This window comes from Mytilus trossulus, chromosome 4 (genome assembly GCF_036588685.1).
Source record: "Mytilus trossulus isolate FHL-02 chromosome 4, PNRI_Mtr1.1.1.hap1, whole genome shotgun sequence".
Classification (NCBI taxonomy): domain Eukaryota; kingdom Metazoa; phylum Mollusca; class Bivalvia; order Mytilida; family Mytilidae; genus Mytilus; species Mytilus trossulus.
Genome location: NC_086376.1, coordinates 1,733,756 through 1,877,934, shown reverse-complemented (window position 1 = coordinate 1,877,934; position 144,179 = coordinate 1,733,756). Strand labels below are relative to the sequence as shown.

At 34.3% G+C, this 144,179-nt stretch overlaps 4 protein-coding genes across 6 annotated transcripts; all 4 read left to right on the top strand.

The window, feature by feature from the left end:
• Positions 1 to 36,424: 36,424 nt before the first annotated feature.
• LOC134714371 (uncharacterized) lies at positions 36,425 to 37,680 on the top strand (the record flags this gene model as incomplete). Its single annotated transcript, XM_063575613.1, has 1 exon — positions 36,425 to 37,680. A coding segment is annotated over exon 1 (1,209 nt), but the record flags the coding sequence as incomplete, so codon positions are not given.
• A 12,638-nt stretch (positions 37,681 to 50,318) lies between these two features.
• Positions 50,319 to 53,262, top strand: LOC134713672 (uncharacterized). Its single transcript, XM_063574961.1, has 2 exons — positions 50,319 to 51,709; positions 52,759 to 53,262. Exons 1-2 carry the CDS (start codon positions 50,406 to 50,408, stop codon positions 53,156 to 53,158), a joined length of 1,704 nt encoding a protein of 567 aa, XP_063431031.1. The 5' UTR covers positions 50,319 to 50,405; the 3' UTR covers positions 53,159 to 53,262.
• Positions 53,263 to 61,907: 8,645 nt separating this feature from the next.
• On the top strand, positions 61,908 to 123,984 carry LOC134714474 (uncharacterized). Of its 3 annotated transcripts, XM_063575756.1 has the most exons (5): positions 61,908 to 62,411; positions 62,448 to 63,145; positions 64,769 to 64,969; positions 65,356 to 65,482; positions 123,401 to 123,968. In XM_063575756.1, the coding sequence occupies exons 1-5, from the start codon at positions 61,986 to 61,988 to the stop codon at positions 123,842 to 123,844; spliced, it is 1,896 nt and encodes a 631-aa protein (XP_063431826.1). In that variant the 5' UTR covers positions 61,908 to 61,985; the 3' UTR covers positions 123,845 to 123,968. The 3 variants fall into 3 exon arrangements, with proteins under 3 accessions (XP_063431826.1, XP_063431824.1, XP_063431827.1); XM_063575754.1 differs by lacking the exon at positions 123,401 to 123,968 and having other exon boundaries at positions 61,909 to 62,411; positions 65,356 to 66,302; XM_063575757.1 differs by lacking the exons at positions 61,908 to 62,411; positions 62,448 to 63,145; positions 64,769 to 64,969; positions 65,356 to 65,482 and adding exons at positions 119,156 to 120,465; positions 122,494 to 122,691 and having other exon boundaries at positions 123,307 to 123,984.
• LOC134714326 (uncharacterized) lies at positions 106,596 to 110,226 on the top strand. Its single transcript, XM_063575563.1, has 3 exons — positions 106,596 to 107,767; positions 109,313 to 109,506; positions 110,093 to 110,226. The coding sequence occupies exons 1-3, from the start codon at positions 106,749 to 106,751 to the stop codon at positions 110,224 to 110,226; spliced, it is 1,347 nt and encodes a 448-aa protein (XP_063431633.1). The 5' UTR covers positions 106,596 to 106,748.
• Positions 123,985 to 144,179: the final 20,195 nt, after the last annotated feature.

Below are 144,179 nucleotides of genomic sequence, written 5' to 3'. Positions count from 1 at the left end.
TTCACTTCCAACATTTTCTACATTTGAAAATGCCTGTACCAAGTCATGAACATGACAGTTGTTATCCATTCGCTTGATGTGTTTTATCATTTGATTTTGACATTTGATTAGGGACTTTCAGTTTTGAGTTTTCCTCGGAGACCAGAATTTTTGTGATTTTACTTATTTCTATTTTCTCTTTTCCCTGTTTGTTGTTTCCATTTTTTATCTTATTTCTCTTTGAACATTTCGCACAACAAACGACAGCATCGATATAGCTGAGAAGTGATCAGACAGGAAAGTAAAGACTTCCCTAACATGCAATCTCTGAATTGCAATGTTAAACTTGAAGAACTTTTACCACTGAATAGTATATAAACAATATTCCTGAATGCACAAGTTTCAATGATACGGCTCATGCTAAGAGGGACAACTCAAAAATGGTTTGGTTTAGATATTCATTCTAACAATCACGTTACTAGTTATCAAAGATAACAGGATTATAAGTTAGTACGACAGACGCGCGTTTCGTCTTCATAAGACTCATCAGTGACAGAAATATATCATATCAAAATATTTATAAAGCCAAACAAGTACAAAGTTGAAGAGCATATGATCCAAAATTCCAAAAAAGTTGTGCCAAATGTGGCTAAGGTAATCTATGCCTGGGATAAGAAAATCCTTAGTTTTTTCGAAAAATTCAAACTTTTGTAAACAGGAAATTTATAAAAATTACCACTAACCCTAACACATAAACATTGAATATAATAAGCAATTATATTTTTGAGAAAGTTGGTTAAGTTGGTAGTCATTTTGTTTTTAGTGGAGTAGCTCATGAAGAACGAAAAAGAAGAGTTCTACGCATAATTGAATTGTCGGTAAACACGGATTGTAAAATTCATTGATACCATTTTTGGTTTTTTATTATTACTCTTTTAAAATATTCCATTTCGATTGTCAGAAGAATACCTATTGTCGAAATTTCATTATTTATCGTGACAGATATAAAAATTATGTATCACTAGAATGTTAAGGATGGTAATCTTTACTGCACTAAGTAAAAGAAATCTTAAATCCAAAATGAAAACACGGGATTTGATAAAAGCACTTTGTCAATTAGTCAGGGATTTTCATCAGCTCAGTAGTCAGTTCTCCAGTTGTCATGATTTATTACAAACATATTCGTACCGTTCTCGCATGTACACGTAAAAAGTAAAGCAACAACAATATCTATCTTCTAGGAAAATTCAAAATGGAGGTCCCAACCAAATGTTAAATTAAAAGCTCAAAATACATCAAACGGATAACAACTGTCTTATCCCTGACGTTATACAAACTAACATTCTCGTAAATCTCGTACCAACCCGTGAAGTCATTGTAAAACGAACTGAATAAAATCGTAATCATCACGTAAATAAACACATCATAGATGCCAGGACTAAATTTAGTATACGCCAGACGCGCGTTTCGTCTACAAAATACTCATCAGTGACGCTCGAATCAAAAAAAAGTCAAAAAGGCCAAATAAAGTACGAAGTTGAAGAGCATTGAGGACCAAAATTCCACGACTTGTTTTAGTTTGTTTACTGATTATATATGAATCTTTAGGTGTACTTACTGTACGTGTTGTTTCCGATTGCATTATATAAAGTTACAATGATTATACGGATTGTTATAATGAAAATAGCTCGAAACAACTAGTGTCAGCTATCAAATTGGTCGTAAATATTGGCTAAATCGCAAAGACTCACAAGAAATTTCAGTTCAACTACTTTTTAAAGATATAAGGTTAAGGATTTAGTCACCTTAGTAAAGTTAACTTGGTTTGTATATAGGAGATGACGTAAAAACATCAGCTTTTTCTGCTATAGGGGTTCAACAATTCTCTATTGTTTTTTTATATGTTTTAACTGATTTATGAGTTTTAAACATTGAATAATAACAATTGTTAACTCCAACTAACTTAAAATAAAGGACTTACTTCCCTAAAATTTTAAACGGTGTAAAGGAGTAATATTCTGTTGTTTCGTTGTTTTCCTCGTACAGTTGATTTGTTCACCTCCGTTTTAGTTTGTAACCTGGATTTGTTTTCTTCTCAGTCGATTTGTGACTTTCGAAAAGTTGTATACTTCTGCTGACTGTATACTTCATTTTGTTTCAAGAATAAAAAAACATAATTCTTCTAGTTGATGACAATACTTGTAAGAAAGATAAACACTATTTTTTTCTCTCTTTCAAAACGTTCATTTTATTAGGTTTAATGTACTTTTTTAAGCTGCTTACTAGTTGAGTATTTTTGTTAATAGATATTTACACCCTTAATAAGGAAAAATAAAAATGTTGATGAAACTATTAAAAGCCGTACGTCTTGAATCAAATTACATATCATAAAATATATAGTTTAGAGTTCGACAAACAAAACATTCAAGTCTGATATGTAACATGTTATAATAATCATGTCAAAATATATTTTTACGATATATGCGCTGTCATAAGAGTCGCAAATTTCACATATTTTCTAACTTTAGTTATCATGTATTGGGATTTTTTTGAAAATTGCTTTTACATGATGTTCTTTAAAACCATATTTTTGTTTAAACAGTTTATCATATCATTTTGAAATTCAAACCTTACACGAGGAATTGTTAACTCAGTTAAAAGTAAAAAAAAGAAGGAAAAATGAAAATGTAAAAAATTGTAAGTATAAAACGAAATTTAAACTAACCACTTGTTATTATTATGCAATATTGTTTGATCTTGTACATGTCTTAATACTACATGTAGTTTAAACCGAGCGATAAGAAGTTTTACCTTTCACTCAAATCACAATTATCTATCACGTCTCTCCTATTTGACGAAGTTCAAGATCTTAAAAAGATAAAACGACCCCCTCTGATACATAAATTCAATTCAGTTTAGAGAATAAAGGAGCAAAAATGGATATGCGTTTTGATCGGAATTCTTTTGGTTCATATTAAGCTCAAGAAAAAATTGTTGAACGATCTTTCGGATACCGGGGAAATTCTGCTAGTTTCCCGTCAATTCCTCCAACGTATCACAATCCACAATTTGCCCATAATACCAGTGTTCCCTCTTTTGAAAGAGCGGTAGAAGTGTGAAACATCCTTTACTGATCGGGGATACATGCCGAGTTCATCATCTCTCCCTGCAATAGATGACCATTATCCAGAAGTGGTACCACATGAATATTCAAGTAGAAGGTTGGCCATAGAACCTCCACGAATGGCAGCACCTGTTATCCAGCAACCAAGAGCCATGAACCAACATCCGTTGAATAGAATGGATCGTTTTGATCGTGCAAGTGTTTCAACAGTAGAACTATCCGAAGATGAATTTTCTAACAAGTCTAGGCGAAGAAGAAAGACTCGGCCATCATCTATTCCACCGGACCAAACAATAGGTAGAGGTGTTAATGAAGAAATTTCAAAATTCCAGAAGAAGCGAGAGTCGCAGAGAGTCATTCTGACAAGAATAGTTTCAGCGTTGTTTATCGTGATGGATAGCGTCTCTGACTGGATGCAGTGGTTTGATATGAAAGATCCTCCTTTGTATGTTAATGGAACCTCCAAATTTGACAACTCCGGTAAAAATTGCACAGACATGGAGGACATAGCCCACAACTACATGTATTTCACCATTGCAGGTACAGCTATAGCTTTAATTCAAATTTCTAATATTATCTATCAGATAAGAGGCGAAATTGTGTTTAAAGAAAATCAAGAGAAGAAAAAGCTGGGAAATTTGAAAACAGAAAAACGGAAAGGTATCCTCAGTTACCCGAAAAAAATCCTTGACGGTCGAACGGAGACCTTATATAAATTGATATTAATTGAAATCCCGCAAGCTATTCTCCTTTTACGCTATCAAAATGTTTGCTTACCGAGCTGCAACACTGATGTATTTCACGATGAGAAACATCTGAAGAGAAGGATAACTGCTGTAATTAACGGTGGTATGGCAATGATTAGTAATATATGGCGTTATATAACTAGTGCAACGTGTTGCGAGGAAAGTACCCTCATGGTACAAACGGTGCAAAAGAAGAAAAAAAGTAGTTGTTGCAGTTGTTGTAGCTGCTGCTGTCCCACTGAATGTTCCTTGAAAGGGTGTATGAAATGTTTGTGTCCTTGTTGTTGTTGCTTCAACACGTGAGTATTATTCTTTGTATATGATGCTTTCATTTATATTGTACAACCTTACCCCGTAAAGAAGAAATGTAAAAGGTGTTTTATAAATACCGGTTCAAAACAAGTATCCATATTCGAGCGCCATTAGTGTGATGTAGACGAAACATGAATATGTCGTATAAATGTACACATACCATGTAATTGAAGTTTGTATTTATAAAAGTAGACCGTTATTGCGGAACGAAAAAACTCAGTTTCCCTTTTTAAAGATAGAAATAAATATTCTCAAATGCCATTTCGTCCTTTTTTGTGTTGTAAACACATCTATTAAAAGAAGACAGATGTTAATGTATTTGTTTTCGGAGAAAACTGTAGCATGTTTTAAGCTCCGACGGCATCAATTGGTAATTGATGGTCGCAAATTAAGGACTGGTTTCTGTAATCATCAAATCACCAATTGATGTCGCGTAGCTTCGAATATAATATGTAACCCGGAATGTTTTCTTCTCAATCGATTTATGAATTTCGAACAGCTGTATACTACTGTTACCTTAATTTGTTATCTCTTTTCCATTAAAATGACAGAAAACATCAGATCTAGCATCTGCCATACGTCGTCTGTGCATGCGTGAACGTTTCTACAGCATCAATTGTGAATATCGATGATATTTGTGTTTATTCTTGTTCTATTTAAGATATGAATGTTCAAAGCCATGCTGTTTATGGGGTAAGAAGCTTGAAATTGATGAATGCAAACCTTCTTGCAAGCCCTGGTCGTGTGATTGTAACCTGTGTTGTATCGGTGTACTGTCTTGTTGGGCTTTGAACGATCCAAATGATGAAAACAGTGGACAACAATGTTGTGGTTTTGAGAGAACCTGTTGCGTAAAGTCAGAAAAGGAAGAGGAAGATGAAAATTACATAGCATCTACCGACAATGAACCATTCTTCCTTCATCGTTATTTAGGAGCTTTTGTTAATAGTGTTTACCCATTTTTATATTTCATTAACGTTTGCAGTGCATTTTGTGTACTTTTGAACACTTTCATTTTTGATATTTTATCTTTTATCTTGCAAGCATTATTCGATGGATTTGGAATATGAATAATTGTTTTATTTAATCACGTAATTAGCGTTTATGGATTTATTTTTTATAGATAACCTGTGCCATGAATATTTTGTTATAAATTGTATTGATATTCAAGTGTTCTTATCTTGAAAGATAATCGACAAAAACAATCTGTGTGATTATTATGATTACCTTAGCTAATTATAATGATCTAGAACATACAGTTCATCTTTTCTGGTCAGGACATGTAAAAGGATTTATAGAACACCATAACTCGAATCATGTCCAATACAAATACCAAAAAAGACAAATGAAATCCATAAACACAAGACAAACCATCTGAAAAAACTTTAAAAAAAGTAAATTACTAAATTACTGAACTCCGATGAAAATTCAAAAAGGAAAGTCCCTAATCTACTGGCAAAAGCTTAAACACATCAAACAAATCGATTACAAATGTCATAATCCTCACTTGGTACAGGCATGTTCTAATGTCGAAAGACGGTGATTGAACCCGATGTGTTGTGACTTTTGTTATCAACTGCGTCCGTTTTATTTTAACTGCTTCCGGTTATTATCGCATGACAGTTGTTATCCATTCGTTTTATGTGTTTTATCATTTGATTTTGCCATTTGATTAGGTACTTTCCGTTTTGAATTGTTGTCGGAGGTCAGTATTTTTGTGATTTTACTTTTTTCTATTTTCTGTTTTCCCTGCTTGTTGTTTCTAATTTTTTTTCTTTCTTATCTCTTTTTAAACATTTCGCACAACAAACTACAGCATCGACATATATGAGAAGTGGTCAGACAGCGGGCTGGAAAAGGAATACTGCCCTTACATCGTACATGCAATCTCTGACTAGTATACAAAGATAAAAATAGTCTAATTGACAGAATATTAAAATGACGAAGAATCGAAAACTATTGTACTGATAAAAGTGTTTAACCAATTGCTATGTTAAACTTGAAGAACTCTTGTCACTGAATAGTATTTTCACAATATTTCTCAATGCACACGTATCAATGATACAGCTCATGCTAAGAGGGACAACTCAAACCATTGTGTTAACACATAAACAGTGAATATAATAAGCAATTATATTTTTGAGAAAGCTAATTACGTTTGTAGTCATTTAGTTTTTAGTGGGGAAGCTCATAAAGAAAGGAAAAAAAAGAGTTATACGAATAATTGAAACGTCGATAATCACACTTAAAAGTCCTTGATACCATATATATTTTTAATCAATCTCTTAAACTATTCAACTCCGATTGTCAGAAAAATACCTATCGTCGAACTTTCATTATTTATCGAGAAAGACATTAAAAAGCTGTACAAGTCGCAGTATAAAGATGTAAACTGCGTATAGATAAAAGAATTTAAAAAAAAGTAAAAACACAAGATTTGACAAAAGCCCTTTCCGTCAATCACTCAGGGTTTTTATTACAAATATATTCGCACCGTACTTGCAAGAACACGTATAAAGTAAACTAACAGCACTATCAATCTCCTAAGAAAGGGAGGTTCTAATCAAAAGTCAGAATCAAAAGCTCAAAACACATCAAACGGATAACCACTGTCATATTCCTGACTTTGTACAAACTAAAATTCTCGTATATCTCGTACCAACCTGTAAAGTATCGTAAAGTCATTTTAAAACGAACTGAATAAAATCGTAATCAAAACGTAAGCACGACTTGTTTTAGTTTGTTTACTGATTATTTATGGATCATTTATATGTGTGCTTACTGTACGCGTTGTGTCCGATTGCATTCGAGTCGTGTTACAATGGCTTTACGAATTGTTATACGAGTTAATTCGATCACTTTACGTGAATAGTACTGGGCAGATATGTAACTATTTTGTATAAAAGCTTCAAACAGTCATCAACAGGCCGTAACTAACACGTAATGCCTCGATGAATATGAAAATTCAATAATGTACCTATACAATCCGTAAAAGTCCTTAACATGTCTGTAAATTGCTCATAATTTTCCCTGACAAATCGTGGAGTTGTATCGTAAGTACATGGAAATAGCTCATAATAATCCGAAATAAACAGACAATAGATCGTAATGACTAGTTGCAGATGTTAAATCCATCGTAAATATCGGTCAAATCGTAAAGCACTCACAAGAACAATCTGTGTTTGAGAAGGGGACATTAGTTACGATCAATTCGTCTACTAAAGAATTAAGTCCTCTGTAAAAATAATCTGGATTTGCATAAAGGAGATGACATAACCGTGTTTATATCATTCTTATGTTGCTGCTACATGTATAGGGGTTTAAACATTCTCTATTGTTTGTATGCCCTATTTAATCTTAGCCTCTTGTAAGTGTTCTACAACTAATCTTTCAGTGCTTTCAACAAGTTCCTTAACTACTATCAAAGAGCTTACCATAAACTATTTTGACAAAATATACGAAAATAGTGGAATTAACTATTTTTGAAGTGCAACTTTTTTTTTATGTTATAGATAAATTATTACTTTTGATGTTTTTTTATTATGTTGACAGTTTTGTCTTTTTTTCTCTCTATACTACACTTCCACACAACCTAATCAAACAAAACGTTCCCTATTTGATTCAATGGTTGTTTGATAAATCTGAATGCAAATATATTTGCTGCAACTCATTTTATCCTATTACCAAATGGTGTCGAATATATCCGAAGTACCTACAAAAATAAAAACAAAATTGATACAATCAACTTCAACTAAAACAAAACATAGCAATATAAGTGCATTATTAGAACCAATAGAATTCAACAGAACAAAAACAATTAATAGAAATTACATGAGCAAACTATGGCTATTTATAGATGTGGGAAAATCCCTACACAAATTATTTAAAACATGTACACCTTTCCTGAACTGGTGTCCAATTTTTAGGATAGATAAAATATATATAAAAGATTATGTATTTATTATATGTATAGTTATTATAAACATGTTAAATATACTGTTGTTCTTAATGTATATATATATATTTTTATACTATGCATGTTATTGTTGTTGTATACATGTATGTTTGTCAAACGTATTCAGTTTTAAAATACTCGCTTTAAGCTACAAAAAATATAAGAATAATGAATAAAACTTTACATATCTGTTCCTTAAATTGTCAAGGGCTAGGCAAAAAAGAAAAAAGAAATAGGCTTTATACTTGGTTAAAATATCAAAAAACAGATATACTTTTTATCCAAGAAACTCATTTTGTTAAAGAAATAGAAAATAAAGTAAGTAATGAATATGACGCAGATATTTTTCACAGTTTTGGCACAACACAATCAAAAGGAGTAGCTATATTTATTAAAAAAACAATAAACCCAAAGATAATTGATACTTTTACTGATCAAGAAGGTCGCATAATTCTTGTAAATGTTGAAATAAACAACAACATATTTTCTTTAATAAATTTATATGCACCTAATGAGAAAAAAAAGCGAAACATCTTCTTTAAAAATGTAAATAAAATAATTGAAGAACATAGTCTCGGAATTTTAGTAGTAGGGGGAGATATGAATGAAACATTGAGTAGTACAGATAGAAAGAATAATAATAAAAAAAGAGAACAAAAAATTACAAATAGTTTAAAAACTTTAATAAAAACAAACAAACTAGAAGATATTTGGAGACAATTACATCCGAAATTATATCAATATACATGGAAACGTAAAAATAAAGACGATGAGGCAAGTAGAATAGATTATTTTCTAACGGGTAAGGAATTGAGAACTATGATAAAGTCTACAGATATAAGACCAGCCCTAATTTCTAGTACAGACCATCAGGCAATTTCATTGAAAATTAACATGTCCAATGATAATAAGGGTAAAGGGTTCTTTAAAATAAACAACAGCATACTAACTGACAAATCTTATAAAGATAAAATAGAAAAAGTTATAGACTATTTTATACTTAAAAGCAATAACACTGAAAATTTATCACAACTATGGGACCTGTTTAAAATTGAAGTAAGAGAATCAACGATGCAGTTTTGCAAAAATAAATCTAGGCAAAGGAAAAATGAAATTCAAAATTTGGAAAAAAAACTTCAAACATTACAGAAAAGAAAAGATAATAATAAACCAAGTGAAGTAGAAAAGAACGAAATCAATTTATTAGAAAGTGAGATAGAATCTTTTTATAGTTATAAAGCAAAAGGTGCACAAATACGTTCAAGAATAAAATGGATAGAAGAAGGGGAAAAGAATTCTAAATTTTTTCTAGGATTAGAGAAAAGTAGACAAACAAGAAAAAATATAATAAATTTAAAAAACGATAAAGGGGAGATAATTACAAAACAATCAGAAATACTAAATTTAGAAAAGAAATATTATGAAAAGCTTTACACAAGCACTAAACCAGATAAAAATTTTATAAACACATATATTAAGGATACAAATATTAAACAATCATTAAGTAAAGAAGAAAGCAATTCTCTAAATGGACTTCTATCAACAGAAGAATGTACAAAATCAATTTTTCAAATGAAATTAAATAAATCCCCAGGCCTAGATGGACTCTCAGTAGAGTTTTATAGAGAATTTTGGGACAAATTAAAGAATTATGCAATTCAAAGCTTTAATTATTGCTATAAAAAAGGAATGTTATCTGAATCACAAAAAATAGGCCTAATTTCTCTAATATTTAAAAAAGGAGACCCCACTGAATTAGGTAATTACAGACCAATTACACTATTAAATGTTGATGTTAAAATTATTGCATATACATTAGCCCAAAGATTAAAACCTGTGATGTCAAAAATTATCCACAGTGACCAAAATGGATACATTAAAAACCGTTATATAGGTTTTAATATACGTCAGATACAAGACATTATAGATCATGCAGAAAAGTTAAAAATAGATGGAGCTATACTTTTTCTAGATTTTTCCAAAGCCTTTGATTCCCTAGAGTGGGAATTCATGTATCAATCACTAACAAAATTTGGTATAGAAAATTCTATGTTAAGATGGGTCAAAACCTTGTATGCAGATATCAAGGCATGTATTTCTAATAATGGATGGATTTCAAGCCCACTGAATATTTTTAGAGGAATTCGACAAGGATGTCCTTTAAGCGCCATTTTATTCGTCTTTGCAGTCGAAATATTAGCCTGTAGAATAAGAAACGACAATAATCTTAAGGGAATAAATATAAAGTTAGATGGAAAAACGCACAGCCTTATAATAAGCCAGTTAGCTGATGATACTACATTGTTTCTCTGCTCTAAAGATGAAATCTCTCAGTCATTTAATATAATTGAAGTATTTGGTTCTCTATCAGGACTTATTTTAAATCGAAGTAAAACTGAAGGATTAGGTTTCGGAAAATTAAAACATATTCAAGACAATTTTGAGAATATTAACTGGAGCAAAGAGACTGTTAAAAGCCTTGGCATTCACTTTGGATATAATAAATCTCAATGTATGAATTTAAACATAGAAAAACAACTTCAAAAATCTGAAAAAATTCTTAACTCATGGAAAAAAAGAAAGCTAACAATGATCGGAAAAGTAACTGTCGTGAAATCTCTAGTTATACCAAATATAACATATTTAGCTTCTGTAACTGATATCGACAAAGTTTCACTATTTAAATTTAAAAAAATGATTTATGAATTCATTTGGGACCATAAAAAAGAAAAAATTAAAAGAAAAACAATTAACATGAAAAAAACTGAGGGAGGACTTGGAATGATAGATATTGACAAGTTTATTGATGCAATAAAAATTAAATGGGTAAAAAGATTAATAGAAGGTGAACAGTCAAATTGGAAATATATTCCCACATCATACTTTAATCAATATGGATCAAATTTTTTAATATTTCACATGAATCTGGATAATTTAAAATCAATAAATATCAAAAACAATAAAATCCCTAAATTTTACTTTGAAATACTTAAAACCTGGGTAAAATATGGAGGTGGTCAAACTAATAAACCAGAAAACTTTAGAACCATTAGACAACAAATTATATGGGGTAACAAATACATAAAGTTAAATGGGCACAGTTTAGTTTTTAATCATTGGATAAAAGACAACATAATCTATGTAAATGACATAATTGATGACAGAGGAAGAATATCAAAAGAAAAAATACTCAATAAGTTAAAATGTAAAAGAAATTGGATTGCAGAAATAATACAAATAAGAAAGAGCATACCAAATCATTGGAAAGATATATTACAAAAACAAAACTCATTAAAAACTATTGTTAATTGTAAAAAACAACTATGTTTAAAACAAGGCGCAATTATATCTGATTTACAAAAAATTGATAATAAAGATATTTATGTCATCTTATCTAATGTAAATAACGATATTCCTATAGGGTTTACAAAATGGCGAAAAGAACTAAATATAGATAAAATTCAACCAAAAATTAAATACACATTAAATTTTATTTTTAATTATTTAGAAGACAATAAATTAAAAATGGTTCGATGGAAATTATTACATTATATACTACCTGTAGGTACACATCTTTTCACATGGAAAATTAAAAACACCAATCTGTGTTCAGTGTGTGGGATACCAGATACTTATCAACACAATTTCATGGAATGTACTTATTTTAAAGTTTTTTGGAATAAAATTTGTATTTTATTAAATAAGCTTCATATTGGTGAGCATATAGTTACTTTAAAACACTTAGTAGTAGGATATAAAATAGAAGAAGACTCATTAAATGATATTAATTATCTCTTGACAGTCATCCTATTCACTCTACATAAATGCAATTGTATTTCAAATAATAAAATAAATCAAGTTAATGTTTATGAAATATTTAAACAAGAATTTAAATACAGATATCATCTGATGGAGTATAGAAATAAAACAATAAGTATGATGCTTAAAAATATTCAAAATTATATGTAATTTAAATGTATACAATTGTGTGGTGTGATAATCAATAGCTATGCTAGATTTTATATTGTACATGTATGTTGTAGTTGTAGTTGTTGGTTTTTCATTTTTTGTATGTAAAAACAAACCAAACAAGACACTTTTTTTTTTTTTTTTTAATGTAATATATAAAACTAAAATGATTATAATTCAACATCAAGTAATATATTGTGTGTATGTTCACTTTGTTGGTATCAAATCACATGTTAAAATCCTTATTCTTTCTATTATATTTCCAGAAACATCTAATCTTTTTCACTTTAGATACATTTATTTTGTTTCTATGACAAAATTATTAACGAATAGTAAATAACACTTACCAAACAAGTTTTATCTAATCCAAAAATTTATTTTCACAACAAACATGTGCTTCCTTTTGCACTAGCTTTCGGACAATGATTTGTAACTAATCCAGCACAAAAGGTCAAGTACAATTAACTGGGTCAAAGATGTAAACACGGGACGATGAACACAAATTCGGAAGGCAAAATGATGTTCCGTAAACACGTGATTTATACTATGAAATTTTATTGTTAATATGTATACATTGTATTTAAAAGAATGTGTATGTGATATATATATAATTAACACTTTAATACTTTAGTATACTTTACTGAACTTTTCCCTGGAAATTCAGTAACTAATTACAGGGATACTCGGGCTAACGCTGTAATCCGAGTAAATTGTTAAAGCAGCAGATATATAATAAAAGATATTTACTTTGAAAAAAAAAAAAAAAAAAAAAAAAAAAAAAAGCAACTCATTTTAGTGCCTTCTACTCTAATGAGAAAGGTAAATATGCTAGATAAACTTACTTGAGGTGTGATGATATGATTCAAACTGTTAATTTTCTCCTTGATAATATTTATGTACGTTTCGGCAACGAAGTCGATCAACAGATTGTAGGTATTCCAATATGCACTATTTGCGCCCCTTTAATTATAGCAAACTTGTTTTGTACTGTTATGCATCACAGTTTATGACCAAACTCAACAAAGACCCGTCTTAATTGAATTTAATTCATAGATTCGACAGCAACACTTACCGTTATCTTGATGATATAATTTAGTTAAATAATCACGAAATTATTCAATTTCCTGCCGAAATTTACCCAAAGGAACTTACCTTGAATAAATCAAATTTAAACGGTCCTTTCCTAGATTTAGATATTTTGGTTTTACACAGAAACTCCACACATATTTGACAAAAGGGACGATTTTTCGTTCCCTATTGTTAATTTTCCTTTTTGGATGGTGATGTTCCTTTGGCACCTTCTTACGGTGTTTATATTTCACAACTCGTTCGCTATGCCTGTGTCTGTTGTGACGAACGTAATCTATGTATTACTGATCAATAATAAAGCCAGGGATTTTATAAACACAAATTACTTGAAACATTTACATAAATTTATGCTTTTGTTTTGAAGTTTGGTTGTACCTGTTGTAGAAATAAAGAAATCCGTCGCATGTAAAGGTCTGATAGATTGTCCAGGTTTGGCAAAACTTTTGATCATATCAGACCTTTGACGTTTTCGTTTTAACAGGTTTGTTTTGGTTATCCTTAATTTGGACTCATGCATCACTTGCGAGACACTATTCGTCAAAAAGAGTGTTTCACGTGAATTAATATTGGTACTGTTTAATGGTTTGATTCTCACTAGGTCGATAAGTCTGCTGGTGGACTAGTCTTTGGCCCCATTATTTGAATTTTGGTATTTTCATTAACATATTGATAGTGTAAGGTACTGGGGATTGTTATATAGAAACAAATACGACATAAATTGTGCAGTGTGTTTTTCAATAAGTATATAATTTATTCGTAGCACGTTTTACAAATATTTCATACTGTTTTTTTACCATGGTAGTAGTAATCCAGTCAAAATTCAAGTGTTTACCAAATATAAGGGACAAAAGCACCAACAGGAAATGAAGAGAATACTATGGCTACCAAATCTAGGTTTTATTTATATCAAGCATTAGCTTATCAAGGGTTAAAAAAAAATCAACCTTACGAACTTTAAAAATGTTAGAAACCGCCGTGATTGATAGAGATACCTCAACAGACTGTGTGATGAACATACTAGATGCGCTAAATAATCATGGGAGCCTTGGAGAAGATAATTAGACACTAACATTTAAGTTTCAAAATTAAACATAACCATATTCAAAAAAATAATTACGATAAATGAATTGTCTTTAAAAGTGGAGGACGTGTAAGGTACGGTACTGGGAAATGTCATGTAGAAACAAATAAGAAGAAGAATGTGCAGGGTATTTTTATTTGTGTTATGTGATATAAAAAAGAAGATGTGGTATGATTGCCAATGAGACAACTATCCACAAAAGACCTAAATGACACAAACATTAACAATTATAGGTCACCGTACGGCCTTCAACAATGAGCAAAGCCCATACCGCAAATAGTCAGCTATAAAAGGCCCCGATAAGACAATGTAAAACAATTCAAACGAGAAAACTAACGGCCTTATTTATGTAAAAAAAAAATGAACGAAAAACAAATATGTAAAACATAAAGAAACGACAACCACTGAATTACAGGCTCCTGACTTGGGACAGGCACATACATAAATAATGTGGCGGGGTTAAACATGTTAGCGGGATCCCAACCCTCCCCTAATAGCTCTTATAGTTCGTTTCTGTATGTTACATTTTATTCTAATATGACGTGCTTCTTTCGTTTTATGAATAAACCCATGCTCTAAATCAAATAAAATATGTTTGCACGTGCGAATATTGACTACTGCAGAATAATGAATTTTATGAAAGTTACTTCTTTGTACTTGCTAGTATCGTCTGCTAAATCAATGCGCATGCATTGGTGTCCGATTGCAAATTTAAAGTTTTCAATTTTATTGCTTTTGTGAGCTTTATTGCTATATTTTTTATGTTGTATGTTAAAGGACAATCAAAAGACAACTCAAGATGATTTCAATTTTATGTTTTTCCTCCATGAATGGACAAGTTACCATTAGAAAAAAATCAAATGACACTTATAATTTTTGTATTCAAACGCACAAACATTCAGTAATGGCAGATTGCCCAAAGTTCTGCAGGCGACAGATTCGTAAAGTTCAATATCAATAAAATTGTATATAAAGCAGTAGTAAGCTTAATTAAGGTTAGCATAAGAATAAATAATTGAATATTAGTAGCCATCTCTTCGTACAGTAAGCTATCTCCCACCACGTCGGACACCACAAATATGAATTTAGACCATATAATTGGTTCATGTGCACTATGCTATATTGTACTGTATGCAAGTATATTCAAACTGTTCAACAAATAAAACTGTTAAAAATCAAATGATATACTATCGGTATCAGTCTTGGATATATAAAAAAAGAAATATGTATTTACAGTGGTAAAACTAACTTGAGAATGAGGACACTCTAGTCTCGATAACCCAGACGCATATTTAAATATAGCGTCTGGGGTGATTAACCGGACTGGTCAGATATTTATAGGGGGCGTAACAAATAATTAAATATAGAATATATCTATAAATAGCACTTCCGTTATCCCCATTATAGTAAGAGGCATATTAAGATTGAAATAAACAATTAATTTTCCCATAGGCGACAATGGTAGCCTTTTTCGAGATACAGACTTTAGAAAGTTGATTTTTTAAACGAAACCTTGCTAGAATCAAAGAAAAGTTATTAGGACAGTATTTTTTGGTCCCAAAAATATAGGTTCGCGTTGCTTTTCTTAGCGTATTTTGTACTTATCTCCCATGCCTATCAATTTTGCGCTTAAAAATACGTGTCTTGTCCTGGCGTTGAAAAGTCATCTCAGTGCCTTTAGGGCTACGGAATAATTTTTATTTTGCCTTTTGTATAAAGCAGAGTGCACGAAGTCTCTAAAAATAAAAAAATTACGGGCGCAAATATCGACCAATCAGGATTAGCCATACTCTTAATTCTGAATACCATGTTATGCTCATAAAATGGCTGCGCCCATAAAATCTAATGGTGTATTGTAACCTTAATACAAACGGTAAACAGTGTAACGTTACATGTATAAAAATTATGTGATTATTAAAACTGACATTTTGTAGTCGACCCTATTTTGCCCAACTTGCAGATGAGCAATTTTAAAAGAACGATAAAAAACTGTAATTAACGGTGGTCTTTTTTTCTTTTTTAAGAATTAAGACAGGAATTTTTTTTCGTGGGAAAAATTTGGTTGATTATATAGGGAAATAATGTAGCATGACTGTAGAGTGCCTTATAACAAGGTCTGGATCAGCCACTGTTTGTGTATAGGGGATACCACGCTCCGCTTTGCGCTAAGAGAGCCCAGGGATCCGTATAGGTGGACCGTTGTACATAAAGCCATACAATATACCCTAATTTTCTAGTGAGTTATAGTTTCTCCGACATGAATCCCGAACGGCCTATAATCTAGGACCTCATCTTTATATTTATTGTAATTTTTCCGTCCTGAACATTACCTTTATTTACCACAAGACGATAACCAAGCAACCCAAAATCAATCTATTTGTATATTATAACACACCACGTTTAATATTTTTTTATTTTCATACTAAACAATGCCATTTTTCTATATTTTTGTATTATAGCATACACTCTCTATTCTATGAAATGTTTGCCACTTGACGTTAAGCAACCAACATTCGGTATATTGATCTATATTGTATCCACATTAGTCTCTATTCTTTATTTTTTCCCTTTTTTCTTAGTTTTGTCTCGTTATTCTTATTTGTGAGTTCGTGGTCTAGTGGTTAAGACCGATGGCTATAGTGCTGAATGTCCCGAGTTCGATTCTCACTCGGGGTGCTAAAATTATCAGTACATCAGAAGGGTAATTTTCACCCTCTCACACACATCTCTGGTACCCAGACCGGAGTTTAAACTAGAATGGGTAAATTGGGGGCCTCGGTTGGTCAAAGTTGTCCCCTACTTTGACCTGGAGATCAATCTTCTGATATCTCTCTGGTTTGTCTGTTTCCACCGAGTGGCCCGGTGGTTCTCTCCGAGTACTTCGGCTTCCTCCACCATAATAACAGACTTCCCGGTGTCCTACACGCTCCTTTTGGCGGTGTTGGGTGGGGATTGTTCTGGTGGTGGGATAATATTGTAAAGGACACATCTCCATTAATCCTTAGGAAGTGTACATGGAACCGCTGTACCCTTGCAGTCAATCAAGGGGTGCGTCTACATTGGCGGAATCTCGAGTACATGCATACATACATTTCAGTAAATTCTTGTTATAATTGATGCTTTCCTTTTTATATAATCTTTCAGACATCTGACGCACTTACCTTACTCGAAAAGCACACACCAAGTTACGTTTATGGAAAGAAAAACAACTCATACAAATACTAAGATTTCAATGTAGAAAATCCGCCATAACAACTTATTACTGACAGATCAGTGAGATCATACAATCAGCCAACTCAATTTTTATTTACAAAATTAACTGATCTTAAAATTGCAAACGACAGAATAGTCTGAATGTTTCACAATAATCTATATCGCCTAACCCTTTTGGGAAGAGAAAATTAGGGACCAATCTTCACACAATACCACTTTGCCAGTCCCAGTTTCCATGAAGAAATACATAAGTTAACCAGTCATTCATGAAACCCAATACTCTAAAGTCTTTGGATAAATGTTTGAATCAATCACATGAAAAAGATGATAACTTGTGTATTCTCCTACTACAAACTATTATGCTGAGTTCACACGTAATACGAAGTCGATTCCAATATCCATCATGCATTAAAGGGCAGCTTCACAAAAATTCTCTTGTACATGTGAAACAAGGAGATTTGTATGATTGCTGATGAGGCAACAACCTAGCAGAGTTAAAATGACATGGATGTTCGCAAATATAATCGCTGCTTGGCCTTCAATATTCAGAAAACTCCATACCATATAAATAAATGAGAAGGGCCAGACAGGTAAATGAGATACAATTCAAACGTGAAAAATTATAATTTTTTCTTATATGATTTTTAATTTGTTTAATTCTCTGACATATCTGACAACAATTTGATTCTTGATTTTTGTTTTATTTACTTAATAAATGTCTGTGTACCTTTTTTTCGCTTTATGGTTGTTGTCAGAATAATATTTATACTGTGATTATTATGATTGCTAGCCTGCTACAGTAATTAAAAACAAATCTTTGAATCTTTTTTTCATATAAAATTGGAGCTGTTTATGATACAATGAAAATTCAAGTATTTATAGATTTTTTTTTAATTCTTCACATTTTACGCATAATATCTGTGTCCAGAAATCTTCATTGGTTTGTCTACAAAAGAAAGAAAATGTTAAAATCATATTAATTTTTGGTCACCAGCATAGCATATTTGAAAAACAAAATGTTTGGAAAAAACATCACATATAAATGTACATTTTAAAATGTCTTGGTGCAAGCTGAACCCCGCTACGGGATGCGAGATGACACAACGCATTGGTGGCATTGGTTTTTTTCGGGTTGATGTCTCTTTGAAACATTCCCTGTTTGTATTCTCTATCAAAATCATGCATGAATTTTTATCATTATTGAAGGCCGTACAGTTGCCTATAATTACTCACATCCACCTCGTTTGAACTTGGGGTGGATAACTGTCTCATTGGTATTCATACCGCATCTTCTTATTTGTATAATATTGACCTTTTGGTACTTTTATTCTCAATTTTCGTGTTGGTCTACAGTATGACCTCTTAATCATGTTGATGTTTACTTTTGGTAATGTATATCACTGGGATCACCGGATGTTGCCTCATTGACACCTCCTTTCATTGATGCTGGATCTACTGTTATGCATAAAATCGAATTTTCAGTGTTTTCCTTATGTCATGGTTTTATTCCAAGGTTTAGAAATCCAATTGGTATATATTCACCGACAACATTGCATGTATTCTTTTATGATTATTTTAGTGTGAAAAAAATGCCTTTAAAAAGTGCAAAAAAAGTATTACAAACGGTATTCATTAATGAAAAATGTCAAGACAAATATTACAATGTTACATAAAGTTCAAATATGGGATTCGGAAACAAATTTGGAAAAACTTTATAAATCCGTCTTCCAAAAAAAAAGTATTGTTCAGTTGACCAGTCCAGACTTTGTTTACTAACAGTATATTTAATTTACTTTTTATAACAACATGTCCCACTTTTTATATGTTTGTATACGCTAAATATATGCATTTGTTTTTAAAAATATCGAGCATAAATCGTTTTGACCGTTTGGTGTATGTTCAAATTGTCATCTTCTAGATATATTTTCTTTGTTTTTCTTCTAATAATGGTTTTGGATTGCTTTTCCTCCTTTAAATGTGTACAACATTGCGCATCCTTCCTCCCCCTTTTTTTTTTTACACATATGAAAATGCGAACTCCATTACAGACAGATACAACACACTTATCCTGGATGAAGTTCATATTTCATAGCACTTTTCAATAAAGTACTTATAAAGTTAAAGATACTACAAATCAACCACAAAATGTATTTATATATAGTATTTGCAACTAGACTGATATAATAAGTAAGGTTACCTTGAGTTATCCAAGTACGTGTATGGCAAATGGCAGATACGAGTTGAGGATTAGACGTCTGTCTTCATCAAGCTCTCTGGTTATTCTGCAATGTTGGTTAGTACTCACCACAGGAAGTTGACAGTCGCACTATAGGTCAATGTCCGGGTTCGGTGATAATCAGATCCGAACAAGTCGATTACAACATTCTTCCCCCTTCTCTCTGAAAAGATTGTTGGTATAATGTAAATTCATATAAAGAATGATTAGTGATAGTTCTCTATTCTGAAGTCCTCTTTGTCCCACTATGATTTCCTTAAACTGTGAATGAAGTTACTGTCATTTAATCATGTCAGAAACTGTCCCGCAGATATCATGATATCTCCATTGATTAACTTATAACTTGAGGTGTTACTGTCATTTAATCATGTCAGTAATAACCCCCCTTTGTCCTAATATTTCCAGTGGTCCTTTGAAACGAAAGTCATTCAACAGAATGGCACAATATTTACAGTTACACATCAAACACACATAGTTCACATAACAGTTTTACAATACAGTACAATTGTTACAGTTCCACATGATACACACACGCATATAGTTATTTACAGTTAAAAATATATATACACACAAAGATACGCTATTCAAACTTATATAGCTGCTGAGCATTTCGGGTGGTGATGTCAGCAATTTCCCTTCCTTGAACATTAAACATGATGGACAATTTCTGTATAATAGATCTTATCAATATTGGAGAACTGTCCTCATAGTTCTTGGGGTGGAGGTATGGTGCATCACTTTCCAGAATGATGTCCTCTAGGCTCATCTCGCAAACCTGTGAGCGGAGTTGTGGATAGGTATCTTCCATTAATAGTAATGGAGAAATACCAAATTTGGTATTAGGAAAACACCGCTTTATATTTTCGTATGTTCTCTTATCTTGCGAGAAACAGTGCCAGTGGACACCATGATCCCTGTCCAGTATCTCTGACATAATATCTAAGCACCTGGCAGTTATGTTTTTACCTCTGCAGTGAATTACGACGGGTAACTTGCAATCTCTGGCCAACTCTAATTGTACTCGTAGTACCTTAACTTGCTCTCTCATATCTTTCTCCCCCTGACTTACGTCCAATCCACATTCCCCTATTGCTTAAAAAAATACCTGGGATTCTTCTTTTCAACTCATTAAAGTGCCGACCCACCTGGTTGCCTGCTACCTTTGGATGGATTCCAATAGTGTGGAGAATTCTCTTATCCTCCTTTAACAAATGCCCATCTAGGCAAGCTGTCCACCGACTTGGAAAAACAAAATTTGATATTAGTTTTCTAATCTGAACTTTCTCATTATCTTGTTCTTCCCAAATGTATGATGGCAAGCCAGAAAATCTGGCTTGAAGGAAGAATTAGTCCCAATGAAAATGTGTGTCAATAACTGTGTGTATCGGATGTGAGGTAATTTTACATAGAGACAATTTACAATTATATGAAAGTAAATTTTCAGAATCCTCGGATGATTTAATCAATTAAGCTAAGACCTTCCAGTGTAAGAGGGAATGTATGTATGATGGTGGAAAAACCGTGTAAGCTGATGAGTGAAAATGGTTTATCCTGTTGAAATTTAGCAGAAACGGTAGGTCTGTTTGATGAAAGGTTGCTTTGTCACATTGTTCTAGAGTGGACATCTCTCCGGCGAATGTTACCAATTTGTCCAATGTGGAAACCTCGAACTGACGACAAAGTTCTATGAGTAAGCCATTCATCAATTCAACCCTGTCAACCAAAAATTCCTCTTTGTACCCATGTGTTTGCTCTGAGTTGTGATAGTCGTTGCAATGTATGGTAAATGCACCCTGTTGGCCAAATTGAAGTTGACAGGTCCAACATGCCAACAGAGGTGCAGTATACCAGGGTACATGAGCCCGAAGCACATGTCTTCTTACATTCACAAACCTACCAGAGCATATACAGCATGGTCTTGATCTTTTTTTTATTATTACTGCTACCTTTAATTCTTTGTTCTTTCAGCAAACACCTTTCCTTTTCTGTCTTTTCTATCAGCACACCCACTTCCTCTTCTTCTGGCTCATAGTCTAGCTCTCCCTCTTCCATTCTTTAAAAATAAGATAAAGAAAAAACAAATTAAACATATAACCTATATTCACTATTTATACACAAACTACATCACCATTAGTCCATTACAAAATCTCTTAAGTGGGCAGGGGCCTTCCTGTCCCTCCCTCTGCTCCTATCAGACAGTTTAACTTGTGCTTCCACAGTATCGGCTACATTATAGATTATTGTCTGATCCCCAAATTTATCATCAAGGTTCATTAGGGTTTCCCAATCCTGTAGTGTAAACTGATCAGCTTCTTGTGAGCTCCTTTTATTAGTCAGAAAATCTGACTGCCCAATTCAAGTATTGCCTCCCCCAGTCAGAGAGTCTGACTGTGCAAGGCTACTGTCCATCATGTTCCACAACATTGGCTCATTGTTACTGAAAAGCCAATCTAGCCCTAAGTCACAGTGTTCTTCCTTGTCAGTTAAATCTTCCAACATTTTCCTCTAGTTTGAGCCTATCATGATGAACAACTTCAGAAGTTTTTTGTTCCTAATTTTGTATAGGACTGGTGATTTAACCTCAGCTACCACAAAGGGCCCTTTCCATGGTGCCTTCAGTTTTGGACACACCCCAACTTTCCTGGCTGAATCTATCTTAAAAACAATATCTCCTACCTTATATACCTTACAATTGAAATTCAGGTCATAATCTCTCTTTTGTCTCCACTGGGCCATTTTAATGTTTTCCCTGGCAAGGACATGTACCTCTGTCAGCGTCTCTCTAAGAATCTTTATATAATCTGTTAGCTCTTTTTGTTCTCTAGTCCTGTTAGGTGCATCAAGACCAAAAACTAGGTCAATAGGTTGAATATTTTCCTTGCCAAAAACCATGAAATTTGGTGTGAACCCAGTTTGTCTGTTTTCTGTAGCTCTAATGGCACCAGTAAGTTGCTGTAGGTGTACATCCCAGCTATCTTGTCGTCTTTAGTGAAACACCTTATCATCTGCGCAAGAGTGCGATTATAACGTTCATATTGACCGTTTGAAGCTGGATGATATGCTGTCGTCCTTGTTTTCGTTATCTCTAAGAGTTCACAGAGCTGTCGTATCACATTACCATCAACATTTTCCCCCTGATCTGTATGAATCTCCAAGGGACACCCAAATCTTGATATTGTACTGTCCATAAAAGCTTTAGCAATTGTTTCTGCATGTTGGTTCGGCAAAGCACAACACTCAATCCATTTGTTAAATTGATCAAGGATCACAAGTATATATTTATTACCCATTTTAGTTACAGGTAGAGGGCCTAAAATGTCCATGTGTATCCTTTCAAAAGGGATCCCAGAGTGATATTGCCCCAGATCTGCTCTTGCTTTCCTGCATGCCTTCTTCTGCCTATTGCAAACATGACATGAACTTACATAGATTTTGCAATCTGTTGACATCTTATACCAGTATGCCGTCTTCCTTAGTTTTGAAAGTGTATTGTCCTTCCCTAAATGTCCAGAAGATCTTAGATCATGACAGCACCTGAGCAATTCATCTTTCTTCATCTTTCAGACTGTCTGGGGTAACAAAAAGAATCCTAGAACCAATAGGGTCCTCATAGATATCAGACAGTATACCGTCTTGATATCTAAGTTGTGACTTACATTGCCAAAGATGTCTAACTCCTGGACTCTGCATCTGTAATTCCTGCTTAGAGGGAGTATGATTCAGTGTTAACCAGGCAATCATAGTACTTAGGTGTTTATCCTGACTTTGCAATTGCCTCAAGTCATCATTTGAATAACTGGTAGGCATTCCCATTATACCTATATTATTGTCTGATGTTACATTCCTTATTGACCTAATGGTTAATCCTGTGATGCCGACTGGTGAAGTACAGCTGACAGATCTCGCTGTCAAAGGTACCACAAAGTCAACATCTTCTTCAAATGTTTGCCACTGGTTCCTTGCTCGAGTGCAGTACCTACAACCTCCACAAGGAAGCAAATTAAGGGGTATCTCCGAGCTGTAGTGTGAGCAAAGGTCTTGGTGATTAGGTATCCTGGAAAGCCCATCTGCATTTGAATGTTTCTTACCTGGTCTATGTTGAATGATCAGGTTATACTGTGATAACTCTTCTAGCCAGCGAGCTAACTGTCCCTCTATGTTTTTGAAGTTCATGAGCCACTTCAAACTGGTATGGTCTGTGCGTATAGTGAACTGGTTACCAAGAAGATAATGACGATATTGTCTGGTAAAGGCTACTATTGCTAGAAGTTCCTTCCGTGTAGTGCAATATTTTCTCTGAGCTGGTTTCAATACCCTACTTGCATAGCTTACCGTAACACACTTGCCGTTTTGAATTTGACTCAATTCTGCTCCGATAGTATTTTCAGAGGCATCAGTATCCAAAATGAATGGAAAGTTCGGATCAGGATATCCCAATACAGGTGGTGTAGTTAAAGGCTTCTTAATACTATTAAATGCATCTTGATGTTCTGATTCCCATTTAAACTTTTTTCCTCCTGTAAGGACATGTCAAGGTGCGGCCAGAGCAGCATAATGAGACACATGCTCCCTGTGGTAATAAGCAAATCCCAAAAATGATTTTAGTTCTTTCTTACTTTTTGGAACTGGCCATTTCTGTACAGTATCAATGTTCTTATGATCTATTGAGATTCCATCCTTGCTAACAATCTTGCCTAAAAAATTTACCTCTTGTTGGAACAGATTGCACTTTGATGGCTTCAACTTGAGATTATACTGCTGGAATAGCTCTAATACATGTCTCAGCTTCTGTAGGTGATCCTCAAAACTATAACCCAAAATGATGACATCATCCAGATATGCTAAACACTCCTCCCAAGTTAAACCCTGCAATACTAACTGAACAACTCTACTAAAAGTAGCTGGCGAGTTACAGAGACGAAATGGCGGTCTGACGTGCTCGAACAAACCATACTTAGTCACAAAAGCGGTCTTATAGCGGTCTCTCTCGTCTATTTCCAACTGCCAATATCCCGCAGCCATATCCACCGTACTCATGTACTGGCTTCCACGCAAAGTATCTAGACAGGTTTCTATTTTCGCTATCGGAAATAAATCTTTTGTTGTAGCTGAGTTGAGCCCTCTATAGTCTATACAGTACCTGATAGAGCCATCCTTTTTCCGTACTAGAACTGGACATGCCGCCCAATCAGATATTGACGGCTGAAAAACCCCTTTATCCAACATATCCTGTAAATGTTTTTGTTCCTCACCTTCAAACTATAATGGAGTCCGCCTCAGACGATGTTTCACTGGAGTAGCATCTCCTGTGTGGATACGGTGTTTAATTTCCTCTTTAAATAAACCCAAATCCATATCCCCTTTCGCAAACACGTCTTGAAATTGAATCAATAATTCTGCTATGTCCTTACATTCTGACAGTGCCATACCTTTAATGGTCCTTGAATACAGATCTTGTATATGTTTTTGAATAAGTTCATCTATATCTTTAATTGAATGAACTTGCTTGACAGAGACCCTGTCAGGCATGTTTTTATCAAAACCTTGTGAACTTACCTCTGCATGAGAGTGGTTCTTGTCAGCTTTAATGGATAAAATTGTATGTGCTTGTGAACCTATATTTGCGTTTTCGTTCGACTCTGAACCAGATATTCTGTCAGCCTGGGCAACTTGATGTGTTACAAAATCATTAAATGACTTGTCAGAAAACCTGTCAAGTTAATCAACATCTGTCAAAGGTATTGCACATTCTATTTCTGTGCCAATTCCAAATTTCAACCCTCCTTTCAAAGTGACAAACTTATTGGAGCCATTGTGTACTACTGTTGAGACCTCCTGACCTATTTTCAGCACGACATTCGGTGTAAGTAAACCTTTGAGTTCATAGTTTGGTTGTATAATAATATCAGACTTAGGTGTCCTATCAATCTCAATTTTCAATACCTTCATTGACTGTGGTGGAACAACTGTTTTGTACCCTACCGTTACTCTGTAAACATGTGAAATTTTACCCTCCTTATCACCTAAACAAATGGCGGGTATGATATCTTGATTTATCTGTACAGTATAATTGCCTAGATCAATTATAGCCTTGAAATGTTCCAAAAAATCAATACCAAATATTACCTTATCTGTAATCTCTGCAGCCACAAACCTCCATTTGACTTTGAGTTTACCAACTGTCACGTCAAGGTCATCTGTGTATCTGGCTTCCATCTCAGACCCTTTTCCAGCTCCTTTCAATATTATGTGCTGCCTCATATTTACTCTTGGCCCCAACTGTTTAAAGAGTGATGTACTGATCACGGAAACCTGAGCTGCACTATCTACAACAGCTAAAACTTTTTGCCCATTAAGAGTTAAGTTTATGTACAATGTTTTTGAATCTGAATTATGTTTATACAAAAATAGTTCCTGAATTTTTGCTGTATTGTCAATATCTATTATTTCTAAATTGTTTACATCTGTACATATTTGGCCACCATGCTCTGGGCTGATCAAGAATTGGCCGTCTTTCTTGATCCCTGGTAGTTTAAAGTGTTGTACTTGGTGATGGAGACCTACTTCGCATGGGCGACCCATTTCGATACATTATCCTACTCGGACAATCCCTGGCAAAATGTCCTTCTTTTCCACACTGAAAACATCCTGTTCCCCTATATGGGCTTGTTGATCTTTCTGGTGTAGGAGACCTATATGTACTCCTTGACCTCTGGTTTTGACCCTGATTTTGGTTAAGTATATTGAGAATCTTTTTCACAATAATTTTTGTCTCTGCAAGATCATCTTCTGTTTTCTTAATTCTTTTCTCAATAATACTAGCACTTACCCCTCTTTTATCATCATCTTTCTCAACAACCCTTACAGCAAATGTTTCTTCTTCCTGCTCTTGGACATCTTCTGTATCTGAAAATGTAACTCTCTTCACTTCAGACTTCTTACCGCCCATAATAACTTTTTGGTTAGCTGCTGCACTACGTACAAATTGGACTGCTTGATCCAAGGATTCTGGGTTCTTGTCCATGGCAACCAAAGCAGCTCTTTTATCTAGACAACTTCTTAAACATGCATCAGTAGCCAGCGTCTCAGCAAACTTCTCTGGAGTGTCAGGGTAACCATCAACCGCCAACCCCTGTGCCCACTCTGCAAAATCTCTCAAATTCTCTTCATTTTCTTGCCTCAAATCCTGTAATAATCTACGTAAAATATGGGGTAACTCCTTTTTACCAAATTTCTCATTAAATTTCTGACAAAACAGTTTATAATTTGCCTGTAATGATTTAACCCTGTAACTGTAGTACTTTAGAGCCCTATCTCTTAAAAGTTCTATTAATTTGAACAATCTTTGCTCATCACTCCATTTATATTAGTGTTGTCAAATCGTACACTTTTGCCTAACCGGTTACTCGGATAATCGTTCGACCGATTAACCGGTTAACCGGTAATTTAAGTTGATGTTTGAAAGCCTTATCAATAGAACCCTACACAGAGATATAAGATGTGGTATGAGTGTCAATTTGACAACCTTTCATCCAAGTCATAAATACGCTTTTAGAATTGATGTTTTTCTTTTTGTTTTATTAGGCTTGTCTGTGAAGATTTCTGGCGGAGTTTGACTTTTAATAATCAAATACACCGTATCAACTATAGCGTTTATACCAACTTCAGAATAAAAAATCCAAAAAAAAATCTTAATCTCGTACAATTGAATATTTCATATGTCTGAACCGATTATTCTTTTCCTTTTCCTTTTGTTGTCTCCGAAAATAATGGGGTGTATTTCAATTTGAAATGATTAATTATAAAAAAAAAAAGATGAGGTATGATTGCCAATGAGTCAATTTTTCACAAGAGACCAAAATGACACAGAAATTAACAACTATAGGTCATCGTACATGCTGTACGACCTGTTTCTTCGCTGTGTTTTTTTTTAAGCATGTTACTCGTACTAACACGTATACATTGAGTACATTCACATTGTTTTGCATTTCACAATTTTTGAATTTTAAGTAATACTAACCCTTGCACTACGGAGGTTGCACATTTAAATGTAGGTTAACACAATATTATATCGAAAACGAAATTATGAAGTAATTAGTAAAATTAAATCTCATTACTGATTTAAAGTTACTGTTAAAAAAACAAATTTACTAATTATGTTTCTAAAAGATCCTACCCCGAACTCTAATTAAGTTTATGTTGTTAGGATTAACAATAGCAATCAATATACTGGACAATTGATCTGTCAAACTAATTACCATGAGGACAATTTTAAAATAAAACGTAACTATTTAATCATCTGATTTTCAACACAAATTTCTATCAAATATATCAAAATTGAAAAAAGTCCGGTTAAGCGGTTAGCGTTTTTGGTATTCGGTAATCGGTCGTTCGACCGATTAACCGTTTAACCGGTTAAGCGTTGACAACACTAATTTATATCTATCAGCTATGGTAGAGAACTGTAAAAAGTATAGTCGCCAGTCACTTTTGCCTTCAAAAATAGCCAGTTTTGGAGCAGATGGACCATATTTGTCGGGAGTTGAAGGAGGTTTATAACTTACTCCTGATTTAGATTCCCTGTCAGTTATTACCTTTTGAATTCTAGCAAGAGACTCTTGCTGATCTATTTGAGATTGCATTCTCTCTGTTTTTTCATGATACCGGTCTAATTCCCTATCTTTAGTTTCTGCCTTTTCTCTAAATTGATTTAACTCTAGTTTTACCTTTTGTAAGTATTCATCTCGCTCTTGCTCATACTGCAACCTTTGTTGTTCCAATATGGCCAGGTTCTTCTCTCTCATCTGGTCAGCCTGTAACTGAAAACTAATTACCATTTCAGAGCGATTCTTTTCAATACTAGATATTTTATCCCTTAGTAATGCTACCTTTGATGCAAGATCTTCACCTGGTGGCTCTACTTCTTTAAAAGTTATTAAATTATCTTTTAATAAAGATGTCCAAAGAGTACTAGAAATTTCTGTAATATCAAAGATGTTGTCTTCAGTAAGTGTACCTTTTTCTTCCGTTGCCCTTAGTACGGCATTTGCTTTAGCCTCCCCTGTGCCTTTTAATGACTTTAGTTGTAAAAATGTAGCTGTGTTAAAAAAAAAAGTAAAATCACAAAAATACTGAACTCAGAGGAAAATCAATTTGGAAAGTCCATAATCACATGGCAAAATCAAAAAACAATACGCATCAAAAACGAATGGACAAGAACTGTCATATTCCTGACTTGGTACAGGCATTTTCAAATGTAGAAAATGGTGGATTAAACCTGGTTCTATAGCGATAACCCTCTCACTTTAATAACAGTCTCATCAAATTCCGCTACATTTACATGATGCGTTAAATAAACAGTCACAATTAATAAAATAGTCAAAATATGGGTACATCAGTCATCATCGTATAACAATTTTAAAAGGAACGATTTAACAGGACACAAAAACATCTACTATCTACGAACACATGGATTGATTTGAGTGCCTGACGTCAGAAAAATTATATACGTCACATACAATTGTCGTTCAATGTGCATACAAACAATTTAAAAATTTACATAGGCAATGTACGCATAAAGGGTTAAAAAATCAAAAGTATGTAAGAATAAATTTCAGAAATAGACGAGATTCAAACTAGTCCAAAAGTTATACATAGAATTTATGAGAATCCAAAACTTTTAAAAGGAACAATTTAAGCAAAGAGAAAAAGTGAGGTTTATTGCTCCAAATTTAAAGGGTACAAATTTCTATATAAATGTACAATACCCACCGGAAATTATTGCAGAAAGGAAAAAACTGTATCCTATTTTTTAGAGATGAGGGACAAACTGTTAGAATGGTTTATAATAAACTATACATAAACAATGTTTTGCACAAACCAAAAGGGATTGTTGAATCATAGGATTCAAAGGAGGTTGGGCATAAGCTTAATATTGTCTCATGGAATGTAAATAGATCATTAAAAAATAAGCTTGAAAATGCAGACTTTGTTCAAAATTTTGTAAAGAATGATATTGTTTTCTTATCTGAATGTTGGATTGATGAAAATACTGATATAAATGATGAAATATTTGGTGATAAATTTTTAATCAATTGTTATCCAAGAAAAAAAGGTAAAGGTGGTGGAATGGTACTCTTGTACAACAAATCATTGCAAAAGCATATAGAAATATTGAAAGTTTCTCATGATACTGTTATATGGGTAAAGGTGGACAAAACTTTATTTTGTGATAAAAGCAATGATGTTTATATATGTTTTGTATATGTACCCCATGAAAATAACATTTTTTTTGACAAATATGATGTTGATATTTATGACTGTCTTACTGAAGACATAGCAAGTTACAGTAGTTTAGGCCCTGTTGCTGCTATTAGTGATTGGAACAGTCGAATAGGTGTTAAACCAGATTTTATAAAAGACGATGAACTTAACATCACGGTTAAAAATACCATTGATAATTTTATCAGCTATGACAGTGATGACGAAGAACAGGTTCGATTTTCTGAGGATAAAACAGTAAACAATTTCGGATGGAAATTATTACGTCTTTGCAAATCTACTGGACTCCGGGTATGTAATGGTCGATCAATTAGTGACAAAATAGGAAAATAAACATTTTATAACCATTTGGGATCTAGTGTTATTGATTATGCATTGATACATAAAAACTATTTAAATCATGTAAATGAATTTGTTGTTATGGACTTTAATATGTGGTCTGATCATGCACCGGTTCGTTTGACGCTTGAAATAGCCGATTCTGGTATAAAAACATTCAATTCAAGTGATGATAATATTTTTCACAGCACATACAGATGGGATCCGGACAAAATTACGGAAATGCAAACTAGTTTGATTAGTCATATGGACACAATGAACAGTGATGTTGAACAAATGGTGTGTACAGAACAAAGTATTGAGAATACTGTTATAAAACTTACTGAAACATTGAATACTGTCTTCAAACCATTTTGTGAAAAACGTTATTGTATTAAAAGGAACAATAAGAACAGTAAAAGCAATCAAAACTCACTACCAGATAAACCATGGTTCGACGATAGATGCAAAGAACTGTATTATATATATCAACGTAATATTAGGCGTTTCAATAGGAACAGAAATAATTTGAATCGCCAAATTCTGATCGAGTCAAAGAAGAACTACAAATCGTATGAAAATCGCGTTAAACGAAATTACTTCAGATATGAAGGAAACCTAATTGACTATTGGCGAAAACATAATCCGAAACAGTTTTTTGATGTATTTAAAAAAGGAAAAAAGAACACTAATTGTAATTTAAAGTCGTCAGATTTTTTTAATCATTTCAAAAACCTAACTACTGAAACCAGTCCTAATATAACTGATGATGTTGAAGCAGATAACCAAGAATGTGTGTATAATGAACTTGATGCGTCTATTCCTCAAGAAGAAGTATGTAAAGTTTTGTTGAAGTTAAAATGTAACAAATCGCCTGGTACTGACAATTTGTTAAATGAGTATTTTATACATTTTAAAGACATTCTCGTACCTTTAATTGTGCAATTGTTTAATGTGATTTTTGAAACTGGATATATGCCGAAACAGTGGTGTAAAGGAATACTTATTCCTGTGCATAAAACAAAATAATGTAAATGTTACTGATAATTATAGAGGTATAACACTAAGCAGTTGTTTCTGCAAACTTTTTACTACTATTATTAATGAAAGGCTTACATTGTGGGCTAATGAAAATGACATTTTAACTGATGCTCGGTTTGGGTTTCGACCCGGTCATGGCACAACTGATACTATTTTTGCCTTACAATCAATTATTACTAAATATTTGGGACTGAAGAAAAAACTTTATTGCTGTTTTATAGATTATAAAAGTGCTTTTGATAACTTGAATAGAAATTTTTTATATTATAAGCTTGCCAAATGTGGTATTAGTGGTAAGCTTTTTTCAATTATTAAATCTTTATATGACAATTCTATGAGCTGTGTAAAATTTAAAGGTGAATTTTCTGACATTTTTTCTGTAGAAAAAGGAGTATTGCAAGGGGAACCATTATCACCTATACTATTCTCAATGTTTTTAAATGATTTTGAAAATGAGTTAATCAATAGCTTATGTTTACCAGTAGACATAAAAGAATTTTCATTGTTTTTTATTGATGTATGCAGATGACACTGTTATATTTTCTGAAACTATTGATGGGTTGCAAAATATGTTGAATTCATTACATAATTATTGTAAAAAGTGGAAACTTATTGTAAACACAAGCAAAACTAAGGTGGTTGTTTTCAGAAACGGGGGTAAATTAAGAAGCGATGAAAAATGGTTTTATAATGGTGAAATTATTGAAGTTGCTGATCATTGTTTGTATCTGGGTGTTATGTTATATTACAATGCAAAGTTTAAACAAACTCAGTTAAATATTGCTGCAAAAGGCAGAAATGTTTATCAATGTTGTATGGTAAAATTAAACATATGTGTTTAAATGTACAAACAAAATTGTATTTATTTGATGTCTATGTATCACCTGTTTTATTATATGGAAGTGAAATATGGGGTTTTCATAATGCATCTGATATAGAAAAACTTCATATAGAATTTTGTAAAAGCATTTTGACTGTTAAAAAATCCACTGCTACCGCAATGGTTTATTCTGAGTTGGGAAGATTTCCTTTATTGATATCTCGGAAAGTGAAAATATTAAAATATTGGGTTCGTCTATTACGGACGAGAAATTGTATTCTTAGTGCTATATTTAATGATACTAGAACACACCCGTGACATCGCGGGTCCGTGACTGAATTAAAGTATATAACTATGCGCAGGCCTTACATTAGTATTAGTATTGTCATCTGATAAAATCATGCCGATTATAAGATACACAGTTTTCTCTGCTTTCAAATCTTTCTGTTTGAATCCGTCGAACTGGAACTTATCAATTATTGTTCATGATAAATACTAATTATTTGGAAAACAAAAGGTCCTGAAATGGAGTATTTTTTAATCAACAGCATTGTCCTATATTAGTTATAAATTAAGTTGAATTCTTTGATTCGCTGTTTTACGTCACTCATGCCCGCTAACAAATTGAAAACTGTACCTAAACGCCTTATTTTTAGTCCAGATTTTTAGTATTCGTATTGTTATCTTAGAAAGTCTTTTAATGATTAAAATACTACAATAGGTAACAATTTGACAATTTAGTAATGTCAACCCTGTGATTATGACCCATGTATCATAATAGCATATTAATCCTGCAAACACTGTTTGGTGGTGTCCCTGTCAGATTCGGAACGTACAGATAAGGTAATGAGTAACAGGTGATTGTACTATTGGTATCGGTATCGGACTCGACCCGGAACTTCTTAATTATTGGCAATATTAAAACGTGGAAAACAAAAGGGCCTGGCGTGGTGTAATTTTTAATCTACACCTTTGTACTATGTTAGTTATATATAAAGTTGAATTCTTTGATTCGTCGTTTTTACGTGATGACGGCTGACAAATTGGACCTCGTAATTTTAGTATTATAGATGTATGACGAGTGTGAATCAGGCAATAAGTCATCATGGGTTAATAATGTTAAATGTATGTTACTTAGCCTAGGTTTTGGACATATGTGGTATGCACAGAATGTTGTATGCGAAGAAGCATTCATTATTTTATTCAAACAAAGGCTTATTGACCATTTTATTCAAGAAAGAAATATGTTTTTCGATTCATCATCAAAATGTACTATCTATAAACACCTTGTGGATAATGTTCAATTGCAGTTTTACTTGACAAAAAATTTAAGTTCACAATGTATTAGATTTTTAACTAAGTATAGAATGTGTTCACACAAATTAAATATTGAATATGGTAGATTCACTAAAAAAGCAAGAAATGAAAGATTATGTATCTTATGTAACCAGGGTGGCATCGAGGATGAGTTTCATTTTATTTTAAAATGTCCAAAATATGACATTATTAGAAAAATGTATATAAAAAGGTATTATTATACAAATGCATCTGTTTTTAAATTAGTTCAATTATTGTCAACAAAGAATGTATCAGAGTTATCTAATTTAGGAAAATATCTGAAATACGCCACAGATATAAAATGTTCATGACATTCTTCTGAACGAATTATACTATGTAGTCTTGCCTCCGATTGTATTTAAAATGTTCTGCTATGATATACATGTACATATTTATGATATACCTATAAGCTGTATTGCTTTTGGTTTGAAATAAACTATTAATAACAGGACACAAAAACATCTACTATCTACGAACACATGGATTGATTTGAGTTTCTTACGTCAGAAAAATTATATACGTCACATAAATTTGTCGTTCAATGTGCATACAAACAATTTTAAAATTTGCATAGACAATGTACGCATACAGGGTTAAAAAATCAGAAGTATGTAAGAATAAATTACAGTAATAGACCGAGATTCAAATTAGTTCAAAAACCAATATTCAGTGGTTCTGTCATGATTGAATAAATCTATTTCTTATAAAATGAAATAAATGTAAGACACAATGTCTTGCTTTATAATTAATCAGTAACACTGACTAAATTGTTAACAGGTTAAGTTTCAGTAACACTGACACTTGCCTACAGGTATACCTTTGTCATTGACAATGACAAAGAAAAAAATATCAATCAAACTTCAGTTCCTAAAATGATTTGTAACAGGAGGGTCGGGTGGCTATGCGTCACCGTTCCCTCTTGTCGATAAATGGTTCGTTCCGCTGTGACTGAGCTCTGGCAAATGAGACCAAATACAGATGTTCAGATACTTTATTGAAATACACATCGTTCACATGTGAACAGTAAAACCAAAACATAAATTCAGTGAAGTGAAGAAGACTTCATTGGTCGAATTAATGATAAATCCGTGTTGTGAAATATTGTATAGCGGATTAATGATAAATCCACAGTACAAAAGATTTCTTTAACAAGTCTATACTTTTCACAAGTCCATTTACAACGGTATAATTCCTCCATGAGAATGGCAAAATCTTCTCTTGAATATCCAGTAAGTTGGATGAAACGTCTTTCAAATCATTACCATATGATTTATCTAAATATGCACTTTGTCATATTCCTTTCTCTGACAGTGAAACAGTTCATTTTGAGTCATTCCTTGTTTAGCAAAGGGTGATTATTTAAAAGCTGCGCAACTCCGTTACAGATTAAATAATTGTCAAATAAATAATCAGTGAAACTGACAAAGGATTATTGACAATTGTTTTAAACACTTAGAAAATTATCCTTATATTTCGTCAATTTCGAATCTTTTCTCGTTTCAAAATTCAAAAAGAAAAATTTTGCCGCTACAAAATCATTTCCGGTATTCTCCAGGTGAGTTGAAACAAACTTCTGACACCAATATAGTATTTGCAACTAGACTGATATAATAAGTGAGGTTACCTTGAGTTATCCAAGTACGTGTATGGCAAATGGCAGATACGAGTTGAGGATTAGACGTCTGTCTTCATCAAGCTCTCTGGTTATTCTGCAAAGTTGGTTAGTACTCACCACAGGAAGTTGACAGTCGCACTATAGGTCAATGTCCGGGTTCGGTGATAATCAGATCCAGACAAGTCGATTACAACATTTATAGCGTACACACGACTGTTCGAGTGGTCCCAGTCAATACAAAAATTGCCATTTATTGTATATAATTATTAACTTGCTTGCGTAGCACGGACATGCATGAAAGAATATAACTACTCGATGTTTCAGGTTGTATTAAAATTTATGTAACAGTTTGTGTTGTTATATCATCTTACCAAACTTTGATGTGCTGCTATTTTCCTTCGCGGTGATGGAAGCCATGCTGTTTGGTGTTTTCCACGACTTGTATGTCGTCACAAAAAAATATAAATAGCTTTAAACAACAATTGGTACACTCGGGCTTTTCAATAGTATTATCGTAATATAATTTCTTCCGAAGTCAATAACCAACTTCTTGGTTATTCGTCTTGTACATTATCTTTAAATACAAGCTAAAAAATCCGATACTATTCCGAATGTCATAAATTACCATTTTTATATCACTTGTCATCCAGACGCTCTACTTTGAAAAATAAAGCGGCTGGATGATCGAGACTAGAGGACGCTCTAACAAAATTAAAACTACGAAACGCCAGTAGTAACCCAAATAGCAAACTTACAATCAAATACAAAGGAAGCCGTTTAGTACACGTATATTTAATAACCAAACAGAGTAACATAATTAAACACCATAACTGACGACCTTTACGCATATATAGAGGTGCTCCGGGAGCAGATTCTGTATTTAATAAGTGTTCGTAACGGACAGTTGCAAGAGAAATGGCAAAATCAAAGGCTCGAACACAACAAACGAATGGATTACAAATGCCATACTCCTGAATTAGAACAAATCAAAATAAAACACTGATGTGACTGTGTTATAATCTTAAAATTACGCTTTTTCTTCCTTTCTTTATTTTTATGATAAATGGCGTTAAAACGTAAGGCATACTGCAAAAGATCTAGATTATATCTTTAATCAATCGTTTTACATTTGTTGCTTTAAATAAACATGCTTTCTTTAAAATATCATAAAAATAATAATACTTTAAATGAATAAAACGAAATAGATAAAAAGATAAAACAATGACAAAACTTAACACGATTTCATAATTATCTCATAGTTAAAGTTCAACATCTTAAACGCAGATAACAAAGACGTTCCGATAACATAGACAGCACATTAACGATTTTGTGTCGTATTGCAATCAATGGTAATATGCATCATTATCCAGATTCATCATATGAAGCACGCAACAGAAGTGAACAACGTTCTGTTGTTTATAGGGGGCATCCTCCTGACCAGTATTACCCAACAGGACCTGGTTATGGAGGTTCAGCACAGTATGGAATGTCCAGGGAAATGAGGGAAACATCTTTTGTAAATGAAAGATATAGGGGCAATCCACAATCAATCCAGTCAATCGACCAATATCCCAAAGACAGATTGGACCATTCGTATTACCGTGGTAACCCACAAGAAATAGAACTACCAGATATGGGCAACCCATCGTTTCGTAGACCGTATGTCGCGTCACCATCATCTCATAAAATGGACAGAACCCAAGAGCGAACACGATCTAGGGAAATGATGAAAAGGGCGTATGCTAATGAAGGATTTGTACACACACCGCCGTCACACCAAACAAATGACCAGTATCCCATGAACAGATTTGACCATTCTTATCACCGTGGTAGCATCGAAGCGATAGAACAACCAGGTATGGCTAACCCATCCAATTATAGAATACATGTCATGCCACCATCATCTCCTACAATGGACGGGGCCAGAGAGGGCACAAGTAATAAGCAACGCAAGATGAAACGCGAATCAATTCGTATAATCCTGACCAGGGTTTGTTCAGCAGTATTTATTATCGCAGATTGTGTTTTTGACTGGATGCAGTATACTGATATGACAACTCCACCAGAATTTTTCGCTGAAATCGGAAGCAATTTTCTACGGTTACCAAAGACGGACAAGCATTGCACAAGTAAGGATGATGTTGCTGAGAAGTATATGTACTTTACAATTGCTGGAACAGTTCTGACAGTTATACAACTTGCAAATATTATCTTTCAGATTTATAGCGAGGTTAAATATATGAAGGAGAAAACAGAAGCAGGTGACGATAATGATAACAAACAAAAGAAACCGATGGCTAAAATAATGAAATATCCAAAAAAATTACTGGATGGTAGGACAGAAACTCTTTATTCTGTTTTATTTATAGAAATTCCGCAAGGACTTCTTCTCCTCCGTTACCAAAATGTATGTTTACCAAGTTGTGCAAATCCTCTGAATAGTAAAAAGGGTACTAGACGTATCAGGAATATCGTTAATGGGGGTCTTGCAATTCTGAACAACGCTTTTCGTTATTGGACATGTACTAAGGCTATTGAAGAATCAGTTGAGGATGACACATCATGTTGCGGCGGTGGAGGAAAGTGTGTTGGCTTTTTAAGGTGTCTTTTTAAATGCGCCTGTCCGTGTTTATGCTGCTTCCATCGGTATGTTTATCTTAAGTCACAAATATTGTAACTATATGACTTTCAATAACTTGACTATATTTTAACATCAGCCCATTATTCTCATTATAATCAAATTAAATTTCCATCTATTGTAACAATGAATTAAATATTGAAAATAGCTCCAACCGATATTGATAATGACATGTATGCAGTATTTTTATAATTTCTGTCTAAGTGATACTGCCCACCGATGATATCCCCGCCCAAATATTTTTGTAATCAGGAAGTAGTTGAGTGATGGATCTGCTAACATTTCCCGGTATAGATGACTTATATCAACCCTGAAACCTAATTTCATAAATACAGAGGTAAAACAGTATACCCAACTTTTAAACACATTAAGAAGCGACTATACATCTTTTATGGCCAGTATTCAAACACAGTATAACAACATGCAAAATGTAAAATTACTTTTATCATCTGCTCCCAAAAGAATAATGATTACATAATAACCCACGAACCTGATTTGACCTCGCGAATTCACAGGTTCATTCATCTCATGTTCAAACGGGTTGTTTAACGGTCGCCGATTAGATTGTTTTACAACTGGCACGAAAAATTCGCGCAATAAACTTTGTATTTAAAAAACATAATAAAACATGTACCAATGTATGAAGTCACACCTTAAAAAATTTATGCGAGTGTGCTAGTACAGGTTAGGTTGACATAACATATTAATAACCATACAAATTTTCTTTATTTGGCTCTTATAATGCATTCATGAATCACGATAAAGGAAAAACAGAAAATACAAATATAAAGTGAATTCATTCAAAGTAGGGGGGGGGGGGGGGGTTAAACATTTTGGAAATAAAAAAAAAGATAATCATGAAGTTTCATCTAAACGGACGTCCCATTATCAAAATATGCCGTTTAAGTAAACAATTACCATGTTGAGGTGAACTATATCCCTCATTTAAAAATTTTCAGGAAATGAAAACTTGTCAAAAATATACAAGTGTCCAATAAAGTTACTCTGCATAAATCAGAGAAAAATGTCCGTTTTTTTGTCACCAGAGAAATGAAATGTACAACAAAATGTATTTTTTTAGCCAACCCAGTTGACAAGTACGATTAGACTATTTTATCTTTTTTTTTAATGTTTTTGTCATAGAATATTTTGGTTTAAAAGATAATGAAATGTCCCACTCAGTCCCAGAATCATTGATCGTTGGAATCTTTATTAACTTCACATGCAGTGAAGAAAAAGAAATTATCCAGAGGACTTCTATAGTTTTATAGATCAAGATCCGGAGTAGTCCTAAGAAATTATACCTGACATGAAAACAAAACTGTCCTGTCACAAAAAAGAGGAAATACATATCAGCATAAAAGCGTTTACTTTAAAATGTTATCGGGCTAAGTCCAAGTATTAGTACTTTTCAACAACCATAACACATCATTAAATTAAAGAAGGGTTTCTCTAAACTATTGTTATCGTTAAATCATACGGCCATATTGTAACAATCGCATTTTTTTCCTTGTGCAAAGTTCAATGTTTATAAGCGTACACTTTCTCCTTTTTCAGATATGAATTCCTCGTACCTTGTTGTATCTGTGGACAGAAATGTGTGTGTGATATGTGCAATTGCTACAGCGAACCTTGGTTTTGCAAGATTCCTTTTTGTGGATTGTGTACCTTTCACTACTGTCCACTTTTAGACCCTGAAAACCCTAAAGGAGGACAAAAATGCTGCGATGTTACAAGTGAATGTTGTAAATGCTCCGACGATTCTAATCTTTTTGATTATGAACCAAATGTTATCAACACATCCCTTGCTGCAATTGTTAATGTCATATTTGTGGTCTTGTATTTTTTTAACATATGTAGCGTATTCTGCCTTCTGCTAGATCAGGTCGTCATTCTTGAACCTTTAAAATGGATTATGACAAACGGCATATTTGGAATATAATCAGCAAATCGACAAAACTTTCCGACGAAAGATAAACACTTATGATTAACAAATTATTTGTTTTGATAAAATCAGTATGTGTAAATATCTCATTACTGAAATATAATAAGGTTTTGCATTTGTCTTCCATTCTAATCATAACTCAAAATTCCAATATCTATTCGACATTTAAATGCATTTAAAGTCAATGCAGGAATAAAAATTAAGAGACAGAACGTAATTTCAAATGCTCATATCAATTATTTACATATATGAGAGAAAATTACTGAGGTGTTAAATATTTTCTTTAATTTCAAATTGTTTATGATTTTTCTATAAAATAAAGATCAATACCGATAATGTGTTTGTTGATTTGAAAATGTCAATGTTTATATGCAAGCCTCAAATCGTTATCTTGCTATACTGCGCAAAACGTCCCATATCTATGTCCTTTCTTCTCCCAAGTATTTGTCATTTTTAACAGGTATACTGTGTTCTTCTGTTTGACGCCATAAATTAATGAAACTTAATTCATATATCCTTTAAATTCTCAAAGAAAGCTAAAAGCGTCTGAACTTTAATGCAAAAGAAATCTTAGATGATCTAAATGTTGCCATTTCCTACGTGATGGTAAAACAGTATTGGCATTATATGTATATTTCTATGACGCAGTCAAAAGTCGAACAGCCTTATTATTGAAAACAAAGTTTGTTTGAGAAGGAATGCAGTCCTAGTATATTAACTTATCCTTGTTACTCTTCATAAACGCTTAAGTCATAAATAAAGGCAACAGTGGTATACCGATGTTCAAAACTCATAAATCGATAGACAAAAACAAATATGGTTATATGGTGATAAGGAGAGGGCTGATCACCAGAAAACAAGTGTACCCTCTCCCCCCCCCCCCCCCCCCCCCCCCCCCCCCGCCACACACATTATATTTGTGTATGTACAATGTAAAATCACAGTACTGAAAGATTTGAATGACAAGACAGAAAACAAAATTATGTATGATAGCTGAGAGTTAGTCTATAAGTATAGGTCGCAGTAGTATATCGCTGTTCGAAACTCATCAATCGATTTAGAAAAATAAATCCGGGTTACAAACTAAAACTGATGGAAACGCATCAGATATAAGAGAAGGACAACGACACAACATAAATACAACATTCAAATGTAACACACACAGAAACGAACTATAATAATATAACAATGGCCATTTTCCAGACTTAGTACAGGCCATTTTAAGAAAGAAAAAAAGGTAGGTTGAACCTGGTTTTGTGGCATGCCAAACCTCCCGCCTTTATGACATTGTTAAATATAACATTTAAATGACAACATTACATGACAGGACTACAATACAAATAAATGGGAGAACTTATAGGACAGAGAAACACACGGATAATAGCTAACAAAAGGTACTAGGGTTAAAATGTTATAAGAATGTTCAAACTTAAAAAGAGCGAATGTGTTTCTACTAACATTCTATGGGTCGAACACTTGAAGGTTTAAAACACATCTAAAATTTGTATTTTTTAAAACAGTATGATTGAACAAGCATTTTATGCAAAAAGAACTGTTTACTATATAAATTAAACAAACAAAATGTAACAGTTGTTTTCCACTCGTTACGTTGGTTGATATAGTCTTGCGTTTGAATTCTTCAGATTTTTTAAAATTGCTTCAACAATTTTGAATTAGCACTGCTGGTATATTTGTTAATAACTAATTTTCGAAACACAAAAACATCGAACCGTCTAAGAAATGCAAGAGACTTTAAAACGAACTAACGAGACAACGCTATCAAGAGTTAGGAAATCGGAGGTCATCCAGTTTATCATAAAGTGAATTATGAAGACTAACATGAATAAATCTATAAATTTTGAAGGAATCAACGAACAAGCCAATAATTATGTCATATAAATACTCCACTGCAGCTACCCCACTTGGAACACTTGGTTAAGTAGCTTCTTTATGAGTAGCAACCCTCTATCAACGAAGTCATGATAAAAAAGACAAGCCTTAGAATATCATTTAAACTTGGAAGATATATACTCCGTATGCGGGAGATGTTCTTAAAATTGAAAGTGCTCTAATGGAAAGCTTATATCATCTCTTTTGTCGTAAAGTTTTGTTTTCAACCGATCACCATTGTCTACAAGATGTAAGTCAAGATATGATACAGACTTAAATGTATCTTAGGTATCTTTTATCTCCAGTTCGTTTGGATAAATGCGTTAAACTTAATCACTCAATTTGACAAAATAAAACCTTAAAGTATTATTGCGTGTAATATACAACTTTACCTAAATGGTTTTGTCGATCGTGAAATGATGTTATCAATATTGACACAGATGGACTACTTCGCACTAAAATATATGACTAACGGGACAATTTCAAATGCCCAATTATCAATTTCCCATTTCTCAGCAGTAACATACCCTCTGCCCAATCGTATGGATTTTACATATCTCATGTTCACACTATACGAACTTTATATACAGGAGTACTGCTAACACAGAAACTGCACCGATATACCGATAAAGTTAGGAGGAAGAAAGACTACAAATGACACTCCGTAAATTTTATGGACACTATCACGAATTAGTGTATCCATACGATGTATCTTCGTCTCAACTAATTTAAGATGTTTTTTCCACATCTTAGATAATGGTTTACCATTTACGTCGTCTGGACCTGAAGGCATAAAACTTTGCTCAGTGCTCTGAGCACAAAAATCATGCTCGAAACATGAAATCCAGCAATTTGATTGGTTGATTTTCGAGTCTGAGTACACAAATCATGCTCGAAAGGTTTATGACCGTGAGGCCTGGTCGTCTAAGTACCGAACATGACGAACTTAACGATTATCTTTATAATACGTACATAAAACAAAAAGCATGGTGTACTGATCAGTTTCGACAAAAACAAAGGAAGGTAGGATCTTCTACACACAAAATTATAATTCAAAAGTTTGAGAAATTTAAATTCTATTTTCTAAATTTTCATCTTTATGCTGGTCTGTCTTCCATCCACCGTGAGCTTTCAAAAGCCTGTCGGGAATAGAATACCGGCAGCTGCTGTAGCACCACCGCTCCTTAAACTATGCAGGCCAAATAAAGAAATATAAAGGCCTATTTCAGAAAGAAAATAATCACCCTAGTTCGAGTGTAAGATAAAGGCCTATTCTTGCAAGATAGTTTATGCTTATCAATAGATTTGTACGACAGAACGCTAAAGATGTATTCGTCGCTTCCAACGGACAAATTTGCGACTCTAAACTATGTCTTATGCATACTTACTGGAAAAAGGTCTGTGCCAGTTCTAGAAATTTATCCGTCTTACCTTTTTGCATGTTTATTTGTAGATGAGAGAATCGAATGAGAACGTTAAATCAGAGGATCGGATGTATGCAACTCATCGTATCTAGGAAACCCGAAAAAACCTGACTGCATCAAAGCACAGATCCTCAACCCTGGCAAATTTTCATTTTTGACGAATTTCGCAATAATATTCTTCCAAATTGTAGGGGGGATGGGTTCTTTCCTTTTCACAGATTTAGATAACAATCTTATGCCACCTTCTAATACCATGTTTGATAATTTGTTATTTATATACTGTCGTATAATTCAAGATCATGTTCCCACTTAATTGAATAGTACGCTCCGTTTAAAACGGCAGTTGAAGCTCTAGATTGAATCAAGTAATTAGGATAAATAGCAACAGTACAAACAGGGGTAGGGAAAAACTGAATATTGTATTTTAGACACCATTATTTGAATCTTTTATACTACCCTTTATAATTCTTCAAAGTATTGTCACTTTTTGAAGCAGTTACTACTGAAGATAAAGAAACTATTAGAGATTTCAAGTCGGGATTCGAAAAATGCATTAAGGATTCCCAATGCAACTGTTTGAATCTAATCTGAAAATTAAATGAATTTAAATGTAATAATTGTATTTGAAAAATCATATAGAAAAATACTATATGTAAATGAATTTATTCAAAGATAATCTCAATTTTGATATACTAGTATACTAACAGACTGAATGTGTTTAGATAAAGATAAAAACAACATTAACTAAATGATATTTAAAGAGGGCCCAAAACGGGACATTAGTCATGCGCGCTAGCGGCCCAAGCGGGACTTATCTCTGTCGAATCAAACCGAACAAAATAAAATAGAATAATACCCAAACGGGACCTCTGTATATGCGTGCTAGAGGGCCCCATCAGGACTTATCTATTCAAAAGAAACAAAACAAAAAACAATGCCCAAACGGGACTTTGGAAGTAGGTTCATTTTATTGAAGACTTGATCATTTTGATAGGCCATCAGTCTAAATGATGAATGTTAAGATATTCGGTAAGATAAATTTGTTACCTTATACGAAAAAAATGGAATAAATAAATTCCTAAATGCGCTTTCACACTATGTAGAATTTACTGACCCCATATATATTGTATAATGTACTAGTAACATGCATACTGTATTACCAAAAGTACACATAAGACTAGATAAAAATAGACCTTATAGATGCAATACTTAGAATATGATCATCATTTCGGCGAAAGACAATCACCTCAACAAATAAATACACATTTTGAGATTACTTTTATCAACAATTCGCTGTAATAATCTTTTTATATAATCATAATTATACATTCCTTTATCTGCTTAAGGAAGTGGAAATAAGTGCATAGGAAGATTTTGTGGAAATAAATCCGGTAGTTTAAATTATTCTACATGTTCTGAGAAAGAACAAATTTTAAAATACTCATATTTACTATTACCATATTTGATATCAAATTACTGAAAATGAAGGGATTTTGGACCCTTTTATGGCATGGTATTGATAGCAAAATTTTGAAATTTTTCATTTAAATTCCATTGTTTCAATTTAGTTGGTATATTTCTTCATTTAAACACAATAATTTAAATTTGATTGGTATATTTCTTCATTTAAATCCAATATTTTTTTTTTATTTAAATGGAATATTTTTTCATTTAAATACAAAAATATTTTTAATATGTCATTCAAATGCAATATTTTTCATGCAATTGGCATTTTCAATAAAAAAAAAAAGTATTGCATTTGAATGACAAACTATACCATTTGAAAAAAAAAATATTGCATTCAAATTTTAAAATACCAATCAAATAAAAAAATAATGCATTTAAATGAAGACTTATACCAATTAAATTTGAAATGTTGCATTTAAATGATTTTTTTTCAACAAATACCACCCATACTCATTGTTAAATATCGTATTTCTATGTGATGATATCTTTTTAACCTCAGGCAACTGGTGTTGTATGTCTTTTATCATTCAGTGAATACAAAATTTAAAAAAAATCTTAAAAAAATAATTTTCATCTGTTTGTAAATTATTTCATATATTTTTACACTTGGATCTTCTTAGTTTTGTAGATACTGTTATTTTCTCTTTCCAGTTGCATTGTTCAGACACATAAGGGGGATGTAAAACCTCAATTCTGGATTGGAATACTACCGTGGAACCTTAACAATAAATTTTGTCGTACATGTATCACTACTGTGTCCGCTTTTCTCCTGTGGTGCATAGTTAAGTATGTACTTTTTATTCTGTTCTTTTTTCTCCTTGGGAGAAGGTTATATGTAACCTTCTTAATGGTGTGTACGGTTTAAATTTGTTTGCGGTTGAAAACGTCCACATTAAGCGGTGTACAAACATATATGCATGTCAGTTCATTATTAAGTGATAAAGAAGGTGATAGAATATTTTTAAAATCAATAACGTTCCTAAGCATTTTAAAACCTCGATGTCTTTAAAATCCTATTTATATATATACAGTATTAGTATAATGGAATACAAAAGGACAGTACTTATAGTTATATAAGAAACATGTGTAATATCTGAGACCAAAGTGCCCTTATGGTAAGATTGAGTTCTTGAATTAGATTATTAATTATAATAATTTGATTCTGCTTCGTGTGGACATGCTTCAACATGCAATATATATTTAGATTCATCATCAATCAACTTAATGTTTACTGAATTCTTACATTTTTGAACACATTTTATGTATGAAATTTAAATTGTGTTTTTCTTTTGAATTTCCAATAAGACTTTCCCAATTTAATTTGTATTATACTTCATGTGAAGCGTATTTCGGTCTTATTTCAAGTTATTTGTTTCCATTCTTTTTAAAGGTTGGGTATCATAAGTAAGCTGCAGCTCACACTTTACCTAATTGTTTCAACTTAAAAAAGAAACCTGGACAATTGTTGACCGCTATCATCATGAAAGAGGGACAAAAGATACTAGAGGGATATTCAAACTCATATAAGGTTCTTCAGAAATTCTTTGAGTTGAATTTTTACGTGCTTATATACGAGAACACTAGTCAGCAACGCACACTTTGTGAATATTTACAGAGTGCGGATATAAAAGATATTTCCAAAGTTTCCTGAGGAATTCAGACAGACAAACAGAGTTTATATCTTGTGATGTTCGGTAGCAGTTTAGAGTTCAGTCGTTGTTAAATAAGTTCATATACACTTTTTTTTTATCAATAGTATCGATGGTTTGAAATTATTTAAACTCACTTTTCAGTATAGCAATATCATTGTTATGTAGAGCAATGACCATAAATATTTACTTATGATACTTTGTCTGATGGTAGCAATACCAACGCTTCTTGTGAGATGTTATTTGTTTTCAAGTCCTGATACTGTTCACCATAACAATTATGTATTCAGTGTTACCTACTGAAGTGATTGTGTTGTAAATAAAAACATTATTACTGGTGTTTTTGTAGCAGTAAGCTCACATATGTAATTTTGTTGTATCAAACTAAAGACACACTAAGGCCGTGTTCACATTGACCTAAATTCGGTGTTGTGTTAGTGTAACTCACACGTAAACTAAACACAATTGCGTTCCCATTGATAAAACTCAATGTTTACATGTAGTTTAAATCATGTTTTATCTACACACAGTCGATAGTCAATGTAGGCCTTGTGTAGGTTAAGCGTACACAAAACTAGGCATTTAGGACATTAGTTTTACCGTGCATATTATATTTAAGGAGGAAACTATTTTTGAGTAAAATTGATAATTTTGATAATTATAAGTATAGTTCTCTACACCAATTGTTGTCTAAATTTTACTATATATAATGCTAAAATTGATTTCGACTTGTCACCAAAATTTGTCCTGGAAAAAAATCAATAGCCCACGCCCCCCACCCCCCCCCCCCCCCCCACCAGATCCGCCTCCTCCTCCCCAAAAATGAAGTAAATAGTTGCTGCCTAATTCATTTGAAAAGGTCTTCACGTACACAGAAATATTCGCCACTGGTTTTTACTCAAACAACGATTCACGCATAAATGCATGACTAAAAAAAGTGGGAGGTAAATGATATGTTTGTCTAGTATCTCAGATCCGTTAAATAACACTTAAAATAAATTAAAAAAACAACGTTACCCTTTTCCTTTACCAAATACTCATTGGAGAAGAAATACCATTTGAAACAAACAGAAAAGATAAAAATGTAGTGATCCCTAATATCTCAATCCTTTTTTTCGGCTGTAAGCACGCTGCTGCAGCTAACGTTTTTTTAATGCGTAATCGAGACATCTCTAGTCTGTTCAAACTACTGCAAATTATAAAAATGGCTTTCATAAAGTAGGAACCACTTAACTTCAAAAAAGGGAGAGGGTTAATTTTTTTTTATCTGAGTCAGATTTTTTTTCGCGCGTAAGTTTTTATTCCTTTTTTTTCGATGCTGGTGATCAAATACTTTTTTTTCAATATTTAACTAAAATGTATGGGGAAACTCTTGATTCAGATTTTTTTTTTTTATCATCTGTATGACCAATTTTTTTTCTTATCAAATTGGGGATCTGAATATTTCCATTCCCACCACACCCTCCTTTTGAAGTCAAATGGTTATTCCCTTACCGCTAGAAAAGTTACCCAAAAATTTTGAATTCAGTTCTACGTAATGAACATTTAAATGACATATATTTTACAAGTGGGAACAAATCTTATGTACAGGTACCTAAACAAGGTGTATAGATGTGAACAAATGTAATGTGAAACCAGTGTACACTACACTAAACTAATTGTAAACATGTTTACTCTACACGTCGTTTGGTGTGAACACGGCCTAAATGTTTACCACTAAATCATTGAATGTACATTGTATACTAGTCAACAAAAGAAACGATACACGACTTTGAAATAAAATTTATCAAAAAGTATTTAATATAAAACAAAAAGAAATACACTTTTTCAAAAAGCTTTCATTTGCAATGTATGAACATGTGATGATGAAAATCAAAACTTGTCGGAAAGTATCTAAATTCCGTGTAAACGATCAAAGGGTTCAAATTAGTTCTGCGGAAAGTTGAATAAAAAATCGACACATAGTTTTCTAAGTACTGAAAAAAAATTCAAATTTGTTGAAAAATATTCAATATGCTCATCAAGTTAATATGTTCATGTTGTAACTAATGGGTTGAAAGATAGGTTGTTTTTTTTGGGGGGGGGGGGGGGGGGAGGGAAGTGTTTTTTGTAATCTCAAAAAATGCAAAAAAAATATTTTTATTTTCGTCTCAAATCATTGGTTTAGATGTGAAAACAATACACAGTAAATTTGGAGCCTTTCGGATTCGTTTTAAGATTGTTACCGCTTTTTGAATATCACTTTACACATACTATCTATGGTAAATCAGTTGATAATGTATACATTTTAACGAATTCTCGTGGGGCCGAACTTTGCTTAAAAAATAAACAAAGAAACTGTATGATTTTTAAGAACAAATTGATGGCAAACACTGTCTTTGCCTTCAAATGAGAGGTTGGCATCATGAGTTGGAACTTCTGTTTTTAAATAAAATTGCCGTTTTATTTTAAATTTTGTAAAAAAAAAAACGTCACGAAAGCCAAAAAAATTTTTTTTTTTTTTAAACGGATTTATATTTCCATAACAATTAAGTATTACTACCTTCAATATTGATCCAAAGAATAGAAAACTGTATCCTTAATTTGAAAAAAGTCTTGTATCGTTTCTTTTGTTGACTAGTATATATTGAATAAAATTCTACATACAGTTAACTTTCATTAACTTACATACGTGTGTTTCGAAAATGTCTGTTTGAGGGAAAAGCTAAAGATAATTGAATGCTCTTTATAATTTTAAAATCATTTGAAATATATGATAGAAATTTTATAAAAACATATTTATTACGTTTGGAGAACGAGTTTTTCAAAATAATTCTGCATTCAAAGAGTTGATTTTTTATTTGTTTTAACTTATATTCCTGTAAAATTATTACATTCGAGAATTAAAGTAATTTTGATGTTTCTATTTAGAAAATTGTAATGCATGTACTAGACTAGAAAACTTAACTTAATCTGGTGCAAGAAAATTGAAACCGTTAATGGTCTTACTACCACTGAGTCGATGCCTCTGCTGGTGGACTATTAGTCCCCGAGGGTATCACCAGCCCAGTAGCCAGTGCTTCGGTACTGGCATGAAAATACGGATTTATTTTGTGTTATTAAAAATTGCTGTTACTAAATATTAGAAATGATTATAATTTAAGGAATGTATCTCCCTTATGCAAAGCTCTGATTCCTTTCACTGATTTGGCTATACTTTTCGGACCTTTTGGATTATAGCTCTTCACCTTTTATATAAGCTTTGGATTTCAAATATTTTGGCCACGAGCATCACTGAAGAGACATGTATTGTCGAAATGCGCATCTGGTGCAAGAAAATTGGTACCGTTAATGTTCTTTCTGTTACAATATTTCTGTGGTCATTTTCAAATTTGATAATATGATGTAACTTGTTCAGAAAGAAGAAGGTATCCATATATAAAGAATACTTTCTTATGTATACAGTATTCGTCACAATAACATATAAAATAGATATAAACATGTTTCCTCGGAATCGACAAGTAATTTACCGGTATTTATAAAATAGAAGAACTGCAAGAAAAGATTACACAAATACACCTGGTTCCTGACTTTGTTCTATTGGACTCCTTAACACCCCACCCACCCCCACCACCCAACCCCCGAAAAAAATAATGAAACAAAGAGTTTATGGTGAAGATTCAGAAAATTTTAATTTACATATGAATAGTGTATGAGGTGCAGAAGGAGATACAAATGTGAACATCTAGTACAACTTGCTGTAGTTTGCAGCTGTGATAAATTTGATGTTCTTCTCATTCATAATTCAACACCAAGTATTCTTTTAAAAGTACGTGTATAAACATAAAAAGGTATACCTAAAAGGGTACTATCGAAAAAACTAATTTTACTGTTATATAATCTTTAACACTACACTTCTTACTTTCATTTTCATTATACCAATTTTCAATTAAATGTTTTTCGTATCGGGGGGTCAAAGCGGCATGGTAAAGCATACATCACCAGATCTGGATTTTACCAAACCTTATTCTTTTTAAATTATAAAATTTGTTGAAATAAATAGTTTGCTCAGCTCTCTTTACAATATCTTAAAATCAATACAAATTTTAGTCATGTACCTAAGCAAGTACAAATAAAAAGATAAAAAAAGTACAAAACTTGACATGATTACATAATATTCTCATAACTAAAGTTCAATACATAAACGCAGATAACGAAGACGTTCCGATAAGACAAACACCGTACACACTGAAAGCACAAGGGATATTTTTGTTTCTTGTTGAATTTCGTTGTAATATGCAGCGTTATCCTAACTCATCGTTTGAAGCACACAGCAGAAGTGAACAACGTTCTGTTGTTTATAGGGGACACACTCCTGACCCATATTCTCCAACAGGACATGGTTATGGCGGATCAACACAGTATGGAATGTCCAGGGAAACGAGGGAAACATCTTTTGTAAGTGAAGGATATAGACACAATCCACAATCAATCCAATCAATTGACCAATATCCCAATGACAGATTGGACCATTCTTATCACCGTGACAACACCCAGGCAATAGAACCACCAGGTATGGGTAGCCCATCTAGTGGAGGACCGTATGTCGAGTCACCGTCATCTTCTTCAATGGACGAAACACAAGTGCAAACGACATCCAGTGAAATGATGGAAAGGGCTCATGTAAATGAAGGATATATGCATAGACCACCATCTATCCAATCAATCGAACAAAATCCTACCAATAGGATGGACCATGCTTATCAATATAACAACCCCCAAGCAATGGAACAACCAGGTATGGCTAATCCATGCAATCATGGAATATATGTTATGCCACCTTCTTCTCCTACAATGGACGGTGCACGAGAGGGGGAAAACAAAAAGCATCGAAAGACAAAACGAGATTCAATTCGTGTTATCCTTACCAGGGTTTGCTCAGCTATATTGGTTATCACAGACTGTGTCTTTGACTGGATGCAGTCTAATGATATGACAACACCCTCCGACATTATCTCAGATATTTCTGGTCTTCACGGTTTTACGCCACACCCTATAAAAGAATGCACAAGTACAGAGGATATCGCAGAGAAGTATAAATATTTTACCATTGCGGGAACAGTTCTCTCAGTAATCCAACTGGCTAATATCATCTTCCAAATTTACAGCGAGGTTCAGTTCATGAGGGAGAAAAAGCAGGCGGTTGAAGGCAACGATAGCACTCAGAAGAAAATGAGGGATAAGATTTTGAAATATCCTAAAAAATTACTGGATGGTAGAACCGAAACTCTTTATTCTGTTTTATTCATAGAAATTCCGCAAGGACTTCTTCTCCTCCGTTACCAAGATGCGTGTGTATCTCTTTGTGGCAAGGAATTAAAGGGTAAACATTTATCTAAACGTATTTGGTCTGCCGCTAATGGAGGTATTGCACTTTTGAACAATGCTTTTCGTTATCTTACATGCTCTCTAATGTGTGAAGAAGAAGTTGAGGAAGATGACAAACCCGGATGTTGCAGCGGTGGTGGAGGAGGAAAGTGTGTTGGCTGTATAAGATGTCTCTTCAAATGCCTTTGTCCCTGTTTATGCTGCTTCCATCGGTATGTTAATTGTTTTACATTTAGAAAGTAAAAGAATATTGGAAAAAAATTGTTAACAATTGATTTGAATTCAAAAATGGTTAACATTTGATTTGATTTATAAAAAAAACTTGAATGGTTAACACTTGATTGGAGTCAAACTTTTCCCTCATAATCGAGCTCCGCTAGTATTTCGACATGCATGGCTTTTATTTTATTGTTTTAATCGTTTCGGGTGAAGTTAAATGCAGAAAAGCGGTTTATTGTTCTAATATATCTTTTGACGTGTTTATACATCACTGACATATCTGTTTTTTTCTTTTTTTGATTGTTGATCTTACGAGTATAACATTGAAAAATCGCGCCGTACGGACCAAATCATAAAATAAATGATATGTTCGTTGCAATGTACCTCGCCATTATGAATGTCAGTTGAATAAAATAAAACAAAATAAAACAAGAATCCGTTTCCTGTCTTTTGAAGTTATTTAAAAATCGAATATGCTTTCATTTTATTAACGTATTTACCTTAAATGATTATATAAAAGATATTGCACATTTTTCGAGAGAAGGTAAACTTTTTTTAGTTGACGTGTTGGATTTCTACGTTCTTTAAATCAAACAATATAAAAATCGTCGCAACTTTATATTTTTAACCTTCTTTCATGTTTTGAATAGACTTCGAAAGAAATGGCAAAATTTTTTTACCAGTTAAAAATCTAATTCAATTGTTTAATTGAAAAGAAAATATTAAATGAAAATATGTTGTAAGATTACTTTATCAATACCATACAACCATAAAATAGATTAATGTTGGTGCCTGATAATAGTGTGAACTTCTAATAAATATTAGAACAAGGTATAAGATTTGTGTAAACAAGTGTTCTTTTTTGTAGATACGAATGCCTTATGTTTAGCTGTTGGATTTGTGTAAACAAATGTACTTTTTTGTAGATACGAATGCCTTATGTTTAGCTGTTGGATTTGTGTAAACAAATGTTCTTTTTTGTAGATACGAATGCCTTATGTTTAGCTGTTGGATTTGTGTAAACAAATGTTCTTTTTTGTAGATACGAATGCCTTATGTGTGGCTGTTGGATTTGTGGAAAGAAATGCATCTGCGATATGTGTCAATGCTATACTGAACCGTGGTATTGTAAGGTATTTTGTGGAATTTGTACTTTTCACTACTGTCCACTTGTTGACCCTGAAAAACCAATGGGAGCTCAAAAATGTTGCGATGTGACAAGCCAGTGTTTTAACTGTTCAAATGGATGTTCTGATCTTTTTGATTATGAACCGCTTGTATTTAACACCTCTCTTGCTACGCTATTCAATGGCGTGTATGTGTTTGTGTATTTTGGGAACATATGCAGCATATTTTGTCTTGAGTTGGATTATCCAATCATTAAAGTTATTATCGATTGGATACTGTCCGCCGTGTCCACCTTGGCCACCACAATATTTTAATGAAGCATGTGGCGAAAAACTAAAGATGTGCATGGTGTCAGTATTTGTAAATGTGTGATAGCTAACAAAACAGTACACTGTATTTATTCCCTATTATAATCAGACTATAGCATATATTTATCTTTTAAAAGTAGAAATTTGTATATTATTTTTTTTATCAAAAATAAACAAGGTTTACTTTTTAAATTGTTATTTGGATGGAGAGTTGTATATGTATATGCCTGTCCCAAGTCAGGAGCCTGTAATTCAGTGGTTGTCGGTTTTTAAGTGTTGCATATTTGTTTTTCGTTCATTTTTTTTTAATAAATAAGGTCGTTAGTTTTCTCGTTTGAATTGTTTTACATTGTCTTATCGGGACCTTTTATAGCTGACTATAAGGTATTGGCTTTGCTCATTGTTGAAGGCCTTTTGGTGACATATAGTTGTTAATGTTTGTGTCATTTTGGTCTTTTGTTGATAGTTGTCTCATTGTGAATCATACCACATCTTCTTTTTTTATATATTAACCCGAAAACAGCACACCAACTATAAAAGAAGAACAATGGAACAAAGCAAACGCAAACATCGGTAGAAACTGCCATATGACTAACTTGGTATAGTACATTTTAAGAAAAAAATGGGTTTAACATTGTTTAATGGCTTCCCAAACCTTCCACTTATATGTTAATGTTACAAATACCGATAAAATGACAACAATGCGTCATAGGAAACCAGTACAATCAACAAAACTCGGCACAGAGACATACATAAATAAATAATATAATACTATATTACAACAATTAAACTGCAGAATCACAACAGACATTTCCTATGGATTTATGACAGCATACAAGTATCCCATTTTAAAACCACATTTCCATATCTGTGACTTAACCCTGTTTAAGTTTTATCAAACTCCCATTAATCATGTATATGAAAACACGGAAATATTACATTGTTTTCGATTTTACGTTGGTTGGATAGATCTACAGTTATGTTCGATTTTGGCAATTAAATAGACTTCTTTTTTTAATTTCCATTAGTGTTAATATTTTCCCCCGCACAAACTCATCATAAATACAAGGATTTGTATTGTGAGCACCAGACGTTCATTTCGCCTACTAAATAATCATCGATGACGAAACCCAAGAAATCTCTGCACTCACGAAAATATCAAACCGACTGAGGAAAGCACGTTCATTAAAATGAAACCAATGAAACAACACCATCAAGAACAGGGAAATTGATAATCGGGGTACAATTCGTATATCAACACAAATCAACATTACTTTGTAAGGAGCGATTGTCGTTAATTGCTAAAGTTCACGGATACTCATCTACTCAGTTAGGTGCTGTAATTTTACCTAGTTCATGTGTATATACTTCTTGACTATTTACGGGATTTGTTATCACATAAGCAACACGACGGGTGCCACATGTGGAGCAGGATCTGCTTACCCTTCCGGAGTGCCTGACATCACCCCTAGTTTTTGGTGGGGTTCGTGTTGTTTGTTCTTTAGTTTTCTATGTTGTTTTATGTATACTATTGTTTGTCTGTTTGTCTTTTCATTTTTAGCCATGGCGTTGTCAGTTTGTTTTAGATTTATGAGTTTGACTGTCCATTTGGTGTCTTTCGTCCCTCTTTTATAGAGACAATAGTAGTTCAGGCTTTAATGAATTTGATTAAAATGAGCTTTCAGTCCAATTTATAAACTTGCAGCTTTACAATGTAAATATTGACAATTTATATAATACAGATATTCGAATGTTTATCATTTGACTTTTGAAAGTGATATAGTTATTATCTGTGAAGTCTAAATGAATCAATAAGATATGAAACTCATCATTTCAATTGTGTACCGAGGACGTGTGTGTTTTCTACAAACGTCTCATCAGAGAAGCTCGAAATTCTTTTACTTTTAGAAGGGCCAAGTCAGGCACGAAGTAGACAAGCATTGAGGACTAAAAATAGCACTTATACATGTATGTCTTCTGTTACAACAGGAATTCGCTTGAAATCATTGTTGTTGTGCTGGGTTCAAAGACACATAAGGGTAGTAAAACATACATTCATTCTTGTTTGAATTGTTTTACATTTGTCATTTTGGGGCATTTTTAAGCTGACAATGCGGTATAGGCCTTGCTCGTTGTTGAAGTCCGTACGGTGACCTAAAGTTGTTTTAATTGCTGTGCCATTTTGTCTATTGTGAAGGATTGTCTCATTGGCAATCACACCACATATTTTATAGTACATATATGAAACTGCGTTTTTGTCAGAAAACATTCATTTTAAAACATGTCAATATGATACCTCTGTCACACTAGAATCGCACTACGATCTCTGAAAATAACGCGAAGTGCGATCGTGTATATCGCAGTAAGGTGGTGGTGAGGTTTTTCATGATCGTGATGAGAGTGTATCAACTTTGAACATGTTCAAAACAATCGTAGTGCTTTTGCAACGAAATCAGGTCGTAGTACAATCGTAGTGAGAGCGCAGTAAGATCTTGTTAAGATCGCAAAGGGCAACGATCGCACTACGATCTGTGAACAAGAAATGAAAATTTTGACGATCGTAATTACGACCTCACTACGACCATCACGTTCTTATCGTGATCCAACTACGCTTCCACTACGACTATATCACGTTTATACCACGTCGGTCAAGACCATACGATTCTATCACGTCCATGCCGTTCTTGTCACGCTCTTCCCACGACCTGACTACGTTCATATTACGATCATCATGCATATGGTCATTTTCACATTAAATATATAAAAGCTCTCAAGATTTAGTTTGTTTTTTTGTAATTTGGACATCTTGTCCCTTTTCTTTAACAGCGCCACAACCATGCTTGGCACATCTGTGTCATCCCTGTTATCGTTTACTAAAACATCATCATTTGAGCTTGATGGAACAGCAATAGGTTGTGATTCAGGTTGGATTGGTCGGTCCGACATTTCTGCTGGATCAGGATTCGTTACTATCAGAGCTTCCTCAGCCTCAACATCTACCCCTACCACCACGCCCAAGTGTTCTTGTAGATTTTGGTTGCATGACTGTGTTGTTTCCGATAAATATACGTATTAATCAGAAAAATAAGGAATGAAACAGTATTTATACGTAACTCGTTGTTGCCGTCATTGCTAAGAACGTAGTGAGATCGCGGTTAAACTGGAATCCGCTTGTATTCGCTTCACTCGAACAAAGTGTAGTAGTCAGCCGAGAACCAGCTTAGATCGCGGTATGAACGTTGCATAATCGTAGTAAGAACGTACTAAAATATTCGCAGTAGAAGTGTGGTAAGATCATGTTGCAATCGGATAACTCGTGTTATGGTCGTAGGGAGAAGGTGATGAACGTAGTAGGATCGTGATTATCGTAGAAAAAGATTGGTGATATTACCGCAGTCCCACTAGGCCACGTTCGCACTACGATCTGTGAAAAAATGCAAATTTTGATGTTCGTAGTACGATCGTGTAGATCGCAGTAAGGTCTTCAAGATCGTGATGAGCGTGGCCAACTTTGAACATATTAAAAACAATCGTGGCGCAGTCGTTGCGAAATCAGGTCGTAATAGAAGCGTAGTGAGAGCGCAGTAAGATCGTAGTAAGATCGCAAAGGTCGCTGTACCATTGTAGTGAGAGCGTAGAGAAATTGTGATTCGGAAAAACTGCGCTACATTCTCACAGCGATGTTATTATGACCTCACTACGACTATCACGTTCTCATCGCGACCCAATTACGCTTCCACTACGTCTATACCACGCTGTTCACGATCATAGTATGATTCTAGCACGCCCTTGCCGTCCTCGTCACGCTCTTCTAACGACCTGACTACGTTCATACTACGACCATTATTTCATTGTCATTTTCACATAAAATGTATGAAATCTCTCCATGTTTTGTTTGTCTGTATGTGATTGGGACTTCTTGTCCATTTTTTCTAAGGGCTCAACCATGCTTCTCGTTTTCATATAGATTAGACCGTTGGTTTTCCCGTTTGAATGGTTTTACACTAGTAATGTTGGAGGCCCTTTATAGCTTGCTGCGACCTCACTTTCAAACATATCTTAGATAAATGTGGACTTGAAAGAAAATGCACTTGCACCTTCCAATATCTTTAACGTTGTTAAGGACCATATATTGTTCTTAAATATTTGATCTGCATTCATTTTCGAAATGTCAAATACATTGCTGATGTGAACCTATGTTATAATTGCAAATAAACAAATCTGACAAGAATTGTACACTATGAAACGGTAACAAGTAAAATTGTCATAGAAGTAATATTCTAATGGGGCATAACTCTTTTGAAAACAGATGATAGGGACTGGTTTTCAAACTTATCCGAGACTTAGCTTATATAAATTATTGAAATCTGGCCTCAATTGTACATAGGTGAGCGCTCAGAAAACCTGACAAACCGCCTCACGGACGCATGGACCGACGTCCTGTATGTTTATATACCGCGCAATACGTCACAAGGGGTCATCAAAGAAATATATATATATATATTTTGTTTTATTCTTATACATCTGTAAATGCAAAAAATACATTTGTATAGAAGTCAAATACGAAACGGATTGGTCCTTGGCAAAACGATGGATTTAAAATTACCCATGGTTCGTGTCTTTTCAGGATACAATAAATACTTAATCCTACACAGGTGGAAAAACATGTTAAACAGTGTTTGTTGGTTGTGGCACCGTTAAAGTCCACAGATCCTCTACAGTCCACAACATCGCTTAAGTTCACAACAAATGTCAGCTGAAGTCCACAACGCCGAAGTCCACAAACTTTCCGCTAAAGTCCACAAAATGACCTCCACTTAAGTCCACAAAAACCACCGCAAAAGTCAACAATAACAGGTTCCCATAAAATACACAAAAACGCCGTTAAAGTCCACACAGTTCTTTTCTTTGTTTAATATTGAAAAAATAATTCTTTTCTTTTTATCCCTGTATTATAATAAAAAGCATGAACTTTTGTTATTGGGAGTTTTTTCTTATCAGCCTGATTTATATGTTTAATAAAGAAGATTACATGTATCTGTAGAAGATTTTGATCCACATAATTTGATCTATCATGTATTGTGGATTTTTGTGAATCAAACTGGCAACATTTAGGAAAAGTGATCTGGGTTTAGCGTATCCACTAAAAAGACATAGAGTTTTCTTTTTTGTATATGTGTTAACATTTTAAACATTGTGTGTTTTTAACATTTTATTTTGTTTGAATAATAGTTAAGGCGGGAGAAACAAATGAGTCTCTTGTTCCGATACATGATACTGAACAGCAAGATTTTTTAAACGTCCTCGCGGTGTGATAAAATAATTTATCAAACTGAAAAATAAGTTCACTTAGGTTTTTTCAATTGTTAAAGATGATCATGGCTATCTAACTTGGAGAGCAAAGTAAACATTGATAATTGATAATCCAAATACGTAAAAATAAAGATGTCAGAAAACTTGTTTTTTAATTTATATTACCCCTTTATTAAATGCCCATATTTATTTTATTCTCATGCTTTTGGTGTTATTATCCAATGTCCGGGATTACCGCAGTGAATATAAAACCTTTAATAGATCTGGCTGCATGTTCTGTTAAGGTTATTAGTCATATACCGCAGTGAATATAAAACCTCTAATAGTTCTTGCTGCATGTTCTGTTAAGGTTCGTATTGGTCATATACCGCAGTGAATATAAAACCTATAATAGTTATGGCTGCATGTTCTGTTAAGGTTCGTATTGGTCATATACCGCAGTGAATATAAAACCTATAATAGTTATGGCTGCATGTTCTGTTAAGGTTCGTATTGGTCATATACTGCAGTGAATATAAAACCTAAAATAGATCTGGCTGCATGTTCTGTTAAGGTTCGTGTTGGTCATATACCGCAGTGAATATAAAACCTCTAATAGTTCTGGCTGCATGTTCTGTTAAGGTTCGTATTGGTCATATACCGCAGTGAATATAAAACCTATAATAGTTCTGGCTGCATGTTCATTTAAGGTTATTGGTCGTATACCGCAGTGAATATAAAACCTCTAATAGTTCTGGCTGCATGTTCTATTAAGGTTATTGGTCATATACCGCAGTGAATATAAAACCTATTATAGTTCTGGCTGCATGTTCTATTAAGGTTATTGGTCATATAGCTCCTCAATTGTTAAAACATTCCTTACCTTCGTTTTTTCAGCATTCCTGCAGTTTGTAAAATGAAAAATCGCTTCGGACGTACCGAACTAATAAGTGAAAATACCATTAATACGTAATACAGTGTTTCTCTGAGGCCGGTTGCTCGAAACTTAAAATTTGCTAAGAGTGTATGTTTTTATAAGACCGAGAACTGTGCTATTATTCCTTTTCATATGAAAATGTTTTGCATACGTTTGATATTTTGATTTGTTTAGCCCGTTGTAATATAATAAAACTTTGTGAACGTTACTTCTCTGAGCAGTATGTTAAAAAAAAGTCCATAGTTTGTTTGTCATCATGTGTAGATACCGTATACTATATATACTGCCACTTTTTTATTGGATTTTGTCTTTCCAAGCATAACTACACCTTGTGAACGTTCTTCCTTCATACCTTATGTTCGAAACTTTTACACTGAGAATGTTGTTCACCGCATAATACTGACCTCAGTAAATCGCCAGTTATGATTTTCCCTTATTTGGACCGCCGTCGTCGTCATTGCCGATCGTTGTCCGTTGTATTTAAAAATATTGTCTCTGATACAGCTGTGCCAGATTAGAATTAACAACAATCATTAATAGGGTAGTGTTTGTTCTTTAATGACAATTTTATCATTGATGGGCATTAATATGCATATTATCTTTAACACTATTATTATAGATAAATAGAAGCTTTAAAGGCAAATGACCATCAGTGTAAGATCTACAAAAAACGTGAACATGACGGACATTTTCAGTTATCTTTTAAAAGAGATATTACCGTTTAAAGATGATTTCTACTAAAAGGACATCAATTGTTTAGGATGTGGGTATGCAACTCATTTCTTTATATACTCTTGTGCAGAATATTTCATTGGCATTTAGATTTAAAATTTTAAAATGCTCCATTTTTTTACCAATAGAGCTACACTTTTTATCATTGCCCATCCTCCTATCTTGCATTTGTTGTATTTCAATTTCTGTTTGAAATTAGTCCATTACAAGCATTTTGCCTCTCATCCGTTGTCGTTCAGGCTCGTTTAGTACATTTTGTACATTACTACGGTATGCTGTAGAAGATATGGAAGTTTCTACACATTTAGTTATTTAATTATTTAACTCAGAATATCAAATTTTAACATGTTTACAAGTGTTAAATTTATCTATATAGACCCATAAATAAATATATAAGAAAATTATAAAAGAAGAAAAGTAAAAAAATATATGTGTATCATAGAAAAACTCCAAAACAGTGGTGACATCTGGATACGCCTCTTTACACCACTACCATCAACCCATTTCAAAATCACAAGATTCTTGTGATCCCGCTTGATTATTAAAAAATGATTTAAGATACTCAAAGAAATGTCAATTTTATTGTCGAGCCTGCAACTTTTGTTGCAGAAAGCTCGACATAGGGATAGTGATCCGGCGGCGGTTAGCTAACTTTTGAAAAGCTTTATATTTTAAAAGGTGGAAGACCTGGATGCTTCATACTTTGTATATAGATGCCTCATGTTACGAAGTTTCTGTCAGTCACATGTCAAATGTCCTTGACCTCATTCATGGTTCAGTGACCACTTGAAAAAAAATCAGATTTTTGGTAATGTTGAATTTTCTCTTATTATAAGAAAAAGGATAATTATATTTGGTATGTGAGTACCTTGCAAGGTCCTCTTGCCCCTCAGACACTTTTCACTTGACCTCGACCTCATTTCATGGATCAGTGAACAAGGTTACGTTTTGGTGGTCAAGTCCATATCTCAGATACTATAAGCAATAGGGCTAGAATATTCGGTGTATGGAATGACTGTAAGGGGTACATGTCCAACTGGCGGGTGTCATCTGACCTTGACCTCATTTTTATGGTTCAGTGGTCATAGTTAGTTAAGTTTTTGTGTTTTGGTCTGTTTTTCTAATACTTTATGCATTAGATTTACTATATTTGTTCTATGGAATGATTGTAAGATGTACATGTCTAGCGGGCAGATGTCATCTGACCTTGACCTCATTTTCATGGTTGAGTGGTCAAAGTTTAAGTTTTTTAGTTTAGATTATTTTATCTAATACTATATGCCATAGGTCAACTATATTTGGTGTATGGAAATATTTTATGATCTATATGTCAGTCGCGCAGGTTTTATTTGACCTCAACCTCATTTTCATGGTTCATTGCTCAGTGTTTAGTTTTTGTGCTTTGGTCTATTTTTCTTAAACTATAAGTAATAGGTCAACTATATGTGTTGTATGGAAGCATTGTCAGCTGTACATGTCTGCCTGGCATGGTTCATCTGACCTTGGCCTCATTTTCATGGTTCATTGGTTTTTGTTTAGTTATCTTGGATAATGTTAAGTTTATGTGACAGTTTTTAATAAAGCTTTATACTTAGGACTATCAACTAATATCAATGATTAGTAAAGACGGCGAGACATTTCAGCGTGGGCACTCATGTTATTTGTATAAAAGGGAAGTATGATCCTAACGATAACGCTGTATGGGGTTTGTATCATAGACAAGGACTTTCCGGTTTCTTCTTCCCGGAATTACTTGTAAATGATGGATAATTATACAAACGGACATCAAACTTAGCAGTTGACTAATACACCTTGCACAAAAAGGATCATTCTTACTGCTGTGACAGACCCAAGTTAAAAACACGACTAAGTATGGCTAGCCCATCTATTCCTGGACCAATTGTCAGGCAACCATCATCTCCTGCCTTGGTTGGAACCGGAGAGAGAAGGGCACAGATGGAAACATCGTTTGACGAGGACAGACAACCATCAATCCAAGTAATGGACAGTTTGGAACATTCGATAGACGAGGACCAAGAAGGATCTAGTGATAAGAAAAAAATAAAAACAAAACGCAATTCGATTCGTATTATCATTACCAGGATCTTCTCAGCAATATTAATTATTGCAGACTGTGTTTTTGACTGGTTGCAGTATTACCAAATTATTACAACGCCGTTAGATATTATATCCGAAATTATAGCTGATGACGAAGATTCGCAAAACAACGCTTATTCAAATAACAACTACCCATTCAACAACTACCCATACCGCAACTACCCATACCGCAACTTCCCATACCGCAACTACCCATACCAAAACTACCCATACCGCAACTACAACTACCAAGGTTTCCAGCGAGGAAATGCTTTACAACAAACGACTGAACCACCAGCATCGAACAGCACTTTGTTTTGCATAAGTGATGTTGGTGAGATTTTCATGTACTTTACAATAGCGGGTACAGTTCTATCGTTAATCCAACTGGCAAATATTATCTTTCAAATTTACAGCGAAGTTGAGTATCTTAAAAAGAAAAAGCAATTTAGTGAAGATAACGAAGAAACTCCTAAAAAAATACTAGATGGTAGGACAGAAACTCTTTATTCCGTACTATTCATAGAAATACCGCAAGGAATTCTTCTCCTTATGTACCAAGATGCATGCCTACCGAGTGTTGGCAAAACTTTAAAGTGTAAACGTCTCAAACAGCGTACTTGGGCTGTCGTTAATGGTGGTATTGCACTTTTGAACAATGCCTTTCGTTATATAACATGCTCTAAATGTTGCGAAGAAGACATTGAAGACTCAACATGCGGATGGTGTCGTGTCGCTTGTGGAAAGTATATGGATTGTATTAGCAGCGCTAGAGAAAAATGTGTTGTTTGTGCTGGCAGCTATAAACCAAAGTCCAAAAAGCCAAAAAAATCCATTGATTGTTTTAGTTGTTTTAGTGGCGCTGGTGGAAAGTGTGGTGGTTCTTTTTGGAGTCTCCTTACATGCTTCTTTCCGTGTTTGTGCTTTTTTTCCCGGTAAGTTTATCTTTTGTATTCTGGGAGATGAGAGGAACAGAAAGATTGTTTTTAACGATTTACTCATTCTAACTTGTATATCTTTGCCGCGTAAATTTTCATATCTATACACATATAATTGTAACCACAAAGAAGCCCATACGGAACCTTTATAAAAATGATATTATATTGTTATCTCAATTTATATATATTTGTTTTGATATCAGTTAACCGTTATCTCGATATATTTATATCGTTATATAGATATATTTATTTCGCTAGAACTAGATGACTATTTTATGCGGCATACAAAAGCGTTAACCAATCGTATACATTTGCCTTTCGACGTACTTCAAACTTATGCAACGAACGTCTAACGATAACTGAGTGTTCCTCATGCGTGTATATAACGGTCTTAGTCATTTTTTTCTGTATTTCTGGTGCACGTCGGTTTATACGCCAATGTGTGATGTCGGCATCATATACACGAGGTCGGACAACTGTAGATGAGCGCTTGCTAACAAACGAGAGGATAAATTGACAGTTCCAGTATCTCCTTTCGATATAAATCATTCTATTTATGTTTTCCTGTGTTATTTTTTTTTATTTAACGGCAATTTGTCCCAGGTTAGAGTATTCTTGTTAACTCTCTTACTATATATTATTTATTACCACCTCTAGTATATTACAGATATCCATGCTAGTTAAAGCTGGTAAGGGACATTTGAAACATTATGTTAAATAAAGGTTAAAATAGACTTTGTTAGCTTTATATTGCCTCTGAAAAGATGGCATTTCTGTGAACAGGGAATCTTAATCTATTACCTGGACGACTAAGATAATTGTTAACAGGGATTATTTTTGGAATATTAATAAGAAGAAAGGCTTCAGCTTTTACGACTTTCAAAATATTGGTAGAATTATGAAAAAAATGCAAAAAGAAAGGGCCGTAGCTCTGAAAAGAATTTTCCTATCAACCTGAACTTTAAATTCGGCAGAAGTAGATTTAAATCAACTCTCTGTTAGCTTTATATCTGTTTAAGTTTTTGAGTTATTTGCAAAAAGGTAGCTTAGCCCCACCTTGATTATATAATTATATCGAGATAACGACCTGATTATATCGAGATTGATATAATTCTATAGAGATAACGGAATAAATATATCGATATAACGATATAATAATATCGAGATAAAGAAATACATATATCGATATAACGATATAACAATATAAATATATCGAGATAACGATATAATTATATCGAAATAACAATATTTATATTGAGATAACGATATACTATTATTTTTTGTAGGTCCTCTCTGGGCTTGCATAATATCAAACTCTTCTCAAAGTGACAAAATTATAAAAAATATAACATATTTGATCAATGAAAATTCTCAAATTTGTTCAAGCACACAAATAAAGCGAAAAAGTAAATGATGTGATAATTGTCAAATGAAAAATTAATATAAAAAGTGCGGGTAATAGTCTTTGACTTGCAAATGATCTAATGAATGAAATAGCACAAATATATCGTTATTTTCATATAGAAATAAACTCGTACTGAAGTATAGACATATAATATTCTTTGTATAACAATGCAAGGTTATGATTTGGGTGATGCAGTTTAAGATTTGTTTTTGCAGATACGAATCCCCCATGTTGTGTGGCATTTGTGGAAAGAAATGTATCATTGATAAGTGTAAATGCTCTACTGAACCGTGGTCCTACAAGCTTTCCGTATGTGGATTCTGTTTTTGCCACTACTGCCCACTTGTTGACCCAGATGATCCCGAAGGTGGTGGACAAAAATGCTGCGATGTCACAGGTGGAAGTTTGTTTAAAAGGTACACTAGAAAATGACCATAATTTTACTAGAAAGTCATTTCATAAGGGTAATTTTGAATGTGTATCCAATTTTTCTGAAAATAAGTTATTTATAAAAATATAGAATATTTGAATAATAATAAATCATTTCCCTATTTATATTAGAATCTTGATGGGGTTTACAAAATACAGAATAATGGACAAAATGTGAACAACTGAAATAATAAAGAACTTCCTTTCGGAACTAGGTATAACTAATAAATAAACCATGTTTCCATATATTTAATAAACTAGTAAACAATATGCAAGTTTGATTTTTAGTGATAACATTAAGAAATGGTATGTCCTATTGATGACAAGGCAACACTTCGGATTTGTGTAAAACAGTCTACATTTTCCTTTTTAGATACGAATGCCCCATGTTGTGTTGTCTTTGTGGAAACAAATGCGTCATTGATAAGTGCAAATGCTCTACCGAACCATGGTCTTACAAGCTTTCTTTGTGTGGACTCTGCAATTTCCACCTCTGCCCACTAATGGACCCTGATGCCGAGGGAGGAGGACAAAAATGCTGCGATGTAACCAGTGGACTTTGTAAATGTTCAGACGGAACTTGCTTCGATGGGACAATTGGATTTTGTGAGTGTTCAATTGGAAAATGCTGCGATACGACAGGCGTGAGTTGCAACAGTTCAGACGGAAAATGCGCTGTGACAATCGGATGTTGCGAATGGTCCACCGGAAATTGCTGTGCAGGACAAGGGACTTGTTTGAAGTGTCCAGAAAGAAAACCCAGAGAACCCAGCAATGGATGCAAATTTTTTGACGGAAAAGGCTGCGATGAATACAAATGTGATGACCCAAGCGAGTGTTTTAAATCTGCATATGGAAAATGTTGCGGTGGTTCAGACGATTTAATGAAATGTTCAAACGCATGTTCTAATCCTTTTGATTATGAACCTCTCGCATGCAACGTCCGACTTGCACTTATTGTTAATATTGGTTATTTGGTATTGTTCTTTTATATCGTGCTTAGAATGTTATGTATTCTGCAGAAGTTTCCTTCGCCAGAGAAAACAATTAGTTTGTCTGATTTGTATTCTGCATATGGATATTGATCATCAATTTTGTGAAATGCTTCACAAAATATTTCGTATCAGTATTTTTAAATATGTGATTACTGACACAGCTGCATTTTTTTTTATCTATATTCCTTCATAATCATCACTAAACATATATTTATCTTTTTAACAAAAATAGAAATAGGGCATATGAAAACTTTGAAAAAATCTACCTGGTAGTCACCATATGTATTTCTATGTATTTTTGTTTCTGTATAAACATCTACAGCGATAGTGTGTTCTTGTTTCGAAAAAATAATGTTTTTTAGCACACCTTGCCCACAGGCCATTATTAGTTTTCTGCCATCACTTGTCATCTGTCTTCGACATTATCCCTAAACATACGGGGCGCCGAATGGGACTCTTGTGGTTTTGTACTCGAAATTCAATTTTGTACGGACAAAAGTGACTTTTGTTCAACAAAAATGAGTTCAGTCTAACAAAATTTGTAACATACTACAAATTTAAAATTTTGTCATACAAACTTATCTTTCAGTGGACAAAAGTTACTTTTATCATGACAACACTCATTTTTGTTACACAGACTTTACTTTTGTTACCTAATTCGAAAATTGGGCGACAAAAGTCAGTTTTGTATGCAAATTAGTTTAGTTTGGATTCTGTGAACTAATTTGCATACACAATCGACTTTTGTTACACAAAATTGACTTTTGTGCGACAAAAAATGACTTTTGTGAGACAAAATTGACTATTGTGAGACAAAATTGACAAAATTTCCATATCAGGTAACAAAAGTCACTTTTGTATGCAAATAAGTTCATATTTGCATACCTTTTTGACAAAATTGGCTTTTGTCATGACAAAAATGAATTTTGTCATGACAAAATCGAATTTTGTCTACAAAAATGAATGTTGTCATCACAAAATTGAAGTTCTCATAAAACAAGTCTGTATCACATAGTTTTGTAAGACAAAAATGATTTTGTTATGACAGAATTCAATTTTGTACAAAACCAAAAGAGTCCCATTCGGCGCCCCGTAAAACATCCATATGTTAACGTTTGAAAAGAGCTTCCACAAATAACAATAGAACATAAGGGTAAAAAAATTGTTTTATCTATGGTTTTGAGACGACTTCTTATAGGAGTTATTACCCTGAAAGACGATTAATTTTACCAATATTTTGTGTTTAAAGTTTGTCTATTTTCAAGAATCATGATATTGCTAACATCATAAGTGAAATCTTTAACTTATTGGACAGTCACATCAATATGTGGCAAGTTAACCACATCATCGCCCTTGTAAGCACTTAGAGGTGGATGAATGGCAAGAAAAAATGGTGTTCTTTTCTAATTGTCATGGCAAATCAAAAACCCATCTCAATTAGGTTTAATATATAAGTAACAGAAAATGTAATGACTCGGCGTCCTTTCAGGAAGATGACTGTTGACCCTGATTTAAAGCTACTTTAGGTAAAGATCCAATCAACAAAAACCATTACAAACTTCCTTGTTTTGCCTATCATCACAATAGAATAAACAGTAGTAAAAAAAATCGAGGAAGAAGTCAATATCTGACTGACCTTTCTATCGAAGAAACAAAAGATGAACTTCCAACAAGGGTGTATGTTAGTTAAAGGATTCTAGTTCTAAAATAGATAAAGCAAATCTAAACATTTTAACTGACCAGTTACCCTCATCTTATATTCTTATGGACGATTTCAAGGAACATCATTCAAGGAGGAGCAGATCTTTGAATAACCAGGGCAAAATTATAGAAGACGTTGTGTTTTAAGAAGCTTTTGCATTTTGATAGATCTGATACTTATGTTTGCTTTTACTTTCATTGATATAACTATATGCGATCCCTCTCTTCTGCAAGACTCGTCGTGGCCTGTATACGGTGGTCTTTGTGGGAGTGACTACACATGAGCATCTTTTGACTTTTGTACAACAGAGAGTTCTTCGTTAGAAACTAGACAAGGTTTATTGACCTTTGTTAGAGACTCTGTGTGGAGAAAAATTACAGTGGAAGATGTTTATAGATATAAGAAGATGTGGTGTGAGTGCCAATGAGATAACTCTCCATCCAAATAACAATTTTAAAAAAGTAACCCATTATAGGTCAATGTACGGCCTTAATCTGCTTAACATTAAATCTTATCTTTTAAAACACTTTAAACGTCAATAGCTGAAATATTAAACTATTCTAAAGTCCTCTATGCATAAGTTTGTTTCTGAAAAACAACTTGCAATCCAATTAAAAACGTAAAGAACATGATTTAAAGGTCAAAAGTATTCATTCAAAATCAACAATCAAACATTCAAAGGAAGGCAATACTTTCTTAACATATGAAAAAGATAAATCACCAACATACCAGGTAAAAGATTTTCGAAATCTGACAATCTAAAAAAAACGTGAAATACAAGCTCGTTAATAGCTCTTTAATGACATCTTGAAATATTGTGATTAACCATCTATCTGGAAGCTTGCAGCCGTTCAGGTGGCTATTTCAAAACAAACAAAAGAAGAACATACGGATCTTATAAATTATCGATCTATTACTCTTATCAGTTGAGTCTGCAAAACGTTCAAACGGATGGTCAATGACCGTCATGGAATCAAATGGACTTTAGGCCAATATTCAGTTTGATAACCGAAAGGACTGGTGTACTCTTGATCATCTTAAACTATTTGAATCTTCCACCTGTTATGGCATAGCCAGAAATTAGTAGTGGTTTTGCTAATTAATATTCATAATATGTAAATGAGAATTGTACCACGTGATAGTAGTTTGAACTGGACTGGCCTAATAGGCCTGGTATCATTAAATCTTTAAAACACGGATATTATAAGTTGCCCGTCACAGAGTTTTTATTTACAATCACTTTGATATTTCCGTAAAGTTGTCAGGCTGACAAAATCAAAACAATGAACGCGAATTTAGTGAATTGTTCGTGCTTTCGTGAGTTTATTCTTTTTGAAATAGTGACATTCTAATTTTACGTGGGAACCTAAAGTTCAACGACTACACATACAAGGTTTGAACTTGCTTATTCTTTGGAAAGTTTCAAATTTCACCCCGGCAACCTGTTTTTGTAAATACTTTGTAAGCCAATTTTCAACACGAAGTTGGCAAATTTGACGTTTCAGCCATTTCATTTTAGCCTGTAATTTACACTGCAATGTTAAACGCCTCTCGCTTCGATTTTTAAAATAGCTTAGGAACCTGTATTTTTGCAACAACAGTCATTATGTTTCGTTTAAATGGTGTATATTGTTGTGTATATTTATTTTCTGCCCCGGCAACCTGTATATCACTTAAATTAAAATTAAAACAGACATTTTTTTCAAAATTCCCTATCATTTTAATGTAATTTCCGTGACCCGTATCCGATTTCTTTAGTATAATATTCAAATAAGCAAAGTGGCGTTGATTTCTGGATATGGTTTCGTGGAAATGAGCATGAGATCTCCTTTTCGGCATTGAAAAGGCCTTTGAAACCACTTGGAAGTATTTGATTTTAAAATATCTTTTTTATATAGGGTTTAAATTTCTCTTAATCAGGCAATAACATGTTTGAGTCCACTGAACCATGTCTGATCTTTAGGAAATAAGTGTCCATCAGTGTGACATGTTTTTTTTTATATTGCTCAGTTTGAAAATTAGGTCTTGCTAAAGTTTTAAAAAAGTAGTATGGAAGTATCGTTGTTTATTGATGATTTGAAAAATACACCTATTTCGAATGAACAATTTGTTCGCATATGGATGAATTGTGTATGTGTGTAGGCTTCTCTCCGTGTACACATGCATCCATGACATTGTGTACTCTGAAATCTTTTGGCCTTTTAAGTTAAAAGTCGGAAGCATAATCATAGTTTAATTGCTATATAACATCATATAAAATGATGGAAAATCGTAAAATAGCAAGATTCAAAACAAAAATACATATGCAAGAAGATATTGTTCATGATTTGTTCGCATACAGGGAAACACCTTGTAGGTTGAATTTTAACTTACCTTCTTTCTTAAGTTTTCGGCCAAATCATTTTAAAAACATAATTATTTCAACTTTCCCATTTCGTAAAAAGTAAAATTTTAAGCATTTTCCCTTAGAATTACACAACATTTTTTGTAAATATTCGCCAAAGGATTTTTAAAGTTACATAAGTTTTAGATACATGACGGAAAAGGACTGGATTATCCGCAAATCTAAAATAAATTATATTTTCAATCGTACGCTAAGGGAGGTATTTTGATCAAAAGGGACACAGTCACGTGGTGCAAATCATTTGAATTAAGTACCCTTGCTTTTGCCATATGTTTTGATATTTCTTCGTACACAGACACAATAATATAGTCTTTCCTCAAGGAGGTTTGGTAGCCATCAATCATTGACAGCAAGAACGACAAAGTTGCACCATCATTTGCTATCGGTGTACAATTCGTATATCAACACAAATCAACATTACTTTGTTAGGAGACGATTGTCGTAAATTGCTAAAGTTCAGAGATACTCATCTACTCAGTAAGGTGCTATAATTTTACCTAGTACATATATATTTATATTATAAGAGACAATATGAGTTCCGGCTATAGTGAATTTAATTAAAATGTGCTTTCAGTCCAATTCATAAACTTGCAGTTTTACAATATTAATATTGAAAATTTGAAGGCCGTACGGAGACCTATAATTGTTTATGTTTGTGTCATTTTGGTCTTTTGCGGATAGTTGTCTCATTGGCAATCATACCACATCTTCTTTTTTATAATGCAGATACATCTATTCGAATGTTTCGACACTGATAACATTTGACTTTTTAAAGTGGTAAAGTTATTATCTGTGAAGTCTATATGAATCAATAAGATATGAAACTCATCATATCGATTGTTTACCTAGGACGTGCGTGTTTTCTCCAAAGGCAACACGACGGGTGCCACATGTGGAGCAGGATCTGCTTACCCTTCCGGGGCACCTGAGATCACCCCTAGTTTATTGTTGGGTTTGTGTAGTTTATTCTTATTCCAAGTTTTCTATGTCATGTCATGTGTACTATTGTTTGTCTGTTTGTCTTTTTCATTTTCAACCATGGCGTTGTCAATTTATTTTAGTTTTTATGAGTTTGACTGTCCCTTTGGTATCTTTCGTCCCTCTTTTCTACAAACGTCTCATCAGAGAAGCTCGAAATTCTTTTTACTTTTAGAAGGGTTAAGTCAGACACGAAGTTGACGAGCATTGAGGACTAAAAATAGCACTTTTATGTCTTCTGTTACATCAGAATTCGTTGGAACTCAACTGAAATCAGTGGGGTTGTGCTGGGTTCAAAGACAAATAAGGGTAGTAAAACATACATACATTCATTGTTTTACATTTGTTATTTCGGGTCATTTCTAAGCTGACTATGCGATAAAGACCTTTCTTGTTGTTGAAGGCCGTACGGTAACCTAAAGTTGTTTTAATTGCTGTGCTATTGTGTTTATTGTGAAGAGTTGTCTCATTGGCAATCACACCACATATTATCACCTGTTGATGACCTTCTGCTGTTGTTTCTTCTATGGTCGGGTTGTTGTCTCTTTGATACATTCCCCATTTCCTTTCTCAATTTTATATATATAGTTTGAATTTAATGTCTAAGAATAGAGCGTCACTGATGAGTCTTATGTAGACGAAACGCGCGTCTGGCGTACTAAATTATAATCCTGGTACCTTTGATAACTATTTACACCACTGGGTCGATGCCACTGCTGGTGGACGTTTCATCACCGATGGTATCACCAGCCCAGTAGTCAGCACTTCGGTGATGACATGAATATCAATTATGTGGTCATTTTATAAATTTCCTGAACTAGTGTGGATCTAGCCGTCGATAGCAGCCGGCGTTAATATTCATGAGGCCAGCCTTCAATAATATTCATGAGCCGTCAATAATATTCATGAGATGACTTGCGTTCGAAGAAGTGTTGTTAGAAACTATGAACGATAATTATAATTAAATAACGTTCCTATTTATATTTGATATTGCTTCAAACAGGCATGTCAATGGGTGTCTTCTTCGAGGTCCGCGTTTACCAAATCAACTTTGGGTGTTCTTCAAGGTCTACGTCTTTAAACAACATTGTAAATATAATAAAAATAATGTAAATGCCTCCATAAATATAAAACAAAGAAATGGCCTTTTAAGATCTTTTAACATTCTGTGATTAGAGAAATAATGTAAACTAAAGCAATGACAAGTTAAAAAAAATATATAATTACATTTAGAAATTTAACTGGACATTGCAACAAACAAATAAAGTTAAGAACAGTTCTTATTAAAATTTTGTGATTATTGAATCAATGTAAGCTATAATAAATTTAAAAAAAGGCAAATATAGTTCAATCATGAAACTAAAACATACAATACATACGACAGTATTTTCTATTTAAACAGATCAGAAAAATAGAAACATAGTTTATTGTAGAAATAAAAACAACAGAACAATAAAAACAGTCAATTACTATTTCAATGACATATGATTCTTCAAAATTACGGAGACCAATCTGAGTCATTAATCAGTTAATATTAACAATTCATATTATTCCCTCTAAAATGGCCCATAGCACTTATGCTCTAGACCCGTACGAGTTAGTCAGGAAAGGATAAGGGGGTACCCTGGTATATCACAAATTCGAAAATGAACTATTGCCGGCTGGCCAAACGAAGAGATTCTCCACATGGGCAATGATACCAGACGAAGAGGTACTTATTGCCTTTAAAATGGCCCATAGCACTTGTACCCTAGACCCGTACGAGTTTGTCAGTAGAGGGTTAAAAGGGGGGGTATGGTATCCCGGTTTACACCAATTCTTACTGAACTATTGCCGGCTGGCCAAACTAAGAGATTCTCCACATCAACAATCATACCAAAGGTAGAGGTTGGTATTGCCTCTAATATGGCCGATAGCACTTATGCCCTAGACCCGTACGAGTTAGTCAGGAAAGGATAAGGGGGTACCCTGGTTTATCACAAATTCGAAAATGAACTATTGCCGGCTGGCCAAACGGAGAGATTCTCAACATGGGCAATGATACCAGACGAAGAGGTACTTATTGCCATTAAAATGGCCCATAGCACTTGTACCCTAGACCCGTACGAGTTTGTCAGTAGAGGGTTAAAAGGGGGGATATGGTATCCCGGTTTACACCACTTCTTACTGAACTATTGCCGGCTGGCCAAACTAAGAGATTCTCCACATCGACAATCATACCAGAGGTAGAGGTTGGTATTACCTCTAATATGGCCCATAGCACTTATGCCCTAGACCCGTACGAGTTAGTCAGGAAAGGATAAGGGGGTACCCTGGTATATCACAAATTCGAAAATGAACTATTGCCGGCTGGCCAAACGAAGAGATTCTCCACATGGGCAATGATACCAGACGAAGAGGTACTTATTGCCTTTAAAATGGCCCATAGCAATTGTACCCTAGACCCGTACGAGTTTGTCAGTAGAGGGTTAAAAGGGGGGATATGGTATCCCGGTTTACACCAATTCTTACTGAACTATTGCCGGCTGGCCAAACTAGGAGATTCTCCACATCGACAATCATACCAGAGGTAGAGGTTGGTATTGCCTCTAATATGGCCAATAGCACTTATGCCCTAGACCCGTACGAGTTAGTAAGGAAAGGATAAGGGGGTTCCCTGGTATATCACAAATTCGAAAATGAACTATTGCCGGCTGGCCAAACGGAGAGATTCTCCACATGGGCAATGATACCAGACGAAGAGGTACTTATTGCCTTTAAAATGGCTCATAGCACTTGTACCCTAGACCCGTACGAGTTTGTCAGTAGAGGGTTAAAAGGGGGGATATGGTATCCCGGTTTACACCAATTCTTACTGAACTATTGCCGGCTGGCCAAACTAAGAGATTCTCCACATCGACAATCATACCAGAGGTAGAGGTTGGTTTGCCTCTAATATGGCCCATAGCACTTATGCCCTAGACGCATACGAGTTAGTCAGGAAAGGATAAGGGGGTACCCTGGTATATCACAAATTCGAAAATGAACTATTGCCGGCTGGCCAAACGAAGAGATTCTCCACATGGGCAATGATACCAGACGAAGAGGTACTTATTGCCTTTAAAATGGCCCATAGCACTTGTACCCTAGGGTGCTATAAACAGTTTCGTACTAAAAACTAGGGGTATTTCCCCAGTGAGATTTACATACTGATGGAATTCCCTGCTATTTATATACCACTAAATGAAAAAGTTGATTGTTTTTTATGTTCAATGTGAAAAACATATATTGAAGTTCAATTAAAATGCCACTTTTGTCAAGATTTAAAAAAAAAAAATGTTTTTGTGACTTCCTACTATATGGGAGGCAACTCCATAAACAGCTGATTTTCACCTGTTGCAAAAAGCACTTTGATTTGTCAGGTAAGATAGCTCCTTTCGGAGCAGGCGAACGTAGGCTGAAACTACATTTTCTTAAATCAGCCGGACAAGCTCTTCGAAATGCATATTATAAGAAATCTCAAATATATGCACAGGTTACTGATCCATGTGTCCAAAGGTGGTCTGTTTTTAAGGTTTTTTAGGGGGAAAATGCCTAATTTCCAGCTGATAACTTGTACCAATTTGCATGTTTAAACAAGAGATGTTGGATTTTTTTTTATTTATTCAGACAGTTCATAGAATTATCTTTCCATTGATGTATAGATATCTATATAACTATGAATATCTGACTTCTGCATGATGGGTCCACTATTACATGCCCTGTTACAGAATGACGTCACGTAAAAAACTGTTGATTGCACCCCTAGACCCGTACGAGTTTGTCAGTAGAGGGTTAAAAGGGGGGATATGGTATCCCGGTTTACACCAATTCTTACTGAACTATTGCCGGCTGGCCAAACTAAGAGATTCTCCAAATCGACAATCATACCAGAGGTAGAGGTTAGTATTGCCTCTTATATGGCTCATAGCACTTATACCCTAGACCCGTACGAGTTAGTCAGGAAAGGATAAGGGGTACCCTGGTATATCACTAATTCGAAAATGAACTATTGCCGGCTGGCCAAACGGAGAGATTCTCCACATGGGCAATGATACCAGACGAAGAGGTACTTATTGCCATTAAAATGGCCCATAGCACTTGTACCTTAGACCCGTACGAGTTTGTCATTAGAGGGTTAAAAGGGGGGATATGGTATCCCGGTTTACACCAATTCTTACTGAACTATTGCCGGCTGGCCAAACTAAGAGATTCTCCACATCGACAATCATACCAGAGGTAGAGGTTGGTATTGCCTCTAATATGGTCCATAGCACTTATGCCCTAGACCTGTACGAGTTAGTCAGGAAAAGATAAGGGGGTACCCTGGTATATCACAAATTCGAAAATGAACTATTGCCGGCTGGCCAAACGAAGAGATTCTCCACATGGGCAATGATACCAGACGAAGAGGTACTTATTGCCTTTAAAATGGCCCATAGCACTTGTACCCTAGACCCGTACGAGTTTGTCAGTAGAGGGTTAAAAGGGGGGATACGGTATCCCGGTTTACACCAATTCTTACTGAACTATTGCCGGCTGGCCAAACTAAGAGATTCTCCACATCGACCATCATACCAGAGGTAGAGGTTGGTATTGCCTCTAAAATGGCCCATAGCACTTATGCCCTAGACCCGTACGAGTTATTCAGGAAAGGATAAGGGGGTACCCTGGTATATCACAAATTCGAAAATGAACTATTGCCGGCTGGCCAAACGAAGTGATTCTCCACATGGGCAATGATACCAGACGAAGAAGTGCTTATTGCCTTTAAAATGGCCCATAGCACTTGTACCCTAGACCCGTACGAGTTTGTCAGTAGAGGGTTAAAAGGGGGGATATGGTATCCCGGTTTACACCAATTCTTACTGAACTATTGCCGGCTGGCCAAACTAAGAGATTCTTCACATCGACCATCATACCAGAGGTAGAGGTTGGTATTGCCTCTAAAATGGCCTTCAGCACTAACGCCCTACACCTGTACGAGTTAGTCAGGAATGGATAAGGAGGGGGGTACCCTTGTACATGTGTATCACAAATTCGAAAATGAACTATCTAAGAATAGAAGAAGTGGTTTAGATGATCACTTAAAGCCAAAGCGAAATGTTCACTGACCAGCACCAATAAAACACCAGTTTTTTTACATTTTGAAATAAAGTTGAATTTCAAATTAAAATAATGATATTTAATGTCCGCCAGATTGAATTTAACCGGAAGTAATAATTTTGAAGACATATGTCTCATTTATTTTATCCATTTGCAGCATCAACAAAAGGTCCCTGAACAATTTAATTATAGTAGCAATACGTCAAAACACGTTTCAATTACCCTCCCTAAAAAATAAGATTATTTTAGTACCATGTCCGCAATGTAGGAAAGTACCGAAAGTAGGTTTTTTTATTACATTTAATCTATATAATATATCAAAAAGAAGTACATAACAAAGGTTTGTACCAAATATCATTATAGCAGAATGATAAAACCCGCTTTTCATACACTAGCCTCTGATATTTGGATGATTGAAGTATGATTTCGACCAATTTGAATTTTTACTGGAAGTGAGACATATTTTTTTTCAAATGCCTCCTTATCTGAAATAAAAGAGTAATAGCTGAGGAATGCCTATGCCATATTTTATTCCTGTAGCAGGATTTGCAAAATTTTTCACAAAGCGGTCGTATTTATTTCTGGTACATCCGATCTTCGAATCAGCTATCCATAACATACCAAGTACTTTTGTGTTTTGTCAGCATATAGTACTTTTTCCTTCTTAGCTACCTTACGTATATCCACACTGTTTGACGTCCAGGATCGTAGATAGGATCCAGTTTCCTCCATCATTGTTCTCCCTTCCTTATAGTCAGCCCAACCTCATTCTGTAAACTTAACAGAATTTTGTCAACATCCAAATCTCTTTCCATCAATGTAGCTGTTATTGTGTTATTACGTTGTGAATGTTAAGTATCGTAGCGTTTGGTATTAACGGTAAACAAGTCGCTCCGAACAGAACGGATTTGAACTTCTAAGTCTGTAAATAACTTGTTGGGTCGGATGAGTTTCTTAAGCCAAAAGAAACGTGTAGCGTCTCGATCACCCTTTGTTAATTCTTCATGTAAAAAGCTTTATAAATATCCGTTATTATGGCGACAGGATCGGCTGTATACATGTATCTCATCAGAATTTCTTTCAGGTCGTTTCGCTTCGGCGGTGTATCCAAAAGGCAGTCATTCAAACTTGGCGAATTATGCGACTGTCGACAACTGCAGTCATAAACAATTCTGATAGGCGTAGTGCTTGATTCCTTCTGACATGATGATAAGGAATGTAGTGATATTATTCTTAAGTTCAGCGGTTTCATCTACCTTCTCTATGAATCCTCTTCGTTCCTGTTCTTGTATAATGTTTCCGTACTTCTTTAACATACATGTATCTGCATTTTGAGTAACGTCCTTTCAAGTCTTTGAAGGACGTTTTTTGTCCTTCTGTTCGTGACTGCTTAATTTATAGGCAATTCATCACGTTTCCAAGGTAACCTAGCGAAACATTTATTCTTAGAACCCAATTGATCTGTCCTGATAGATTTTAATATATTCATTGTCGTCTTCGTCTACCTCCCTACTATTTATTCCTATTGAATCTAAATTCCGAATTTCTCTAGATTGAATTCTTCAATTTTGTGTGATACTAAAACATTAAACATACTAGACTTCGGCGTGTTTGATTTCTTACCGTATGTAAGTACCGAAAGCATATATCCGATCTTGGATGTCAAGGCGGTCAGATCGTTTCCACGTACTATATAGTCTTTAAAAATGTCCCCGTAGTGATATGCGCCTACCTTCAACGATATTTCGAATGAATCTTGCTTTGTCACCGTCTGCGCTAACTTTAAACCACGCAAATAACCGTTCTGTGTAATAATGTTACGTATGTGATTCTGTAGAGACATGCCGATCATCTGTATTATCAGTACTTTGATTGACAAGACGTGTCCTGCTTCGGTTTTCTGATAGATTGTTGACTTTTCTATGTGTCTCGCGTATTTCTCGGCACCTCCAAACGCCGATAAATATATTATTTCTGTTCCCGCTATCTGTAAATTTAGTTAAGTTCTGCGTTAAAAAAGATGTTTGCGCTCCTTCGACAAAAAGAGTGTTCGTATCGATAAATTACTGATTTGAGCCTACTTGTGCTACGGCAGTTTTCAAAAGTACCTTTGATTGCAATTCTGTCGATTGAGAATACAAAATAGTAGCATTATGTTCGTCATCGTGAATGTCATTCAAGAGTTGAACGTTGGTCGAATTTGAAGATAGTGGGTTTAACGGGTTGCTGCTCTGATTATCTTTTGCGCGAAAATTCGTATGCGCTGAGTAACTACCCTTGTTTATTTGTCTTACCTTATTCCCTTGTTTTAGGTTGTTTCTTAGAAGTGCATTACATAAGTTTGTATGGTGTTTCTCATTACAATGTGTACATGTGTGTTTAGATTTACATTCGTTTATTCTGTGTATGTCGAGATTACCGCGGGATCACGACGTTCCTAATTTTGTACATTACCATTGGCGACGTTGGCGACTTCAGTGACGTCGCCGTTGGCTCTTTGAGTTGTTATTAAAAGTTATGGCTGAACAGACGTATTTGTTTATATTAGCGAAAATATCCTACTTTTAACCTCCACATTTATGGTGCCGTGACCAGGATGTACTAACTTAAGTCCCCGTAAATAATTCAGTCCTCTGTTGATGTGACGAATATTGTTCTGCAAAGGAACGGCCATCATTGGTACAATTAGAACGTGTATCGGTATTTTCTGTCCTGCATCTGTTTCTACGAACACTGTCGATTCATCTAAATGGCTTACGGTTTTGTTTCTATCTCCAAATGATGATAACTGTAGAATTTCAGTTCCCTCTGAATGTAAATTAAGTTTTCTTGCTAAATCTTCAGTCACAAATGATCTCGGTGCTCCCTCGTCAAAAAGCATATGGTATCTCTAAATGTGTGGTCTGACCATACGGGTGCTACTGCAGTTTTTAAAAGAACATTTGTACGTACCTCGACTGACGATGATTATAAAATTGACGTGTCCTCTTCCTTCTGGTTCGTGTCATTTATCAAATGTACAGATGTCTGATTAGATTGTCTATTGTTACCATGAAAATTCATATGCTGTTGGCTGTAATTTGTATTTTGAACGCTTTGTCTACTTCTGTCATTATCGTAGTTCTTGTTGTTTAATTGGCGTACAGTACACAGACTTATGTGATGTCTTTTGTTGCAATTTCGGCATAAGTGTTTTGACTTACATTCATGTACACGATGTGTTCCAAGGCAGTTAAAACACAATTTCTCCCGTTTTACAATGTTCATGCGTGCTGCTGGATCAGATACGTTCGCGTAATGCGCTGGTGCGTGTACATCGCGGCAGAATACACAAGGTTTGGTATCTAAAGTCTGGCGTATATGTCTTGTATTTAGAGCTTGATTTTGGCGGGGTATTGTTGATTTAGTTCCGGTAAAGAATGATGATGCACTTGGTAAATTGTCAGAAGTTTCAGTGTCTTGTCCCGCATCAATTATATTTATCTCATTGCAAATACTTTTCCGGAGGTCTCGTAATGCCCAGTTTTCTGTTCCATGTTCACAGGCAAGGTTTTTTTTAATTTCTCCCGGTATTTTTTTCAAAATAATTGGTACAAGTAATGTTCCATACGAGTCTTGTGACTGGCCTAAAGATTCTAGCCCTCTGACGTAAGTTTCCATTTGATCATAGAATTGTCTCAAACTAATAAGATGGTTTCGTGGTGATGGAATGTCTAATAATGCTTGTATGTATGCTTGCGTGATTTTGTGTGTTTGTCCGAATCTTTCCTTCAATAAAATAATGGCGTCCGCATAGTTTGCATTGGTGAGCGCAAAACCAGCTATGGTGCGTAAAGCTTCATTTTGTAACTGTGCTTTGAGGTAATTAAATTTCTGGACATCGGTCAATGAAGGGTTTAAATGTATGGCGCATTCATACGAATCCCAGAAAGTTTGCCACTCTAATATATTCCCTGTGAATATTGGAAGTGAGAGTTTATTTATGGTACCGTGACCAATGGATTTAAGCAAGCTCAAGTCGATACGATCCGGGAACAGAAGTGCTGTTACAAAACTTATACGGAAGATAGATGCAGCGAAGCAAGACACAGATTTCGACCCAGAAGAATTGACAGCAACATTTGAAAACCTTCTCCAGAAACAGAAGATACTGACCAGCTTGAACGAGCAGATACTCAACCTAGCGGAAGCAGAAGATATTGAAAGTGAAATTCTAGATTCAGATGAGTATTGTATTACGTTAGAAACCAAAATCAGACACATAAGAAATTTTGTTCAAGATACTCATTCCACACCAAAGAAACGTCAGAGTGAAACTTCATCTCAGATATTGAATGTTAACTCTCAACCGTTCGTCTCAGCAAACCTGACAAAAAACTCATGCACGCAGTCGTCACAAAACCCATTCTATCAAGCTAGTAACACAGTGAGTACTAATATAAATTCGTATACATCCGCAAGCAGTCAGAATCACTACTTACCAAAACTCTCACTTCCAATATTCACAGGTAATATATTAGAGTGGCAAACTTTCTGGGATTCGTATGAATGCGCCATACATTTAAACCCTTCATTGACCGATGTCCAGAAATTTAATTACCTCAAAGCGCAGTTACAAAATGAAGCTTTACGCACCATAGCTGGTTTTGCGCTCACCAATGCAAACTATGCGCACGCCATTATTTTATTGACGGAAAGATTCGGACAAACACACAAAATCACGCAAGCATACATACAAGCATTATTAGATATTCCATCACCACGAAACCATCTTATTAGTTTGAGACAATTCTACGATCAAATGGAAACTTACGTAAGAGGGCTAGAATCTTTGGGCCAGTCACAAGACTCGTATGGAACATTACTTGTACCAATTATTTTGAAAAAATTACCGGGAGAAATTTAAAAAAACCTTGCCCGTGAACATGGAACAGAAAACTGGGCATTACAAGAACCCGGAAAAGTATTTGCAATGAAATTAACATAATTGATGCGGGACAAGACACTGAAACTTCTGACAATTTACCAAGTACATCATCTTTCTTTACCGAAACTAAATCAACAAAACCCCGCCAAAATCAAGCTCTAAATACAAGAAATATACGCCAGAATTTAGACACTAAACCTTGTGTATTCTGCCGCGATGTACACGCACCAGCGCATTGCGCGAACATATCGGATCCAGCAGCACGCATGAACATTGTAAAACGGGAGAAATTGTGTTTCAATTGCCTTGGAACACATCGTATACATGAATGTAAATCAAAACACTTATGCCGAAATTGCAACAAAAGACATCACACAAGTCTGTGTACTGTACGCCAATTTAACAACAAGAACTACGAAAATGACAGAAGTAGACAAAGCGTGCAAAATACAAATTACAGCCAACAGCATATGAATTTTCATGGTAATAATGAACAAGCTAATCAGACATCTGTACATTTGGTGAATGACACGAATCAGAAGGAAGAGGACACGTCAATTCTATACTCATCGTCAGTCAAGGTACGTACAAATGTTCTTTTAAAAACTGCAGTAGCACCCGTATGGTCAGACAACTCATGTAGAGACACCCATATGCTTTTTGACGAGGGAGCACAGAGATCATTTGTGACCGAAGATTTAGCCAGAAAACTTAATTTGCATTCAGAGGGAACTGAAATTCTACAGTTATCATCATTTAGAGATAGAAACAAAAACGTAAGACATTTAGATAAATCGACAGTGTTCGTAGAAACAGATGCAGGACAGAAAATACCGATACACGTTCTAATTGTACCAATGATTGCCGTACCTTTACAGAACAATATTCGCCACATCAACAGAGGACTAAATTATTTACGGGGACTTAAGTTAGCACATTAGGTAACACAGGGAGAGTCTTTCGAAATATCGTTATTGATCGGAGCTGACTACTACTGGGACTTAGTCGAGGATGAAGTCATACGGGGAAATGGTCCAACCGCCGTGAGGTCAAAGTTAGATTTCTTACTTTCCGGTCCAGTAAGCGACAAGAGGGATAACTCGTTGATGGGTACTAGCATTTTTAATATTCTTGTTAATCATAAAACGGAGGAGCATGATATAGAAACATTTTGGAGATTGGAATCGATTGGTATTAACTCGAAGGAAACAGACATAGACGATACAGATTTTTTGGAAACATATCAAGACACTTCGATTGAACTCAGAGGTAATAAATGCTTTGCCATGGAAACAGAAACATGACGAACTACCATCAAACTATACAGTCACAAGAAGAAGAACAGAGAACGTTATTAAGAGACTTAGTCAAGATCCTAAACTACTAAAGAAGTATGGAGATATAATCGCCGAACAGGAACGCAGAGGATTTGTTGAGACAGTAGATTAAAGTGAACAAAAAGGCAGGAAAATTCATTACATTCCACACCACCCTATACACAAGGAATCTAGCACAACTCCTATACGAACAGTATACGACTGCAGTTGTCGTCAATCACCAAGTCATCCAAGTCTAAATGATTGTCTTATGGACACACCACCAAAATAAAATGATTTGACAAAACTCCTAGTACAGTTTAGAGCCAACCAGTTTGCTACATGTACTGATATTGAGAAAGCTTTCTTACATGTTGGATTGAGCGAAGAAGATAGAAATGTTACCCGATTTTTATGGCTTAGTGACCCTACAAATCCAGGAAGTCAGCTGAAAACGTACAGGTTCAAAGCATTGTTATTTGGAGCGACGTCTTCGCCCTTTATACTCAACGCCACAATACAGAAACATTTGAAACAATTCGGAAACAGTGAAACAGCTAAAATTCTAGAAAGAGATATTTACGTTGATAACATATTGTCTAGTATGAACAAAGAGGAAGATTTACTTACGTATTTCAAAGAAGCAAGAAGCTTGATGGCTGGAGCTGGATTCAACTTGAGATCATGGAGTTCAAACAGTGCTAAATTACTAGAATTAGCTAAAGAAGAAAACGTCCTAGATACGGATAAGTATACCAAAATACTTGGAATGTTGTGGAACAGTCGTAGCGACGAGATTTTATACCCTAAGCGTGATATTCCTACACCGGAACTACTTCAACATGTAACTAAACGAGAAGTTTTGAAATATTCTTCAAAGATGTATGACCCACTAGGCTTACTTAGTCCGGTTACAATTAGAGTACAGATCCTGATACAAGAGTTATGGAAATGAGGATTAGATTGGGACGAACTTATACCAGATAATTTAAAGACTACGTGGATAGATTTGACCAAAGATTTGGAAAAGGCAATACAATTCACTATTCCTCGATATTATTTTAGCAAGCCATCAACATCAACAGAATTAGTACTTCATGTATTTACAGACGCAAGTCCAAAGGCGTACGGCGCAGCAGCTTATTTGAGTAACGAAAACGAAACAACTTTAGTAATGGCGAAAACCAGAGTAGCACCAGTCAAATGCTTAACCCTCCCACAACTTGAACTTATGGCAGCAATCATCGGCGCACGACTAGCTGCACATCTTCATTCAACACTTAATTATTCAAAAATTGTATTTTGGTCAGATAGCAGCATTGTTCTTCATTGGCTAACATCTACGAAGACTTTGAAACGTTTTATAGCTAATCGAGTGAAGGAAATAACAGAATTGACGCATCCATACAAATGGCGGTATTGCCCTACTGATAACAACCCGGCAGATCTTCCAATAAGAGGACTTACAATTGAACAATTTGACCATAGTACACTTTGGCGGCAAGGACCACATTGGTAAACAGATAGTACAAAATGGCCGGAACTAAACAGCGCAAAAAACACCGTTTTGACGTCACTGGTAGATGACAGAGAAAATGAAGAGGAATTGGACAACTTGAATATGACGCTACAAAAGAGTCTAGGAAGTATAACAAACATATTGGATATTTCGAACTATGGATCTTACATTAAGTTATTACGTATTACCGCGTATGTCATCCGTTTTATCCGCAACTGTAGACGAGATAGGATTTCCAGAAATAGCGGACCACTGGAGGTCAGTCAAATTCAAATTGCAGTAAATACTTGGATTATAGATTGTCAAGAGTCTACGTATACAGATGAAATGTCATAGCTGAGAGGAGCACAACACAGAAACACACATAAAGTACCCAGAGTCCGACAATTGGGACTTTTCTTAGACGAAACCGGTCTTATTAGATGTAACGGGAGAATACACAACGCACCAATACCAGAATCAGCGAAATTTCCGTACCTTATACCGGCAAATCATCCGTTAACTAGACTAATTGTATTGGACGCACACGAAAAATTACTTCATAGTGGAATGAATGCTACAGTCACCTATATTAGACAAACGTTTTTGATACCAACTATTCGACAGTATGCAAAGAAATTACTCCGCAAATGCGTTATTTGCTGCAAAGTGAATGGAAAATCGTACGTTGCACCAGACCCACCACCTTTACCGAAAATCAGATTACAGGAAGCACCCCCCTTTACAGTCACAGGAGTGGACTTTACAGGAGCATTACTTGTAAGAGACGAAAATAGATTTTAACAAAAGCATACATATGCCTGTTTACCTGCGCTTCTACCAGAGCTGTTCATCTAGAGGTGGTACCGAACCTAACCGAACATTCGTTTGTTCAAGCTTTTAGGCGTTTCGTAAGCCGCAAATCAATACCCAAGACACTTATATAAGATAATGCAACTACATTCATTGCAGGAGCAGAGGAACTAAAAAGATTATGTGAATCGGCAACACTAAAAGAAACGTTGTCCACACGAGGAATAGAATGGAAGTTCATACCAAAACGCGCACCTTGGTATGGTGGATTCTGGGAGAGACTTATTGCGCTAACAAAGACAAGCTTGAAAAAGACACTTGGACGAACTCAAGTTAGTATGGAAACTCTACAGACTGTCGTGACAGAAATAGAAATAATTTTAAATGACAGGCCACTTACATATCTTTCATCATATATCCGAGATTGCGAGACGTTAACCCCCGCTCACCTTTTGTATGGTAGAAGAATATCAACGCTGCCATATCCGCAAATAGACATAGAGGAATTCAACGATCCAACCTATATGAATCACAAAGAACTCAACAAATGTGCACACAGACAAACTTTATTAATACAACACTTCTGGACAAGATGGAAGTCCGAGTACTTAACTTCATTGCGTGAATTTCACAAAACTTTAGGAAAAAACGAACAATCTATTCAAATTGGAGACATAGTTCAAATACATAATGAATCACCTAGAGTCAATTGGAAACTAGGTATAGTTAATGAACTTATCAGAGGCAATGATGGACATGTACGGGCAGCACGAATACAGACAAGCAATGGTGAGACATCCCGACCAATCGTTAAACTATTTCCGTTGGAGGTATCGGGGACACATTCGGATGCTACAAGCGATCACACTGACGAGCAACATAAAGACACAACGCAAATAAGTACAAGACCGAATCGAAATGCGAGCATCAAGGCCCGGGAGAGGATACGAAAGTGGACAACCAATGTAGACGAAAATGATGAAGAAGATTAACTATTTTCAAAAGGACTTTCAAAGTTAATTTAAATTTTTCATTTATGTGAACAAGATCTTAGTTAATTCAATTTAGTTCATTCATGGAGAAAGAGACTTTTTTTAACTTGATTTATTTACAAATATGGACAGTTAATGTGAAATTTAAGATAATTTGCACTTTTTGCGGTCCCCAATATGTCGAGATTACCGCGGGATCACGACGTTCCTAAGTTTGTACATTACCATTGGCGACGTTGGCGACTTCAGTGACGTCGCCGTGGGCTCTTTGAGTTGTTATTTAAAGTTATGGCTGAACAGACGTATTTGTTTATATTAGCGAAAATATCCTACTTTTAACCTCCACAGTGTATACCAAGGCAGTTAAAGAATATCTAATCTGTTCATACGGGATTCTGTGTCGGCTATTTTACTGTAATGAGTTGGTGCATGTATTTCGTGACAGAAAACGCTAGGTCTAGTCTCAATATTCTTGTAAGATTGAGATTTCACCAATTTTGGGAGTCGACTCTATTGTCCTGTGTCCGGTATAACGATCTCGTCTAATATGTGTCTACGGAGGTCCCGTAGGTTTTTGTTCTATTTTCTCGCGCGAGATATTTTCTGACTTCCACAGGTAATTTGTTAACAATAATGGGATCAGGTAGCGTGTCGTATGTTTCATGTGTCTGACCCAAAGTGTCTAGACCCTGCCGCTACCTTCAATTTGATCGTAAAAAAAATCGTAAGCTTGTTAACTGATTTATAGGTGAAGGAGTTTCTAAACCTAGTGCTTTGTGTGCAAGCTCATGAGCTTTCAAGCAGTTATACTTTTGTATATTTGTAAGTGAAAGGTTCGGATGTACGGCAGACTCATATGAGTCCCAGAAGGTTTGCCATTCTAAAATGATGCCTTAGAAAGTTGGAAGCGTAAGTTTTGGTAGGCCGTGACTGATTAATGGATGCAGGAAATGTACTTTATTGCGTGTTGATTGTGAGACTGGCTTGGGCTAACTGGTTTTCAAACGACTGTGCGTTGTGTGGGTTGGCTATGTTGTGCGTTGAAACAAACGGTATAGTTTCTGGATTTTAAGTGTGCGTTCTAGTACTTTAGTATTTGATTCAATATGACGGGACTGCATTGTTTAGGACATTTTGTATGAACTTACGTACGTGTCGAATCTTCAATAATCTTATTTACCACATCTTCCGGTTCCGTTAACTTTAGAGTTTGTTCATTCATTACTAAAACAATGTTTGTTTTTGCACAAGTTTTCCGAATGTTGAAATGACTGCTACTTCATCGAAATTTGTATTCTCCTTGCTTCATCTAATCTTCGGAATACCTTGAACTACACGTATTTTGCGACTGAATATCTGAGCAACGGAACAAAATTACGTTAGTGATGGCGAAAAGCAGATGATCGCAAGTGAAAAACCTTACATAACCGCAACTAGATCTTATGGGCGCAGTTATTGGAACTAGACTAGCGTTTCATGTAAAATCGACCTGAATGTAAAAACGTGGTTTTCTGGTCGGATAGCTGTATAGTATTGCACTGGTTAAAATCATCGAAACCGTTTACTAGTAATTGATTTATATTGAATCGAGTGCGAGAATAGCAAAATCTACAAATTCAACATTAATGGAGATATTGCACAAAAGAATGCAACCCAACCGAACTCTTTACAAGAGGAATAGGCGTCAATCAGAACATCGATAGTGTCATTAAAAAAGACCGAATAAGTTAACGGTATTGACAATTACAGAAGAAAACGAAAACGAGGAATTTCTAAACAATGAAGTTCATACTGATCACTATGGTATCATTAACGTTATAGACAATTGGAAATATGGAACTTTCAGGAAAGCGATTCGTGTAAATGGTCACGTTCAGCGGTCCATATCCAACTACTTATATATTTATATACTAAACATCTGAGATAACAACACAAGGAAATATCCTAGCATTAGACAATTAGGACTCTTCATAGATGACGGTAGCGTTGTGAGATGCAATGGAAGGATTCACAACGCAATGATTTCAGAGAATACCAAATTTCCGTATTTTACCTGCGAATCATTTACTTACCAAACTGATAGTGACAGACGCACACTTACGTACTACAATCGTATTGGGTACCAATACTTAGACAATTTGTTAAGGAGTAATTGATCAAGTTTTCGCTGCTGTTAATCAGTATTATGTTACCTAAGTGAGACGTGTTGCCATTATAGTCCGCATAGATATACATACATTCTATTCGTTTTTGTTATTGTTAGCTTTATAGTTGCCCGATGTATCATCTTAACGATATTGGTGTCAAGTAACCAGGACGAATTTGAAGCTGAAATCGATTCTAGCAGGACATAGAAGCGCCGTTTCCAGAATATTCTAGAAATTCGACGAAAATGGGGAGAGCGGAACAAAACTTTCTCATTCCGATGAACTTTCGAAACAGAAATCGTTTACTCTGATGGGTATTTATTTAATTTAGAAACAAAAATACGTCAAATAGCAAAATTTAAGTACAAACATCAACGCTAAACACAAATGCCACAAGTTCACAACATCACGCAGAAGTACACAAATGCATTATTTTACATATCTTCATACAAGAGTTTACGTAATTTTTTACGACAAATTGAACCATTTGTACGTGGTTTATAATCCTTTGGTCTGACAGAGAATACATATGGCCCATTATTGGTCCCTAATATATTGAAAAAGTAACCGGGGGGCGTACGCATAAATCTAACAAGACACCATGATTCGAATATATAGTTGGCAAATAAATGAACTATTACAAATACTATCTCACGAACTCAACATTATGGAGGAAGGCAATTCCTCTGATCATACGGAAACTTATGCCACTACAGCAGCACTTCACACCAATTCAAAGGAACGTACAAAATAAATCAACAGAAAAATAAACGTAAAACCATGTGTACTTTTGTAACGAATCACATGTCCCCGTTAACGGCACTAAGATAATTCATCACACAGCAAATATTTCTATTGTTAAAAGGGATTGTTTATGTTTTAAATGTCTTTGACCTCCCAATATAGCTGATTGCAAATCACACCAAAGTTGCAGGAAATATAAAATATGTCACCATACTAATTTATACAAAGACGAGGTTGAAAGATGAAAAGCAGAGTAACACTAATGTAAATATTAACACAATTCAGGAAACACAACACAACGCGAAGAAAACGTGTACATTTCTTAACTCACAGACACAGACTAAAATCTGCCGTAGCGCAAGTAAGCCTGGGCATTCCATGTACTAACACAAACACATTATTTGACAAGGGTGCACACGTGTCTTTCATCACAGAAAAAAAAACTACAGAGCTTGATTTGACAATTACCAGACAGGAGACCATAAACTGGTCAGGATTTGGTGACACAAGTGAGGGCAAGAAAGTTCTAATATAAATAATGGTACCATTTGCCTTCTTACTGCAGACAACGGAAAATGACCTATCAACGTTTTGATTGTACCAGAAAAAGCTGTACCAATGAAGACTTATGTACATAATATTACCAATTTAAAGTAATTGAGTGGCTTGAAAATAGCCCACCCGGTCTCACATGAGCCAATGGTTGAATTTTCTCTAATGAATTCTATCTAATTCAATTATTACTGGTCAATTGTCTATGATCGAATAGTATGAGGAGCAGGAACTACTACTGTCAAGTTTGAAATCTGTAACCTTCTGTCCGGCACAATCAATTGACCAGACCACACACATACGCCAATAATGAACATATTACTAGGTCACACGTACAGTTGAAGAGTATATATTGGAGAAATTTTGGGAAGTTAAAGCTGCTAGTATTAATAATACTGACAACAAATCTGAAAACATTCAATTCCAAGATGTATATGAATCAAATTATAAAGGTTACCATATGATTACAGAAAGATATGTTGCTGAATTACCGTGTAAGGAGGAACACCACACCTTAATAGACAACAGAAGTATTGCGCAACGAAGAACAGAAAACGCCATTAAGCGTCTTAGTCCTGAACTTACACTTTTACAGAAAAACTGAAAAAATATAAATGAACAAGAAAAACGTGGATTTATCGAGCGAGTTGATGAACTATCAACCAAAACTAATGTTTATTAAATACTGCACTATCATTTCCGTAAAAAGTCGTAAACCACGCCAGTCTGAATTGTATTTGACTGCAGCTGCAAACATTCACTTTTAATCTGAGCTTAAACGATTGTTTGATGGATTTTTGGCCAAACTTTACTGATTTAACCGGAATTTTTCTCCGATTCGGAATGCACAAATACACTTTGTCGACAGATATAGACAAAATACCTTCATAATATTGGTTGGATGAAGAGGGTCGTGATGTTACTAGATTATTTTAGCTTAGCAACCCGGATGACCCAAATAGTCAACTACTAGTAACCGCAAACAGATTCAAGTCAGTTTAATTTGGAGAAACTTTATCTCCGTTTATCCTAAATGCTGTTATACGTCAACATTTAACTGCAGTTCCACAGACTGGACAACTATGTTAAAGAAAGACTTTTATGTTGAAATGTTATTTCTAGCTTTAATAAACAAAGAGCTGTGTTAGACTTCTTTCATGCATCACGTTTAGTATTTGTAAATGATTTGTATGATGCGAGAGCAAAAGTAATTGGACATTCATTAACATCATCATATTAAACCGATTAAAGGGTAAATGGACGACACTCAACACGATAATTACTGAAGTAGAAAGTTTACTCAGTGATCGCCCACTAACATACGTTTCATCGGATCAAACGTACGACGAACCCCTTACTCTGTCACATGTATTATATTGAAAACGGACCAAGACGCTACCGTATAACGGCATTGAAGACTGTAGTTCACAACGAGGAACCAAAGACACTGCGCATGAACCAGAAACTTCGAAAATCAAAGTTTCTTTTATTATTTCTTGAAAACTAAACAAATAGAAGAAAGCAGGAATACATAAATTCGCTATTACTGATACACAGATCGAAACACATAGAATATTCAAGTCGGAGATGTAGTTCAGATTCAGGACTCTGAATCAAGAGTAAATTGGACTTTGGCGATCATTGACAAATTATTTTACGGGAAATATGGACTTACACGATCAGCCATATTTCGAACAAAAATTGGTTTGATATCTAGACAAATCATCAAACTTTATCCGTTAGAACTGAATTCTTTGGAACTTGAAAGTACAGCAGGGCAGAGTGAGGCAAAGACGAAAAAACATAAACTAACATGTGTTATATGTAAATTGTGAAAAGTAAAATGATAATGTGTGATTAGCATATGGACATTAAAATGAAATACACCGTGGGCTGCTAAATATTTTACATATACACTTTAAAGTTTTAATTTATTTTATTAGAACTTTAATAATTAAAGTTGTGATCATTTTTATTAATTGTTAAGTAATGTAACTCATGTGCGGCCCAAGCATGTAAAGAGCAAAATCACAGACGTAACGTTCTCGCTGCCGCTATTCATTGTAACGTCACCTAAGTGTAACATTAGACATTAGAGCTTGAATAGAGATATTTGTTATTGTTAGTCATACAGTTGCCCGATTTATCCACTAAACGATAGCCTAGACCCGTACGAGTTTGTCAGCAGTGGGTCAAAAGGGTAGTTACCCGGTTTACCACGAAGTCGAAATAATCGATTACTGGTTGGCCAAACGAAGAGATTTTCCACGCGAGCCATTATATCAGAGGGAGAGGTATCCATTGCCTCTAAAATGACTCAAATCGTTAATGCCCTAGACTCGTACGACTTAGCCAGGAAAGGATAAGGTTAGTATCTTTATATATCTCAAAGTCGAAATGAACTATTGCCAGCTGGCCAAACCAAGGTCATGACACCAGAGGTAAATGTAGTAATTGTGTAATGGCCCATAGTTATTTTGCCATAGACCCGTAAGAGTTTGTCAGTAGAGGGTAAAAGGGGGATGTTGTACTCCGATTCATCACGAATTCGAAATAAACTATTGCCGGACGGCAAAACTAAGAAATTCTCCACGTGGATCATTATATCAGAGGAAGAGGTAGGCATTGCCTCTACAATGAACCACACTACTTATTCCCTGGACCCATAAGACTTAGTCAGCAAGAGAAAGGCGAATACTTTTATATACCTCAAAGTCAAATTGAACTATTGACGACTTGTCAAACTAAAAGTGTCTCCTCATTGACCATGATACAGGGGTTAAGGTAATTATTGCGTTTAAAATGGCCAGCAAGTAAAAGAGGGACAAAAGATACCAAAGAGTCAGTCAAACTCATAAACTCAGAAACAAACTGACAACGCCATGGCTAAAAATGAAAAAAAGGCAAATAATCAAACAATAGTACACATGACACACGTCGTTTTCCTTATGTGATAACAAATCCGGTAAATAGTCTTATTCGGTAGGTAACTTTCATGAAAGGGAAGGGGATTGTAGTTACGACGTAAGGAACATATCCGATATCATTTGTAAAACGGTTATTCCATAACGGTCAACCAACTCGTGATGGCGTCCGTAAAATTTTGGAAGGGATGATAAAAGTATGTTTGAATATTTTGATAGACAAGAGTACTTCCCAAACCCTTTGCCTACCAATACACTAATCTATGACATACGATATATGAGAAAACACCTACGCTAATCTTTTTAATAGCCCACAAGGAGAATCTCTTATTTCTTTTAATATTATCTTTTAAGTCTAGAACATAAGAACCATGGGAAATTTTCGAGGCAACTTTATATTCTACATCTGATATAATGGACAACGCCATCAGGGTTAGTGCCTTGGCCTATCTTAAAGGCAATGACCACCTCTACCTCTGCTAAAATGGTCCACGTTTGGGATATATTAGTCGGTCAGCTGGCAATATTTCATTTCGACTTCGTTGCACACCGGGATACAATATCCCACTTTAAACCGTCTGCTGACAAAATTGTACGGGTCTAGGGCATGAATGTTATGAGCCATTATAGAGGAAATGCACACTTCCACCACTGGTATAATGGCCAACGTGGAGAATCCCTTAGTTTGGCCAGCCGCCAATAGTTTATTTCGACTTCGTTGCAAACAGAAATACCACCTCTCCCTGCCAAAATCGTACAGGTCTAGGGCATAAGTGCTATATGCCATTTTAAAGGCTATGTCTACTTTTCTCTTTGGTATGATGGTCATAGTGGAAAATCTCTTAGATTGGCATGCCGGCAACAGTTCATTTTGACTTTGTGATATTCGAGGGTAACCTTACCTTTTGCTGACTAACACGTACGGGTCTATGGCATTAGTTTTATGGGCCATTTTAGAGGCAATACCAACCTCTACCTCTGGTATAATGGTCGATGTGGAGAATCTCTTAGTTTGGCCAGCCGGCAAAAGTTCAGTTCGAATTCGTTGTATCCGGGATACCATATCACCCCTTTGAACCCTCTACTGACAAACTCGTACGGGTCTAGGGTATAAGTGCTATAGGCCATTTTAAAGGCAATAAGTACCTCTTCCTCTGGTATCATTGCCCACGTGGAGAATCTCTTCGTTTGGCCAGCCGGCAATAGTTCATTTTCGAATTTGTGATATACCAGGGTACCCCCCTTATCCTTTTCTGACTAATTCGTACGGGTCTAGGGCATAAGTGCTATTAGCCATTTCAGAGGCAATACCAACCTCTACCTCTGGTATAATGGTCGATGTGGAGAATCTCTTAGTTTGGCCAGCCGGGAATAGTTCAGTTCGAATTCGTTGTATCCGGGATATACCATATCCCCCCTTTGAACCCTCTACTGACAAACTCGTACGGGTCTAGGGTATAAGTGCTATAGGCCATTTTAAAGGCAATAAGTACCTCTTTCTCTGGTATCATTGCCCACGTGGAGAATCTCTTCGTTTGGCCAGCCGGCAATAGTTCATTTTCGAATTTGTGATATACCAGGGTACCCCCCTTACCTTTTTCTGACTAACTCGTACGGGTCTAGGGCACAAGTGCTATGGTCCATTTTAGAGGCAATACCAACCTCTACCTCTGGTATAATGGTCGATGTGGAGAATCTCTTAGTTTGGCCAGCCGGCAATAGTTCAGTTCGAATTCGTTGTATCCGGGATACCATATCCCCCCTTTGAACCCTCTACTCACAAACTCGTACGGGTCTAGGGTACAAGTGATATGGGCCATTTTAAAGGCAATAAGTACCTCTTCGTCTGGTATCATTGCCCATGTGGAGAATCTCTTCGTTTGGCCAGCCGGCAAAAGTTCATTTTCGAATTTGTGATATACCAGGGTACCCCCTTATCCTTTTCTGACTAACTCGTACGGGTCTAGGGCATAAGTGCTATGAACCATTTTAGAGGCAATACCAACCTCTACCTCTGGTATAATGGTCGATGTGGAGAATCTCTTAGTTTGGCCAGCCGGCAATAGTTCAGTTCGAATTCGTTGTATCCGGGATACCATATCCCCCCTTTGAACCCTCTACTGACAAACTCCTACGGGTCTAGGGTATAAGTGCTATGGGCCATTTTAAAGGCAATTAGTACCTCTTCCTCTGGTATCATTGTCCACGTGGAGAATCTCTTCGTTTGGCCAGCTGGCAATAGTTCATTTTCGAATTTGTGATATACCAGGGTACCCCCCTTATCCTTTTCTGACTAATTCGTACGGGTCTAGGGCATAAGTGTTATGGGCCATTTCAGAGGCAATACCAACCTCTACCTCTGGTATAATGGTCGATGTGGAGAATCTCTTAGTTTGGCCAGCCGGCAATAGTTCAGTTCGAATTCGTTGTATCCGGGATACCATATCACCCCTTTGAACCCTCTACTGACAAACTCGTACGGGTCTAGGGTATAATTGCTATGGGCCATTTTAAAGGCAATAAGTACCTCTTTCTCTGGTATCATTGCCCACGTGGAGAATCTCTTCGTTTGGCCAGCCGGCAATAGTTCATTTTCGAATTTGTGATATACCAGGATACCCCCCTTATCCTTTTCTGACTAACTCGTACGGGTCTAGGGCATAAGTGCTATGAGCCATTTTAGAGGCAATACCAACCTCTACCTCTGGTATAATGGTCGATGTGGAGAATCTCTGAGTTTGGCCAGCCGGCAAAAGTTCAGTTCGAATTCGTTGTATCCGGGATACCATATCACCCCTTTGAACCCTCTACTGACAAACTCGTACGGGTCTAGGGTACAAGTGATATGGGCCATTTTAAAGGCAATAAGTACCTCTTCGTCTGGTATCATTGCCCATGTGGAGAATCTCTTCGTTTGGCCAGCCGGCAAAAGTTCATTTTCGAATTTGTGATATACCAGGGTACCCCCTTATCCTTTTCTGACTAACTCGTACGGGTCTAGGGCATAAGTGCTATGAGCCATTTTAGAGGCAATACCAACCTCTACCTCTGGTATAATGGTCGATGTGGAGAATCTCTGAGTTTGGCCAGCCGGCAAAAGTTCAGTTCGAATTCGTTGTATCCGGGATACCATATCACCCCTTTGAACCCTCTACTGACAAACTCGTACGGGTCTAGGGTATAAGTGCTATAGGCCATTTTAAAGGCAATAAGTACCTCTTCCTCTAGTATCATTGCCCACGTGGAGAATCTCTTCGTTTGGCCAGCCGGCAATAGTTCATTTTCGAATTTGTGATATACCAGGGTACCCCCCTTATCCTTTTCTGACTAATTCGTACGGGTCTAGGGCATAAGTGCTATGGGCCATTTTAGAGGCAATAAAATGGACTGGTAATGTTGAGATTAAAGACTCTTATTGATCTCCGTAATTTTGAAGCATTATGTCATTGAAATAGTAACTGACAGTTTCTATTTTTCTGTTTATTATATTCCTTCAATTAACTATGTTTCTTGTTTTTCTGATCTTTTTAATTGTGTGATACTATCGTATGTATTGTATATTTTAGTTTTAGAATTGGACTATGTTTGTAGACAACGAACAGATTATGGAATGCCCATATGACAATTAATTCCATTTAAATACCCTATATTTAATCATCTTGTTTTAATTACTATAGTTTACATTGATTCAATAATAACAACATTTTAATGTTCATAATTGTTTTGTGTTGTGTGAAGCAATGCAATTAAACATTTCTTTTACTTTCATTTTAAATGACGCGGACCTTGTAGAAGACACCTATTGGCTTAATATTTCCTAATTACTTTATATTGCTATAAATAGCATAACCATAATGGATATTAAACATCAAAAGTTATTTTATTGTCACAATCTAATAACTACCCAAAACATTTCATCGAACGCGGTTTTGATCTCATGAATATTATTGACGGCTAGCCTCATGAATATTAACGCCGGCTAGATCCACACTAGTATTTCCTGAATATAAAACTTTGAATTTTCGAAAAACTAAGGATTTTCTTATACCAGGAATAGATTACCTTAGTCGTATTTGGCACAACTTTTTGGAATTTTGGATCCTCAATGCTCTTCAACTTCGTACTTTTTTGGCTTAATAAATATTTTGATATGAGCGTCACTGATGAGTCTTATGTAGACGAAACGCGCGTATGGCGTACTAAATCATAAACCTGGTACTTTTGATAACTAATAAAACACGCTAATTTATACATTAAAAGTTCTATTAGATTTTAAATAGAAATGCGCAATATTTCGCTAAACAAATTAGCTTCATCAGGTTTGTGCATCTCTCAAGGTGAAATCGGATGCATGACAAAAAAATATTTTTGTAGCTTGATCTATACAAGAGTTGAGGAAAAGTGTAACATATTGATTGATGTTGCATAAAATATGTTTGTAGCTACAACTACATGAAGTTGGAATAAAAGTTTAACACATTTATAGATGTTCGATTAATTGTATGAATTTCTATAAATTAATTTGTATGATTTCAAGATAATTATGGTTTTAATTTGCTTTTGAATCTTTTTTCGTCTCTCTCATTGAGTTCATCAGATTCAAGAGTTCGTAACTGGTGCATCCAAAATCTCTCTCTTTTTTGTCTTCCTTGTGTATCCCAATTTTAATTTTTCTCAATGATTTGAAATGTGACGTTTTCAAAATCATGTCCTGCTCTTTAAAAGTATTTTGTAATTGGGCAGGTCCTTTCTTTTGTATAAGATGACCGATGATTATTTAGTCTGATGTTAGATGGTGTTTCTGTTTCACCAACATATTGTAATTTGCAAGTTCCACACGTTAGAACATAAATGCAAGTTTGCGTTTTGCAATTTGATGTTATTAATATGTTGTATTTTTTCTTTGTGACTGTGCTGACGAACTGGGTTTCGATTTTGGCGACTTTGCTTAGAAGCGTGGTAAGACCGTGTTGCAATCGGATAACTGGTGGTATGGTCGTAGGGAGAACGTGATGAGCGTAGTAGGATCATGTTTATCGTAGAAAAAGATTGGTGATAACGTGGTTTAATCGTAGCGGGATCGTTTTAGAAGCGTAACTAGGACGTAGTATCATCGTGAAAACAACGTAATGTCATGCAGCTGATACCGCGACCTCACCACGATCTGAATAAATTTAAGAACGCGATGAGCGTGGTGCGATAGTAATCTGGTTGGACCTGGGGCTTGAAATGTCACAGCGACTTTACAACGACCTCATTACGACCATCACGCTCTTACATCGACCCAACCACGCTTCCACTACAACTATACCACGTTTATACCACGCTGTTAAAGACCATAGTACGATTTAAGCACATCCAAGTCGTCCTCGTCACGATATTCTTACAACCTAATACCGAAGTCCCACTAGGCCACGATCGCACTACAATCTGTGAAAAAATGCAAATTTTGATGATCGTAGTACGAACAGCTAGATCGCATTAAGGTCGTATAACGGTCGTGGCGAGGTCTTTAAGATCGTGGAGAGCGTGGCCAACTTTGGACATATTCAAAACAATCGTGGTGTGGTCGTGACGATATCAGGTCGTAGTAGAAGCGTAGTGAGAGCGCATTAAGATCGTAGTAAGATCGCAAAGGTCTCTGTACAATCGTAGCGAGAGCGTAGGGAAAGCGTGATTCTATTCGACTGCGCTACGATCTCACAGCGACGTTTTCACGACCTCACTACGACAATTACGTTCTCACCGCGACCCAACTACGCTTCCACTACGACTATGTCACGCTGTTCACGACCATAGTACGATTCTAGCACGTCCTTGCTGTCCGTATCACGCTCTTCTTACGACCTGACTACGTTCACACTACGAACATCATTCTCATTGTCATTTTCACATAAAATATATTAAAAAAATCCCTAAATTTTGTTTGTCTGAATGTAGTTATCCGTTTGCTCTAACGGCTCAACCATGCTGCTCGTTTTTAGATTAGACTGTTGTTTTCCCGTTTAAATGGTTTTAATTTTTTGGGCCCTTTATAGCGTTATATTTGTTGATATGTGTGATTTAAAATATGGCGGAAAAAGGCTGACTCGGACTTATATTTGCATTGATATTATTGGGTCTCAAAACAAAAGAAACAAAATAAATCAAGAATCTTCTAAAATTCTTATAAATGGCCTTTCCTGAGCTATTTCTTTAAAGTCTTATATGAAAAAATAAGTGAGTGTTATGGGGCAAAATATTTTACATTGTATTGTATGGAAAAAACGGAAACAAAAAAGTCAGGATTTTTTTCCATTTGTAAAAGGATATAACTCTAGACTGGAAGTACTTACGGACAAAGGTACAACTGAAAATCCCAATTATATATGATGAAATAGAAACCATAGATCTACATTAAACTTTACAATAATTTGTCAATTTTTGTATGGTATATGATGGAAAAGGACATCTTGTACACTATTTAAAAAAAAAAACCAAACTGCATTATTAATGAGTTAGGGGACGACCATTTGACTTTCTGGGGGGCCAGGAGGATTTGTTTTTAAACGTTTATTTATTTTTGTAAACTATGAGGACAGATTATTCATTTTATGCACTATATATTGAAGCAAGATTTTTCATTTTCATTAAAGCTAGGGACTGATTATTCATTTTCACAACTATTTTTATAATATTTCGAAAAAACATACAATTTTTAAATGATTTGTTTATTATAAATAATACATGTTCAATGTATAGTCAAGTCATTATGTACCATTTTCTGGGTGTTCCAAAGACCCTTTCAAAATCTAAAATCGCAAATTTTGTTTTAATAATTTTTTGACAATATTTTGGTCTCAAACGGCAAAGTGTATAAATTCAGTGTAAGACTTTAAAGTGTCTAGGGACAACATAAGACCAATGTGCATGATGAAGCAAAAATGGAAATCACAAACTCTGTGGCTGCTGTTTTTTTAAACTGATGATCAAGTTCATAACAAAATTACTATATCACAAAAGGAATGCAACACAAACAGAATATAGAAGGGCAATCAATGAACAAAAGGCAAATAAATAAGAAATATTGATCCCGAAAAATCAGGGCTACGTCTGAGGGAAAACAGAACTTGTTTCTTGCAAGGCACTCGCCGTGAGCACATTTTGATATGGAGACAAGCGTTTGGTTTTGAAATTTCTTACATTTGGCATTTGCTCAATGAAGTTAAGGCCCTGTTTAAAAAAAGTGAGGTAAGGTTTCCTGAGACAATTTATCTCCAGTTAAATGAAACCAATTTTCATACATTTCAAGTATATTTAAATAATACTTATTATACTTTTATTTATTGAAAAGTAAAATTGGGAATATTTCCCGATTTTTTTGGGGAAAAAAGATGAATTTATGAAGAATCTGGTGCCATCTCATGCCTTTGATTCGACCTGCTGAGTTATTTATTTTCGATACATTTTTCTCATTGCAAGTCAGGTAATTTATTTTAAAACTACCACAGACCCAACCATTTATTTTTGTGATTATCAAGGATGAGTTATTAATTATTTTCAAAATCCTCGAGCCCACCCACCCCCCAAGAATATAAAATGGTCGCCCCCTTATCGCATCTTTATAGTTCTCAAACATATTTTCCTTGTTGGCCTTGAGGCAAAAATTGTTATATTTACACATTGCTATGCCCCCGCAGTGGATTAAGTTTCACCCTTGACCGTCAGTACGTCCGAAAGTTGGTTTATGTTCTCTAACTTTAGTTTGCTTCAACCAAATGTTTTGAAACTGAATCACATTGCTTCTTATCACAAAACACAGATCAAGTTTGAATTTTGGTGGTGTCACTTAAACCGTTCTAGAGTTATGCCCCTTTACAAATATAAATATTGCTGATTTTTTCTTTTCCGTTCTCTAACTTTAGTTTGTCTTAATCAAATTTAATTAAAAGTATACACAATGTTAAGAAAATCCAAATACACATTAAGTTTGAATTTTGGTGATGTCACGTTTGCTGAAGCTGTTGCTAAATTTTCTTTTGGTTTTTCTTTTTTAAATTACCTCAAATAAAAAAATGTTAAAGAAACTTTTACACCATACTTAATATGACCACAAAATTTAGATCAAGTACACAATTGATTAGTGTCATTTCTACTGTTTTTCAGATATTTCAGTTTATAACTTTATATGATATGCACGCGGGAGCATTATCTGTATCCATATTCTCCATTTATTTCAAGCTCTTTTGTTAGAGATATTATATATTAGAATAAAAAGAACGGATCTGTAGTTCTTTTTCAATTTCCATTGTAGCACAGTAAAATCGACAAAGTGACAAATAAGTGTTTCCATAAAGGTTTCGGTACATGTCGATGTACATGAGAGGTACATTAATTAACAGCCATTCTGTGTACATCTGACTCTGCGCAATAGTATATACATGTCCAGAATTTAAATAGTTACATGACAAGGCATAGAATTTTCACTAGTTGGTATAACATGCAAATATGATTTAGTTTTGTGGCCCGCGAAATACATTGTTCGGGGAAGTGGAAATTCCAGGCGTCCGTCCGCCTGTGCGTCTGTTTGTCAATCCTTGTGTCAATCTGTCCATCCGCGTGTCTGTCTGTCTGGTCCTTGCAGCTCTCTGACATGTACAAAACATTGAAAACTAAAGAATAAACAACACAAACCCCACCAAAAACTAGGGGTGGTATCAGGTGCTACGAAAGGGTAAGCAGATCCTGCTCCACATGTGGCTACAAATCTTTTCAGATTTTTTACGGAACTTATACTTTAGGCTAATAAAAGCAACATCTCAAACAAATTACATGTATATTGGTGGCCAATCAACTTTTTGAAAAACAGTTATAACCCTTATAAATAATAAATTTATGGAAAAAGGTCTTATGATATATGGTCTTAATGAAACGATGATAGTCCGTCGGAAGGGGGCGATATATGGTTGATATGTATATAGAGAGAGCCATATCTCTTGTACGTAAAGGATACCCTTGTAGATTTAGAAAAAGAACAGGCTAATTTCGGTTTGTCGCTAAAATAATAGATTGTTCTTCGCCGAAGGCGAAAAAAACCCAAAGCCCCCCCTCCAGATAATCAAATGGTTGCTGCCTTAGGTCGGGTTGTTGTCTCTTTGACAAATTCCCCATTTCTGAGAATTCTAGAAATGGTGAAAGGGGTATTTTTCCCCTAACCCTTTGAAGAAAATTTATGTTTAAATGCTCAAAATGTTCACAATTAAAAACCATCTTTAAAATTTTTGATAAATTTTGTAAGTATGAAAAAAAGGGTTTTTTTTCCATAAGGGGGGGGGGGGCACCATGCGCAGAGAGTAAATTATCATTATCTATCATACATTCTCATTTAAAATTACCAAATTTGTGTCAGAATTGAATATTTAGATAGAATGCTTTAGCTTTATAAGTTCAAAATGTTTGACTATTCATCTGTTTGGCAATTTGGATTTTGATGAAAATTGACCATTTTAAATTATTTTTTTAAAGAAAAAAAAACCACACGACTTTCTTTTTATTTTATGCGTATATATTAAATGTCGTCTTCCAAATTTTGTCAATGACATGTCAAGGTATTGTTGGTCTTGGGAGATACACAGATTTAAAATTTAGGATTTTTTGAAATTATTCATTTTCGAATTTTAACACATTTTCCAATGGTTGCTATGGAAACAAATAATTTAGAATATTTCAAATTTTCACGTTTTTGAATAGTTTCGGGTTCTATTTATTAGCTATGTAAAAATCCTTATTGTTCTTATTGGTTAACTTAATTTCCAGTAGACTTTAAGTTCCCTTATTTTCAATTGTCAAAAGGGTCTTTTTTTCACCTATTCCGGCAAAATGTTGTGTTAACCATGGCAACGGACATTATACAAGGAAAATAAAGATTTTTTTTACTTTTCTACTAAAGTTCTTATGATATAGGGCAAACAAAATTGCTTCTGCGGTATGTCATGAATCACCCTCTGCATGATTTTTTACAAAGACAGGAACTTAAAAGACAAGACAAGATATTCACATAAATCATAATGACCGAAATCTTTATTTTCTTGTGATATAATTTGTTAAAATAGAACTAACTAAACATAATTTAAATATCCCCGAGTTTGATCAATAATTATCGACTCGCTAAGTTCTTATTTGCACATGCAGTACCCGTAAACAGCAAAACATGTGTTTGTATCCTCATTGTTTCCATCACTTTAAATAACCAAGTTTATAAAGTTATGTTATTGACACCTTGTAGTGCGTCCTCCGCAACTCTTAACCGCAGCAAGATGGCAGATTGTCAGCATGGAAGAAGCAGGAATGTTGCTGTGACAACCGCACGTATTGTTGGTCATCACCATTCCACTATTAGTCGTTTTGAGAATAAAAATCAGGCAATAAACGATGTTAAAGACTATCCGAGATCAAAAAGACCTTATGTCATCTGCTAGGAAAAATCAAGCATAATGAAGCTTGATCAGAAAGAAACGCGTTGCATACAATACTATCATAAAAAAGGTAGTGGTGGGCATACAGGAGCCTTTTAACAAAAATTGTTTGAGATCGACTCATCGGTACTGGTTATCGTGCGATAATAACATTTCGGGGACCTTTGCTTACAACAGACACACAGTTGTCCGTATCCAATGTAGTGCAGAGCTCGCCAAAGTTGGAAATTAGCAGCGTGGAGGAAGATTCATTGGTCCAATGGAATTCTGTTTATTTTCCTTGGCCCGATCGTAGCCCGGATTTGAACCCTATCGAGCATATTTGGGACACTATTGGGCGTAATGTGCGCGAAAGGACACCCCAGTCCAAACACGTGGTGAAATAAACAATGCACTTCATCAAAAATGGTTGCTGCTACCTAAATAACAAATTATTCAATTTATGGCAGGAATCAGAAGACGTTAATATGCGGTTATCCGTTTGAATGGAAGCTGCACACAAAGTACTAATTCTTTGGCGTATAACGATCAACCATGATATAAACAATCATCTTAAGATTAATTTTGAATGTCTGACATTGCAAAGTTCGACTACAGTAAAAGTGGTAAAATGCAGTTTTTTGTACAAAAAACACCTCATTTTAATAATAAAATTGTGGTTAGATAAATCTTTTTTTTTTCAAACATTTTTTGTTCGTTAAAATGCCAATATAAACTAATGTTTCAATATTATTTAACAAATATTTAATCATATTCCATCCAAAATAAAACGCTTTTCAAGTTATAAAAAATCAAGGCGTTGCAATACTTTTTTCCATGTGTATATATCGGTTTTAAAACATATTATCTTGAAAACTATAATAGATAAATACACAATGTAGAACACCACATGCGGGATGTCGGCTATGTTTGAAACGGGGTGGTAATTTCGAAGAGAAGAAAAACTATCAAAGTAAGATCAAGTATCAAAATTTCTTTATTTAGAATTCTTAGTACCATAGAATGTACTGCACGGAAGAAACTGAAACACAATCTATTTCCTGCAAGCAAACTCAGTCGTTTTCAGTGCTCTGTTTTCTCAAACACCTCTCGCTAGTTTTCCGTGTTGCAGATTTTGAGGCTTCATATGCAAATTTCGGGATGAAAAAACTACTTTAGACGACTTCCCTCCACATCATTTAAATACACTTGGGTTCCTATTATAGAATTTAACCAAATACCAGCTTCATACTTAAAATTGATTGGTTTTAAAACTAGTTTTTCATCAAATTATAAAGTGTCACTCGGGGTGTCAGATTTGCATCTCAAGGGGTAGAGGCTTCCAATAAAATAACTAATAGATTTGCATATGAATCATGTTAATCGGTCTTTATCTGATACTTTTTTTATTTCAAACACATATACTTTATTATGATAACATATTAAAAACTAAATATACTTCATTTCGTCTGTTTTTTAAGTCATATAAGACATGTGCTTTTGATTTCATAAATAGTAAAAAATGACTCAAAACATTTTGTTTTGAAGCTCGAAAATGATTTTTATTCCTTTTCAGTAACTATCATGGCCATAAAAAAGTCACGGCTGTGGCTCAATGCACCGAAACATGGAGGAAAATCACAGAGCAGACCTCCATATAAGATTTTCCGGAGCCATCAACAGTCAAACTCGCGTGTGTTCACACCGCAAAAAGCACTCACTCCAAAACGAACTTGGTTACTCTCTTCAATGAAACACCTAGCGGAATCTTTATCATCCAATGGTAATATAGCTTCCAGGAGACGTGAATAAGATGACACCACTATTCTTAACTATTTCAAAACAGCGATTCAAAATCTTGAAAAACTTAATTTGGATGCTTATTTCCTATATTTAATAGGTGGACAGAAACGTATTGAACACATTACAGAAAGCTTATGTGAGCGCAGAATGGCCGACCCCCAAGACGCAGAAATACGTTTTGCAGTTCCAAGTCAAAAGATACTATCAGACTTCATCACCATGGACCTTGAAATTTAGTATCTAACCTCTGTTTAAGATATCTTGGTTCTAACGTTGAAACATTTCATCTTGTTCCATGAGGCTGATATGATTTCTTTGATACAAAATGTCTACTGTGCTTTCATTAACAAGATATGATTGTGTTCCAAATATGTCACTAGAAAGAACCGAGTAGATACAAGACTGGCCATTCCCCCAAGTTCCGTTAGCTATAACAATGACGCCTGTAATCCACTGATCACAAACACAAATCTCGATTGATGTCAATTGACACCCGCCATTCCTTCAAACTTATAAAGACCAAATTTTTTGGAGGATGGCGATCGCGAGCACTTTACGGTCTTTCAATCGTAGACCCAAATCTGTAAGCGCCTTGTTTGCTCTTTTACAAAGAAAAAGTTCCAAAAACTTGTCTTTACCCAATAATTGTTTGCTTTGTATTTATTTGGTCTTCTGATAGTGTTTTTCTATCCTTACATTTATTCCATCTTCAAAACCGTCAGTACATAACAAACTTATCATTTTATAGAAGATATATAAAGCAGAGGTCAGATTTTGGGATATCAAGGTCTATGGCGATGAGATCTGATAGGATCTTTTGGCTTGGAACTGCAAAATAAGTTCCTGCATCTTGGGGATCACCCATTCCACGCTCACACGAAAAGAAAAGACGAAGAGAAATATTGTCGAAAGGATATTTATTTGCTTTTACCATTCGGAGAAATGATAGAAAATCAAAAGCCATATAATTTTTTTAAGATTTGGAATCGCTGTTTAGAATTGTTGAGAATAGCAGTGTCATTGTCTTAAGGTATAGCTGTACCATTTACTGGTAACGATGCACATTTGAGAGAGTATTCAATTACGTTTCGGAAGGGGGTCTTTTATGCAGCATGCACAAGCGGTTTTCAGAGGAACCTGATAAGGAACTCAAGTCTATATAAATGATGCGGAGGGAAGTCGTTTAAAGTAGTTTTTCCCGAAATTTGCATATGAAACCTCAAAATCTGCAACACGGAAAACTAGGGAGAGGTGTTAGAGAAATCAGAGTACTGAAAACGACTGATTTTGCTTTTCCTTCCGTGCAGTACATTATATGGTACTAAAATTTCTAAACAAAGAAATTTTGATACTTGAACATACTTTGATAATTTTTCTTCGCTTCGAAATTGCCACCCCATGTCAAACATAGCCGACACCCCGCATGTGGCGTTTTACACGGTAAAATTAAAGGCAAATTACCATCAGTGTAATTTCAACAAAAAACATTAACATGACGGAAATTTCAGTTAGCTTATAAAAGAAATACTACGGGTGAGGGAGTTTCTAGCTACATTGAAGACCCTTTAGTGGCCTTCGGCTGTTGTCTGCTCTATGGTCGGGTTGTTGTCGCTTTGACACATTTCCCATTTCCTTTCACAATTTTATAAAGACAGCAATTGCTTAGGATGTGGGTTTGCAACTCATTTCTTTAGATCCTCTAGTGTAGAATACTTGGCATTTAGATTAAAAAAAAGTTCCATTTTCTAACCAATAGAGCTACATTTCTGATCATTGCCCATCCTCCTATCTCTCCATTTGTAGTATTTCAATTTCGGTTTGAAATTGGTCCATTGCTAACGTTTTGCCTGTCTTCCGTTGTCGTTCGTGTTCGTCTGGTATTACGGGATGCTAGACGATATAGACGTTTCAACACATTTTGTTTTAATTCAGAATATCAAATTTCAACATGTTTACAAGTGTTAAAGTTATCTATATAGACCCCTATATAGGAAAATTATCAAAGAAGAATAGTAAAAAATTAGGTATGTATCATAGACAAACTCCGAAACAGTGGTGGCATCTGACTACGCATCTTTACACCACTACCATTAACCCTTTTCAAAATCACAAGATTCGCGCTTAATTATTAACAAACTGATTTAAGGGATTCATAGAAATGTCAATTTCATTAAACAATGATATTTTTTGTAGTAAAAGGGAAGTATGACACAAACAATAACGCTGGGTGGAGTTTGTATTATAAACAAAGGCTTTCAGGTTTCATTTCGGAAGTCTTCGTCTTCCCAGAATTATTTGTAAATGATGGATAAATAAACAAACCGCCATCAAACATATCAGTTGACTGAAACTTTTTGAACAGAAAGTATCATTCTCACTGCTGTGACAGCCACCAGTTAAAAGCATTACTAAGTATGGCTAGCCAATCTATTCCTGGACCAATTGTCAGGCAACCATCATCTCCTACCTTGGGTGGGACCGGAGAGAGAAGGGCACAGAGGGGAACATCGTTTGAGGAGGAAAGACAACCATCAATCCAAGTAATGGACAGATTGGAACGTTCAATAGACGAGGACCAAGAAGGATCTAGTGATAAGAAAAAAATAAAAACAAAACGCAATTCGATTCGTATTATCATTTTCAGGGTCATCTCGGCAATATTAATTATTGCAGACTGTGTTTCTGACTGGCTGCAGTATTACGGAATTGATACAACGCCGTTAGACGTTTTACTTGATCCCAAAGGGGTTGTTAAAGGATTGTTTGGCAGTTCACCGCAAGCATCGAACCAAACTTGCATGAGTAAGAGTGATGTTGGTGATCAGTTCATGTACTTTACAATAGCAGGAACAGGGGGAGCCTTAATCCAACTTGCAAATATTATCTTCCAGATTTACAGCGAAGTTCAGTATCTTAAAAAGAAAAAGCAATTTAGCGAAGACAACGACGGCACTCCTAAAAAACTACTGGATGGTAGAACAGAAACTCTTTATTCCTTACTTTTCATAGAAATACCACAAGCAATTCTTCTCCTGAAGTACCAAGATGTATGCCTACCGAGTTTGAAGGCTCGTAAAAAAGATAAACGTCGCGCTAAACAATTCGTTAAACAGCGTGTTTTGGCTGTCGTTAATGGTGGTATTGCACTTTTGAACAATGCATTTCGTTATATAACATGCTCTAAATGTTGCGAAGAAGATATTGAAGACACAACTTGCGGATGGTGCCGTGTCGCTACAGAAAAGTATATGGATTGTTTTAGCAGCGCTAGAGAAAAATGTGTTGTTTGTGCTGGCAGCTATAAACCAAAGTCCAAAAAGCCAAAAAAATCCATTGATTGTTTAAGTTGTTTTAGTGGCGCTGGTGGAAAGTGTGGTGGTTCTTTTTGGAATCTACTTACATGCTTCTTTCCATGTTTGTGCTTTTTTTCCCGGTATGTTTATCTTTTATATTTTCTGCAATTAAACCTATATTGCAAAAATGTTCATGAATTTGTTATTGGTAAATATTCAATTTAGGGTGTAGTCATTTGATATTCTGGGAGATATATATATATAAATATTTATTTAGAAACAGAAGAGAGGGACGGAAGGATTGTTTTTAACGATTTGCTCATTTTAACTTGTCTGTCTGCCAAGCACATTTTTATATTTATACACATTTATTTGTTGCATTTTGGTGGGCAGAACATTAATTTTAAGGTTATATTTAAATCTTAACTAGACCAGAATATTCAAAAATCTCCCCTCCCATACAATATCATAAATGAAAAATCTATTAAATTTGATAAATAAGTCATGGTATGATATAGTTAAAGCATGTCATGGTATGATATAGTTAAAGCATGTCATGGTTTCATACGATCTAGGATAAAACAGTTGAGGTATATTTTTGTCATATAGCGAAGAAAAGTAGTTTCGTAATATTACATTTAATTTGGAAGTAAAATCTGTCCTCCAAAAAATTGTTCAAAAATGGGTAATATAATCGTGTTCATGACCATAATTTTAATAGAAATGTAAGTCCCAGGATAAAACAAATTTCGACTTTTTTTAAACGTGTATCCAACTCTTTTGAAAATTACTAAAATATTAAAAATATAAAATATTTGAACAATGAAAACTCTTTATCCCTAGTACCAGTCATATTAAAAGTGTTTTATTATGCCATGGAAGTATTGTATTGACAATAACGAAGTATAGTATTATACCTTTATATATGAAAATTAATGAAATAGTTGTGTTATTTTATTCCATAGACTAGTTGCCAGTCGATAGTTTCAAAGACTATTACCCCGGTGAATAGTTTTATAATCATATTTCCCGTACTTTTTAATACTTATTTGTCATTGGACAATAATGCTTGGATTGGTGCACATGGCAATGTCAAAATCTGTTATTGTTTACGGCATAATCTGTTTATTTGTGTCGTAATTTAAATTGATATATCATATACCAAACGCAGTTATAAAAAAAAAGGAAAATAATCGCGACGCATTTTTAAAGATCTAAAATAAAGTAAACGTATGATATAAGTCTGTCGTTGCCTTCATAAACTGTGTCTTCTTTCAATGCTAGACTGTGTTATATGAACGGAAATTGTAACACTAGTATGCTTAGTCTTGATTGCAGTAAATATTAACAAGCACAACACGGACTACAAAAAACCATATAGTTCATCATGTGCATGTTTATGTGACATTTTTCTTTTCTTTCAGATGATGGCTTTTTTGGAATTTATATTTTTTCAGTATAATAAAACACTCAGTGACCGGTTCGCTGAGGGCAATAGTTAGTATGAAAAGGACAACAGACTTGCTATTACCCTCATAACCAGTGAATTGGTGTATATCAAATGGTGTATATCACATAACATGCAACTATCATATTTTAATTTATCCATTAAGACATATCATGTCCTATTTATAATCATGCAAGGATATGATTTGGGTGATGCAGTTTATATTTTGTATTTACAGATACGAATCCCCTATGTTGTGTGGCATTTGTGGAAAGAAATGCATCATTGATAAGTGTAAATGCTCTACTGAACCGTGGTCCTACAAGCTTTCCGTATGTGGATTCTGTTATTGCCACCACTGCCCATTTGTAGACCCAGATGATCCCGAAGGTGGTGGACAAAAATGCTGCGATGTGACAAGAGGATGTTTGTGTATTAATAGGTACACTAGAAAATGACCATAATTTTACTCGAAAGTAACTTTTATTAGAGAAAGTTTAGATGTGTATCCAACTCTTCTGAAAATGAGTTAATTATAAAAATATGAATCCTGATGGGGTTTAGAAAAAAAGTAAAGAACTTCCTTTCGGAACTGGGTATAACTAATAAATAAACCATGTTTCCATATATTTAATTAACTAATAAACAACATACAAATATGATATTTTAATGATCATATTGAGAATTATAAAGCAACAACGTGTATAACGTTCATTTTGATTGGATAACGTCATATATTTACATGGCAGCAATTGACAATTGATGCAATTGGACGTATGCGCAAGCGCAGATGGCATATGACAGATTTTAGATAAATGTTTTAACGTTGTTTTCTGTCAGTGTCATTAGAATGGCGATAACAATATTGTATTTTAAGCTCCGACCATCAAATCCCAAATTGATGCTGTAGGAGCTTAAAATACAATGCAGTTACATGTATCTCCTAAATGGTATGCCCTATTGATGACAAGGCAAGACTTAGAATTAGTGTTAGACAGTTTATACTTTTCTTTTTCAGATACGAATGCCCCATGTTGTGTTGTATTTGTGGAAATCAATGCGTCATTGATAACTGCAAATGCTCTACCGAACCGTGGTCTTACAAGCTTTCCTTGTGTGGACTCTGTAATTTCCACCTCTGCCCACTTGTAAACCCTGATGACCCCGAAGGAGGAGGACAAAAATGCTGCGATGTCACTAGCGGACTTTGTAAATGTTCAGACGGAACTTGCTTCGATGGGACAATAGGATGTTGCGAGTGTTCAATAGGAAAATGCTGCGATGCGACAGGAGTGAGTTGCAACTGTTCAGACGGAAAATGCGCTGTGACTATTGGATGTTGCGAATGGTCAACCGGAAATTGCTGTGCGGGAACAGGGACTTGTTTGAAGTGTCCAGAAAAATGCAAATGTTTTGAGGGAAAAGGCTGCGATGAATGCAAATGCGATGACCCAAGCGAGTGTTTTAAATCTTTATATGGGAAAAGTTGCGGTGGTTCAGACGATTTAATGAAATGTTCAAACGCATGTTCTAATCCTTTTGATTATGAACCTCTTGCATGTAACGTGCGACTTGCCCTTATTGTTAATATCTTTTATTGGGTATTGTATGTATATAGCGTGCTTACAATGTTCGGTATTGTGACGAAGGTTCATTCATAAAAGAAAACAAGTAGTTTATTTGGTTCTCCTTATGGATTTTGATTATCAATTTTGTGAAATCATTTCATCAGTATTTGTAAATATGTGATTACTGACACAACTGAATGTTTTATCTATCCCTTCATTATCATATCTAAAAATATATTCATCTTTTAGAAAAAATGGAAATAGTGCATATGAAAACTTTGAAAAATCCACCTGGTAGTTACAATATGTATTTCAATGTATTTTTGTTACTTTATAAATATTTACAGCAATAGTGTGTTCTTGTTTAGAAAACAAATTGTTTTAGCACATCTGGCCCACAGGCCAGTGTTAGTTTTATGTAATCACTTGGTGTCCGTCGTCTGTCTTCGTAGTCATTCCTAAACATTCATCTGTTAACTTATAAAAAGATCTTCAACTCTAACCTAAACTTGGACACAATTATCACTTGTGTATCTTGTTTATGTCCGATTACCATACCTTTCAATCATGATGGCCGAAATGGTTACAAATAGAACATAAGGGTAAAATAATTGTTTAACCTATGGTCTCGAAAACTTCAGGCAACTTCTTATAGGAGATATTACCCTTAAATGACGATTACTTTTACCAATATCTTGTGTTTAACGTTTGTCTATCATTCAAAAATCATGATATTGCTAAAATCCTCAGTGAAATTAAGATATAATTGATGCAAGCTATCCTTTATTGTAGTTTTAACATGGATAGGCATTATATTCGTGATTATTTTTACCCGACCGATAGTGAGGGCTAAAATAACACGAATAAAATGCCAACCCATGTTAAAACGACAATAAAATATAGCTTGCATCAATTATTTCGATTCTGATGAAGACAGTTAAGGTAATTTCTATGTCCGATGTGTATTAGTGTAGAGTGTTTCTGTAGGCTCTTCCATAAACCCCTTTTTTGTTTGTAAACAGCCATCGACTGGCAACGTAAATTTTCAGAGGGACCAGTTTTGAACAGCCAACACGAGCGGTCGTCATATCTAGGCCAAATATGTCAATTTACAGATACAACACATTACAGTCATAATAAATGAATAATAACAACATGTGCATCGTTCAAGAGTTTTGGAAGTGTTTTAAATAAAAGAAATTTTTTTAAAAATGCATGATAATTTGATAAAATTCATTAATCTGCAGAAGTCAATATACGCATTGGCAAACACATTTTATTGGATTTAGAACATGGGTTTATTCACAAAGCGAAAGAAACAAGTCGTATTAGAATCTTTAACTGATTTGACAGTCACATCAACATGATCAATATATAACAGAATTAACCACAACATCGCCCTTGTAACCACTAAGAGGTGGATGGATGACGAGAAAGGTTTTACTTTTGACTTTTTCTATGACACATAAAAAAAAACCAATCTCAATCAGATTTAATATATAGTAAAAGAAAATGTAATGACTCAGCGCCAATATAGAAAGATGACAGTTGACCCTGACTTATTGTTACTTCAGGTAAAGATCCAATTAACAAATTTTCTGACAAAAAACATTACAAACTTCTTTGTTTTGCCTCTCATCACAACAGTATAAACAGTAGTAAAGAAATCATTCGAGGAAGAAGTCAATATCTGACTGACCTTTCTGTAAAAAGATTGCAAGATGAACTTTCAAGCAAGGTGTTCCCGATAAAGTTAGATTTAAAATTAAAAAAGGAAATATAATCAAATTAAATACTAATCGTTTGACCTTAAGAACGTCGACAATTCCTCAGTCTATTAAATTGGGGTGCTTCCGATGCAGAGTAGACAAGTTTATCCCTAATCCAGTTCGATGATTCACTTGTCAAAAGGTCGTGGAACCAACAAGTCGTCTCAAGCAGAAATGCTTCCTTTGAGTGTTTTATTGAAGGGCATGAGGAAACAACATGTAACTCTGAATCTCGGCAAGCTGTGGTGGATTTTATGTTTTTCGTATCGTTTTCTTTTAAGAAAAAATATAATTAAAATTTAAACAGAAGGAAACAGCAGTTAATCAGAACCTATACAGGCAGCTTTTGCTTCGAATGATCTTCTAGTTTCAAATACCCAATCGGATGCCATTAAAATTTATCGTATATTCAGTCACGATACTCCACACACTCAAATGGCCCATTGATGTTGACACTTTAACAAAATTGCCTGTTAAAACAAAATTATAATTCCACGAAAACCAAAATCATCTAACACTGCTACTCATTCAGCACAAACTGAAATACAGATAAATCGAAATAAAAAGAGAAAGTACTCTTCTCAAAAAAGGGTATGCTTAGGAGTCTCAGATTGAAGGCGATGGTGTTCAGAAAAATTTCTATCACAAGGTGATTGGCAAATTTAATCGCCCTTCTCATCATTCATAACCAATCTTATCCACTGTAATTGCTGAGGTCTTGAAATCAATCTTGAACGAAACAATTACTTTATGTTCAATCTCCTAGTTTCTAAAATAGATAAAGCAAAACTAAACATTTTAACTGACCAGTTACCCTCACCTGATTTTCTAATGGGATATTTCAATGTCTAGCATTCAAGGAGGAGCAGATTTTTTAATGACCAGGGCAAAGTTATAGAAGACGTTGTGTTTTAAGAAGGCTTGTGCATTTGATGGATCTGATGCTTATCTTTGCCTATACCTTTATTGATATAACTATATGCGACCCTTCTCTTCTTCAAGATTTTTCGTAGCATGTATACAACGTTCTTTGTGGAAGAGACCATACTTCAGCATCTTTTGACTTTTGTACAACAGAGAGTTCCTCGTTTGAAACTGGACATGGCTAATTATCCTTTGTTAGAGACTCTGTGTGGAGATAAATTACAGTGGAAGATTTTTAAGCTGAGAAACATCAAATTTTATCTTTTAAAACATTTTGAGTTTGAAATAACAAGTCCTCTATGCATGATAAAATTGAGAATGGAAATAAGTTTGTTTCTGAAAACCATCTAGCATTCAAATGAAAAATGAAGAGAACATGATTCAAGGATCAAAGGTATTCATTCGAAATCAACAAATAAGCATTTAAAGGAGGGCAATACTTTCTTAACATATGAAAAAGATAAATCACCAACATACTACGGGGCGCCGAATGGGACTCTTGTGATTTTGTACTCAAAATTCAATTTTGTACGGACAAAAGTGACTTTTGTTCAACAAAAATGAGTTCAGTTTAACAAAATTTGTATCATACTACAAATTTGAAATTTTGTCATACAAAATTATCTATCAGCGGACAAAAGTCACTTTTGTCATGACAAAATTCATTTTTGTTACACAGACTTGACTTTTGTTACCTAATTTGAAAATTGAGCGACAAAAGTCAATTTTGTATTTAAATTAGTTTAGTTCGGTTTCTGTGAACTAATTTGCATACAAAATCGACTTTTGTTACACAAAATTGACTTTTGTTACACAAAAAATACTTTTGTTACACAAAATTGACTTTTGTTACACAAAATTGACTTTTGTTACACAAAATTGACTTTTGTGAGACAAAATTGACAAAATTGACTTTTATCTCAACAAAATTGACAAAATTGAATTTTGTCTCAACAAAATTGACAAAATTGAATTTTGTCTCAACAAAATTGACAAAATTGAATTTTGTCTCAACATAATTGACAAAATTGAATTTTGTCTCAACAAAATTAACAAAATTGAATTTTGTCTCAACAAAATTGATTTTTGTCTCACGAAAGTCAATTTTGTCTCACGAAAGTCAATTTTGTCTCATAAAAGTCAATTTTGTTGTTACAAAATTGAATTTTGTCATCACAAAAATTAATTTTGTCGTCACAAAATTGACTTTTGTCTCAACAAAATTGACAAAAAAGACTTTTGTCTCAACAAAATTGACAAAATTGACTTTTGTCTCAACAAAATTGACAAAATACAAAATGGACAAAATTGACTTTTGTCTCAACAAAATTAACAAAATTGACTTTTGTCTCAACAAAATTGACAAAATTGACTTTTGTCTCAACAAAATTAACAAAATTGACTTTTGTCTCAACAAAAATGACAAAATTGAATTTTGTCTCAACAAAAATGACAAAATTGAGTTTTGTCTCACAAAAGTCAATTTTGTCTCACAAAAGTCAATTTTGTCTCACAAAAGTTAATTTTGTTTCACAAAAGTCAATTTTGTCTCACAAAATTGAATCTTACCTTACACAATTGACTTTTGTGATTTAATTTCCATATCAGGTAACAAAAGTCAATTTTGTATGCAAATATGTTTATATTTGCTACCTTTAAGACAAAATTGACTTTTGTCATGACAAATATGAATTTTGTCTACAAAAATGAATTTTGTCATGACAAAAATGAATTTTGTCTACACAAATGAATTTTGTCATCACAAAATTGAAGTTCTCACAAAACAAGTCTGTAGCACATAGTTTTGTAAGACAAAAATGATTTTGTTATGACAGAATTGAATTTTGTATAAAACCACAAGAGTCCCATTCGGCGCCCCGTACATACAGGGTCAAATATTTTTGAAATCTGACAATAGCAATGTAGGTTTTTACGAAATTTGAAAAAAAATAAAAACGAGCTCATAAGGGGCACATGAATATCGTCAGAAAATCTGGTGATTTTAAGATTTCAGCCAGCCAGTTGGCTATTCCAAAACCAAAAGAAAACCAGATCATACGTACGGATCTTATAAATTATCAATCAATTACTCTTATCAGGGTTGCGTTCAATATCATAGCGGCGACACAGGGCTACGTAGATTTATGACTATTGAACGTGTAGCTAGCCTAGCTACTACATAGATATTGATATCAGCTAGGCTAGGTACACGTTCAGTAGACACACAATCTACGTAGCACTACGTAGCCGCTACGATATTGACCACACCCTAGTTGAGTCTGCAAAACGCTCGAACGGATGGTCAATCATCGTCATGTATGGTTCGTGGAATCAAATGGGATTTTAGCCAATATTCATTTTGGATACCGACAGGACTAATGTATTCTTGATCATCTTGGACGATTTGAATCTTTCATCCGTTATGTTTTCGTGGAAAATGAGCATGAGATGTTTTTTTCGACATTGAAAAGGCCTTCGACACTTCTTGGAAGTAATTAATATTGAAATATCTTTTTGATATAGGGTTGAAAGGCAAAATGTCATATTTCATTTGAAATTTCTCTCTATAAACAATATAATGTTTGAGTCAACTGAACCATGTCTGATCTTTAGGAAATTACCTTTCATCAGTGTGATCTGTTGTTTGTTATTTTGTTCAGTTTCAAAACTAACAGTCTTGCTGAAGTTTTAGTACGGAATAAAATTGAGAATGGAAATATGGAATGTGTCAAAGAGACAAAAAACCGAACATATAACAAACAACAGTAGAAGGTCACCAATAGGTCTATCTTTGTATATTGATGATTTGAAAAATATTAGTGATATAGAACATCAATTACAAGTATATCTTGGTAAAAATTAAAATAGGCTTTTAGTAATTATTTTTCAATTTTCTGCATCAAAAACAGTCGGGAAGCATTTAGCAATAAACGGAAATTGCATCTCATTACTTTTTTATTTCTACAAAAACAGAATTAAAGTGGTTGATAAAACACAATTTCGCGGTATAGCTTTTGATATATTTTTAACCTTTCTTCTCAATTCTAAAATATTAAAATGAAAGTGTCTAAAAGCTTAAGATATTTTAGAATTTATGGGTAGCACTGAATGTTGTGCCAATCGCAACATTGCATTGAATTAATTAAGATTATCACTAGTTCGGTCTAAACAAGACTATGGATCCAAAGTGTATGACTCCGCTAAAAAGTCATACTAGTCCATGCTATAACCATGATTCGGTCGACTTTGAGCATAGATGATAATTAAGAATCTCTAACAGTGCTCTGAATAAATAAACTCATTAAAGATACCAGGGCTGGTATCTGAATAAGATAGACTTGTTTTACTCTTGCTCTGGTTTGAAGACTAGTTTTGAAGAAAAAAAACAAGTTTTATTGATAGGGGCAAATATGGGCTGTGGTGAGGAGTTAAACATCAATAAAAATATAATATGGAACCATACAGGAAACTCATGGGCATTCAATATTGTTTGTCAAAGGTTGATATATGTGTTGCTAATTATTTAGAAAAAAATCAAAAAGTAAGACATCTCTTAGGTGATTGGTCATTTAGAAATATTACTATACATGTATATGGAAAAATTGAAGTTGTAAAACCTCTTGCCATACCAATTCTAAATCAATGGTTTACTATTACCAGATATATTTAAGAAGCTATATTATACAGACTTGTGTGGGATGGTAAAGGAGACAAAATTAAACGAAATATATTTATCTCAAATTAAGAGGATGGCGGGGTAAAAATGTCACATGTTGTATCCTTTATAAGATCACTTAAACTATCCTGGGTTAAAAAAAGTTTTAAACCCCACAAATTGTTCACCATGAAAGGTGTTATCGGCAGATAATCTTGAAATGAATGGCGGAGAAAATTTTTGGCATTTATCAAAATCATCACTCAAAAAACTTTAAAAAGAATTTATCTGTCTATTTGAAACAACATCAAATATATGGTTGTAGGACTTCGATATCGAAATCATGTAAATAAAGTTTAATAAAAAGACAGTTTCAATGTCCATCGAATTGCACATATTTTAACGGTGCAAGGGCAATAACTATAAAGAAAATCCTTCCAAACTTTCCTTTATACATATCTGAGGGAAATGAAGACTTGAAAGCAGATGAAATTGCACTTTCCAATATCTTAAAAGTTGTCAAGGTTTTCTTAAATATTTGATCAACATTAATTTTCGAAATTTCTAAAAAAAAAATGCTGATATAAACCTTTGGTAAAAGAAAAATTAAAAATCTGACAAGAATTGTACACAATGAAGCGCTAACAAAACAATTTTCCATTTTAAAAAGGGTCATAACTCTTTTTAAAAAAATATAATATTTCAAACTTATCCGAGACTTAGCTAAAAATAAATTATGAAATCTGACCTGAATTGTTCATGGTTGAGCGCTTAGAAGTCCTGACAAACCGGCTGACGGACACACATACCGACATCCTGTACGTATATGTACCTCGCAATGCGTCACAAGGGTTCACAAAAACAATATATATTTTTGTTTTATTCTTATACATCTGTATAAAATGATAAAATGTATTACATTTGAATTGAAGTCAAAGACGAAACAAATCAGTCCATGGCAAAACGATGGATTTAGAATTATACCCATGGTTCGTGTCTTTTTCAAGAAACGATAAATATTTAACCTAACCCCCATGGAAAAACACTTTGAACGATGTGTGTGGGTTTTTAACATTTTATTTTAATAAATAATAGTAAGGCCTCGAAAAACAAATGAGCCTCTTGCCTCAGTACATGATCAGATTTTATGTTTTATTAATCGTCCTCGCGGAATGATAAATATTGTTTGTCTGACTTATAGATATGTTACTTTGGTATTTTCAATTGTTAAAGATGATCATGGCTATCTAACTCGGGAAGCAAAGTATACATTGATATTTGATAATCCAATTACGTATAAATAATGATAACAGGAAACTTGATTTGTTATTTTATACATGTAAAATGTATGATCAATCTCATTTTCTTCTCATCTCATGCTTTTGGTTTTGTTATCAAATGACAATAGCGATTATCACAGCCAATATAAAACCTAAAATAGTTCTGGCTGCATGTTCTGTTAAGGTTTCTTTCTTGTGTCCAACCTCCTATCTCGCATTTTTAGTTTTTCAATTTCGGTTTGAAATTAGTCCATTGCTAGCATTTTGCCTCTCTTCCGTTGTCGTTCATGACGGGATGTAATACGATAGGGACGTTTCTACACATTTTGTTAAATTTTATTTTTTAATTTAGAATATCAAATTTCAACATGTTTACAAGTTTTATTGTTATCTACATAGACCCTGATATATAAGGAAATTATAAAAGAAGAAAAGTAAAAGTGTATGTGTGTATCATAGACGAACCCCGTAACAGTAGTGACATATGGCTACGCATCTTTACATCACTGCCATCAACCCTTTCACAAATTACACGATTCTTGTGATTGCGATTGATTACAAAATGATTTAAGATATTCATAGAAATGTCAATTTTATTAAACAATTTTATTTTTTGTAGAGAAAGGGAAGTATGACCCGAACGATAACGCTGCATAGAGTGTGCATCATAGTCAAGAGCTTTTCGGTTTCTTCTTCCCAGACTAACTTGTACTTAAAGGCCAAATTCACAAACCGCCATCAAACTTATCAGTTGACTAATACACCTTAGTTTAAACATATTTATTTATAGTGGATTGGGAAACAAGTTTTGCAACTTATATTAATCCCTTTCCACTTTGCGGGTACGAATGCTGCCTTGTAGCGGCATTAGCCTACTCTTTTTCGAAATCTACAAGGGTGTCTTTAACGTGCAAGAGATATGGCTCTCTCTTAACACGGGTCAGCCATTTATCGTCCCCTTCCGACGGATTATCATCGTTTCCTCAAGACCATACTCGCAGATGGTGTCAAGGGAGAGCCGAAAATTGAGTTCCTGAAATTTTCATCCCAAACAAGAATCGAACCAGGAACCTTTGTGTTTGTAGTCCGATGCACTAACCACTACACCACGGCTATATATAATACACCTTGCACACAAAGGATCATTCGTACTGCTGTGACAGCCACCAGTTAAAAACACGACTAAGTATGGCTAGCCCATCTATTCCTGGACCAATTGTCAGGCAACCATCATCTCCTATCTTGGTTGGGACCCATGAGAGAAGGGTACAGATGGAAACACCCTTTGGAGAGGAAAGACAACCATCAATCCAAGTAATGGACAGATTGGAAAATTCAATAGACGAGGACCAAGAAGGATCTAGCAATAAGCACATAAAAACAAAACGCAATTCGTTTCGTATAATCATAACCAGATTCTGCTCAGCAATATTTATTATCACCGACTGTGTTTTTGACTGGTTGCAGTATTACCAACCTATTACAAATCCGGTAGAAACTATATCCGAAAATAAACCTGGTATCGAAGGTTTACTGTCTCAAATGAAAAACAATGACATACCACCACGATATTGGCAAGCCTACTTCCATATGCTATACAACAATAATCCAGACTCCTATATGCCAGGTTTCCAGCAAACGAAGGAAACACCAGCATCGAGCATTTGCACAAATGTTGGTGAGATTTTCTTATACTTTACAATAGCAGGTACATGTCTATCGTTAATCCAAATTGCAAATATTATCTTCCAAATTTACAGCGAAGTTGAGTATCTTAAAAAGAAAAATCAATTTAGCGATGATAACAACGACACTCCGAAAAAAATACTGGATGGTAGGACAGAAACTCTTTATTCCGTACTATTCATAGAAATACCGAAGGCAATTATTCTCCTTATGCACCAAGATGCATGCCTTCCGAGTGTTGGCAAGACTTTAAAGTGTAAACGTCTCAAACAGCGTATTTTGGCTGTCGTTAATGGTGGTATTGCACTTTTGAACAATGCATTTCGTTATATAACCTGCTCTAAATGTTGCGAAGAAGACATTGAAGACTCAACATGCGGATGGTGCCGTGACGCTAGTGGAAAGTCTAAAAAGTCGACTAAATGTTGTAGTGGCCCTGGCGGAAAGTGTGGCGATTCTTTTTGGAGTCGCCTTACATGCCTCTTTCCATGTTTGTGCTTCTTTTTCCGGTAAGTTTATCTTTTATATTTTCTGCAAGAAACATATATTGCAAAAATGTTAATAAATTTGTTTATGGTAAATATTCGATATAGGGTGTAGTTATTTATTATTTTGGGAGAAAAGAGGAACAGAAGGATTGTTTTTAACGATTTACTCATTGTAACCTGTCTATCTTTGCCGCATAAATTTTCATATCCATACACATTTTTTTGTTCCATTTTGGTGGTCATAAAACTAATTGTAATCCTACAGTAGCCCGTCGAGACCTATAAAAAAATAATATTATATCGTTATCTCAATTTATATATGTTAATTTTGATAAAACTTAATCATAATCTCGATATATTGATATTGTTATCTCGATATATTGATATTGTTATCTCGATAATTGATATCGTTATATCGACATATTTATTTCGCTAGAACTAGATGACAATTATATGCTGCATAAAAAAGCGTTCACCAATCGTATTCATTTGCCTGTAGACGTACTTCAAACTTATGCAACGAACGTCTAACGATGCTTACCGTTCCTCTTGCGTGCACGTAACGTATAGGTCTTAGTCAATTTTCTCTGGTCGTCTGGTACACGTCGGTCTATATGTCAATGTGTAATGCCGATATCATATACACGAGGACGGACAACTGTCGATGAGCGCTTGCTAACCCAAGAGAGGATAAATCTGCAGTTACAGTATCTCCTTTCGACAAAAATCATTACATTTATATTTTCCTGTGTAATGTTTTTTTTTATTTTGTCCCAGGTTAGAGTTTTCATGTTAATTCTCTTATTCTTTATTACGACCTTTAGTATATTACAGATAGTTATGCTAGCTCAAGCTGGCCTGAGATATTTAAAACATAATGTTAAATAAAGGTCAATATAGCTTTATATTGCCCCTGGATAGATGGCATTTCTGAAAACCGGGAATCTTAATATATTACATGAACGACTAAGATAATTGTAAACAGGAAATATTTTGGAATAATACTAATAAAAAAGGGTCTAGCTTTTACGACTTTCAAAATATGGTTATAATTATGAAACAATTGCAAAAGGAAAGACCATAGCTCTGAAAAGAATTTTCCAATCAACCTGAACTTAAAATTCGACAGGAGCAGATACAAATCTACTCTCTGCTAGCTTTGATATCTTTTTAAGCTTTTGAGTTTTTTGCAAAAAGTTGGCATAGCCCAACCTTAACTATATCTTTATATCAAGATAACGACATGATTCTATCGATATAAAGATATAATTATATTGAGATAACGAAAAAGATATATAACGATATAATAATATCGAAATAAAAAAATACATATATAGATATAACGACATAAACATCGAGAAAACAGTATTAATATACCGAGATAACGATATTAATTTATCGAGATAACGAGATAATATTTTTTTTTGTAAGTCCCCTCTGGGTTTCCGTAATATTCAAATATGCTGAAAATGACTTAATTATAATAAATATTAAATATTTGATCAATGAAAATTCTCAAATTTATTCAAGCACACAAAAAAAGCGAAAAAGTCAATGACGTGATAATTGTCAAATGAAAAATTAGTATTAAAAAGTGCGGGTAACAGTCTTTGAAACTTTTGACTTGCAAATGATCTTTTGAATGAAATAGCACAAATATATCATTATTTTCATATAGAAAAAAAAACCAATCTGAAGTATAGACATATAATATTTATAGACTATCGTTGATCATCTCAACGAGATTCATTCTCTCGCTTGAGCCGGACGGCGAAAGCGAGAAAGGCAATCGAGTTGAGATGACGAATGATAATCTGTTTATCGCTATTTTACCTATGACGACGTTGTCAATTTAATGTCAATTTCGTAAGCAACGCCACGTGCCTGCTTAGTTTCTAGCGATAATTTTCCATCTCAAGCAAGTAGCATGATATGAAAAGTTATCACAAAAACGATCAAAAGAAAAATGCTAAAAATAGCGATAAAACAATAGATATAACAATGCAAGGTTATGATTTGGTTGATGCAGTTTATATTTTGTATTTGCAGATACGAATCCCCCATGTTCTGTGGCATTTGTGGAAAAAAATGTATCATTGATAAGTGTAAATGCTCTACTGAACCGTGGTCCTACAAGCTTAACGTATGTGGATTCTGTTATTGCCACTACTGTCCACTTGTAGACCCAGATGATCCCGAAGGTGGACAAAAATGCTGCGATGTGACAGATGGATGTTTGTGCAATAGGTACACTAGAATATGACCATAATTTTACTAGAAAAACTTTTATTACAGAATTTAAGATGTGTAATCAACTCTTCTGAAAATGACTAAATTATAAATATATGAAATATTTGAATAATAATAAAATCAATTCCCCATTTTTATAAGAATTTTGATGGGGTTTAAAAAAAAAATAAAGAACTTCCTTTCGGAACTGGGTACATGTATAACAAATAAATAAACCATGTTTCCATATATTTAATTAACTATTAACAACATACATATATGATATTTTAATGATTATATTGAGAATTCTAATGCAACAACGTTTGTAACGTTCATTTCGATTGGATAACGTCATATGTTCACATGGCAGCAATTGGCAATTGATGTCATGGGACGTATGCGCAAGCGCAGATGGCATATGACAGATTTTAAATACATGTTTTAACGTTGTTTTCTGTCAGTGTCATTTGAATGGAGATAACAATATTGTATTTTAAGCTCCGACCATCAAATCCCCAATTGATGCTGTAGGAGCTTGAAATACAATACAGTTATCTCCTAAATGGTATGCCCTATTGGTGACAAGGCAAGACTTAGAATTAGTGTAAGACAGCCTATAATTTTCTTTTTCAGATACGAATGCCCCATGTTGTGTTGTATTTGTGGAAATCAATGCGTCATTGATAACTGCAAATGCTCTACCGAACCGTGGTCTTACAAGCTCCACCTTATAAACCCTGATGACCCCGAAGGAGGAGGACAAAAATGCTGCGATGTCACTATTGGACTTTGTAAATGTTCAGACGGAACTTGCTTCGATGGGAAAATCGGATGTTGCGAGTGTTCAGTTGGAAAATGCTGCGATGCGACAGGCGTGAGTTGCAACTGTTCAGACGGAAAATGCGCTGTGACTATCGGATGTTGCGAATGGTCAACCGGAAATTGCTGTGCGGGAACAGGGACTTGTAGTTTAAAGTGTCCAGAGTGTTTTAAATCAGCATATGGAAAATTTTGCGGTGGTACAGATGATTTTCTGAAATGTTCAAACGCATGTTCTAATCCTTTTGATTATGAACCTCTAACATGCAATTTGCGACTTGGACTTATTGTTAATATTGGTTATTTGGTATTTTATTTTTATAACGTGCTTAAAATGTTATGCATTCTGTAGAAGGTTGCCTCATCAAAGAAAACAAGTAGTTTGCTTGATTTGTATTCTTCATATGGATTTTGATCATCAATATTGTGAAATGCTTGACAAAATATATCGTATCAGTATATGTAAATATGTGATTACTGACACAACAGCAGCCTTATGTATATTTCTTCATAATGTTTTTTTTTAAACATATGTTTATATTTCAAAAAAAAATGGAAATTAGCGTACTAGTATATGTAAACTTTTCAAAAATCTCCCTATTAGTTTCAATGCGTATTTCTATGTATTTTTGTTTCTGTATAAATATCTACAGCAATATTGTGTTCTTGTTTAGAAAAAAAAGGTTTTTAGCACACCTTGCCCACAGTCCAGTGTTAGTTTTGTGTAATCACTTGGTGTTTGTCATCTGTCTTCGTAGTCATCCCTGAACATTCATCTGTTAACTTTTCAAAAGATCTTCCACTTTGAAACTAATGAGTTAAATGTTACTAAACTTGGACACAATTATCAATTGGGTATATTGTTTATGTACAATTACAATACCTTTAGTGGAGTGACAAAGTCGATGAATTTTCAACTTTAATGGACCACCCTACCTGCAGGCTAAATTATACATTTTTGGATAGAGAAATGATTATAGTTTAATGTTTGCCTGGTCGTAGAATCGAAATATGGTGCATTTTTTTTTTAATTTGGGGTTAAAGTGCAGTGGTCGATTTTTTCACCGAAGTACATTTATTTCACACGGTGTTATGAACAATAAAAAAAATATCACATTTGCTTTAATAGACAAAGTTTAATTCTTAAATGAAGCAATAAACTGTAACAATTTATTATCCAAAAAATTAAAATTAAAAAAATTAAAAAAAAGGCGATTTATAAGAAAATTCAGATCAGCAACAATATTTACATACAAGATAAACATGTTTATGACCTTTAATTGGTATTTTTTTCTTCACATATACAGTTTACATATATTTCTGATTTATACCTTTTTTCAAATTAAAAGAGAGTAAATTATGCTTCTGGTATGGTATATGCCATTTGTCAGTGGCAAATATTTTACCAAAGGTATGTGAATGAGATCGAAACAATTAATTCCAATGCGTCATTGTTACGTGTTCTCCAATAAAAATACATATTGTACGGATAGAAAAACAAACTTTCCCTTATTGCAGGAAAGATATGCATACATGAAACCCATAAAACAAATAAAAAGTGGTCAGTCATAAAGGGCAGTTGCAAATGCAAAACAAAACATGCACAAAAACAAAGAACCAAACAAAATACACAGGTTCAAATAATCGCATAGTCGGAGTGATATTAACCACAAAGAAACCAACTGTAATCATTTTGTTAAAAATATTGTCATGAATATATATACAGCTTTACATGATTCAATCAGACGCCATTTTTATCGTCATCTTCTTCACTAATTTGAATGTGAGTAAGATAGTTTCTACAACTATCAGAACCTTCACACGAACAAATAGTTGTGCAAACTAGATTTTGCTGGTTGCAAACACAATTTTTATCCGTGCCTTTTTATCCTTGCATGTGCAAATAAGGTCTTGAAGGAAATCTGCTGACATAGGTCCTTCAAACAAAATCGGTAGTAACCCATTTTTACCCTCTTGCCAACCAGAGTTTTTGGGCTGTCTGGTTGCTGGTTTTGCAACGTGTGAATGCACCCAAACTTGCGTCTGTAACATTGCACGGAGGATGTGTTGTAAAAAGGACGCATCATATATATGGGGGTAATCTAACAAGTACCACATCTTTTGTTGTGGCAAATTTCACCCTTAACTTGTTCAGGTCTTCATGTAAATCACTGAATTACCTCTTCGAATCGTATAACAAAGCAACAAATTTGCGTCCATCATGAATGGCGGATTCCTGATCTCCTGTTGAAAAACCTATCTGAAGGGATTGGAAATTGTCTGCACTTTTCTGCAAAAGTTTGTACATAGACTTCTTTCCGAGACCAAAAAAAGAAGAAGTCGTATCGCATCCTGTGAGGGCATGTGTGGCTGGCAGTAAATTACAGATTGAGGGTTCGAGTGCGCGACATAAATCGTGAACAGATAGAAAACGCCTTCCATCTTTCAAATTTGATACTGACCGAGTTTGGAACCACATCTCCTCTGTATTTTCAAGTTTAGGAAAATAGTGGACACAGAGCACTAACACATCAGTGTCAGATGACTTTATAATAATACGACTTTTCTAACATTCGAAAAAATATTGGCATCTGCATACACCGAATGAAAAATCATTCGTGTATCTGCTTCTTCTTGTGTGCTGTATAAGTCAGTACAATTTGACAGGCCATAACAAGAAAATCTCTTGACAACTTATGGGTTTTCAAAAACATCCACGAGAAACAATTCGGTACCTCCCTCTAAAGGAGACTGTCCAAAATACCGTTCGCAATACTCACCAAGTAATCTGAAAAGTTTATTTTCTTGATTGCAAAGGAACTTTTTCCAGTCCGGAATTGCTCTTCCTTCAATAAACTGATAAACCTTTTGAGCTCCAAATGACAAGGTTCGACGCAATCTTTCCGCTGCTTTGATTGAATGTTTTGCATCGTAGCGATCAAAAACATCGACCACTGTTCCAGCATTTAAAAAACACGTCAGAAGCATTGTTACATAGTTTCGTAGCAGATCACCAAATGTGTTGCATTTCTTGACATCCATACATTGAATAATTCCCATACCATCACGTATCAAAACTGTATTTGCTGTGTCATAACTTGAAAGGTTGAAGGAAAAGCAGATTTCCTCATCAAGTAGGTGAATTATATCTGATTTGCAACACTTACGCATGGTACCATCATCGTGGAAAAGTGATGTTAGTATTGAATCAATAGGATATTCCAAGATCTTGTCTACTGTAACATCTTCTCGAACATTAGCCAGGGCTAAAGCGCGACGAAATATCATATATGGGCTTTCACAAAGTCACCTGTTTTACATTTGAGTTTCGAAGTCTTAGTCATATCCTCTTTTAAATGTCTTTAGTGGAGACCTCGAAATAGTACTGTAGAAAAAACGGGTTTCACCTTCATTAAAGCAATCTTCGACAAAAGACTTGACCATTAAAGGTTCCAGGCTTTTATTTGACTGCAAACTCACCTGACAAAAAGGAGGACTTAACGTTTCTGGTAAATTCAACATATTCAAAACGTAGGCTGGAGTCCACCTAGCATAGTTTGTCCGGTTAGTAATGAAGAAGTATGGCAACATTGCAGACACTGATTTCAAATGTAAAAGCCACAAACCATCCCGTTCAGCTCTTATATTCTGTAACAATATTTCAACTGCATAACGAAACATATCCCAAAATGCAAAGGTTGGTGATATACTACAATAATGTGTTCTGAATTCTTCAAACAAAGGTAATATATGTTCTTCAAAAACATTGAAGAACTCCTCAATATCTTCAGTGCTTTGTGGTGTGCTGGGGACAGCAAATGAGCTATGACAGTCAAGGAACACCTTCCACACATTTGGTTGAATCGTTTTCATACGGTTTTCATCTCTTCACCAATTAAAGAATGCCGTAAACAAAAGAACCATAAGAGCCTCATAGGCCAATGTTAATCCTCAAACACCACGATTAAACTGTTTACCAACTAGCATTTGATCAACTGTATTTGAAGCATAAATTCTAGAGTCTACAAGTAAGTCACAGAGCCCAGCTGATGCCCATAACTTACCAATTGTTGCTATAAAACAGGAAATCCCGTAAAACCCACCGAGTCTTATTATATGGGAGTAAAAAACATCCGGCATAGACCATTTCACCTGTCGGGCGACAGCATATAATTGCTGATCAAAAGTTTGTACAGCGTATTGTTGACCAGCACGATTTGACATATCAAAACATTGTTTCATGGTGGTATATACTGTTGCCATGTCACTAGGTTTGACGTCAATGACTGGAGCATAGGCTACAAACGTAAATTCATATTTTGATTCAGATTATCTTTTGTAGAAACCGGTCCAAAATGGGACAATTTGTTCATAAGATCAATGCTGCGTCTCGACAGTATTCGAAGGAATACCCAAGACATGTCAGCAACATCTAGTCTTGAATCAATAAAGCTCGACACAATCTTGTCATAAGCATCTGCATATCATTGGGGGGCGGGAGGGGGGGGGGCATAACGTTCTTTTGGCTTGTCGTAAGTTAAGCATGCCATAAGTTTGGTATTAGAATCATCCAACGTCAGAGATCTTTCTGGTCCACGTTAACCTTAATGGAACTAATACTTGCGTTGGATGTGTCATTTTGATACTGAAAGACAGCTCTAGCCATTGAGTGAAAGGTATTCTTACCATCTATAGTTTCAGCATTAATATCAATATTATCAACATCCTCCTGAATAATATGACCACCTTCTTCAAAAGAAGCAATCCCATTAGGTAAATATGATGTGTCTTGGATTCTGCCTATTTCAAAATTTGCTAGACTAGTCAGATATCTTCGTACTTCTGAGTAAGATAAACAAAAGCCATGTGAATTAGATTTTCAATCAGGTTTTTGGAACCAAACTCATGGTAGAGTTGTAATGCCAAACTAAGATGAAATGGGGACTAAAAATACCTTTATTTTATGAAACAATACATTCGGCTATTGCAAGGACTTTACGCATCACATCGACAGGAAGGTCAGAAACATTACCCTCTACATTGGTATTAGAATCATCCAACGTCAGAGATAGAACAAATTTTCATTTTATAATATACATGTGTAGTTACTCTCTTAATAAAATCCAAAAATTAAGAGTTTGTGGATTATAAAAATGTAATAATACTGCGTATCGGTAAGGAATTAAAAATCCGGAAATTCAATGAATTTTATAGCAATGTTTATAAATGGCTAAAAATATTGATATACTCATCCGAATGAGCTGAAGTTGGTCTCATATGTTTAGAAAATGAAGTTTTATTACTTTTCACATAAAAAACTTTGTAATATATCGATAAATTATAAATTACAAGTTTTGTAACCTCTCCGTTCAAATAAAAAAAAGAGTATGCATTTTTCAAAGGGGATAAAAAAGTTAAAAATAAGGTTCAATAGAACAAATTTTCATTTTATAATATACATGTGTAGTTACTCTCTTAATAAAATCCAAAATTAAGAGTTCGTGGATTATAAAAACGAAATCATGTTAAAAAATGTTTTTGGAATGCATTTCAAGTTAAAATCGAAAATTCAATTTCTTTTCACTCTAAATAAAAATTGCACCGTACGAAATGTCTACGACCGGGCAAAAAAGTTAGATTAATGTATGGGCTTTGCAAAAATATAATTTTCAGCCTGCAGGTATGCCGGTCCATTAAACTCGTAAACTAAGCACCTTTTTCGTGATTTGTCACTCCACTACTTTCAACAAAGGAGGCCGAAATGGCTATAAACAGAACATAAAGGTAAAATAATTGTTTTTGGCTATGGTCTTGAAAACTTCAGACGATTTCTTGAAGGAGTTATTATCCTTAAATGACGATTAATTTTACCAATATTTTGTGTTTAAAGTTTGTCCATTATTAAAAAATCATGATTTTGCTAAAATCCTCAATGAAATCTTTAACTGATTGGACAGTCTCATCAATATGTGGCAGAATTAACCACAGCATCGCCCTTGTGAGCACTTAGAGGTGGATGGATGATGAGAATGGTGTACTTTTTCCATGTTCTATGGCACATAAAAAAAACCATCTCAATAAGGTTTAATATATAAGTAAAAAAAATGTAATGACTCAGCGTCCTTTCAGGAAGATGACTGTTGACCCTGATTTAAAGCTACTTTAGATAAAGGCCCAATCAACAAATTGTCTGACAAAAAGTATAACAAACTTCCTTGTTTTGCCTCTCATCACAACATTACAAACAGTAGTAAAGAAATCATTTGAGGAAGAAGTCAATGTTTATCCCTAATCCAGTTCGATGGTTCACCTGTCAAAAGGTCATTGAACCAACATGTCGTTGCAAGCAGAAATGCTTGCTTTGCGTGTCCTATCGAAGGGCATGAGGGGACAACCTGTAACCTGAAATTACGAAAAGGGCAAGCTGTGGTGGATTTCATTTCTTTCGTCTAGTTAACTTTTAAGAAACAAATATGATAAATTTTGAATGATCAGGGCAAAATCATAGAAGGCTTGTGCATTGATAGATCTGATGCTTATCTTTGCCTATACTTTAATTGATAAAACTTTATGTGATCCTTCTCTTCTGCAAGATTCGTCGTGGCGTGTATATGGTGGTCTTTGTGGAAGTGACCACACATGAGGCTGGTATACCAAACATTTGAGGTGCGAATCGTCGTTTTTTTTAAACAAATTCAATGAAAACTGGGAAAATCTTCGCGTTGATGGAGCAAAAAAACTATTTAAAATCTCACAAACATATCTACAAATGCAAACTGATAAAATCGCATTACCAGATAAAAAAAAAAGTATTTTTAGACACGAACATAGATTTGTATCAGAATACTCCAAAATCAGGAAGTAGGAAAACTTGTCAATTTGTACCTTTAAAGCATGTGACAGATCACAAAAACGATTGTAAAAATAAACTGATAAAATTTGATGACATTGATAAAAAGCATTTTTAAGAAGCGTCTTAGATTTTTTAAAGATTTATTTTTCATAACAGAAAAAGTTGACGGATGTAAGAGAAACTGACATATACTAAAACTGTGTCAACGGGCCAAGTCTTGCATTGTCGGGAGTTCGAGCGATTCCCAATAATAGATAAAAGAAAGTTCAAATTAAATTACCTTGAGGAATTCGTCCAATCATTTGTCAAGTCAGATAGTACAAGATGTTAAGAGAAAACAACATCCGATATAATATTCTTTTTTGAAATACATTTCGAAATAAAGAAACTTCAGTTAAAATTTTTACTTCGTACCGATCAGATGATTAAAGCCCTTACTTTTTTCGTTAACATCTATGGTACATCTGTGATAAATGGCGTATTTTACTCACAAAGACATCTATCTCTGTCGTGATTGGGTTTATCAGCAAGACGAAAAAGATGCTTATCAAGTTTGTCAAGTCTAGCTTTGCAATAAATAAAATTTAATGTTTAAACATCAACAAAACTGCCACAAAAAATGTATGCGTGTTCTTTTGTGTTTAGAATAAAAAGTAAAATCACAAAAATACTGAACTCAGAGGAAAATCAATTTGGAAAGTCCATAATCACATGGCAAAATCAAAAAACCAAACGCATCAAAAACGAATGGACAAGAACTGTCATATTCCTGACTTGGTACAGGTATTTTCAAATCGAATGTCATTATCTTTGAGATAGCAGACGTCTACGAACATGACTGCGGACTGCGAGGTAAAATAACCGGAGTTTTTTCGAACAAAAAATCGATTTAAACCGAGAAAAAATATTTAGTTGATAGAGCAGTATCTTTTAAAACAATGCAAAACAAAATCAAAACAAACATATCTGCACTGAAGACTGACAAAATTTCATGACCATGCAGAAAAAAAGAATCTTGCGGTACAAACATACTATTTGTATCATAAAATCGCCGAAAACAGGAAGACGGAACAATTGTCAATTCTTTAAGAATATGAAAGATCACAAAAACGATTGTATTAGGAAACTGATAAATATCATGATTTTGGAAACAAGTGTTTTGAAGTAAAAAAAAATAAGATTTTTGTGATTAAATTTCCGTCAACAGGAAAGGGAAAACGTGACAAATATAATTAGAACCATTGAACGTCTTTGATAAAGATTGATGTTAAAAATAATAAAACTCAGTTAAAAACGTAATGAAACGGGAAAATATTAATTTGAATATAGTTTGTAAATAGACATGTTACGAAAAGGTATATTCTCGCCGCTGAATTTGACAAATTACACTTTAAATATGGGAACGGTGTCCTTGATAATAGATCAAATTTAAAACATGTGCGTCTTGGTTAATTCAAATCTTATGTATGTAATACATCATTAAGTAGCATTCTTATATTATGACAATTGCTTTTGTGATATCATTGCTGGCTATCATAAGTCATTAAAGTTGTACGCGTGCAGGAGTGGGTGTGCTAGAAAAGGGGGCTTAGAGTTATACAAGTTCATTCGATTCTAGATTGATAGTATATACATGGTGAGCCAGTTAGACATTAGTTTTTATTGTTGTATTACAGTTCCTGAAAAAGTTCAATCTGTCGCTCCACTGTCTCTCGGGTGTATCCATTAGCTTCCAATGACTATGCAAGTTTGTAAGCGCCTTATAGCGTCTTTGACATATACCCGGCACTCTGATATACGCATTTTTTTTAATTTTATTAAAGTTTTTGCTATCTGCTCGTGGTTTCGCTCTTAGTTGATGCCTGTTTCAAATGTATTCTTAGACCCCTCCCTTCCCTGAAAAAAACCCTGGTACCTCCGTAGAGTAGTAATATGTACACATCTATAAAAACGCCATAATAATGTTGTTACGAAATCCCTAGCATTGTTAGGTTAAATAGAGGAAAGACCCATCGGTCATCGGTGTTAATTTTCCTATTGTCGTTTTCTAATGAAACGATTATCGAATTTCCACAAGACGTTTCAGGAATTTACAAAATACAAAATATCTGATTAAGATAGTGTTAAGGTGCAAGATTGTGTTAAGGTGTAAATGCAAAGTCATTATGTGATGCTTTTGAAACTCTGCGGCAGGGATGTTCAACCGGTGAATAGTTTGTCATATTTTACACAAACATTTAATTGTTACATGCGTTACATATTTGCCACTGGACGTTAAGCAAACAACATTCAATCCATCATAAATCCCTTATAAAGAAAATACAAATTGAGATGAAACTGTTTAAATTAAGACAATGTTGGAAGTAAATAAAGGTAAATATACATGCCCTCGAAGCTATGTGGCCGGGAGTATTTTTTTTAAACTAGAATGCAACATGTTTAAAGTTTAAATTGTATAACAATCGTGTTTAGGTGGCCAGTGGCATTCATTTTGCATTAAGGTAGCACAATACAAAGATTTTATACTTCCAATTCCCCAGTTTTAAAATGCTGTAAATTACTCTATAATGCTTGAAAATTTATAAAGGTGGTATCTGTGGATAGCTAACAGATTACTCTTTCAAATTAATGCAATGTTAGTATTATACAACAATTATGAAATCAATTATAATGATAACTGTGTCTACAAAATTTTACAAGAAATTTCCACTTTCAATTGAAATTAGCTTCTTCATGGATCCCACGAGAGGGTTGATTTTATGATATGTTCTTCCTGGAGTCATTATCTACCAAAGGGTGTCTCAGATTTTGGATAGAATGTATATGCCTCCAATTTCTGAGGATATTTTGATTTATTTTGTCGCACATTATTACTAAAACTCGAGACTTTTACATAAAACCATTTAATTATATGTATGTTGAATTCGGTTTTATTATACCCAAAGTAACTGCGACAATCCGTTTGATTATACAAATGAATCGACACTCCTTAGACTCAATATGATAATGCGCGCCGTCAAACGTATACAAGGAGAGCATAATCCAAAACCACGTCTTCCTTTTACTTTTCAGGTACTTGGGAGAATTAGCCTTTCTCTCGATCCCACTCGCATACAATCACACATACAACTACTGTTCTGATTAAGGATGATTGATTTAATTGTGTAACATCATGTTACTGAAAAATAAAATACAAATAAAAATAGACACAAATGTATTTTTATTTTTTATGAAGAGAGTCAGTTGCCTACATTGTATATATCTATAATACTAAAATTACAAGGTCCAATTTGTCAGCCGTCATCACGTAAATACGACGAATCAAAGAACTCAACTTTATATATTACTAATATAGTTCAAAGGTGTAGATTAAAAATTACATTGCTCTAGGCCCTTTTGTTTTCCACGTAATTAATATTGACAATAATTAAGAAGTTTCGGGTCGATTCCGATATCGATACCAATAGTATATTCACCTGTTACCTATTACCTTATCTGTACGTTCCGCATCTGACAGGCGCACCACCAAACGGTGTATTCAGGATTAATATGCTATATACACGGGTCATTATCACATGGTTGACACTACTAAATTGTCAAATTGTTACCTATTGTAGTATTTTAATCAGTACGACTTTCTAAGATAACAATATGAATACTAAAAATCTGGACTTAAAAAAAGGCGTATAGGTACAGTTTTCAATTTGTTAGCGGGCATGACGTAAAACAGCGAATCAAAGAATTCAACTTTATTTATAACTACATGTACTATAGGACAATGCTGTTGATTAAAAAATACTCCATTCCAGGACCTTTTGTTTTCCAAATAATTAATATTACCAATAATGGATAAGTTCCAGTTCGACGGGTTCAAACAGAAAGATTTGAAAGCAGAGAAAACTGTGTATCTTATAATCGGCATAACTTTATCAGATGACAATACTAATACTAAAATAAGGCTTGCGCATAGTTATGTACTTTAGTTCAGTCACGGACCCGCGATATCACGGGTGTATTCTAGTATTGTATATATTTTAAGGGAAAAAATGTCAGGCATAGAAAAACATATTCTTAAAAAATATTCAACATTTAAACTACACTGTGGTCAGATAGTTAAGGGATACTATACTGCATTGTGGAAAAAACAGCTAGATATACATAAAGATGATAAACTACGAACTTATGTAACATTCAAGTGCAACTTCGGTTTTGAAAATTATTTGTCAATAAATCGACATTTTGAGCAAAGGAAATGTATTACTATATTAAGAATATCTGCTCACAAATTGCAAATTGAATCTGGTAGATAAAACCGAATTTGTCTCAGGTGCACCTCAGGTGAGGTTGAGGATGAAGTTCATTTTTTATTTAAATGTGATACTCATTTATTAAAAAGAGAGGAATTGATGCAAAATATATTAAAATCATGTCCAAACTTTCAAAATTTAAATATTGATAACAAATTAATTTGGATAATGAATAATGAGGATCCCAATGTACTATTTGCATTTTACAAATATATAGAAGATACTAAGAATTAAAGTACAACTTAATCTGCAATAACTAATTCATTATAACTCTTTAATATGAATTTGGATACCCTGTTAAGCCTGCACAGATCATAAGAAGAATTTCAAATTCTTTGCCACCGTCCCTTGATGATCTTTGCTGGCTGGACACATAATCTATAATCTTAAAAATATGTTTTTAAAATAGAAAAAATAAAATTGGCAGTTAACTTTTTTTTCAAAGTCCGAAGTTTTGACTTTTCAAATCTCGAAATTTTGAGTTTAACTTAAAATTTTGACTTTTCAATTCCCGAAATTTTTACTTAAACTTGAAATTTTGACTTTCTGAAATCTTGAAACTTCGACTTTTTGAAAAGTTGAAATTATGATTTTTTTGAAACTCGAAATTTCCACCTTAAACTCGAATTTTCCACTTTTTTAAAACTCGAAATTTCGACTTATTTTTTTACTTTATTTGTTTTCCACGTAATTAATATTGACAATAATTAAGAAGTTTCGGGTCGATTCCGATATCGATACCAATAGTATATTCACCTGTTACCTATTACCTTATCTGTACGCAAATTATTAAAGCGTCATCCACTCATTTTGGCAATTTGTATTCAGAGTTCTTAAATAAAGATATGGATTAGCACTAAATATTGAAGGAATCATAAGTAAAGAACATGCATGTTGACAGAATCTCTCCCCCCCCCCCCCCCATATTCCATGTTTTAGTTTCCACAACACTGTCTTAGGATCGTCAGATCTGAGGACATTTAGCATCACAGTTTTATAGACCTGTTTGGTATCCCAACAGCAAGTCACTGGCTTTGCCTTGTTTAAACAATGGTAAATCAAGTAGCCAAAAATGCCATGCGTATATAGAACGACCAATGAGTTGCTCATACAGTTTTCTTGTTTTTGAAGTTTGTATTCTTATAACACAACTATTTACCCTTGTCTTTATATATTAGACTTGAATAAAAGCATGTCGTAATATAGGTGTGTCGGAATAGCGGGGTTGTCTTGATACACATATCTGAAGTCCAGACTTGAAATATGTATTTAAACGTGAAATTTATTTTATTTATTCTTCGTCAAGAACAAGATTTTCTATCTAAAATAATCTCAAGAACAAGATTTTCTATCTAAAATAATCTCTTTAAAATGGTTTAGTTAATTAAAATATGCTTATGAAGTTTATGATGTATATGGCTCTCCGCCTCGCTTACATAAATGACTGTGAATGTGGTAATCGCAAACGTATAAATACTGAGGAAAAGTCGAAATTTTAAGTTTTAAAAAAGTTGAAATTTTGAGTTTAAAGAAGTCGAAATTTTGAGTTTAAAAGAAGTCGAAATTTCGAGTTTAGAAAAAGTCGAAATTTTGTGTTTAGAAAAAGTAGAAATTTCGAGTTTAAAACAAGTCGAAATTTCGAGTTTACAAAAAATCGAAATTTTAAGATTTTAGAAAGTTAAAATTTCAAGATAAGATAAAATTTCGAGTTAAAGTCAAAATTTTGAGATTTGAAATGTCAAAATTTCGACTTAGAAAAAAAAAGTCACTGCCAATGTAATTTTTTCTATGTCCGTAATACGCTTCCGTACAATCAACTGGTGAAGACTATAAATAAGTTTTTTAAGTTACAGTTAAGCAAATATTATTAGTTTCTCAATGTGTAAAATGAGGATAGCAATTCACATAATTTAGAGTTAAAATCAAGGCTATCGTTTGACATGAACCAAATAAGCAGATTACTATCGGACATTTGGGATAAATATGGGTATTTTTTAAAGAGTTCATCCAAAAGGTTGTTCTTTCCTTATTATAAAGGGTACATTTAAATAAAAAGTATTCTTCGTCTTCAACTTAGTTCATTGACCAAAACTGGCATGTTCTCTCTGATTTTGGCAGTGTAATATGTTTTCCATGTTCATCAAGTTTTCGTTCGTAACGGCCTCTCTCTATGCGGAGACAATGATTGCTTATTCTAAATCTAGTTAATATAACTCACTTAATTCTGTTCTTGATATTGAAGTAATCTTCAAAAGTGAAAGTATGTTTAAATTTAAAGTTTAAAAATTTACTGTGATCATCTTTTTTATTAAGTCTTTTTGATGGCTTCAATTGTTAAAAAATCAGTTTTGATACATTTTCTAAGTAAAATTTTGAATTTATTTTTACTGAGTTTGTTTACAAAGTGCTATATTTAAACTTTAAAAAACTTTATGTTCAAATAGACAGTCATTGTACAAATTGAAACATAAGCTCCGCCCGATCAGTTGAAATTACATTGGTAATATCATAACAAAAAGAGCAGTTTATCTACATCTAATTTAACATAGAATGAAGAATGAAGTGGGGAATGTCTCAAAGAGACAACAGCCAGACCATTGAGCATAAAACAGTCAAAAGCCATTGAATGAGTCTTCAAAACAGAAAGAAAAATGTTTACTCAAAAACGGGCTTCAAGAGGCCTCTAAAAACAATAAATATATACTCCTTTCAGCGAAATGGACAACAATCTAAACTAAGTAACAAATCAGTGAATCAAAATATAGAAAAAACTTCTTGAATTGGGAAAGTAACTATACGGCGGGATGAGTTCTCAACCATCCACCTCTATTTGAGAATAGGTACATTTGTAACAGATGAAACTGCAAGTAAGCAAAATGACGATGATCAACATGAATGAACAAAGAATTTCTAGACATCCCAGCTCAAGACCTCAATCAAACTGACCAAAATATTATGTCTTCGTCATATAAAAATACACCACAATCCGTTTCGTTATGGTTTAGTATCATGCTACCATAAAGTATACTCCATACGAGAATCACATAACCGTCATAACCCGTATCATGCCAAGAACTGGTACAATGACTGTATTTATTTCAGATCCAATAGCCTATTTGCATATTGGCACATCGTTTATAGTATATGTGTGGTGTTTTCTTTTAGTAAACATTAAAAACTTTTCAAAAGCATATAATGGCTGCTTCATCACAAAACAAAGGGTTTACAAATCACTCCATTTGGAATATATCTGACATCCAGTCTTCAAAGAAAATGAAACCGCGAGTCACCTTAAAGAAATACTAGCTTTGTAATATGGGAGTAAAAATGGGAAAATATATACACACGTATATTTGTTCATGATCTGGCTTAGTCTAATTCAAAATAGCGTGCTCTACCAAAACGTATATATTAAAAACATTAATCAACGTATTTATCAAGCTTATTGGACGTGAGCTACATGTACAAGGTTGTACAAAATTATTTTATATTAAGAATTAAACACGAAAGCGCACTTTTTTTTAAAATTTATATGACTAGAGAAAATAAAGTTGGTGGAATTTTGAAATTGAATACGACTCGAGAAGAAAGCTCTTACATTTCTAGATACATTTGTAACACATTCTTTTGTAAACCTATGTTATCTTAGTTATCTCCTCTTAGAAGGTAAAAATATGTAAAGTGGTATCATTTTTGAATTGATCGAAATATTTTCTACATTAGCTATAACAGAAATAAATCATCCATATTTCTCCATTGAAAGGGAAAGTTCAGTGTATTTTCCTTTTTTTAATAAAAAATAGAAAATTTTCAAAATCAAAATGGAACCTTCAGATTAAGAAGAATTTTGTTTCGATCCACGAAAGCGGTATTTTTGCATTTTACAGAGAGGCAAAACAAAAACAAATGAAGTGAAATATCCTAACAATTACCAAAATACCAAATCATTCGAGATAAACCGGCCTTCTTTATCGTTCAATTCAAATATGTAAATTAAATAATTGATATATAATGAATAATGTTTTAAAAATTTTGCATAAAGTATAAGAAGTTTGGAAGAAATCTTTTCTATTCTGTTGAGGTTATAGGAGTACTCCTACTTGGGATATATGTTTAACACTAAACAAATATTAAAGGGACACTAGCTACGAGATACATAAAAAAATATTATGCTTTTGTTTTGTTTTCAATCTTTAAAAAAAGCGAAATAGCGAAATAATAGCCAGTATTGTTCAATTTTGTCGATTAGTCTAAGAAACATCGACGATGAATTATTCACTTGCAAGTGATTTTTTTTACCTCGTTGAATCCGTATTCATGTGAACTTCAATTTAACCCCTTAGCTAGAGATAGATTATGCATGATTGATGCGTGTTAAGACTTTAAAAAAAAACGAATGTCAACATTGACGGAGAAACAAAGATAAATCATTTGATTGACAAAAATCATTCTAATATGTGTAAAATCGAAGATTCACGTATGTTTTAAATCCAACAAACATAGAAAGGCAATCTGCACGAGGTCCATATATACATCTATTTATATTCATGTTTATGTTTATGTCGTGTTATGTGACAGCCGGTTGTTTTTGAGGTCATCTCGATAGTTAGTTAGATGGCGTTTAGACTAAAATACACATGAAACGAAACTACATTTTATAGAGCCCATGCCCTTTAAATTGTTTATTTTAGTCTTTTATGATTTTGAATAATGTTTTACATTATTATAAATCTAATATGAGCATTTTAGTCAAATTGATGAACATGAATTTGACAGCAAGTGCCCTTTAACAAATACATTTACATTGTGTGTAAGAAGCTTGAATATAAAATTTTACATATATTAGTATGTGATTTAGTAATTGAAAACTGGGAATTTCAAAAACAAATAGCCTAATTACATCATATATACTTCTTCAAGTTCAAATTAATTCATATGTTAATCATTTTGAACATGACGAATATGATGGACGCATACTTAAATACGTCATAGAGAACATACGAGTAGTCATTTTTGATACAGATAAGCAAACTTCTTAGAAAAGTCAAAACGTTATACAACGTTTCATCTTTATAGCGGTATTAGAGGATTTCATACTTTCACCAAACCAATAATAATGTGTTTCCAGTAAATATTTAATCATCTTTTGGAAACTTGTTTTATGGTCGGGAAAATGATAAATAAAGACAGCATAGATACTAGGCTAAACTACTAGTATTTAAATGTTGTACGCTAGACGCGCTATTCGTCTTTCAAATAGTCATTAGTAACGAGGAAGTTAAAAGGGATAAACAAAATACGCAGTTGAATAAAAGGTTAGTCTCACCTTTTCTGCATTTTCGTTTTATTTTAGTGATATATATATCAACAAAGTATCAACAACAGAGTGTAAACAACATAGTACAAACAAGATAGTGCAGATTTATTACGTTTATTCTTTTTTGATAAAATGAAAATTTACCTCTTCATAATTCATGAGATAACCAATATCAACAAAATAGATAGTTTGAATTCAAATAATATTCTGATAAAAGGGCTATTTATCAATAATATAAAAGAATATCCAAGTGCATGTCATAAAACCTTCAACATGCACAGCACAAATATAAAAAGAAAGGGTCAAATGTAATTTAACACTAAATAAAATTATTTAAATCCGTTAAAAGATCAGGCAAAGATATATAAGTCGTCCAGCTTTTATTGAATAGCTCGCGAAATTTTGGTGAATTTTTCTACTTTATCTAAGTGTTTTACATTTTCTGTTCTTATGATGGATTCCTTCCATTCAGAAGAACAACATCATGTAAGGAGTAGTTATGGAGGCTCTTTAATACAAATCCTACTTACCATAGTAACCAACAAGGAGCAGGACGACCATACATGACACATGAATCAGCAGTACCGCCATTATCTCCAACGATGGACCGTGGAGTGACAAATCAACAGCCACGAAAGACAAAGCGAGAATCCATCAAGGTCATACTCACAAGAGTCTGTTCAGCTATATTAATTGTATTGGACTGCGTTTCTGACTGGATGCAGTACAACGATCATCACTAGATGTTGATGGGTCTTCTTATAACTCAAAGACCGACTGTGTAAACAAAGATGATATTGCTAACAAGTATATGTACTTCACAATTGCAGGAACAATCCTTTCAGTAATTCAACTGGCAAATATCATCTTCCAGATTTATTGTGAAATTTTATACCGAAGGAAAAGGAAAACTGGGGAAAGTAGTGATGAGAAAACCTGCGGAGAAAAACTGGATGAGAAGATGAAATATCCTAAGAAACTGCTGGATGGTCGAACAGAGACTTTTTATTCCATGCTATTTATAGAAATTCCACAAGGGCTAATCCTTCTTGGTTACGAGAACGCGTGTGTGAGCAGTTGTGATGTGACAAATAAGAACATGAAGAAGGGGATAACAGCTGCAGTCAATGGCGGCATGGCACTTCTTAGTAACGCTTTCCGTTTTCTGACATGTTCTACACTTTGTGAAGAGACTGTTGTGGATGATAGAAATGACAAATCGAAGTGCGTCGGTTGTCTGAGAAGTATCTTTAAATGCTGTTGTCCGTGTTTGTGTTGCTTCCATAGGTATGTCTATTATATCTTGAAAACAAAAACAAAATAAAACCATTTTAAGGTACATGTATATAGTTATGTACAGGTCTTTAACTTTCATATGGCGAAGTTAATCGATAAGACACAGATTATTTCAAGTTAAACATTACAACTGTGTTGTAATTGCATTATATCTTATTGTATCTAAATTTTCCAGAACTTTCAAATGAAGACAAATTGTATTTGACCAAAGGATCATGCAGTTGTTTATCGTAACTATAAAATTGAGAATGGAAATGGGCAATAGTCAGAGCGACAGCCTGACCAAAAGGAAATAACAGCCGATTTAGAATAAAGAAGCACACATCAATGCAGTAAAATTCAGTTTAAAGAAGTCTGATATCAGAGTAACTAACAAAAGAAACTAAGCAAAATGACAATGATATATATTAACATAGGACTTCTAGCAGTTACCGACATGCCAGCTCCAGACCTCAATTAAACTGATTGAAAGATTATATTAAAAAGAAGATGTGGTATTATTGCCAATGAGACAAATATCAACCAAAGACCAAAATGACAGAAACATTAACAACTATAGGTAACCGTACGGCCTTCAACAATGAGCAAAACCCGTACCGCATAGTCAGCTATAAAAGGTCTCGATAAGACAATGTAAAACAATTCAAAGGAGAAAACTAACAGCCTTATTTATGTAAATAAATGAACGAAAAACAAATATGTAACACATAAACAAACAACAACCACTGAATTACAGGCTCCTGACTTGGGACAGGCACAAACATAAATAATGTGTCGGGGTTAAACATGTTAACGGGATCCAACCCTCCCCCTAACCTTGGGCAGTGGTATAACAGTGCAACATAAGAACGAACTATAAAAATCAGTTGAAAAAGGTTTAACTCATCAGATAGATGAAAAATACAAGTGGACGTGACCGGGTACTTATACATCCCGACACAAAAAGACACAATGAATAGATCTGAGAGCACTCGCAGTTATCTGACAGCTAGTTCAAAGCCACTAACAACTAATAAAAAAATCATGCAATTAAGATTGGACAATCAATCCGTACACATCCAACATCAAATGGATTTAGTGTAAAGACGTCATAAACGGCCAGAGAAAAACATGATCTTGTGCAATGCCAAGTTACAGGTATCAACAGATTGTAGATCCATGAATATGTATATGTAGATAATATACTTGTAATATTTAGTTAGCTTTTAATCTACTGATAACGAAATCAATATTTATACCAATAAAACAATATTCAATGATCATATCACAGTGTTGAATAGGTAACCTTTAAGAATAAGTTTATTTCTAAATTTCCGGGCACGGTTAACAACATTTCCGTAAATATGAGGATGTTACGGAAGCCGATAAGGGCCATTCAAAAAAAAAATTTTATGTCGTAATTACGACATGGCATGTCGTAATTTCGACATAACATGTCGTTATTACGACATCGCTATGTCGTAATTTCGACATAACATGACATAGCTTTGTCGTTATTTCGACATATCATGTCGTAATAACGACATCACTATGTCGTTTTAACGACATAGCGTTGTCGTTATAACGACATCGCTATATATAAAAGAATATGTATTATGATTGGCAAAAAACTAAATGACACAAAAATTAACAACTATAAGTCATCATAATGCCCCCAATAATTAGAAAAGCCCCCGCATTGTCAGCTATAAAAGAGGGAGGAAAGATACTGGAGGGAGAGTCCTCGAAGTGCTGTGTGGCGGACAGTGTTATTATTTAATTATTAGCTCCCTTGGTTAAACTCCAAAATTCTTATTTAATGTATTTTTTGTTAAATAATTTACATGAAGCTTAATAAGTATATATTTGTTAATTACATAGTTTTTGCTATTTTAATTCATTGGTTAAAGATTTTTATTTATATTGTAAAGTTTGATATTTGCATCGTCGCAAAATTTTTGATTACCCTCTCTGGATACCTTCAGTGAGAAACTTATATATTTTATAGATTCCGCAAATTTTGAAACATGAATTGAAGTAAAGGGCTTTACAGCCAGGCAAGATTATAGTAAACCACAAGGTTATAGATAACCTCTACTGCAAGCTAAGCATTCCATCTCAATTTTAACAAGCGCAAACTACATGGCTTTTTGTAATTAGGGTAAATTGAAGTATTGATTGCTCTTATTTACTTTCAAACGTTGGGCACCATGTTCCTACAACACGTTTCACTTAAAATGCGGTGTCGAAGAGGGTTTTACATTGTTGGTTAATTCTGGTTCTGTTCGTTTTGTGATGTCATTTTATCAAAAATTACCTCGAGTTGTGGAAATCGATTTGTTAATGTTTAAAAATGCAGTACTGTCGCAATTAATGCAGGAAGGAAAGATGGGACGGAAGTACATGTATACGGTTTTCCATAAACAAAAATTTATCATTGGATGTTTAACTTTCAAGGTGCATAGCATCCAGTGTGATATCATCTGTCATTGTAAATTTTCGATATCTTAATTCAATCCTAATACAAATATATCTGACACTGCAAATAAATCGAACATTTTTACCCTTGGTTAGATTTGAATAGAATTGTATTTCCCTGGCACATATGTTGTCGAAATACACCCCTTCAATAACTCGAACCTTAGCTTGAGAATTATTTCCCAAGTTAGTCATCTTGACTTCAGATATATACATTTTAAAATATAGTAATCAATTCCTGGATCGTCCGAGAAAACGGCAAATATAATCCTGGGTTTTTATTAATTCGATGAAACGGTTTTCGTCGCTATTTGGGATTTGTCTTTCAATTACTTCCATTTCATGCACAAGTTTATATTCGGACGATAAGTTTCGGCTTGCGCTAGTACAGGAATTGCTTTCATCACGACAGTTATACCATGAATAGCAGGACAAATCGCGAAGTAAAACATTCCGT

Excerpts from the sequence above, each read along its gene's own strand:
- LOC134713672 (XM_063574961.1), top strand. The coding sequence starts at position 50,406 with ATGCAGCGTTATCCTAACTCATCGTTTGAAGCACACAGCAGAAGTGAA. Across the intron at positions 51,710-52,758 it reads TGTTTATGCTGCTTCCATCG|ATACGAATGCCTTATGTGTG; the intron begins GTATGTTAATTG and ends TCTTTTTTGTAG.
- LOC134714474 (XM_063575754.1), top strand. The coding sequence starts at position 61,986 with ATGGCTAGCCCATCTATTCCTGGACCAATTGTCAGGCAACCATCATCT. Across the intron at positions 62,412-62,447 it reads ACCCATACCGCAACTTCCCA|AACTACAACTACCAAGGTTT; the intron begins TACCGCAACTAC and ends TACCCATACCGC. Across the intron at positions 63,146-64,768 it reads TGTTTGTGCTTTTTTTCCCG|ATACGAATCCCCCATGTTGT; the intron begins GTAAGTTTATCT and ends TTGTTTTTGCAG.
- LOC134714326 (XM_063575563.1), top strand. The coding sequence starts at position 106,749 with ATGGCTAGCCAATCTATTCCTGGACCAATTGTCAGGCAACCATCATCT. Across the intron at positions 107,768-109,312 it reads TGTTTGTGCTTTTTTTCCCG|ATACGAATCCCCTATGTTGT; the intron begins GTATGTTTATCT and ends TTGTATTTACAG. Across the intron at positions 109,507-110,092 it reads TGTGACAAGAGGATGTTTGT|ATACGAATGCCCCATGTTGT; the intron begins GTATTAATAGGT and ends TTTCTTTTTCAG.